At 41.7% G+C, this 144,179-nt stretch overlaps 9 protein-coding genes and 1 pseudogene across 9 annotated transcripts; 1 reads left to right on the top strand and 9 right to left on the bottom strand.

The window, feature by feature from the left end:
* Positions 1 to 4,862: 4,862 nt before the first annotated feature.
* On the bottom strand, positions 4,863 to 5,456 carry LOC117509042 (claudin-3-like). The gene has a single exon (XM_034168855.1). It carries the CDS (start codon positions 5,451 to 5,453, stop codon positions 4,863 to 4,865), a length of 591 nt encoding a protein of 196 aa, XP_034024746.1. The 5' UTR covers positions 5,454 to 5,456.
* Positions 5,457 to 32,467: 27,011 nt separating this feature from the next.
* On the bottom strand, positions 32,468 to 33,121 carry LOC117509041 (claudin-3-like). Its single transcript, XM_034168854.1, has one exon. The coding sequence runs from the start codon at positions 33,119 to 33,121 to the stop codon at positions 32,468 to 32,470; it is 654 nt and encodes a 217-aa protein (XP_034024745.1).
* Positions 33,122 to 61,500: 28,379 nt separating this feature from the next.
* On the bottom strand, positions 61,501 to 62,707 carry LOC117508786 (claudin-3-like). The gene has a single exon (XM_034168614.1). The coding sequence runs from the start codon at positions 62,461 to 62,463 to the stop codon at positions 61,789 to 61,791; it is 675 nt and encodes a 224-aa protein (XP_034024505.1). The 5' UTR covers positions 62,464 to 62,707; the 3' UTR covers positions 61,501 to 61,788.
* Positions 62,708 to 68,823: 6,116 nt separating this feature from the next.
* On the bottom strand, positions 68,824 to 123,993 carry LOC117508781 (claudin-4-like). The gene is made up of 3 exons (XM_034168610.1): positions 123,863 to 123,993; positions 94,935 to 95,010; positions 68,824 to 69,550 (listed from the first exon to the last, which is right to left on the bottom strand). The coding sequence occupies exon 3, from the start codon at positions 69,539 to 69,541 to the stop codon at positions 68,897 to 68,899; it is 645 nt and encodes a 214-aa protein (XP_034024501.1). The 5' UTR covers positions 69,542 to 69,550; positions 94,935 to 95,010; positions 123,863 to 123,993; the 3' UTR covers positions 68,824 to 68,896.
* LOC117508780 (claudin-4-like) lies at positions 88,683 to 89,721 on the bottom strand. The gene has a single exon (XM_034168609.1). It carries the CDS (start codon positions 89,607 to 89,609, stop codon positions 88,941 to 88,943), a length of 669 nt encoding a protein of 222 aa, XP_034024500.1. The 5' UTR covers positions 89,610 to 89,721; the 3' UTR covers positions 88,683 to 88,940.
* Positions 100,044 to 101,478, bottom strand: cldne (claudin e). Its single transcript, XM_034168611.1, has one exon. The coding sequence runs from the start codon at positions 101,198 to 101,200 to the stop codon at positions 100,565 to 100,567; it is 636 nt and encodes a 211-aa protein (XP_034024502.1). The 5' UTR covers positions 101,201 to 101,478; the 3' UTR covers positions 100,044 to 100,564.
* Positions 108,244 to 109,615, bottom strand: cldnf (claudin f). Its single transcript, XM_034168608.1, has one exon. It carries the CDS (start codon positions 109,443 to 109,445, stop codon positions 108,687 to 108,689), a length of 759 nt encoding a protein of 252 aa, XP_034024499.1. The 5' UTR covers positions 109,446 to 109,615; the 3' UTR covers positions 108,244 to 108,686.
* Positions 117,633 to 119,106, bottom strand: LOC117508784 (claudin-4-like). The gene has a single exon (XM_034168612.1). It carries the CDS (start codon positions 119,045 to 119,047, stop codon positions 118,415 to 118,417), a length of 633 nt encoding a protein of 210 aa, XP_034024503.1. The 5' UTR covers positions 119,048 to 119,106; the 3' UTR covers positions 117,633 to 118,414.
* Positions 121,639 to 122,784, bottom strand: LOC117508785 (claudin-4-like). Its single transcript, XM_034168613.1, has one exon. It carries the CDS (start codon positions 122,654 to 122,656, stop codon positions 122,033 to 122,035), a length of 624 nt encoding a protein of 207 aa, XP_034024504.1. The 5' UTR covers positions 122,657 to 122,784; the 3' UTR covers positions 121,639 to 122,032.
* Positions 123,994 to 136,721: 12,728 nt separating the features above from the next.
* Positions 136,722 to 137,691, top strand: LOC117508777 (annotated as a pseudogene).
* The last annotated feature ends 6,488 nt before the right edge of the window (positions 137,692 to 144,179 follow it).

The following is a 144,179-nucleotide window of genomic DNA, read 5'->3' as shown; positions in this document are numbered from 1 at the left end:
AACACAATAGCATATTCTTTTGGAGGCACTGGTATATTGAATTTGGCTAGAAATTCACCACAAGAACAAAGATAACCATCTTTATTGAGCAGCTGACTTACCGATATGATACCATTGTCAACCAAATTCTTGAAAAATAATGTTTTGTCTTCTGTTTTACTTTCCTGTTGTTGTTTTTTTTTTTATTCCATCACCAGTATTGCATTTGTTTTGTTTTATTTTTTGCATATATTCATAATGAGAATCATTTTATATTCACAGTGCTTTGTTTAATTGCTATTTTCTCAATTAAAAATTTTCATAATTATTGTTGTTATTGTCGTTAAAGTCACCTGTCACAATTATCCCTGTCAAGTGCTGCTCTCAAGTTCCATTTCGAAGTACGAGGGTAGGCTGAAAAGTTCTAAGGCTCACCAAGAAGGAGAAATGCCATTTCAATAAAACTTGGCATGCATTAAATTCAACTCTTCTGATGACTAACTGTGTTATTTTCTTCCAGGTTGTGAGGTAGTTTGTGGTTCATAGCCAAGTTTGAAAGTTCGTAATAGAGGGAAATGGCAAAAATGGACAAAATCTGGCATGGCGGTGTGATTAAGTACCTCCATAAGAAGGGGTTAAAGCCCAAGGACATTCATGCGGATATGGTTGCTACATTAGGGGATGAAGCTCCCTCCATATCTACAGTGCAGAAGTGGGCAGCTGAATTTAAGAGGGGCTGAGAGAGCCTTGAAGACGACCCAAGGTCTGGGTGGCCTGCTACAGCCACAACCCAGAAAAACATTGACCTTGTTCATGAAATGGTGATGGACGACAGACGATCGACGATTAATCAGCTAGCAGATGCTGTGGGAATATCCCGTGAGAGAATTGAACACATTCTGCATGAAGAATTTGGAATGTCAAAGGTGTCAGCTCGGTGGGTGCCACGTCTTCTGAAGCCTGATCAGAAACGCACCAGGCTAGTCATGTCGAAGGCAAACTTGACGCAATTTGAAGAGGATCCAGCCAATTACATGGAACGTTTTCTTACCCAGGATGAGTGTTGGATTCACCACTTTGAACCAGAGACAAAAAAACAATCAATGCAGTGGAAACACCCAAGGTCACCACCTCCAAAGAAGGCCAAGGTCGTTTCGTCTGTGGGGAAGGTCATGGTTTCAGTTTTCTGGGATGCCAAGGGCATTGTGTTCGTGGACTATCTTGAAAAGGGACAAACCATAAATGGACAGTACTATTCTAACCTACTGAGACAGTTACACGAGGCTATCAAAAAGAAGCGACCAGGAAAGGTGACGAAAGGGGTGCTGTTCCATCAAGACAATGCCCCAGCTCACAAGTCAACAGTGGCCATGGCCACTATCCACAAGTGTGGATTCGAACTGGTAGATCACCCACCATACTCCCCTGACTTGGCACCCTCGGACTTTCATCTCTTCCCAAACCTGAAAAAAACTTGGCTGGGAAGCACTATCAGAGCAATGATGAGGTGATGGCTGCCATTGAGGACTATTTTGACTCTCAAGATGAAAGCTTCTATGTCAAGGGAATTGAAACACTCAAGCACCGCTGGAAGAAGTGTGTGGAGTTACAGGGAGACTATGTAGAAAAATAACCCTGAATTTGTTCAATTTGACAACTGCATCATAGTCAGCCTTAGAACTTTTCAGCCTACCCTCGTAGGTGCTGGATAACATGTCCCTTATTCAGTGTGAAATTCAGGCAAAGAACTGTGCACGTTACTTCAAGGGAAGCTCCACAGATATGAGCAACAGGCTGTCTGTTGGGTAAACTTTCAGTATTAGAGCTTCACCCTTGGCAGGTGGTGGTATTGATTTATCAGAGGGCACTTACATCTGCACTTCTTCATGGTTGAGGATTTGCTGCAGGGCTACATTACTTTTAAAGGTGTACTTAATAAACTGGCATGTGAGAGTATATTGATTTGTAGCCAAATACAGTAACCTGTCTCACTCAATCTCTCACTCACACACACACACACACACACACACACACACACACACACACACACACACACACACACACACACACACACACACACACACACACACACACACACACTCACACACACACACACACACACACACACACACACACACACACACACACACACACACACACACACACACACAGTGTCACCTGTCATTTGATGACATTGTGTATCTCAGGATCACAGTGTAGTACCACGACATACCTTCACAGCATGTAACGGTGCCCACCTTATTAGCTAGGTTTTGTCGCTTAGTTCATCTGCAGTTGACTTCATGTTTTGAATTCAGCCAGAAAACAGCTTCAATTCAAAGCTTCGAAACACACTTTGAAGATTCCAATGACTGCTGCATGACTCACACTACAAAGTTTGCTTTGAATTATGTGATGTTGTGTGGCATTAATTTGCTTTCAAATCTTATGAATCGATAACTAGGTTTTGTTGCTTGGTGTGCAATTTGTTTTTAATTCAGCCAGTGAAACAGCTTCACTTCAAAGCTTCAAAGCATGCTTTAAAGTTTCTAAAGACTGCTACATGACTGGCACGACAATTTTTTTTTGAATTATGTGATGCTGTGTGGCGTTACCTTGCTATGTCATGTTAAGAATCGATAAATAGGTTTTGTAGCTGAGTTAGTCTGCAGCTGGCTTTTTGTTTTGAATTCAGCCAGCGATCAGCTTCAGTTCAAAGTTTTGAAACACACTTTGAAGTTTCCAAAGACTGCTACATAACTAGCACTAAAATGTTTGCTTTTAATTATATGATGTTGTGTGGTGTTACTTTGCTATCTCATGATATGAATCAATAACTAGTTAGTTGACTTCTTGTTTTGAATTCAACCAGTGAATAGCTTCAATTCAAAGCTTCGAAGCACACTTTGAGGTTTCCAAAGACTGCTACATGACTAGCAATACAATGTTTGTGTTGAATTATGTGATGTTGTGTGGTGTTACTTTGCTGTCTAATCTTATGAATTGATAACATGGTTTTGTAGCTTATTCTGCAATTTACTTTAAATTCAGTCAGTGAAATAGCTTCACTTCAAATCTTCAAAGCATGCTTTGAAGGTTCTAAAGACTGCTACATGATGAACACACTAACGTTTGTGTTGAATTATGTGATGCTGTGTGATGTTCGTAAAAGTACATGGACAAAATAAGACAAAAGTAGCGCAAAGTTGAGGTTTGAACACTGACAGCTGTCAGTACACAATCATTTTTGAAAGTATCACGTCCAGAGTAAGAGGTGAATGAAACTCCTTTTCTGAGCGTGAATGATTTGTCCAATAATATTAGATAAAAAACAAACATGAAAAACAATGCTGCATCACTGATGAAAGTTTGATGCTCAAATTAAAACTCATCCATAGACCACAATGATGATTAAAGGTTTCTGACCTTCCATCCTTTCATATGACCGGCGACCCAGCGGGGCAGTGGGCTTTACTCTGACCGACTGAAAGGAAGTCAGATTGAATGAAAACACTTGTAATGACGTGTTGTAACACAATGCAGACTGACTCTGACAGGCACTCAAATACTCTGACGCTGAGCAAACCAACTTATTTCTGATTCATTAATTATGCTGCTTTTCTCAATATTTTGAAGGGACAGTGCGTTATCGCCCTCTAGTGACCAGTCATCCCTGAAGCTTATATTATCAGCAAACATGACAGAAGAACCAGTGCAGAAAAACACAGTTGGGTTTTTTTTTTCAAGCTTGACTTTGGTCAGCATTTTTCCATACGATGGTTAATGTGGGGGTGGTGGCCAAGTGGTTTGTGTGCTTGGTTTCAGTACAGAAGGTTCTTGGTTCAAACCTCACCCCTCACCTCATCAATCAATCAATCAATCAATCAATCAATGTCCTTTATTTAACCAGGTAAAAACTCATTGAGATTTAAAACCTCTTTTTCAGAGTGAGCTGGCAGCACAAAACAAATTACAGCAAACACACAAAACAAAATACAGTCACCATTTTCACATTACAGAAAAACGAGTGGAATTTCATGATTACACAGTGACGTCACAAGATCCAATCGAGCTGATTTCTGTCTTTTATAATCACCTTAAATTTACCCAAAGATACAAGATGTGTCATCTGCACATCATTCCAGGAAGACGGGGCAGAAATTTTAAAATTAGTCTTAATAACGAGCACAGTGCTCAAGTTATTCATATTTATTACAAAGTCGGTTTTTCCACACATGAAATACCCCCAGAGATCAAGAACCTTTTGGCTCCTCCGCTGTTATTAAAGACGAGTTTCGGACCATTTATATTAAATTATGACAGTGGAGATCATGCATGTGACTGTGCACACAGTCTGAAGGGCCATTCAGTGCATGTGTTCAGGGAATTAAACACGTGCACTGTGAAAGACCCATGACAGGAACTGAGACTGTTTTTTGTACAAGAAAAAAGTTTTTATGGTGCATTTAATTAACTTTATAACTCCCAGTTTTTATATGAAAACAAAAGGTTTTTCTGTGTAAGAAGTAAGAAAAACAATCTATCAATGGAACAAGTGAAAAATAAGGAGAGATTTGTTGAAATGAGAGTATTTTACTCGTGTGGTGAAGTGTTACATCTTTTACAAATAAAGCAGCATGAAAATGTTTTGGTGAATCAAAAATTGTTTAATCTCAAATATGATTCAAAACAAGATGTTTCAGAGACTCTTTCACTGAGTCAGATTTGTAAAATTATGATCTAACAACAAGTCCTTTACATTTTTGGAGTTCAGTTCTCTTAGAAAAATAACAAATAAAATCTGCTGTAAATAATCCAGTTCTTGAGTTCCACATCAGAGGGGTTGTGATCAGAGCTCATGCTGGTTGTGGGTTCACGTCCTCCTAAACGTTCAGGTCCGTGCTCTGGTCCACCTGCTGCACTTCAGTTTTAAAAGTGCACCAACTGGAGGCCAGAAACGTGCCCCCCATCAGCATCAGGGCAAAGGAGGTCCAGCCGAGGTACAGCGCCGGACCCCAGGTTCGCCGCAGCAGAACAGCGCTCTCCAGTGGCTGACTGGTGTGATGGCACGTCCACGTCACGGGAACCAGCAGCAGGATCGCACACAGCACAAAGAGAGCACCAGAAAGCACCTTGATCTGGCCCCTCTTGGGGAAGAACACGGCCCCGACTGTACCCGTCACCACAGCCAAGGCCCCGGCTCCGATGGCAGCCATGATGAGCGCTCTCCACGTACGAAAGCTCCCAGACAGAGACATGAGGGACTTGTAGAAGGAGCAGTGCAGGCTCCCATCATGGCCGAAGTCCCAGTGGTCCCATTCCAGCCACACCCCGTCCCAGTAGACAGGCAGAGTGGCTGTGGTGTTGTCCAGGGTGCCGCTGACGTTCCACAGAGCGAGGCAGCGCGTCAGAACGGCACAGAGCCACCCGGTGAGGCCCAGAACCAAAGCCGCCAGCTCCAGCTGCCGCTCCATGACCTGGCCTGCTGTGTACTCTCTGACCAAACGTGCACGCTCTTACAAGCTCGTGGTCGACTCTAATCCGAACTTGAAAATGAAATATTTTTGACTCAGTTAGCACCAAGTTTTCAGTGAGGAAGAGATTGTGCTGTTAGAGTTCAGGTAGATTTTGTCCAAGATTCACTCAAACTGCAGCTACACACTGACTGACTGACTGCCAACAGCTGAAAGTCCACAACTGACCACATATAAGTCACTTTAAGCACAAAGCCTTGGATGACGTCACAAAGACAGTTTCAGCACAGCAAAAAAAAAAAAAAAACTGCCGCTGTGACGTCATACAGAGTGCTGTGCCGCTTCGAATGGGATGGAAAACAAAAAAACCAAAAGCTTCAAATGGGATGGAGTGAATCTGCGTCTTTTTCGGCGAAGTGTCGAATCCGAAGGCGAGAATTCGTAATGCCTCGACTGGCCCACACTCTCACGAGCGCCACAAGCTTAGTTTACGACAAGCTAAAAGTGGATGCTCTCGTTATGGCCGAACAACTCTCCAGTTTCTGAGTGTTCTGTGTCAATACGCGCCCGCCGCCGACGTGCTTGATGAATTCCTGCGCTAAAAGTAGTTCCCAGATAATTGATCATGAGTATATCTCATCTACATTCATTCTGAAATTTACCAGTCATAAAATTATAAAGATAACTGAAGTTTTAAAAGTGGCCGTAATAAATATTTAAGAAGCTTAAACTTTATGAGCAACTTCCCCTGTTATTGCTCAAGCACAATGTAAACATTGACATGATGGAGTTTGATGCGGAAGAGTTCAGAAAGATATGATTGTAATGTTTTAATGACCATTTACAGTTGGTGATGAAAGACTTGGGTGTTAACTTCGTGTTAAAGTCACAACAAGAAGCTGCACTGAAAGAGTCACATTCTGTGTGTTGTCGCTCCAACGAGAGCAGCTCGGAGCAGGTTTAATTATCTGGTTTGGTTTTGACTCTAACTTGAGATTTATAAACCAAACTGACCTGAAATTAACCATTTATTAGGTTTTGGTCGCATTTATTATTAGAAATTTAAACTTTTCTAGCTAATACACACACACACACACACATATATATATATATATATATATATATATATATATATATATATATATATATATATATATGTGTGTATATATATATATATATATATGTGCACTTTAATTATGTACTATACAGTTAAATGTTCCATTCATTTAGTGCCTGTTTTAAAATACCAGGTGATACTGTATTTAAGCTGATTCCTTTTCTGTTTTTGTAGTTTAATTATATTAATGTGTACTGACATATAGTTTATATTATTTTGTTAAATCTCCTGTACTTATTTATAATTGTTACATTTTCCCTTTATCATTTTTATTGTACATGTTGTGGACGACAAAGGAAATATGTCTTTTTTCCTTGGTGATGTTGGATTTGTATGTTTCTGTGTGTTTTACTGCAGCAGTGCCGCTTTGTGTGCACCTGATCAGGTCACATCTCTGAAGTGAAGCAGAGTCTGTCCGGGTTCCACTGTGGTGACCCTGACACACTGGCAGCAGCACAAACACAAACACCACAAATGTTTGTATGTTTTATTTCCAAATGAAATTCAACCAAGTTATTTTTATCATCCTTACTGTCATTGTTTCCATCACCTCCACACATGCTGGGTTAGATACATACGGAATTATGCAGAAATATTTGTTATTGAATACATTCGTACACATGCATTGTTGCATCCTGGTGAATCTTTGTTTGTAAAGTGACATTTGCTGGCTGTGTGTCCACTATTTCTAAGGGCATTTTTTTGTCATTTTCATCATCACATATGAAGAGTTTTGTTTGTTTCGCAGAATCAGCGGGTTTAGAAAATTGATGGATGTTTGCATCCAACAGCTGGAACCAAATTCCTTGCAGTATTTTAAAATGTCCACTAGGTGGTGCACACACCCAAAATAAACGGGTCCAAACCACCTTGTTTCTATGACAAACTATATGCATCATGTCACGATGTATTACTATTGTTAATCTGCAAAAGGTGAAGAATAGGTTTAAATACAAAACACCTCATATTTAAAACAAATATGATGGACATTTTTTTCATAATATTCTTGATAATATTGTTTCGTCCACCAGCTTTATACACTGTAAAGAATTACAGTGAAAAACTGTGAAATGGCAACAGGAATAAACTGTAAAGCAAGAAGAAGCTTATTGTTGTAGTAGTGTAGTAGTGTTGTAGTGTGTAATAAACATTGAATTGCCATAAATTTACAAACTGTCAAAAATGTTATTTTTAATTGTTTTAACATGTGAAATATATGGTGAAAAGCTGAAATGGTGACAGCACTGGACAGTCATATTAAAAATAGCACATTACTGTATTATTCACGGAATATCACCCAAGTCATCCAGAGGCATACATTTTTAACTTATGGTTCAAATTTTAACCTACTCATTTTGGACAAGTTATTTAAAATTACTGTCATGTCTGATGTTTTATAAAGTGAAAATATCAGATATATGTTTTCGTTTTAAAGCAATGTGCTAATTTTTAAGAACCAATCAGTGTTTAGCAGAGGCACTTTTACACTTTTGCGGTCTGTGTTTGTTACAAAACCTCAGAATTAGTGCATTATTCAACATTAAACGATATATGTTATATTTTAACTTTGTACAAATGACAGAATTGACATTAATGGAGTTATTCTATCAGTATTTTCACAAAACCATAAGTTAGTATGACTTTATTTTTCAAGACCTCCGCCTGACCGGAGTATTATGATTAGTAGAGAGCTGATTTTGTGGATGTTCTCAGGATTTGTTTGTGCAGCTTCCTACAGAGGGCAGTATGGTCAAACATGGAAAAACTATCTCATTCTTTGGGTCTTTTGTCGCTTTTGATGCTTTCAAAAGCGATTGTGTTAAAAGTCAATTTCAGCTTTTTAGTAATTGCAAATGTACCAGAAAAAACACTGGAATTTATCGATTATCTATAACTTCCGATACATTTTTGTGCTGTTTTTAGCAGGAATAAACCATAAAATGGAGTAATAAATTATGTGGAATGGATAGAAATTCACCTTAAAAGCAAAGGGTTTATACTATGAATTGAACAGTCATACCATCAAGGCATAAATAATTGTGCTGTTTTAACAGAAACTGACCATAAAATAGGACAATAAATGCTGTGGAATGGATAGTATTTCACTTAAAAAGCAACAGGGTTACATTGTGAATTGTACAGCTATACCATGAGCCTATATACAATTTCACCATTATTTTAACAGTAACTCATCTTTATTGGAACATTTTAAAACTGTTGTTTTTACAAGTGTTAATATACCTTACCGTGAAGCCATATACAATATCAATGTATTTTTTACGGTGAAAAAAATGGCAACCACAGCTGCCAGTTTTTCACCGTAAATTTGACAAGATTTTTTTTACAGTGTATTCGACTGGACAACTTCTTTGTATCTATGTGGTGTCCATGAAGGAATCACTGTGCAAAACTTTGGGGTGACTATCAGCATTTCACATGAAAAAGCTGGTCAAAAACTGAAGATAGACATCTGTCAGTCTGCTGAAACAGTCCTACCCCAATAAAAAAAAAAAAACTGGTGCCACATTTACATTTTTAATTACATTCAAATTCACTCTGTGGCTGTTGGCAAGTTATAGAGAATTAAAAAGAAGAACAGAACTGTTTCATATTTAATTGCTGGAGGGCAAAATGAATTATTTTGACAAAATATACTTTATTGGTTTAATTAAATGAAGTAGAAAAACTGGGACAGTGACGGTGAAAACTCAGTCTGACAGCAGGAAGAAGTGATTCTTCTGGTGGCTCGTTGGTACAGATGGAAAAACCTCATCTTGAACTCTGTGCACAGGGTTCAAGATGGGGTTCACTGAGATTTAAAACCTATATTGAAGCACTGTGACCTCAAAACATCTGTCTCTCACTGTTTCCAGCTCCTCATCAAAGTCTTCACTCTCCATCATGGTCAGGAGCGGTTTGAGTTTCTCCTTCAGCCTCTTGCCCTCCTTAGCTGGCAGAATCAGCCGCAGCCTCATGTGGGCCCTCTGGATCTGCATCGACTCCTTCAGCTGTCAGATCACCTCCAGAGCCTGGGGAAAGCAGGACAAACCGCTTTGTCAAGCTAAGCACCAACAAATACTTTTATTAACGAATAATGTGACAATCAGATTTTTGATCATTGTTTTATTCTATAAGTCTCTGAAAACGAACCTGCCATAACTTTATGTCATAATTTTATGTTGTCATGAATATAATAATAGAATACCATGAAATTATCTTTGTCTTTTATCTGCCCCCCAGTTTCATCACAAAATATAAAATTAAAATTAAAATTATATATATACACTCAACAAAAATATAAACACAACACTTTTGGTTTTGCTCCCATTTTGTATGACATGAACTCAAAGATCTAAAACTTTTTCCACATACACAATATCACCATTTCCCTCAAATATTGTTCGCAAACCAGTCTAAATCTGTGATAGTGAGCACTTCTCCTTTGCTGAGATAATCCATCCCACCTCACAGGTGTGCCATATCAAGATGCTGATTAGACACCATGATTAGTGCACAGGTGTGCCTTAGACTGCCCACAATAAAAGGCCACTCTGAAAGGTGCAGTTTCGTTTTATTGGGGAGGGGGGGGGGGGATACCAGTCAGTATCTGGTGTGACCACCATTTGCCTCATGCAGTGCAACACATCTCCTTCACATAGAGTTGATCAGGTTGTCAATTGTGGCCTGTGGAATGTTGGTCCACTCCTCTTCAATGGCTGTGCGAAGTTGCTGGATATTGGCAGGAACTGGTACACGCTGTCGTATATGCCGGTCCAGAGCATCCCAAACATGCTCAATGGGTAACATGTCCGGTGAGTATGACGGCCATGCAAGAACTGGGACATTTTCAGCTTCCAAGAATTGTGTACAGATCCTTGCAACATGGGGCCGTGCATTATCCTGCTGCAACATGAGGTGATGTTCTTGGATGTGGCACAACAATGGGCCTCAGGATCTCATCACAGTATCTCTGTGCATTCAAAATGCCATCAATAAAATGCACCTGTGTTCTTCGTCCATAACAGACACCTGCCCATACCATAACCCCACCGCCACCATGGGCCACTCGATCCACAACATTGACATCAGAAAACCGCTCACCCACGCGATGCCACACACGCTGTCTGCCATCTGCCCTGAACAGTGTGAACCGGGATTCATCTGTGAAGAGAACACCTCTCCAACGTGCCAAACACCAGCGAATGTGAGCATTTGCCCACTCAAGTCGGTTACGACGACGAACTGGAGTCAGGTCAAGACCCCGATGAAGACGACGAGCATGCAGATGAGCTTCCCTGAGACGGTTTCTGACAGTTTGTGCAGAAATTCTTTGGTTATGCAAACCGATTGTTTCAGCAGCTGTCCGAGTGGCTGGTCTCAGGCGATCTTGGAGGTGAACATGCTGGATGTGGAGGTCCTGGGCTGGTGTGGTTACACGTGGTCTGCGGTTGTGAGGCTGGTTGGATGTACTGCCAAATTCTCTGAAACGCCTTTGGAGACGGCTTATGGTGGGGAAATGAACATTCAATACACAAGCAACAGTTCTGGTTGACATTCCTGCTGTCAGCATGCCAATTGCACACTCCCTCAAATCTTGCGACATCTGTGGCATTGTGCTGTGTGATAAAACTGCACCTTTCAGAGTGGCCTTTTATTGTGGGCAGTCTAAGGCACACCTGTGCACTAATCATGGTGTCTAATCAGCATCTTGATATGGCACACCTGTGAGGTGGGATGGATTATCTCAGCAAAGGAGAAGTGCTCACTATCACAGATGTAGACTGGTTTGCGAACAATATTTGAGGGAAATGGTATTGTGTATGTGGAAAAAGTTTTTAGTCTTTGAGTTCATCTCATACAAAATGGGAGCAACACCAAAGTGTTGTGTTTATATTTTGTTGAGTGTATATATATATATATATATATATATATATATATATAAAACACTTAAACCTTGGCTGTGAAAAGTACAACTCCTGGCAAAAATTATGGAATCACCGGCCTCGGAGGATGTTCATTCAGTTGTTTAATTTTGTAGAAAAAAAGCAGATCACAGACATGACACAAAACTAAAGTCATTTCAAATGGCAACTTTCTGGCTTTAAGAAACACTATAAGAAATCAGGAAAAAAAATTGTGGCAGTCAGTAACGGTTACTTTTTTAGACCAAGCAGAGAGAAAAAAATATGGAATCATGAAAAACAAAAGAACGCTCCAACACATCACTAGTATTTTGTTGCACCACCTCTGGCTTTTATAACAGCTTGCAGTCTCTGAGGCATGGACTTAATGAGTGACAAACAGTACTCTTCATCAATCTGGCTCCAACTTTCTCTGATTGCTGTTGCCAGATCAGCTTTGCAGGTTGGAGCCTTGTCATGGACCATTTTCTTCAACTTCCACCAAAGATTTCAATTGGATTAAGATCCAGACTATTGCAGGCCATGACATTGACCCTATGTGTCTTTTTGCAAGGAATGTTTTCACAGTTTTTGCTCTATGGCAAGATGCATTATCATCTTGAAAAATGATTTTGTCATCCCCAAACATCCTTCAATTGATGGGATAAGAAAAGTGTCCAAAATATCAACGTAAACTTGTGCATTTATTGATGATGTAATGACAGCCATCTCCCCAGTGCCTTTACCTAACATGCAGCCCCATATCATCAATGACTGTGGAAATTTACATGTTCTCTTCAGGCAGTCATCTTTATAAATCTCATTGGAACGGCACCAAACAAAAGCTCCAGCATCATCACCTTGCCCAATGCAGGTTCGAGATTCATCACTGAATATGACTTTCATCCAGTCATCCACAGTCCACGATTGCTTTTCCTTAGCCCATTGTAACCTTGTTTTTTTCTGTTTAGGTGTTAATGATGGCTTTTGTTTAGCTTTTCTGTATGTAAATCCCATTTCCTTTAGGCGGTTTCTTACAGTTCGATCACAGACGTTGACTCCAGTTTCCTTCCATTCGTTCCTCATTTGTTTTGTTGTGCATTTTCAATTTTTGAGACATATTGCTTTAAGTTTTCTGTCTTGACGCTTTGATGTCTTCCTTGGTCTACCAGTATGTTTGCCTTTAACAACCTTCCCATGTTGTTTGTATTTGGTCCAGAGTTTAGACACAGCTGACTGTGAACAACCAACATCTTTTGCAACATTGCGTGATGATTTACCCTCTTTTAAGAGTTTGATAATCCTCTCCTTTGTTTCAATTAACATCTCTCGTGTTGGAGCCATGATTCAAGTCAGTCCACTTGGTGCAACAGCTCTCCAAGGTGTGATCATTCCTTTTTAGATGCAGACTAACGAGCAGATCTGATTTGATGCAGGTAATAGTTTTGGGGATGAAAATTTACAGGGTGATTCCATAATTTATTCCTCAGAATTGAGTGAGTCCACATTTTTTCCCTCTGCTTGGTGTAAAAAAATAACCGTTACTGACTGCCACAATTTTTTTTTCCTGATTTCTTATAGTGTTTCTTATAGCCAGAAAGTTGCCATTTGAAATGAATTTAGTTTTGTGTCATGTCTGTGATCTGCTTTTTTTCTATAAAATTAAACAACTGAATGAACATCCTCCGAGGCCGGTGATTCCATAATTTTTGCCAGGCGTTGTAACTGTTTCTGAACCTCTTAGCAGCTTGAACCACTTTTTGAAATAACTACAACCACTCTCTTCAGATTTGTTGTTTGTGCGAATCAACAATTTATGTCCCTGATACGACCAGAGTTTACCCCCCCCACCCCCCAATCAATTGAATTTTACTGTCTTTATTCATAAAAAGTAAAACTTCTCAGCTGTTCCCTTTGTTTTCACAGCAGATCCAGTTTGGATTTGCATGTTGATTTGGAACAAATTCTTCACTGGATGTCCTTCCTGATGCACCTCCATGTTACATGGAGAAATGTGGCAGGGGTGGGGGTTGAACCAGGGACCATATGCACTGAAACCAAGTGCACCAACCACTTGTCCACCACTTAAGTCCCTTTGGCTGCTCCCTTGTTTTCACTCGGAGTCACCACAGCAGATCTTGGATCATTAGTTCATGAATGTGTTCATTATAAAAGAACCATTGATGCATCTTTTTTTCTAAACAGAATTTCTTTTGTCTCACTGTCTGACAAATGTAAGTATTTTCAACAATCCACAGTAGGTTGAGGTGACGCCAAGTGGTTAGTGCAGTTGGTTTTAGTGCAAAAGGTTCCTGGTTCAAACCCCACCTCTGCCGCATTTTTCCATGTAACGTGAAGGTGCATCAGGAGGGTCATCCAGTGTAGAATTTGTGCCAAATCAACATGCAGATCTGCTGGGAAAACAAAGGGAACAGCTGAGAAGTTTAACTTTTTATGAATAAAGAGAGTAAAATTCAATGAAAATATTCAATTGATGATTGATAGTAAATGTTACTTGAGTTAGTCTTTTAGAAAAAAATAATATATGCAAGTAAAATTTACTTAAGAATTCTATTTCATGTAAAATTTACTTGGAATTTCTGAGTGAAAAAACATTCATGGGTTTTTTCAAGTAAATTGTGGTAAGGTCAGTGGGCAGGAGGAAAAGGTTCACTCACGCTAACATCTTTAGCTGACTGTCAATAACATCTGCTACATGGACCAAAGAAAGCCCCATGGCTGAGGAAGTTGACGACATTAAAAGGTCGCTCGACTTTCTTGCAGAAGAAATTTCTGCTGTGAGGCTGCTGCAGAAAGGTATCCTGGAGCTGGTCGAGGAGGTCAAATCGCTCCACATCCAGAATGCAGAGAAAGAAAAACAGATCACTATTTTGGAGATCAGGGTTGCATACCTGGAGCAGTACACCTGGATTAATGACATGATCATCACAGGGCTCCTGGTAAAACCCTGCACGTACACTCGGGCGGTGAGCGGCACTGCTGGAGGAGAGCCTGAAGAACTGGACGTCAGTTTCTGTTTCCTGGAGTCCAACGGGATCCAACTGGACTGTAAGAACATCGAGACATGTCACCTGCTGCCCAGGAAAAGTGCCACCAACAAATCGGCTATCATCCTAAGATTCATTAACAGGAAACACAAGTTGGAGCTGCTGAAACAGAGGAGAAACTTAAAGGGAACAAATGTTTTCATGAATGACCATCTAGCAAAATACAATGCTGACGTGGCCAGAAAAGCACGCTATCTGAAGAAGAAGGCAAAATAACGAACACATGGACAAACAACTGTAAAGTATTCATAAAACTGAATGGGCCACAAGACGGAGGAGCTGGAAAAATACCAATAATCAACATGAACTGGAGGATTCGGTAACAACCATCCACATACAACCATGACTGACAGCGACAGATCTCAGTCATCTTCATCTGAAAACAATATGAAGAACTTAACTGAGAGGATAAATGATCATCATCATCTGGAACTGAGAACTTTTGAATTCACTGAACACAATGCACAGGAACTGGAACAGAATATTGACCCAACTGCACCTACTACAGTGACGAACAATTCAACCAGAACATTACATCAATGGATCGATTGACTAAGTAACAAATTTCACTTTTGTCTTGTTCCTGGGTTAAAACCATAATTTCCCATTTCTTCACAACCAATCAAAAGAGAAAAGAGTGGTCTTGACCTCCAAACTTTGGTTTTGTGGTCAGGACAATTAAATTACAAATTAACCCGTTTTTGCATTCACTGAGTGGTCACTACTCATTTCTGGAAAAGTTAAGTCCATTTGTCAGAGTTGTAGTCATCATATTTTCTTTCTGTGATCATGTCAAAAGGGCTCAAACATCATTTTGAACATAATACAATGTTGACAAAGCAATTATATTTATGAAAACTTTCCTCATTTGTACAGATTGAGCAAGAACTTTCAAGAACAGGAGAGTAATTTACTGAGGTTCAAAGAATCTCCTTTGTTCATGAATATTTCACTCTTTCATCAAAGACAATTAAACAACCTAAACAAAGAGAGCAATGAAGTTGGAATGAACCCACTGACCACTCAACTAACTGCTACTTCAGCATGGTGGATCCTTCCAAACGCCGAAGTGGGAAGAATGCACCTGCTATTCCTTATCCTGACATTCCATCTCCCACTGCACCGGTGCCACATAGTGCTGAACTTCCTGTACCTTCACCTCCAGAAAGAAAACAACCATCAGAAGAAGAAAGCACTGAATCAGAGGATGGGGAAAACAGTGAAGTGGACTGTGACATTACAGATACAGTTTGTGAGAGGAATCCTTACTTCCCAAGTCAAGGAGATCTGAATGACATCAGAGATCTTGGATGGACAAAGTCAAATGCTGATCTTTAGATCTCAAGGCTGAAGCAGTGGGACTTGTTGGAAGAAAAGTGTGCAAGTAACAAGCCAAAGAAAACGTCACCAACTTTTCTCTAGCTTCTTTGCCAAGGAAGAGAATTTGAGCTATTGTTGTGACATTTCAGGACTGTTCAATGCAATTGGAATTGCATGTAATCCAAATGAGTGGAGACTCTTCATTGATAGCTCATCCAGAATCCTGAAGGCTGTGCTCCTGCACAGTGGGAACAAGTATCCATCACTTCCTTAGGGATATTCGGTGCATCTCAAGGAGGATTACAGTGTGAAATATCTGCTGGAAGTTTGAACTATGATGAGTATGGCTGGGAGGTCATTGGGGACTTCAAAATGGCGGCATTTTTGATGGGACTCCAGGGAGGTTTCACCAAGTTTCCCTGTTTTCTCTGCCTTTGGGACAGTAGAGATAGGGCAGCACATTAGCACCAGAAGCAAGGGCCTGAAAGGACTGAATTCTCAGTTGGAAGCCGTAACATTAAGCATGAGCCACTGGTGGATCTTCACAAGGTTTTGTTCCCTCCTCTGCACATCAAACTGGGTCTCATGAAACAATTTGTCATAGCGCTTGACAAAGAGTCTGCAGCATTCAAGTATCTTCAAGACTTTTTGAGGCGTGTCCATGATCCGTGTCCGTGATCTTCTTAAGATCGGATTTCGCAGTGAACAAGAAGTGACAAATGAGTTCATCAAAACACATAAGATTCCGGTGGAGCTAGCAAGGAGCCCAGACTCTCCGTGGATTACTATTCCAGCAAGGAGGAAGCACAGGCGGTGTCGAGAAAGAAGGCAGAAGCAAGGCTGCCGAACTGGCGCACTAGTAAGGAGGCAGCCACTTCGACCACCGCTTCCCAGCCTGTTTCTCACGAATGCAAGATTCCTTGCAAACAAATGGATGAGTTAAGATTACAGATTACAGTAAACAACACCGTGAAGGATGAGTGCATTCTGCTCATCACAGAGACGTGGCTTCAGACTTCACTTCCGGACTCTGCTATCAAGATAGCAGGCTTCAATACACAGCGCCATGACAGAACATCAGATTCTGGTAAGCACAGGGTAGGAGGGCTTTGCGTGTATGTTAACAGAAACTGGTGTACCAACACTGTGACGGTGGAAAGTCACTGCTCTCCAGACTTAGAATATCTGACTGTTAAATGCAGGCCCATTTATCTCCCACAGGAGTTTACGGTTATCATGATCACAGCTATGTATATACCACCAGACACTAATGTTAGCGCGGCCATTGGACTACAACCCCTGGCAATAATTATGGAATCATCGGCCTCGGAGGATGTTCATTCAGTTGTTTAATTTTGTAGAAAAAAAGCAGATTACAGACATGACACAAAACTAAAGTCATTTCAAATGGCAACTTTCTGGCTTTAAGAAACACTATAAGAAATCAAGAAAAAAAATTGTGGCAGTCAGTAACGGTTACTTTTTTAGACCAAGCAGAGGGAAAAAAATATGGACTCACTCAATTCTGAGGAATAAATTATGGAATCACCCTGTAAATTTTCTTCCCCCAAACTAAGACCTGCATCAAATCAGATCTGCTCGTTAGTCTGCATCTAAAAAGGAGTGATCACACCTTGGAGAGCTGTTGCACCAAGTGGACTGATATGAATCATGGCTCCAACACGAGAGATGTCAATTGAAACAAAGGAGAGGTGTTGTTCACAGTCAGCTGTGTCTAAACTCTGGACCAAATACAAACAACATGGGAAGGTTGTTAAAGGCAAACATACTGGTAGACAAAGGAAGACATCAAAGCATCAAGACAGGAAACTTAAAGCAGTATGTCTCAAAAATCGAAAATGCACAACAAAACAAATGAGGAATGAATGGGAGGAAACTGGAGTCAATGTCTGTGACCGAACTGTAAGAAACCGCCTAAAGGAAATGGGATTTACATACAGAAAAGCTAAGCAAAAGCCATCATTAACACCTAAACAGAAAAAAACAAGGTTACAATGGGCTAAGGAAAAGCAATCGTGGACTGTGGATGACTGGATGAAAGTCATATTCAGTGATGAATCCCGAATCTGCATTGGGCAAGGTGATGATGCTGGAGCTTTTGTTTGATGCCGTTCCAATGAGATTTATAAAGATGACTGCCTGAAGAGAACATGTAAATTTCCACAGTCATTGATGATATGGGGCTGCATGTCAGGTAAAGGCACTGGGGAGATGGCTGTCATTACATCATCAATAAATGCACAAGTTTACATTGATATTTTGGACACTTTTCTTATCCCATCAATTGAAAGGATGTTTGGGGATGATGAAATCATTTTTCAAGATGATAATGCATCTTGCCATAGAGCAAAAACTGTGAAAACATTCCTTGCAAAAAGACACATATGGTCAATGTCATGGCCTGCAAATAGTCCGGATCTTAATCCAACTGAAAATCTTTGGTGGAAGTTGAAGAAAGTGGTCCATGACAAGGCTCCAACCTGCAAAGCTGATCTGGCAACAGCAATCAGAGAAAGTTGGAGCCAGATTGATGAAGAGTACTGTTTGTCACTCATTAAGTCCATGCCTCAGAGACTGCAAGCTGTTATAAAAGCCAGAGGTGGTGCAACAAAATACTAGTGATGTGTTGGAGCGTTCTTTTGTTTTTCATGATTCCATAATTTTTTCCTCAGAATTGAGTGATTCCATATTTTTTTCCCTCTGCTTGGTCTAAAAAAGTAACCATTACTGACTGCCACAATTTTTTTCTTGATTTCTTATAGTGTTTCTTAAAGCCAGAAAGTTGCCATTTGAAATTACTTTAGTTTTGTGTCATGTCTGTGATCTGCTTGTAAATGCAGTCCTACATATTTGTTTAATATGCGCTTTGAATGACATATCCTGATCAAAAATGACTCCAAGATTTCTCACAGTATTAATAGAGGTCAGGGTAATGCCATCCAGAGTAAGGATCTGGTTAGACACCATGTTTCTAAGATTTGTGGGGCCAAGTACAATAACTTCAGTTTTATCTGAGTTTAAAAGCAGGAAATTAGAGGTCATCCATGTCTTTATGTCTGTAAGACAATCCTGCAGTTTAGCTAATTGGTGTGTGTCCTCTGGCTTCATGGATAGATAAAGCTGTGTATCATCTGCGTAACAATGAAAATTTAAGCAGTGCCGTCTAATAATACTGCCTAAGGGAAGCATGTATAAAGTGAATAAAATTGGTCCTAGCACAGAATACGCGGATAAAACGCTGCTAAATCCGCTGAATAAAGCGGAGTTTTTACGCCGTAGCATCCAGCACACGTCAGGCAACGGGGGTTAATATTTAGTTCTATCCTTTACAATCGCAGGTTAAGACGCGTGTGAGAATGGCTGCTGCCACCGATAATGCCCTGTGTACCGCTGGATTTATCCAGGCAAATCCTGCGGTACTCCAGGAACTTTTGCTTATAGGCACCGCCCCCAGAGTATAATAGGCTGAAGCAGCTGTCAGTGCAGGGGGAGGGAGTGACAGGGAGCTCATCTCTCAGCCTTTTCTTTTCTCTCTTTTTCCCCTCCTCAACGTGTTGCTTGTTTCCACCACAGGGCTACCCTCTGCTTCTGAACCAGACCTCTTGGTAAGTCCTTGCCGCTGCCAATTTTATTTTAGGAGGTATACTGGAGCTTCTCTGCAAAAATATCTGGAGCTGGCCGCGAGTGAGAGACCTACATGCAGCGCGCTAGCATTTTTATACTGATCGCCGCCTATCGGCTGTTTGGAACGCCAGGAGGTGGCGTTTAGAACAGCGTACTGTCCGCTAGTGCCGCCGTTTTGTCTGCCTCTGTCGCCGGTTAAAACGCCTTTGAGGACGCTGATGTGGGCTCTATCGCCGTTTTACACGCCGTTGGTTAGGGATACAATGCCGGCCGCCAATTACGGCAGTGTAAACTGCGGCACTACAGGAAGGGGCGGGATGACATGGCGATTAAAAGTATCAAACGCCATTGTTCGCGTTGTTTCCGTCGTCAGGCCACTTCTCCAGGAGCGCTCCCGGAATTATTCGACATGTTGAATAATTTTTTCGACGACTCCCGGTGTAGCCAGAACCAAACCACGCCCCCGTGCGCCGGCTTTAACTACGGCATTTGATCCCTAAAATGGCCCGGAGGGGGCAAAATCTCTGCCGGGATGCTTCCGGGAGAGTTTACCATCTATGTGTAAACGGTGCTTTAGGGCCGTGGATGTATAATGGCCTACTCTAACCCTTTGTCTACGGTCAGAGAGGAAGCCGTGAATCCACTTACAGGTATTTTGTGGCAGCCCCAAGTCCCTCAGCTTGGCCACCAGCCTATGAGAGAGGATGGTGTTAAAAGCAGAGATATAATCCACAAAGAGCATTCGCACATAGCTCCCCTGCTGCTCCAGGTGGGAAAGTGCAGTGTGGAGTGCTATGGCTACAATGTCCTCTGTGGATCGGTTTGCCTTATAGGCAAACTGGCGGGGATCAAGACTGGGGAGGAGGGCTGCTATGATGTGACTACGGACCAGTTTCTCAAAACACTTCATCACCACTGGTGTTACTGCCACTGGTCAGTAGTCATTAAGCCCTGAAATGTGGGGTTTCTTGGGAAGGGGGACTATGGTTGAGGATTTCAGGCAGGGTGGGACAATGGACTGTGCCAGGGACCGATTAAAGATCTTTGTGAAAATTCCAACCAACTGGTCTGCACAGTCCTTCAGTACACGTCCACGCATGCCATCAGGACCAGTGGCCTTCCTTGGGTTTACAGCCCGCAGCACACGCCTCACCTCATGTTCCTCCACAATGAGGTTTACACTTTTGTTGGTTGAATGAGGATGTTGTGGTGCCACCTCTAACACTGCAACCTCAAAACAGGCAAAGAAGCTGTTCAGCTCCTCTGCCAGCCCGGGGTCACCTTCAGCAGCTCCAAGGTTGGTCCTGTAGTTGGTTAGATGTTGAATTCCCTGCCACACCTGCCTGCTGTTGTTGCTACTCAGGTGGTCCTCTATCCTCCTCCTATAGTCCACCTTGGCCTCCCTGATGCTCCTCTTCGGGTTGGCTCGGGCCGTACTGTAGTGTTCTCTATTGCCGGACCTCCAGGCGGTGTTCCTCTCCTTCAGCAGCCGCTGGACCCTCCTTGTCATCCAGGGCTTCTGGTTGGGGTAGACCCGGATATATTTGCTCACTGTGACAGTGTCTATGCAGCCTGTTGAATGTGACGTTCGGCCAATCAGAAAGCGAGGTGACGGACGTATGGAGCAGAAAATAAAATCAAAACAGCTGTTCTGACTTACCAGAAAGTGTCACGCTGTCACCACTCCTTTAAAGACGCCTTTTCTTTTTGTATTGTTTTTTCCCTCTGTTTTAAATAGTCCACAAAGTATCTCCGATTGTTTACTCTGAAGTCACGTTTAATCTCGAGAGATTTTGCGAGATTTCCTGTTAGCTGTGAATGTTCGTGTGTGAAATCTGTTCATGTGTGGTGTGTTGACTTCACCGTGTGGCTGATCACAACACACTGTATGACCAAACCTGTTAGAGCTATGATTTTTTTTATCTTCACGTGCATGGTCTCTCAGGTTTTTAAAATCCTGTCGTGTGAACCAGGCTTAACTCAATCACTCATCTTCAACCGCTTACTCCAATTAAGGGTCGCGGGGGGCTGGAGCCTATCCCAGCAGTCATAGAGCATGAGGCGGGGTACACCCTAGACAGGATGCCAGTCTGTCAGAGATCACTAACTTTTCTTCACACAAATCACTAACTATTCTTCAAAAAAGGGCAATGTGGGTCATTCATATGTCACTATCAAGACCATACTCATTCACTCCTCTTAAAGTCAAAACAATTTAAATGAACAGACATAGTAAAATTCCAAACAGCACAGATCTTGTGCAAAACAAAAAAATAACCTTTTGTCAAAAACATGGAGAATGTTGTGGGCTGCTGCTGCTTCTGTCTCTCTCTCCTCTGCACAGGTGGCACGCCTCAAGCTGATCGACACACCTGCCACTCATCTCATCAGTCTCTGCATATAAACCCCGGCTCTTCACTTCGTCGCCAGAAACTCAGCATATCTTTCATGGTAATCTGGCCACACTGTCTCCTCAGAGTTTGTGTGTCCCTGTGCAGTTTTTCCGAGCTCTCATGCTCAGTAGTTTGCACGCTGCTACTTTTCCTGCTGCTTTGTCTGAGCTTCCAAGCTCAGCATTTTTATCCAGCTTTCAGCTTGTTCTAGTATTTGGGATTCTGCTAATATATTGACTGTGCCTCAAAGACCTGACCGTGAACTTGATTTGCTTCTGGAACTGTACGGGATTCATGTGCTCAGCAAACCACTCACCTGTGTGTCCTCTCCAGATTACATGTCAACAGCTTGCAGGCCCTCAGATCGCATCATCCACTCCTCGCTGTAGTTCCAACGCCGTCCAGACTGTGGTTCCCTTGGATCTGCTGTGGTGACCCCAAATGCAAACAAGGGAGCAGCTGAAGGGACTTCCTTTACTGGAGATGGTTAAAGTTTGTTTGTTCTCTTTGAGACACCAACTTTGTTGACACACTCTTTTCCCAGCAGCCTTATTTGACTCATACATAGATAAGTTTCCCTTGTCTGGCTGTACAAGTGTCATAGGTGTGGAGAAGCAGTCAGCTCTGTGCTTTACCTCTTGGAGAACAGCTTCATGTTTCCATGGAAGGTCCCATGTTGTCTTTTGTAGGTAGGAAACAAAAACTGATCTTGTAAAACGGTCAAGCAGTTCTTCATCATCATGTTGCTCCACGGTGACCTGGAGATCCTTCTCAGCAGCTGATCTGCCAACAGGAGGGAGGAAGATGACAAATGATGTCATCAGGGTGTTCACATCAAAACTGAGTCAAATCCATGGAAGCATATCAGGATCAATCAATCAATTTTTTTTATATAGCGCCAAATCACAACAAACAGTTGCCCCAAGGCGCTTTATATTGTAAGGCAAGGCCATACAATAATTATGTAAAACCCCAACGGTAACGACCCCCTGTGAGCAAGCACTTGGCTACAGTGGGAAGGAAAAACTCCCTTTTAACAGGAAGAAACCTCCAGCAGAACCAGGCTCAGGGAGGGGCAGTCTTCTGCTGGGACTGGTTGGGGCTGAGGGAGAGAACCGGGAAAAAGACATGCTGTGGAGGGGAGCAGAGATCGATCACTAATGATTAAATGCAGAGTGGTGCATACAGAGCAAAAAGAGAAAGAAACAGTGCATCATGGGAACCCCCAGCAGTCTACGTCTATAGCAGCATAACTAAGGGATGGTTCAGGGTCACCTGATCCAGCCCTAACTATAAGCTTTAGCAAAAAGGAAAGTTTTAAGCCTAATCTTAAAAGTAGAGAGGGTGTCTGTCTCCCTGATCTGAATTGGGAGCTAGTTCCACAGGAGAGGAGCCTGAAAGCTGAAGGCTCTGCCTCCCATTCTACTCTTACAAACCCTAGGAACTACAAGTAAGCCTGCAGTCTGAGAGCGAAGCGCTCTATTGGGGTGATATGGTACTACGAGGTCCCTAAGATAAGATGGGACCTGATTATTCAAAACCTTATAAGTAAGAAGAAGAATTTTAAATTCTATTCTAGAATTAACAGGAAGCCAATGAAGAGAGGCCAATATGGGTGAGATATGCTCTCTCCTTCTAGTCCCCGTCAGTACTCTAGCTGCAGCATTTTGAATTAACTGAAGGCTTTTTAGGGAACTTTTAGGACAACCTGATAATAATGAATTACAATAGTCCAGCCTAGAGGAAATAAATGCATGAATTAGTTTTTCAGCATCACTCTGAGACAAGACCTTTCTGATTTTAGAGATATTGCATAAATGCAAAAAAGCAGTCCTACATATTTGTTTAATATGCGCTTTGAATGACATATCCTGATCAAAAATGACTCCAAGATTTCTCACAGTATTACTAGAGGTCAGGGTAATGCCATCCAGAGTAAGGATCTGGTTAGACACCATGTTTCTAAGATTTGTGGGGCCAAGTACAATAACTTCAGTTTTATCTGAGTTTAAAAGCAGGAAATTAGAGGTCATCCATGTCTTTATGTCTGTAAGACAATCCTGCAGTTTAGCTAATTGGTGTGTGTCCTCTGGCTTCATGGATAGATAAAGCTGGGTATCATCTGCGTAACAATGAAAATTTAAGCAATACCGTCTAATAATACTGCCTAAGGGAAGCATGTATAAAGTGAATAAAATTGGTCCTAGCACAGAACCTTGTGGAACTCCATAATTAACTTTAGTCTGTGAAGAAGATTCCCCATTTACATGAACAAATTGTAATCTATTAGACAAATATGATTCAAACCACCGCAGTGCAGTGCCTTTAATACCTATGGCATGCTCTAATCTCTGTAATAAAATTTTATGGTCAACTGTATCAAAAGCAGCACTGAGGTCTAACAGAACAAGCATAGAGATGAGTCCACTGTCCGAGGCCATAAGAAGATCATTTGTAACCTTCACTAATGCTGTTTCTGTACTATGATGAATTCTAAAACCTGACTGAAACTCTTCAAATAGACCATTCCTCTGCAGATGATCAGTTAGCTGTTTTACAACTACCCTTTCAAGAATTTTTGAGAGAAAAGGAAGGTTGGAGATTGGCCTATAATTAGCTAAGATAGCTGGGTCAAGTGATGGCTTTTTAAGTAATGGTTTAATTACTGCCACCTTAAAAGCCTGTGGTACATAACCAACTAACAAAGATAGATTGATCATATTTAAGATCGAAGCATTAAATAATGGTAGGGCTTCCTTGAGCAGCCTGGTAGGAATGGGGTCTAATAAACATGTTGATGGTTTGGATGAAGTAACTAATGAAAATAACTCAGACAGAACAATCGGAGAGAAAGAGTCATCAATGAACAGATTAAGTTTGATCTACATCTGATCCGTATTGTGGATTTAGCAGATATTTGATTTTAACATTGAAAAGCCCTTTTGATCTATATTTTGTATTATATTTTAGTGTTGTGTGGGCCGCCGAAGAGGAGGTACTGCTGGCTCACCACCACCGGATGGCGCCCTGCTTGGAGTGCGGGCTTCAAGCACAAGAGGGCGCCAGAACCACTGGGAGTGACAGCCGTCAATCATCCTCAACACCAGCTGTCACTCATCATCTCATCATCACCATCACCATAAAAGCCGGGCGGCGACTCCACCTCCTCGCCGAGAAATCTCTTACGATACAAGGTAATCTCTCTGCTGACTTATACGTCGAATAATAATCTGATCTGTTTTGCAGCTGTTTTTTCCTGGTGGTATTCCTTGACTGGATTTTCGGAGCTGCACGTGTGTATGATTGGAGGTGGAGGCTCTCCCTCCACAAGAATCAGTAATCAAGGTTGCTGGGTGTGAGGATTCACACTCACTACCTTCTGTTTTTTCTGCCAGCAGTACCAGGGCCGACAACGGAGGACAGAGACCACCTGGGGACTCGGGGCTTGGCGGCTTCGGTGTTCTTCAGGCCGTTGGTGGTAGAAGCGGTGTGGGTCCCGGCTCTTCGTTCATCTGAGGTCTCCTATCTTCGAGCCTGCCCGCAATCCTCTTGTGTGTGATTGGCAGTACCTTTGTTTATTTTACGTTGTGTTCTTGTGCAACATTAAATTGTTACTCCTTCCCTTATCCATTGTCCATTCATTAGCGCCCCCTGTTGTGGGTCCGTGTTACGACACCTTCCCAACAGGATTTCTCGGCCATTCGTCATGGATCCCGAGGGGCGTCAACCACAGCTTGAACAGCCAATGGGAGAACAGGGAGCGCAGGCGTCAGCAGGAGGCGTGGTAAGTGATCTGCAGCAAATCCTTACCGCTTTCACTGCTCAGTTACAGCTGGTAACTGAGCAAAATGCAAGCCTCAATCAGAGGATGGAGGCTCTCACCGCCAGAGTGGAAGCACGCGAGTCAAGCGTCGCTGCAGTGTCTCCTCCTGCTGGCCCGGGGCCTAATGTAGATGTTCCACTGGCCGTTCAACTACCCCCCCCCACCGTCCCCTGAAGCTTACATAAGTCCTCCTGAACCGTACGGAGGCTGTGTGGAGACGTGCGCAGACTTCTTGATGCAGTGTTCGCTCGTTTTTGCACAGCGTCCAGTCATGTACGCGGCAGACGCCACCCGGGTGGCTTATGTAATTAATCTGCTTCGAGGTGAGGCACGCGCTTGGGCTACAGCGCTCTGGGAACAGCAGTCATGGCTTCTGACGTCATACGCTGGGTTTATACGGGAATTCAAACAGGTGTTTGATCATCCCAACAGAGGCGAGACCGCCTCGACCGTGCTGCTGTCACTGAGACAGGGGCGCCGCCTTCATAAGCGGACTGTCTCCAGTACTGAAGGAGCATTTACTGGCTAAGGACGAACCGCAGACTTTCGACGGGCTTGTCACTCTGGTTATACGCTTAGACAACCGTTTGAATGAACACCGTCGGGAGCAGGCCGGGGGGCGTGGCCGGGCACAAGCCGTCCCTCTCTCTTCCGGGTCTGACGGGGTGACGTCGTCCTCACGCTCCATTGCCGGTGGGCTCCGTGTGTCAACAGCTCCCCCTGCTGACGAAGCTATGGACACGAGCAGGGCTAAAGTGAGATCAGATATTAAACAAAGGAGACTGGCCCGCGGGGAATGTTTTTACTGTGGCTCATGTGAGCACTTGTTAAAAGACTGCCCCAAACGGTCAAACACCAACGCCCGTCCTTAGACACTGGGCTAAGGGTGGGCCATAACATGTGCACGGGAAGTTCCCGCAAATCAGCACGAATCCCAGTGGTAATCCTGAGTGGGGATTTAACCCTTCACGCCCCAGCACTGGTGGACACGGGGTCCGAAGGGAATCTGTTGGATAGCAGATGGGCAAAGGAAGTGGGGCTCCCCCTAGTGGCTCTGCCTTCGCCCTTGAAGGTACGGGCACTAGATGGCACTCTACTCCCGCTAATCACACACCGGACCCAGCCTGTGACCTTGGTTGTGTCTGGGAATCACCGGGAGGAGATAGTGTTTTACGTGACATCTTCTACCTCCCGAGTGATTTTGGGTTTTCCTTGGATGGTGAAACACAATCCCCGGATCGATTGGCCGTCTGGGGTCGTGGTGCAGTGGAGCGAAACCTGCCACCGGGAGTGTTTAGGATCCTCGGTTCCCCCCGGAATGACGGCTAAGGAGGAGGTTAAAACCCCTCCCAATCTGACGGCGGTGCCAGGGGAGTACCATGATCTGGCTGACGTCTTCAGCAAAGATCTGGCGCTCGCCCTTCCACCACACCGACCGTACGATTGTGCCATCGATTTGGTTCCGGGCAGTGAGTTCCCGTCCAGTAGGCTGTACAATCTCTCACGTCCGGAACGCGAATCAATGGAAACCTACATCCGGGACTCCTTGGCCGCCGGGTTGATCCGGAACTCCACCTCCCCGATGGGTGCTGGTTTCTTTTTTGTGGGCAAGAAAGACGGCGGACTTCGTCCATGCATCGATTACAGGGGATTGAACGAGATCACGGTTCGCAATCGATACCCATTGCCCCTCTTGGATTCGGTGTTCACACCCCTGCATGGAGCCAAAATATTCACCAAACTCGATCTTAGGAATGCGTACCATCTAGTTCGGATCCGGAAGGGAGATGAATGGAAGACGGCATTTAACACCCCGTTGGGTCATTTTGAGTACCTGGTCATGCCGTTCGGTCTCACTAACGCCCCCGCGACGTTCCAAGCCTTGGTTAACGACGTCCTGCGGGACTTCCTGCACCGGTTTGTCTTCGTGTACCTGGATGATATACTCATCTTTTCCCCGGATCCTGAGACCCATGTCCGGCATGTACGTCAGGTCCTACAGCGGTTGTTAGAAAACCGGCTGTTTGTGAAGGGCGAGAAGTGTGAGTTTCACCGCACTTCTCTGTCCTTCTTGGGGTTTATCATCTCCTCCAACTCCGTCGCCCCGGATCCGGCCAAGGTTGCGGCGGTGAGGGATTGGCCCCAACCAACGAGCCGTAGGAAGCTGCAACAGTTCCTCGGCTTCGCAAACTTCTACAGGAGGTTCATTAAGGGTTACAGTCAGGTCGTTAGCCCCCTGACCGCCCTGACCTCCACCAAAGTCCCCTTCACCTGGTCGGACCGGTGCGAGGCCGCGTTTAGGGAGTTGAAACGCCGGTTTTCATCTGCTCCAGTTCTGGTGCAGCCTGATCCTACTCGCCAGTTTGTAGTAGAGGTGGACGCCTCAGACTCAGGAATAGGAGCCGTGCTGTCCCAGAGCGGGGAGTCCGATAAGGTTCTCCATCCTTGTGCCTACTTTTCCCGCAGGTTGACCCCCGCTGAACGGAACTATGACGTGGGCAATCGAGAACTCCTCGCGGTGAAGGAGGCTCTAGAAGAGTGGAGACACCTGTTGGAGGGGGCTACGGGGCCTTTCACGGTTTTTACGGACCACCGGAACCTGGAGTACATCCGGACCGCCAAGCGGCTGAACCCCAGGCAAGCCCGCTGGTCCCTGTTCTTCGCACGCTTTGACTTCCGGATCACCTACCGCCCCGGGACCAAAAATCAACGATCTGATGCATTGTCCCGGGTGCACGAAGAGGAAGCCAAGGTCGGGTTGTCGGACCCCATCGACACCATCCTTCCCGAGTCCACTGTCGTGGCTACCCTCACCTGGGACGTGGAGGAGATCGTCCGGGAGGCCCAGACTAAGAACCCGGACCCGGGAAACGGTCCGAAGAACAGACTCTACGTCCCACCAGAGGCTAGGGCTGCCGTCTTGGACTTCTGCCACGGATCCAAGCTCTCCTGTCATCCTGGAGTGCGTAGGACCGTGGCAGTAGTCCAGCAGCGCTTCTGGTGGGCGTCACTGGAAGCCGACGTCCGGGACTACGTCCAGGCCTGCACCACCTGTGCCAGGGGCAAGGCGGACCATCGCAAGACCAGGGGTCTCCTCCAACCCCTGCCTGTGCCTCATCGCCCCTGGTCCCACATCGGTCTGGACTTCGTCACGGGCCTCCCGCCGTCCCAGGGCAACACCGCCATACTAACGATAGTGGACCGTTTCTCCAAGGCGGCCCACTTCGTGGCCCTCCCGAAGCTCCCAACGGCCCAGGAGACGGCAGACCTCCTGGTTCACCACGTCGTGCGTCTGCATGGGATACCGTCGGACATCGTCTCGGATCGTGGTCCCCAGTTTTCCTCGCAGGTCTGGAGGAGTTTTTGTAAGGAACTGGGGGCCACCGTGCGTCTCTCGTCCGGGTACCACCCACAGACGAACGGCCAGGCAGAGCGGGCGAACCAGGAACTTGAACAGGCTCTTCGTTGTGTCACCTCCGCTCACCCGGCGGCCTGGAGTAACCATCTGGCCTGGATCGAGTACGCTCACAACAGCCAAGTATCCTCTGCCACCGGCCTCTCCCCCTTTGAAGCGTGTCTGGGCTACCAGCCCCCGTTGTTCCCACTTGTGGAGGGAGAGGTCGGGGTACCCTCGGTCCAGGCCCACCTGCGGAGGTGCCGCCGGGTGTGGCGGGCCGCCCGCTCTGCCCTGTTGCAGGCCCGGACGAGGGCCAAGGCCCATGCAGACCGCCGGCGTTCCCCGGCCCCTACATACCAACCAGGGCAGGAGGTGTGGCTATCCACCAAAGATATCCCGCTCCAGGTGACCTCCCACAAACTCAAGGACCGCTTCATCGGGCCGTTCCCCATCACCAAGATCCTCAGTCCGGCTAACTCTCCCGGCTTCACTGCGGATCCATCCGGTTTTTCATGTTTCCAAACTCAAGTCATACCACACCTCACCGCTCTGCTCCCCCGGACCCGTCCCACCTCCTGCCCGGATCATCGACGGGGAGCCGGCATGGACCGTTCGTCGGCTCCTGGACGTCCGTCGGATGGGTCGGGGCTTTCAGTACTTGGTGGACTGGGAGGGTTACGGACCCGAGGAACGCTCCTGGGTGAAAAGGAGCTTCATCCTGGACCCGGCCCTTCTGGTCGATTTCTACCACCGACACCCGGACAAGCCTGGTCGGGCGCCAGGAGGCGCCCGTTGAGGGGGGGGTCCTGTTGTGTGGGCCGCCGAAGAGGAGGTACTGCTGGCTCACCACCACCGGATGGCGCCCTGCTTGGAGTGCGGGCTTCAAGCACAAGAGGGCGCCAGAACCACTGGGAGTGACAGCCGTCAATCATCCTCAACACCAGCTGTCACTCATCATCTCATCATCACCATCACCATAAAAGCCGGGCGGCGACTCCACCTCCTCGCCGAGAAATCTCTTACGATACAAGGTAATCTCTCTGCTGACTTATACGTCGAATAATAATCTGATCTGTTTTGCAGCTGTTTTTTCCTGGTGGTATTCCTTGACTGGATTTTCGGAGCTGCACGTGTGTATGATTGGAGGTGGAGGCTCTCCCTCCACAAGAATCAGTAATCAAGGTTGCTGGGTGTGAGGATTCACACTCACTACCTTCTGTTTTTTCTGCCAGCAGTACCAGGGCCGACAACGGAGGACAGAGACCACCTGGGGACTCGGGGCTTGGCGGCTTCGGTGTTCTTCAGGCCGTTGGTGGTAGAAGCGGTGTGGGTCCCGGCTCTTCGTTCATCTGAGGTCTCCTATCTTCGAGCCTGCCCGCAATCCTCTTGTGTGTGATTGGCAGTACCTTTGTTTATTTTACGTTGTGTTCTTGTGCAACATTAAATTGTTACTCCTTCCCTTATCTATTGTCCGTTCATTAGCGCCCCCTGTTGTGGGTCCGTGTTACGACACCTTCCCAACATTTTAGCATTTTATGAAAAGCCACTTCAAACAGGACTTTGACCTTAAAATTTTTTCCAGCGTAAAATGTGAGGAATTGGAAACTAGTGTTGGTGGAGGTTTGTGATTGCTGTGCCCGAGTTATTACGTCCACCAAGGACGAAATAAAATCATTGGCATTTATTTGTCTGTCTGTTAGCAGGATTACATCAAAGCTACTGCACAAATTTTGGGAAAGCTTCACCACAGATAGATAGAAGGGCATGGAAGACTCCATTAAATTTTGTATGTGAGCTGGATCCGGATTCTGGATCAAGATTTCACTTTATGAAGCCTTTTAAGGATTACTGTCATGATCTGCTCCGTGTCTGGGCTGTCATTTTGGTGTTGTCGCTTGTCTGTGTCCATGTCCCCGGTCTTTGATCCTCTGTCTTTGATTTTTGGTTTATGATCACTGGTTAACCTCACTGCATTTACTTTGGATTATTATTGAGACTCACCTCCTGGTCTATTTCTGTCTGCTTAGTGTTAACTTTACTGCACTCTCTTGCACCTGTTCGCCTCATCTTTGTCTCTTTCTTCCATGACTCTTTCTGTCTGCTTTTACTCTCCTGCACTCTCTTTGCTTCATCTTTGTCCCTTTTGTCCAAGGCCCCTACTGAACTTTCTCACACACCTGTTGTCATTCTCCTTAATCACTACACCTTGTATTTAAGTCTCACCTGGTTCACTCCTTCCCCAGTTTGTCACGCTTGTTGCCTTGTGTCTCAGCCTTTGGTTCAGCCCTTGTTTAGTCCATGACCTTCTGTTCTACCGTGTTATGACCTTGTTTTGTTTTTGACTTTGCTTTTTGCCACAGACTTGATTTGGACTTATTGTGTTTTCGAACCCTGCTTGTTTTTTACCACACCTCAGCCTCATGTCTGATGATTACCTTTGCTACACTGTCTGAAAAAACCTTAAAACCTTCTTTATTACTAGTAATAAAACCTTCTTTATTACTCCACCTCCCGAGTCCACAAGTCTGCATTTTATGTCCAGCATTCTGTTCGTTCAACGCCATGAGACCTGACAATTACGTCAAAACTACTTCACAGATCCAACATCACAATGGATATATATAATATATATATAATATGTGAATTAAATATCAGATTGCAACATCTTGATCAGACGGACCATTCTGGATCATTATGCAGTCGTGGAATCTGGATCCAGGTTAAGTCTGGGTCGTGGTGTGAATCACATATCTTTTATTTTGAGTCCCCGTCAACCATTGGCGGACGTCAGAAATCTCAGATTGCTCTTGTTCATATTTATTACAATGTCAGCCACTACACCATTAAATAATCTGCCCCCCCAAGAAAACAAAGACCTTTTTGGCTCCTCCGCTGTTAAGATGAGTCTCGGACCATTTATATTAAACTAGTATGATGGTGGAGATCATGCATATGAATGTGCATGCAGTGTTACAGTAACTCAGATTTTTTTTAACAAGAATAAAGTTTTAATGGAGCATTTAATCAACTTTATAACTCAGTTTTTAAATGAACACAAAAGATTTTGGTGTGTAAAAAGTAGGAAAACAATCTACCAATGGAACAAGTGAAAATTGAGAGATTTGTTTAAATGAGAGTATTTTACTCGTGTGGTGAAGTGTTACATCTTTTACAAATAAAGCAGCATGAAAATCTTTTGGTGAATCAAAAATTGCTTAATCTGAAATATGATTCAAAACAAGATGTTTAAAAGACTTTTACTGAGTCAGATTTGTAAAATTATGATCTAAAAACAAGTCCTTTACCTTTTTGGAGTTCAGTTCTCTTAGAAAAATAACATAAAATCTGCTTTAAATAATCCAGTTCTTGAGTTCCACATCAGAGGGGTTGTGATCAGAGCTCATGCTGGCTGTGTGAAGGTTGTCCTGTTGATGTAGTTCACACTTCTGCACTTCCCTCTGAAACCTAGGGTATCTGGAGGTGAGAAATGTGCCCACGATCAGCATCAGGGCAAAGGAGGTCCAGTCGAGGTACAGCGCCGGACCCCAGGTTCGCCGCAGAAGAACGACGCTCTCCAGTGGCTGACTGGTGTGATGGCACGTCCACGCCACGGGAACCAGCAGCAGGATCGCACACAGCACAAAGAGAGCACCAGAAAGCACCTTGATCTGGCCCCTCTTGGGGAAGAACACGGCCCCGACTGTACCCGTCACCACAGCCAAGGCCCCGGCTCCGATGGCAGCCATGATGAGCGCTCTCCACGTACGAAAGCTCCCAGACAGAGACATGAGGGACTTGTAGAAGGAGCAGTGCAGGCTCCCATCATGGCCGAAGTCCCAGTGGTCCCATTCCAGCCACACCCCGTCCCAGTAGACAGGCAGAGTGGCTGTGGTGTTGTCCAGGGTGCCGCTGACGTACCACAGAGCGAGGCAGTGCGTCAGAATGGCACAGAGCCACCCGGTGAGGCCCAGAACCAAAGCCGCCAGCTCCAGCTGCTGCTCCATGACCTGGCCTGCTGCACGCTCTGACAAGCTTGAAGCCGACTCAAATCCTAACTTGAAAATCTTGTATTTTTGATTTCAGTTAGATTTGTCGAAGGTTCACTCTGACTGCAGCGACACACTGACTGCCAGCAGCTGAAAGTGTAACAAGAGGCACAGGTTTTGAGGATTTCCAGCTTGTGTTTTGATTCCAGTCAACCAGTGCAGTGGAATGTTCTCTTATGAAAAGAGGGCTGAGAGCGTGCTTCTTGTTCTCCTGCTCGCTGGAGATTTCCTGCAGGTGTTTGACAGGCGTTTCCACTTCCGCCTTCTTGCACGTAAAGGTAGGTGCCGGCTGCGGCTGTGGGCTCATCGATGCGTGCGCTCTCAATTATGTGAATGGATTTGTTACGTAGAGACGTCTGTGGGAGCTTGGTGCTGGCTGCACACTGCTCGGCACTTGGTGCTGTGTGGATGTTGGCTGTGGACACTCCGGATGCAGTGTTGCTTCCTCGGCTTTGTTGTGTGTTGGGGGGGGTTTGGCTGGACAAGGTTGGGTTGTTTTGTGTTTATTTTCCTTCCCAGGTAATTTGGGGCTGTTCTCTGAGGAAAATGTGCTGCAGAAGAGTCTCTCTCCTCTGTTATGATTGGCTGCACCTGTTGCATTCTCGTGCGGCTCTCTATCAGGACAATCCACGACACCTGTGATGTTCACGTGCAGATCTGAGGACTTCCAGCTGGTACCAATGTAGTGATGAAGAACTACATTTAAACCAGCAGTGAGTTGGATAAGATTGCCGGAGAATACGACCTTGTGACGACCGTGTGGGAATGCTGAGGGCCGTTTCAGAGTCTGACATCGCGCCTGTGAAGGAGGACGAGGGTGAGAGACAAACGTTGTCAGCACACGGCAGAGGTGAATATTCTGAAAAGTTTATCCGTGAATGTAAATTGGTGTCTTATACGCAGCTATAAGTAATTATTGGTGGAAAGTGTTTGGCGTGCTCCTCACGGCAGTGGCGTGCGGATTAATGATCCTCCACTAGCTGTGAGCAGCAGCCTCTTTGAACTAAGTTGGAATTCAGACCTAAACGTGTAGCTGATACGTTTGCCTCCAAACAATATTTCGTAGTAATAGTGTTGAACAATCTCATCTCTGTTCCTCCTTCGCAGAGTACAGTTCTGGGAAAAAGTCACCTGGGGGGGGGTATTGGCGGAACTCCTGAGTGCTGAACGTTCGGACTCCGACTGTTGAGACGCTGAGAGAGCGCGCTGCCTTTTCACCTCACCAGAACTTTAATTAATTAGTATTTTATGTATAGCACAAAGGGAGAAAAATAAATGTTTTCTTTTTGGAACTGCTTCTGATTATTTCATGCTGGGTTCAGTCAGATACTGGACCGCTCCTCACGCCGCATCTTATCCATAACAGGCTTTGTGCTGTGTGGTCTGGAGCTACAGAGTGGTCCGTGGTGGAGAAAAGTGAGCTCTGTCAGACGCTGCTGCTGCGTTGCCTGGAGGTTGTGCCCGCTGGTCACCTTGTGACTGGGCTGATGGTTGCCGCTGGACTTGGGTGATGCTGTGACGCCCTCTGGTTCTCTACATGTGCACCTGCTTCATTTAATTGTGCTGGTGTTTCATTTATGATGCATAGATGTTGGTACTTTTATAACTGTTGTCTTTTTTAAATTGGAAAATGTTGTTGTCCTTTTGGCAGCTCCATTTGGTTGGGGTCGCCACAGCGGATACAATACGTTCTGCATTGGTGTTTGGCATGGGTTTTATGCCGGATGCCTTTCCTGATGCAACTCCAGTTTTACCTGGAGAATGTTCAGACCCAGTTAAGATCATTGGGGTGTTACAGGAGTGGTATGGGTGTACATGTAGCACCCCAAGAGACAACACGAGGGAGGAAACAGTACTTGAGTTTTCATTGGCATTGATGAGCCCGATGGCGTCTGTGAAATAGCGTGCACCCAGTGGTATCCCAAATGCAGAGGTTTTTGCTACATGATCAGTTTGTGGAGTACATGCTTGAGAGGTTCCTTCATTGCAAGTTGAAGCAGTTTGTGTGCCAGGAGCCAACTGCCAGCTTACTGGAGTTGAGGGGTGAGGCAATTAGGTGGGAAAGAAAAGGTCAACCTGGAGGTTTGAAGAGTAATAGTTTTTCCATCCCTCCTGTTGTTGGTCAGTGTGTGTTTCAGGGCAGTGGCCAGGTTTAGGCAGGGTTGGGAGGGTTACTTTAAAAATGTATTCTGATGCAGTTACTAGTTACCTGTTGAAAAATGTAATCAGTAATGTAATCCAAGTACCATAATATTAAAGTAATGTAATTTGATTACTTTCGATTACTTCTGGATTACTCCAGTATCATATATGCTAATACAGATAAAAGAAACTAAATATAAACAGTCTTGACTACATAGTACAGTTTATTAAGCAAAAATGAAACTGTTTCTTTTACATGGCATGCTCTGTTTTACTTCACATTATGAATTAAGAGCACCACAATATTGTTTTAAACACACTCAGTGTTCACCGGCTAAATTTTCAACAAAAAATGCCAAACAAATGAAGGATAATGAAAACTCAGGCGTGTGCGGATGAATTTGTAATTAACCCCTTAACGCCTATTGTCACATATATGCTACAATATTTGACTCAAATATGCAACATACCAAATTGACCTGTATGCCTGTTGTCGCAAATCTGCAACATACCATTATTATAACATTATAACATAAATTCATTACCAAAATACCAAAATTACTAGTTATTTTTTGTGCAAAAGTGAAATTAATGATCTCAACATTATTTACCATCTACTTAAAGGCAAACACACACACAAAACATTTTTTTATATACAGCTATATAAATTCAGGCGTTAAGGGGTTAAAAGTGGCTTGCAGAACAATATACAAAACAAAAAAGTCTACTACTTGTTCAGTAAATTCGCACCATGTTTAACATATCAGTCCACTTATTGAACTTTCAAAATAAGAACAACAGCATAATGAAAACCATTAAGTAAATACTGTCAGTAAGGAGGCGTGATCGCCATTTTAATTCCGGGCAAGTTAGTGATTTGTGTGCATAGAAGTTCAACAAACAGGTGGAATATGCGGGAAAGCTGCACATGTTGGCACAAACGAAGGAACAAGGGAGACAATATTTCCTTCCATAAGTAAGTGGTTTTGGTTCTTCTTTGTCACTGTCTGTGATATTTGGATGATAAACAGCTGTATGTTTCCTGCCGTACCTGTGTCGCCCGATGACACGGACCATTAACTCTTCACTTATGTCTAGTTGATATTTTCCACTGCTAGACCAATGTCTAGTTAAAATACTTGTCATTAGTGATTAAAATTGTTCGACAAGACTGGGATTTTTTTTTTTAATTTGCACCTTAAAATAATGAGTTTATAATCACCCGCGCTGTGCCGCTCACAGTCACACCCACACATAGAGATGTGTACCCACATCACTGACTTCATGAATGAAACTCGGTCAGTAAAGGATAATTGTGTAAAAATATAATATGTATATAAATGTATTGTAATGGTTTTAGGAGCTGTGTTGAACAGAGCAGCAGCTGCAGCAGGACGCCTCAGCTCAGCAGCTTGAACAGCGCAGATCCGTGTAACTTTCAACACTAATATTTGGGAATGTGTGTGTGTCAGAGTAAGTTTAATACTTTCCTGACATAATTTAATGTAATTTAATTTTACTGGCTCAATATCAAGGTCAAAACGGCATTTTAACACATATTTTGTGAGCATTTTTCTGCGTGTCCAGTCGCGGATCTCCATTGAAAATGCATTAACATCCGGGAACTTCATCAATATTTTGCCCGGTTTGGAGGCGTCATGTCACTGTCTATGAAGGGACGTTTTCGTTTCAAAGAGAAAAAAAATTAGATACAGATAATATAAAATGCATTAAAATTGTAATCCTGCAAAGTAATCCCCGTTTTTACTAAATATACCTGTAATCTGAATACGTCTTTTTTTCTGTAACTGTAGTGGAATACAGTTACCTTTTTTTTGTATCCTAATTATGTAACGCCATTACATGTATTCCGTTACTCCCCAAGCCTGGGTGTAGGTCAGTTTTTCCCAGGCCTCAGAACTGTGTGAGATGAGTTAGATGCTCCAGATGCAACAAGAGCAGTTGAATTTGCTGACTCATAACATTTCCCATTTGTGGGATTCTCAGTGGTCTCATCAAACAGTACCTCGGGGTTCTATAATTTGTAGGCACTGTCAGCAACCAGGTCATTTTGCCAGAGAGTGTGATGGAGTTTGGGTTTTTGCCTGCAGTCAACCCTCTTTGTCGGCTTTTCTGTCAAGTAGGCCATCTCATTCCACCTTGAGGTCTGGAAACGAGTGCCCACCGAGCTGTGGAGCCACAGGTTGGGGGCAGGCAGTTACTGGCTCAGATTTGCCCAGGATGGGTGGACGAGGAATTGTCCAAACTTGTGTCATCGTGCTCTCATTTAGGGGGGAGTATGGGGGGCGGGTGACCTCTTGTTTGATAGATACGGCGCCTATGGTGTTGACTATTCCAGAGTCTCTATACTGTCAGCAGTTTGTGCCGTGTGGTCGGGGTGGCTGAAATCTTGTCACTAGCCACAGCTTGTGATGGACAATGATTTAGCCCTCTCTTACCTTGGCTATTTGGAGTTGGATGTGGAGTTTTGTGGTAAGCTATTGCCAGTGCGGAGCACAGTTCCATGAATGGGCTAACTGCTAATTAGCAAAGCTAATATTTTCATTAGCAGATTAGCTTTTCAGTTAAGTTTGAAAACCATCAGTGGACCAATTAGCTTCCGCTAAATAATTTATTTCTGCTAACTTTCAGTCTGTTAACTTTTTTTTTTTTGCTGGTAAAGTCAGTAAATTTAACGGTCCAAAATATTTGTAAGCTCTAAAATCATACATGTTACTACATGTTTATGAACAGAGAGAGCTAGCTAACACTTCTCGTTCACAGGTCAAAGTACACAAGCGCTGCTGTTGTTGCAACATAGAGGTGAAAGAAGTTACACTCTGGACACAAACTATTGTGGCAAAGCGGAGTGGTTTTAATTATGATTAAGAGTGAATGTAATTTAATTTAGGAAAAACACCAACAGCGCCACCCGGGACCATATTAATTTAAATTAGCCCAAAAAGGCTGCGTGAGGTAATGGAAATAAAGAGAGGTGTATTATCGAAATGTAGTTTTATTGTTCACAATTTAAAAATAAGATTTTAGTTTTATAAAATACATATCCAAAATTTCACAATCACAATTAACAGGTTACTCATCTTTCCATCTATGGCATTTCATTGCACCCTTTTCCAAGGGCGGAATTTAGAACTAGAAATTGGGGGAGACAATAGGCGGGGGGTCTGGGGGCCGCTTTAGGCTCAGATGCATTCTGAGCATCCAGAACAGTAATTTTAATGTTTCAAGAGGACCATAAAGTGGACACCATTTGACTTATGCAATTTGAAACTGTGGATATAAGTACACTATTCTGAGCCAGCATTGATTTTATTAACATCCTGGTGTAAATAAGGTATCACCACATGTGTAGAACTCAGAAAAGAATGATAGGTTGAGTTCTCATTAAAAAAACAACTGCAATGTGGTAAAATGTATTCATAAATATGAAAGAACAGGCTGTTAATAATTATTAACTATTGCATACTGTATTTTTTTTTTCTCAAGGTTTGTTTTTGCATAAGTTTGAAAAAAAAAAACAGATCATAAGTTTAGGATAAATTACTTATCATGAATTTAAATTTTGAAGTGGCACTAATGACAACACTCATACTGAACATAATTTGCATAGACTGATTTTGGAGATCAAGCAATAATTGCAGATGGGCTTTCTGAGGTCCCAGATAGCTTTTCTCATTTCCTTTTCTAACTTTCAGAATTTAGTAAATTAGCATATGGTCCATTGATACTTATGTGTAGACACTAGTCCCTAGAGGCAACTATTTTTGGTTTTAAATCTGGGTAAGTGCAGTCCCAGAAAATTCCGAATGTGACAAACAAGAAACAGGTGTTGTAAACAAGTCAATGCTGCTAAAAATACAAACCTGCAGAAACAAAGATACTATTCTGACATGGTTTTGCACATAAGACTGACAAGGTTTGCACATAAGACTGGCATAGCATGTTTCAAGTACACACATATATGTCAGAAGGTGGGGGGGACATACCATACTCTGTCCCCCCTGGTTGAAACGGTGGGGGGGACATGTCCCCCTTTCCCTCTCCAAATTGCGCCCATGCCCTTTTTAAACAGTTGTTAATATTGCACTTGTCCTCAACTTTATTATTGTAGTCTTCCCAGGCAGGTTATAGGACTCACCTTTAACCAGGTTGTATATGGATATGGCACAAGGGCTCAACTTAAACACAAATGTAAAAAAAAAAGAAAAAGAAAATACAAAGCCAACACTACAAACGAGCCCCAGCAGGTGCAATAGTGGCACCAGTAGAGGGTGCAGCACTCTAAGAGGCAATGCGCACTCAGTTATTGGACACCAGACGAACCACTGTGACAAAACAACAGTCCCTTTAATAGGATGTGGAAGCTCGTGGTTAGCCTTAAGCATGTCCCGATGAACATTACAAGGTGCGTGTGTAGCAAGATGGATGACCTTAATGATGTTCAGCTTGTTAGATAATATCTGTGCTAATTCTTTATTTTATGTTAGCTATTAAGTATTTGTGTTATTTGTTTGGAAGTTCTGAGAAATATGTTAAGTTTCACTCTATCATGTGTCCATGGGAGACCACCCCCTGTTGGTGAGAGCCAGTAACATTAGAAATGTGAGACTAAACCACACCCACTGTTAACACCCACATTGTATAAAAGTGTTGTACAAGTTACTTCAGGTAGAGGTGGGCGATACCAGGAATTTTGGTATTGATCCGATACCAAGTAAATACAGGCCCAGTATTGCAGATATCGATACCGATACTTTTTCATATTTAAGCTTCATAGATCCAAAGGATCCAAAAGACCTAGGATAGAATTTCACCAAACATTGTACGTGACAACAAAATACTTTATTATCACAATCAACATTTTTGTTTAAAAAAATATTACTCAACACAACTTAAAACAAAATCTCCTGAGGTAGAGGGCTGACAAACCACAATACAACAAAAATTAACACACCACAACAAATATTGTAAACAGTTTCAAACTTATTCTGGTTTTCAAGTCAAACAATACAATAAAATAATACAAAAAATAAGGAATTTCTTCCCTTAAGTGCATTTCTCTACGTTGTTTCTTAAATAAAGAGTGTAAAAAAAAGAACTTCAAGCAAATTAAAACAATCTTCTGAGGTTAGAGAGCTGACAAACCACAACAGAAAAAAACTAACACACCACAACAAATATTGTAAACTGTTTCAAACTAGTTCTTTTTTTCAAGTCGAACAATACAAAAAATAATGCAAAGAATAAGGAATTTTCTCCCAGCTGAGCCATGTGACAGCGCAACAACAAAAGACTTGGGGGTGGGGGGGTGCTGCTCCGTGTTGTGTGACACAGTGTAGCGTTGCTCTTACAGACAGAGAGCAGACTTTGATGAATCTGAGGGCACAGCAGTCAGTGCGTGTGGGAGAGAAAAAAAGCTTGAGTATCGATCTTTTTACACGAAGATCGTTCAATATCAATACCAGTGTTGGTATCGATATTATCGATATTAGGATCGATCTGCCCACCTCTAACTTCAGGGGCCTTTCACAAGATGGACACTGTCTGTGGGGGTTCTCAGCCTGGTTTCTAAAGTGACCTTTAATAAACTCAAAATGAGGAATACAATGGTTTGGTTTTTGGTAAGGGGCAGAATTTTACATAAAATAACCAGGTAGAAATAACAAGCTGGTGGATTGAGTGCAGCTACCTTGGGCAGGGGAGTGTTTGTATAAAAGAAGGTAGTGTGTGCTCTTCTCTTTCTTTTTGGAGATTGACTGCAGGTGTCTGGTCGTGTTCACTTCCATGTTCCCGTAAAGACAGAGACATTTGTGTGGGCTGTCATTGGCGGTGCGCTGCTGAGTGTTTGTGGTGGTCTTGACGCTCTGGGGCGGTGTCGAAATACAGCTAGCTGATTGCTGTGAGGGACAGTTCGGATTTTGGACCGAGCTGTGGAAGGAGGCCCTGCTGCTTTGATCTGGTGCTCTGCTGGAAGATTTCGTCCTGCGAGACCGGTGGATTTTCCCTGTTTGCTGCGGCGGGTTTACGTTCAGAGTGGACAATTGGAAAACTCTGACAGCTTCAAGCTGACAGCTGTGTGTGATGCCGGGCTGCATGATGCAAGGGCGCCCTCATGTGGCTATGATCAGTAGTGTTTTAAATTAGTATTTCTAAAATTGTCATTTTAACTACAAATCTTATTGTTTATAAATTCTTTTTTGTATTTTGAGAACCACTTCTTTGTCCCACTTGCAACCAACCTGTCTGTCTTGAGTTGAAGTTATTCAAATTGTTGAATTCCCTGGGTGAAACTCCCAGGGTGGTGTCAGAAGTCCGACATATCATGTTTATTCATGATTTCCAATTGTTTTGATGATCAAGAACAACTTGTCCGCTTTGCTACATTTGGTGTCAGAAGTGGGATGCAAACTGAGACCAGAGAGGTGTGTTCTGTTTGTTTTTTGGTGAAGTAATTTTTTTGTTTGTTTGTTTGTTTGTTTTTTGTTATTCTGTTTTCCAGAGCAAAGCAGCAGGTAGCTTCTGTGGAAGTGATTTTCCCTATTTTGGTTGCATTCTTATTGTGGGAAAGTGTCAGGTGGTATGAAGGCCGAGAAAACGCAGGAGCTGAGAGAGGTAGTCACTCAGCTTAGGATGGAGAATGAGAGGTTGAAGTAGGAACAGGCTGAGGCAGTGCCTGACATGAAGTATAGAGCCCTCATCTAAAGTGTCCTCCAGTGGTAGTGCGCCAGTAATGGGGAAGTTTATTTTTTACCCCGAGACAGAAAATGTCCCATGTTTAGTGGAAAGACAAGCATGGGGTTGGTTGAATGGTTGGAGGAGATGCAAGCCTGTGTGAGAGCCTGTCACGTGTCTGAAGCCGACCAGGCATTTTTTTTATTTTGATCATCTAGAGGAGGAAGCACATGAGGAAATCAAGCACCATTCCAGTGAAGAGTGTTCAGAGCATTGGGGTGTTGCAGGAGCTGTATGGGGATACAGAATCTTATGTAGCACTTCAAGAGGCCTTTTTCTCCCACAGACCACGTGAGAGAGAGACTCTATTAGGGTTTTCATTGGCATTAATGAGCCTGATGGCATCTGTTAAACAGCAAGCACCCAATGGTGTCCCAAATGCAGAGGTTTTGTTACGTGATCAGTTTGTTGAGTGTGTGCTTGATAGGTCACTTTATCATGATTTGAAGCAGTTTGTGTGCCGGCAGCCTACCGCTACCCTGTTGGAGGTTAGGGGTGAGGCAGTTAGGTGGGAACGAGAGGGTTTACCTGGAGGTATGAAGGGTAGTGATTTTTCCATCCAGTCTGTTGTGAGTACTTAGTGCGTGGTGCAGGGCAGTGGCCAGGTGGAGGCTGGTTCTTTTCAGGCCTCAGAACTACAGGAAGTAAGGGAGATGCTCCAGTGGCAGCAGGAGCAGTTGAATCGGCTGACTCTGAGTATTTCCTGTTTCCAGGATTCTGGGCGGTTTCGATAACCAGTTCCCCAGGGTTCTATAATTTGTAGGCGCTGCCAGAAACCAAGTCACTTTGCCAGGGAGTGTGATGGAGTTTGGGTGATGGCTCGCAGTCAACCCTTTTTGTCGGCCTCTTCATTAAACAAACCATCTCCCACTGCCCAGCGGTCGGGAAACTAGTGCCCGCTGAGCTGCGGAGTGACAGCTTGGGGGGCAACTTAGTGGCTCACATTTGGTTAGGACAGGTGACAAGGTAGTGTCCAAGCTTATGTCATCATGTCCTCATTTAATGGTGAGCATGGGGGAGTTGTGATCCCTTGTCTGATAGACACAGGATCTATGGTGTCAACTATTCCAGTCTCTTTTTCGTCAGCAGTGGCTACACCCCCGGTTTGATTGGCACTTTAGAGGAGGTGAGGGTTGTGAGTTTGCCTGTGGGGGTTGCTGAGGTGCCCCCGGTGAAGGCGGTAGTGGCTTCGCAGTCCGTTTCTCCATCAGTGCAGGATCACATTGCAGCCCTGGAGTTGGGTCACTTACCTATGGAAGAAGGTAAGGTGAAAGCATTGTTGGATCAGTTTAGTTCTGTCTTTTCAGCCCAAGATGAGGATCTGGGTTGTACTGACCTAATATCACTCCTGGATGATGTTCCAGTGCGACAGCGGTACCGCAAAATTCCACCATCTGAGTATGAGGTGGTTAAAGATCACATGACCCGGACTTTATCTGGATCAAGATTCCACAACACAATGCAATAACTGCATACTGATCCAGAATGGTCCAACTGATCAAGATGTTGTAATCTGATATTTAATTCACAAAATGAAACAAAATAGTGTTTTCCTGATTTTGGTTTTACATTGTGATGTTGGATCTGTGAAGTAGTTTTGACGTAATCCTTAAAAGTCTACAAAGTGAAATCTTTGTAGCAGTCTCCCATAAGAAATAAGAGAGATTTTCTGACGGGTGCAAAATTCTTTTACTGGCATCGAGCATCGGTACCAAGCACCAAGTGGCACCATGAAAACTAAAATGAAAACAAAAACAAATGCAATTGGCACATAATATATACAAAATAACTTCAATAATTGGCCATATGCACATGCACTTGAACCACAAAGGTAAATTAATTCGACCAAAATGTCCAAAATATAATACATTTGCATGTTCACATGTCACAAACACTAAACACACACCTCGCTCCGCTCTCCAAGGGCTGCAAGTTATTATTTCCTTCGGTTTTCAACCAAAGTCCAGCGTGGCTTTAGCCATTACAGCACACAGGCTCTGCAGACTGCATGTAAAGAAAGTCCCTTCACTTCCATATGTGAAGAGGAAAGATTAATTTAGCGCAGGCGCCATCTACTGGACAACTTACATACATTTACAATCCTGATTCAGAATCCAGTTCCAGATCACCTCCAAAATTTAATGGAGTCTTCCAAGGCCGAACACCAATGTGTGGTGAAAATTTGGTGAAAGTTTGTTTAGTAGTTTTGACATAATCCTCAAAATCCAGATCACCTCCAAAATTCCATGCCGCAATATCTATCTGTGGTGCAAATTTGGTGAGAATCTGCAAAGCAGTTTTGACATAATTGTCAGGTCTCGTGGCGTTGAACGAACAGAATGCTGGACACAAAATGCAGACTCGTGGACTCGGGAGGTAGAGTAATAAAGAAGGTTTTATCTTGAATAAACAGGCTCAGGTACGGTCAGTGGTGTCAAAAGTACACACATTTGTTACTTAAGTAGAAGTATAGATACTGCAGTTTAAAAACACTCTGGTAAAAGTTGAAGTATCAACTTGACCTCTTTACTCAAGTAAAAGTGAAAAAGTATGTGCTCCAAAACCTACTTAAAGTATAAAAGTATAAAGTAACCTTAAAAAAAAAAAAAAAAAGGTAGATGCCACTATATGAAGCTTAATTTAAAAACTGATTCGTTCTACATGTGGCCCAAGACCCCAAACCCAAAATTACCCCCCAACACCACCTGCATGCAAATGTTTCAATTCTAGAAGCTCTGAAATGCAATCTGGGACTATTCCAGACAATAAACTGCAGTGAGTGCAGCATCCATTTAGTAAGAAAAAAAACAAAACAAAACAACTTTCCTTATTCAGATTCATTCCAGTAGTATTCTGCTCTTACAAGGATGCAGCAGTTTTCTAGTTTGGCAGATAGTTCTGGAGGAAATCACTGAAGAAATTAACACATTGACAATATGGTTTGACCGAAACAAACTGTCATTAAACTTAAATAAGACAGGGATGAAATGGAGGTGTAAGAGTCACTAGGTGTTCACAGGAAACATTTATTTCTGTATTTATTTATGTATGTTCGTTGTTAGTTGCTTTATATTTTATTTTCTGTTGTGTTTCTATTCAGGTTCTTTTTGTCTCTTTCTCTGAAATTGTATATAATAATTAGCATTAGATTATTAATATATAAACAAAAATAAATTTAAGAAATATTACAATTTGAAAACAAATGCACCCGAACGTGAAGACAGCTGGAACTGCTTCATGCTAACTTTTAACATTGAAACTGCCATAGACATGCTAATGCGTTAGCGTCGCTCCCGTTTTTAAGTTATAAAATACATCTATCATCTGTTTCAGAAGACCATAACAGGTCGGTTTAACATAGAAAAGGTAAATAATACTCACAGAAGTATGCTCTTTAGGGTTTTAGCGGGGGAAAATTAAGCGAAAGAAAGAAAGAATAAACGAAACAATAGGTCGAAGCATTGCTTCAATCTGCGAACCACTGCTTCGATTGGTTCAAAATCCATTCCTTTATCTTCATTGATCCATGTTTCTGATATAGCAATTATGTTAATTTTTTTAAAATTGACTTAAATATTCTTTACTGTTGTTAAAGGGAGTTTTTCCTTCCCACTGTAGCCAAGTGCTTGCTCACAGGGGGTCGTTTTGACCGTTGGGGTTTTACATAATTATTGTATGGCCTTGCCTTACAATATAAAGCGCCTTGGGGCAACTGTTTGTTGTGATTTGGCGCTATATAAAAAAAATTGATTGATTGATTGATTAAAGTTTGCATACAGACTTCTGCTGTTGAAATGGATTATTGATCATTTGTTATCCGTTTTAATGATCCGATTAAACTGTTCATCTGTATAAAAGCAACAACTGTCATTGATATTTGAGAAGAAATTATTGTCCAAGTCCAGTACATTGTGGTCTGTGTATTTAAATGTTCTCAGTTCTACTTTTCCATGATCAGCAATCCTTTGAGTTATATCCTTCTTGTCTCCAGATGTAGATGATGTAGTAGATGAATAGGTTCCTCTGGTCTGTGTCATGGTGTTGTGATGTGTTTGTGTCCTCATACCTTATTGGTCGTATTTGTCCAGTTCCTCGATGTTCCTGATTACCATAACCTTCGCTTGTTCTGGTGTTCCATTCAGTTTGCTAAATGTTTTGCAGTTGGATGTCCATGTCTGTTGAATTTTTCCCTGCTTTTTTAAGAAACGAGCTTTCCTGGCGATGTCTGCATTTCTTTTGGTCAGATATTCATTGATGAATACGTTTGTTCCTTTGAGTTTCCGACCCTGTTTTAACAATGCCATTTTATGTTTTCTGTTGACAAACCTCATTATAACAGCTCGCTTGTCTCCATCCTCTCTCCTGGGCAGGGGGTGGTATGCTTCAATGTTATTACAGTCCATTTGAATACCTTTAGATTGCAGGAAGTCAGCCACTTCTTGTTCCACTGAGCTGGCCTCCTGCTCACTGGCTTCCCCTCCGCTGTCTTCTGACACCGCCCGTGCGTAGGATCGAGGTTTAATATGAATTCCTGTAATAATAATGTTGTTCATCCTTGTGTACTGTTCCAACTCCGCAACACGGTTCTCCAGGTGCACCAGACGCCGGTCTTTCTCGGCATTCTGGATCCGGAGAGACTTCACTTCTTCCACCAGCTCCATAATGGATTTCTGCTGCATTTTAACAACAGAGATGTCCTCAGACAAAAAGTCCATCGTCTCCCTCCTCCGCCGTCAGTGCCTTCTTCGGACCCATGGTCAGATAAATCCGTGCTGGCACCTCGGTAAATCCACGCTGGTGGAACTGCGCTGGCACCTCGGGCTTCCAGCGCACATCCACCGGCACTGAAGCCAAGAGTAACGAGGCTGTTTGTTTTAAAAATGTAAGGAATAGAAAGTACAGATACTTGTGTGAAAATGTAATAAGTAGAAGTCAGAAGTAGGCAGAAAAATAAGTAATGGAGTAAAGTATAGATACCTAAAAAGTGTACTTAAGTACAGTAACGAAGTATTTGTACTTCGTTACTTGACACCTCTGGGTACGGTACACGGGTATGCAGACAGTGTAGTAAAGGTAATCATCAGACATGAGGCTGAGGTGTGGTCAAAAACAAGCAGGGTTCAAAAACACAGTGAGTCCAAATCAAACGTCTTTGGCAAAAAGCAAGGTCAAAAAGAAAACAAGGTCATACACGGTAGAACAGAAGGTCATGGACAAAACAAGAGCTAAACAATGGCTGGACCAAAGGCTGAGATACAAGGCAACAAGCGTGACGAACTGGGGAAGGAGTGAACCAGGTGAGACTTAAATACAAGGTGTCCCTGCCACATTTCTCCATGTAATGTGGAGTTGCGTCAGGAAGGGCATCCAGTGTAAAACCCGTGCCAAATCAACATGCAGATCCACCTTGGATTTGCTGTGGCGACCCCGAGTGCAAACAAGGGAGCAGCCGAAGGGACTTACTTATTAGTGATTAAAGAGAGTGAGAACAGGTGTGTGAGAAAGTTCAGGAGGGGCCTTGGACGAAAGGGACAAAGATGAAGCAAAGACGTGCAAGAGAGTGCAGTAGAATAAAAGCAGACAAATAGAGTTGTGGAAGAAAGAGACAAAGATGAGGCGAACAGGTGCAAGAGTGTGCAGTAAAGTTAACACTAAGCAGACAGAAAGAGACCGGGAGGTGAGTCTCAGTAATAATCCAAAGTAAATGCAGTGAGGTTAACCAGTGATCATAAACCAAAAATCAAAGACAGAGGATCAAAGACTGGGGACATGGACACAGACAAGCAACAACACCAAGATGACAGCCCAGACACAGAGCAGATCATGACAGTAATCTTTAAAAGTCTACACAAAGTGAAATCTTGAACCAGAATCCGGATCCAGCTCACATCCAAAATTTACATGGAGTCTTCCATGCCCTTATCTGTGGTGAAACTTTCACCAAAATCTGTGCAATAGCCTTGATGTAATCCTGCTAACAGACAGACACACAGACAAACAAACAGCAATGGTTTTATTTCATCCTTGGTGGACGTAATAAATAGAGCAGAAACACAGAGCACAAACCTCTGCCAACACTAGTTTCCAATTCCTCAAATTTTTACCTTGGAAAAAATTGTCATGGTCAAAGTCCTGTTAGAAGTGACTTTCATAATCTAAAATATAATACAAAATATATATCAAAGCGTTTTTTAATGTTAAAATCAAATATTCGCTAAATCCACTACAAATCAGATGCAGATCAAAATTAGTCTGTTCATTGCTCCTGACCTAATTAATTTGCCAACAGCCACACAGTGAATTTGAATGTAATTAAAAATGTAAATGTGTTTTTTTATTGGGGTAGGACTGTTTCAGCAAACACTATCTTCAGTTTTTGACCAGCTTTTTCATATGAAATGCTGATAGTCACCCAAAGTGTGTCCAGTCGAATATAAAGCTGGTGGACAAAACAATATTATCAAGAATATTATGAAAAAAAAGTCCATCATATTTGTTTTAAATATGAGGTGTTTTGTATTTAAGCCTATTCTTCTCCTTTTGCAGATTAACAATAGTAATACATCGTGACATCATGCATATAGTTTGTCATAGAAACAAGATGGTTTGGACCCGTTTATTTTGGGTGTGTGCACCACCTAGTGGACATTTTAAAATACTGCGAACATCCAACAATTTTCTAAACCCGATGATTCTGAGAAACAAACAAAACTCTTCATATTTGATGATGAAAATGAGAAAAAACAAAATTCCCTTAGAAATAGTCAACACACAGCCAGCAAATGTCACTTTACAAACAAAGATTCACCAGGATGCAACAATGTGTAAGAATGTATTCAATAACAAATATTTCTGCATAATTCCATATGTATCTAACCCAGCATGTGTGGAGGTGATGGAAACAATGACAGTAAGGATGATAAAAAAGAACTTGTTTGAATTTCATTTGGAAATAAAACACAAACATTTGTGGTGTTTGTGTTTGTGCTGCTGCCAGTGTGTCAGGGTCACCACAGTGGAACCCGGACAGACTCTGCTTCACTTCAGAGATGTGACCTGATCAGGTGCACACAAAGCGGCACTGCTGCAGTAAAACACACAGAAACATACAAATCCAACATCACCAAGGAAAAAAGACATATTTCCTTTGTCGTCCACAACATGTACAATAAAAATGCTGAAAGGAAAATGAAACAATTATAAATAAGTACAGGAGATTTAACAAAATAATATAAACTATATGTCAGTACACATTAATATAATTAAACTACAAAAACAGAAAAGGAATCAGCTTAAATACAGTATCACCTGGCATTATATTATAATTAAAGTGCGTGCATATATATATATATACGAGGTCTGTTAGAAAAGTATCCGACCTTTTTATTTTTTTTCAAAAACTGTATGGATTTGAATCGTGCGCTTGCATCAGACAAGCTTGAACCTTCATGTGCATGCATGAGTTTTTTCACGCCTGTCGGTTGCGTCATTCGCCTGTGGGCAGGCTTTGAGTGAGCACTGGTCCACCCCCCTCGTCGGATTTTTATTGTTTAGGAATGGCGGAGCGACTGCCGCTTTGTTCCATGAAAATCTTTTCAGAAACTCTGCCAGACAGCCAGATGGAAACCATTTGGAAGATTCAGATGGCTTTCGGTGAAGATTCTGTCGGTATCACACCGATTAAGGACCATTAAAACTGGATTAAAAACGGCCCACGGCGGCGGAGGGCGCACCGCACCCCGAGCGGCCATCGACAGGCTGGAACGAGCAGACCACTTCCAAATTTAAGGCTCTGTTGATGCAGGACGTCGTGTGACTAGCAGAGAAGTTTCAGAAGAGGTCGGGGTCATCACTTTATCAGCACATTCCACTGTTAAAGGAGATTTTGTAATGAAAGACGTGTGGACGGATTTGTGCGTCGGGACGCAGCCGCTCACAGCCGCTGGACAAACAACACCTCCGTGTTGGAAGTCTCACAGGACAAGTTGGAACATGCCCAGCTGTTAAACAATTTCTCAGATACTCACTCGACTGAAAAGCCACCGAAAGCCGTCTGAATCTTACGAATGGTTTCCAACACGGAGGTGTTTTTTTGTTGAGCGTTTTTTTTTGTTGAGCACGTCGGCTCCGTGCCGACGCGCGAAATCCTCCGCACGTCTTTCATTACAAAATCTCCTGTAACAGTGGAATGTGCCGCAGAAGTGCTATGTCCAGCTCTCTTGCCATTTCTGTGGTAGTCACACGATGTCCCGGATCAACACAGCATTCAGTTTAGAAATGATCTGGTCGTTACAGCCTGTCGATGGCTGCTCGGTTCGCCGCACGCCCTCTGCCGCTGTGGGCGATCTTTAAAAAGGTTTTAACACTCCTTAATCCGTGTGACACCGACAGAATCTTCACCAAAATCCATCTGAATCTTTCGAATGGTTTCCAACTGGCTGTCTCTAACAGTTTCTGAAGAAAAATTCATGGAGCAAAGCAGCAGCCTCTCAGGCATTTCCCTAACAATAAAAATCCGACGAGGGGGGTGGACCAGTGCTCACCGACAGGCGTGAAAAACTCACGCATGCGCACGAAGGTTCAAGCTTGTCTGATGCAAGCGCACATGAGCATGCTTTGAGTGAGCAGTGGTCCAGCCCCCTCGTCGGATTTTTATTGTGAGGAAAATGGACGGAGCCGCTAATGGCGCGCGACAAAAGCAACGCCGTGATGAAGCCTCATAGGACATGTTGTGGCATGTCCAGCTCATCCACAATTTCTCGGATAGTCACATGACTGAAAAGCCACCGAAAGCCGTCTGAATCTTCCGAATGGTGCAAGAGCTGGGCATGTTACAACATGTCCTGTGAGACAAACACGGAGGTGCTTTTGTCACGCGCCATTAGCGGCTCCGTGGCAAATTCCTCCGCTCCTCTTTCCATGACAAAAAGTCCTGTAACAGTGGAATGTGCCGAAAAAGTAGTATGTCCACCTCTTCTGCCATTTCTGTAGTAGTCAGACGACGTCCCGGATCAACACAGCGTTCAGTTTGGAAATGATCTGGTCGTTTCAGCCTGTCGATCGCCGCTCAGAGCATGGCGCGCCCTCCGCCATTGTGCGCTGTCTTTAAACCGGTTGTAACACTCCTTAATCTATGTGATCCCCATAGAATCATCCCTGAAAGCTGTCTGTCCAGAAACTGTCTCTCACAGTTTCTGGAAAAATTTGATGCAGCAAAGCTCCAAATCGTTCAGACATTTTCCTCACAATAAAAATCCGACGAGGGGGCTGGACCACTGCTCACTCAAAGCGTGCTCACAGGTGAATGACGCAACCGACAGGCGTGAAAAAACTCACGCATGCGCACGAAGGTTCAAGCTTGGCTGATGCAAGCGCACATGATTCAAATCCGTATAGTTTTTGCGAAAAATAAAAAGGTTGGATAGTTTTCTAACAGACCTCGTGTATATATATATATATATATATATATATATATATATATATATATATATATATATATATATATATATATATATATATATATATATAGCAGAGCTATAGTCTTACACACCTCTCTGCCGCTTCTCTCCCCCTGCCATCCCCTCATTACAACATCCCCGTAGAGACGGTGCCTGCTCCCAGACCACCAACAACCAGCAAAAATCTATTTAAGCATAAAAATTCAAAAAGAAAAAATAATATAGCACCTTCAACTACATCACAGACTAAAACAGTTAAATGTGGTTTATTAAATATTAGGTCTCTCTCTTCTAATTCCCTGTTAGTAAATGATATAATAATTGATCAACATATTGATTTATTCTGCCTTACAGAAACCTGGTTACAGCAGGATGAATATGTTAGTTTAAATGAGTCAACACCCCCGAGTCACACTGTCAGAATGCTCGAAGCACGGGTTGAGGAGGAGGATTAGCAGCAATCTTCCACTCCAGCTTATGAATTAATCAAAGACCCAGACAGAGCTTTAATTCATTTGAAAGCTTAACTCTTAGTCTTGTCCATCCAAATTCGAAGTCTCAAAAACCAGTTTTATTTGTTATTATCTGTCGTCCACCTGGTCATTACTGTGAGTTTCTTTGTGATTTTTCAGACCTTTTGTCTGACTTAGTGCTTAGCTCAGATAATTATAGTGGGTGATTTTAACATCCAAATAGATGCTGAGAATGACAGCCTCAACACTGCATTTAATCTATTATTAGACTCAGTTGGCTTCGCTCAAAATGTAAATGAGCCCACCCACCACTTTAACCACACTTTAGATCTTGTTCTGACATATGGCATAGAAATGGAAGACTTAACAGTATTCCCTGAAAACCCCTTTTTGTCTGATCATTTCTTAATAACATTTACATTTACTTTATTGGACTACCCAGCAGTGGGGAATAAGTTTCATTACAGTAGAAGTCTTTCTGAAAGCGCTGTAACTAGGTTTAAGGATATGATTCCTTCTTTGTTATGTTCTTCAGTGCCATATACCAACACAGTGCAGAGTAGCTACCTAAACTCTGTGAGTGAGATAGATTATCTCGTCAATAGCTTTACATCCTCATTGAGCACAACTTTGGATGCTGTAGTTCCTCTGAAAAAGAGAGCCTTAAATCAGAAGTGCCTGACTCTGTGGTATAACCCACAAACTCGCAGCTTAAAGCAGATAACCCGTAAGCTGGAGAGGAAATGGTGTCTCACTAATTTAGAAGATCTTCATTTAGCCTGGAAAAAGAGTCTGTTGCTCTTTTAAAAAGCCCTCCGTAAAGCTAGGACATCTTACTACTCATCACTAATTGAAGAAAATAAGAACAACCCCAGGTTTCTTTTCAGCACTGTAGCCAGGCTGACAAAGAGTCAGAGCTCTGTTGAGCCGAGTATTCCTTTAACTTTAACTAGTAATGACTTCATGACTTTCTTTGCAAATAAAATTTTAACTATTAGAGAAAAAATTATTCATAACCATCCCAAAGACATATCTTTATGTTCGGCTGCTTTCAGTAATGCTGGTATTTGGTTAGACTCTTTCTCTCCGATTGTTCTGAGTTATTTTCATTAGTCACTTCCTCCAAACCAACAACATGTCTATTAGACCTCATTCCTACCAGGCTGCTCAAGGAAGCCCTACCATTAATTAATGCTTCGATTTTAAATATGATTAATCTATCTTTATTAGTTGGCTATGTACCACAGGCTTTTAATGTGGCAGTAATTAAACCATTACTTAAAAAGCCATCACTTCACCCAGCTATCTTAGCTAATTATAGGCCAATCTCCAACCTTCCTTTTCTCTCAAAAATTCTTGAAAGGGTAGTTGTAAAACAGCTAACTGATCATCTGCAGAGGAATGGTCTATTTGAAGAGTTTCAGTCAGGTTTCAGAATTCATCATAGTACAGAAACAGCATTAGTGAAGGTTACAAATGATCTTCTTATGGCATCGGACAGTGGACTCATCTCTGTGCTTGTTCTGTTAGACCTCAGTGCAGCTTTTGATACTGTTGACCATAAAATTTTATTACAGAGATTAGAGCATGCCATAGGTATTAAAGGCACTGCGCTGCAGTGGTTTGAATCATATTTATCTAATAGATTACAATTCTTCTTCACGGACTAAGGTTAATTATGGAGTTCCAGAAGGTTCTGTGCTAGGACCGATTTTATTCACTTTATACATGCTTCCCTTAGGCAGTGTTATTAGAAAACATTGCTTAAATTTTCATTGTTACGCAGATGATACCCAGCTTTATCTATCCATGAAGCCAGAGGACACACACCAATTAGTTAAACTGCAGGAATGTCTTTCAGACTTAAAGACATGGATGACCTCTAATTTCCTGCTTTTAAATTCAGATAAAACTGAAGTTATTGTACTTGGCCCCACAAATCTTAGAAACATGGTGTCTAACCAGATCCTTACTCTGGATGGCATTACCCTGACCTCTAGTAATACTGTGAGAAATCTTGGAGTCATTTTTGATCAGGATATGTCATTCAATGCGCATATTAAACAAATATGTAGGACTGCTTTTTTGCATTTGCACAATATCTCTCAAATTAGAAAGGTCTTGTCTCAGAGTGATGCTGAAAAACTAATTCATGCATTTATTTCTTCTAGGCTGGACTATTGTAATTCATTATTATCAGGTTGTCCTAAAAGTTCCCTGAAAAGCCTTCAGTTAATTCAAAATACTGCAGATAGAGTACTAACAGGGACTAGAAGGAGAGAGCATATTTCACCCATATTGGCTTCTCTTCATTGGCTCCCTGTTAATTCCAGAATAGAATTTAAAATTCTTCTTCTTACTTATAAGGTTTTGAATAATCAGGTCCCATCTTATCTTAGGGACCTCATAGTACCATATCACCCTAATAGAGCGCTTCGCTCTCAGACTGCAGGCTTACTTGTAGTTCCTAGGGTTTGTAAGAGTAGAATGGGAGGCAGAGCCTTCAGCTTTCAGGCTCCTCTCCTGTGGAACCAGCAACCAATTCGGATCAGGGAGACAGACACTCTCTCTACTTTTAAGATTAAGCTTAAAACTTTCCTTTTTGTTAAAGCTTATAGTTAGGGCTGGATCAGGTGACCCTGAACCATCCCTTAGTTATGCTGCTATAGACGTAGACTGCTGGGGGGTTCCCATGATGCACTGAGTGTTTCTTTTTATTCACCTCTTTTTGCTCTGTATGCACAACTCTGCATTTAATCATTAGTGACTGACATCTGCTCCCCTCCACAGCATGTCTTTTTCCTGACTCTTTCCCCTCAGCCCTAACCAGTCCCAGCAGAAGACTGCCCCTCCCTGAGCCTGGTTCTGCTGGAGGTTTCTTCCTGTTAAAAGGGAGTTTTTCCTTCCCACTGTCGCCAAGTGCTTGCTCACAGGGGGTCGTTTTGACCGTTGGGTTTTTCCGTAATTATTGTATGGCTTTCGCCTTACAATATAAAGCGCCTTGGGGCAACTGTTTGTTGTGATTTGGCGCTATATAAATAAAATTGATTTGATTTGATTTGAAATAAGGCTGCTGGGAAAAGAGTGTGTCAACAAAGAGAGTTGAACCAGGAACCTTCCTCACTGAAACCAAGCACACAAACCACTTGGCCACCACCCCCACATTAACCATCGTATGGAAAAATGCTGACCAAAGTCAAGCTTGAAAAAAACCCAACTGTGTTTTTCTGCACTGGTTTTTCTGTCATGTTTGCTGATAAATACATGATAAGCTTCAGGGATGACTGGTCACTAGGGGGTGATAACACACTGTCCATTCAAAATATTGAGAAAAGCAGCATCATTATTCATTCATTCATTCATCTTCTACGGCTTAGTCCAATTACGGGTCGCGGGGGGCTGGAGCCTATCCCAGCAGTCATAGAGCGCGAGGCGGTGTACACCCAGGACAGGACACCAGTCTGTCTCAGGGCCACAAATAGACAAACAAACAAACACACACACACACACACACACACACACACACACACACACACACACACACACACACACACACACACACACACACACACCTACAGACAGTTTTAAAGATTCCAATCCACCTAACTCGCATGTCTTTGGATGTGGGAGGAAACCGGAGCACCTGGAGGAAACCCACGCAAACATGAGGAGAACATGCAAACTCCACACAGAAAGGCCACGGGAATTGAACCCATGACCTTCTCGCTGTGAGGCAAGCCACCGTGCTGCCCGCAGCATAATTAATAAATCAGAAATAAGTTTGGTTTGCTCAGCGTCAGAGTATTTGTTTGCCTGTCAGAGTCAGTCTGTATTGTGTTACAACACATCATTACAGTGAGAGTAAAGCCCACTGCCCCGCTGGGTCGCCGGGCATATGAAAGGATCAAGGTCAGAAACCTTTAATCATCATTGTGGCCTATGAATGAGTTTTAATTTGTGCATCAAACTTTCATCAGGGATGGGTTAGGGTTGGCATTGTTTTTCATGTTTGTTTTTTTTTTTTTTAATATAATATTATTGGACAAATCATTCAGAAAAGAAGTCTCACTCACCCGTACTCTGGATGTAATGCCCTAAAAAATTATTGTGTACTGACAGCTGTCACAGCCTTTGTGTTCCAAGTTCAACTTAGTGCCACTTTTGTCTTATTTTGTCAGTGTACTTTTACGAACATCACGCAACATCACATAATTCAACACATTGTAGTGCTCATCATGTAGAAGTCTTTAGAAACTTCAAAGCATGCTTTGAAGCTTTGAATTAAAGCTTTTCACTGGCTGAATTCAAAACAAGAAGCCAACTGCAGACTAACTAAGCTACAAAACCTCGTTATTTCAATTTCAATTTATTTTCATTTATATTGCACCAAATCACAACAAAGTTGCCTCAAGGCTCTTCACACAAGAAAGGTCTAACCATACTAACCCCCAGAGCAAGTAGGCGACAGTGGGAAGGAAAACTCCCTCTGATGATTTGAGGAAGAAACCTCAAGCAGACCAGACTCAAAGGGGTCACCCTCTAATTGGGCCATGCTACCAACACAATTTACAAAACAATTCACAAAATGAATATGCAGGAAATTTTGCCAGTGCACAGTACAGGAGGGTTACAGAAACAGACACCACTCCCATCTCTGGATGGAGCTGCACCTAAAACAGAGAGAAAAATACAGAATCAGGCATCAGAAAGACAATAAATACAGTAAAATTTGTCAGCATTAAACAACAAGAAAAACAGACGAAATACTAAGGTGATCACCGGCCTCTAGCCCTAAGCTTCACTAAAAGACACAGAATTTTGATCAAGTTTCCTAATAAAATGAATTTAAAAGAGTAAAAAGCATAGTAACATAACTATGCCAGTATGCTAGCCATACGAAAGGGAAAACAAGTGCATCTTAAGTCTGGACTTGAAAGTCTCTACAGAATCTGACTATTATATTGATGCAGGGAGATCATTCCACAGAACAGGGGCACGATAAGAGAAAGCTCTGTGACCCGCAGACTTCTTACTCACCCTAGGGACACAAAGTAGTTCTGCACCCTGAGTGAAGAGATGCCAAAATGGGTGTAATGTGGTCAAACTTTGTGTTTCCTGTCGAAAGTCTGGCAGCAGTATTTTGAACCAACTGGAGAGCCCTAATTCTGGACTGCGGTAAACCAGAAAATAGAACATTGCAGTCGTCCAATGTAGAAGAAACAAATGCATGAATCAGGGTCTCAGCATCAGCCATAGATAGGATGGGATGAATCTTTGCTATGTTTCTCAGGTGGAAGAAATCAGTCCTCATAATATCTCTAATGTGGAGGTCAAAGGACAACGTAGAATCAAAAATTACCCCAAGGTTCCTCACTTTGTCAGTGTGATGTATTACACACGAGCCTAGGCTAAGCATTAACTGGTCAATTTGATGCTGCTGTCTCAGTGGACCAAGAACGATCATTTCAGTCTTATCAGAGTTTAAACGTAGGAAGTTGCTAGACATCCATCTTTCCACTGATGCAAGGCAATCTTCTCAGATTTTATGTGGAAGGGATTACCAGCAGTTATCAGCATGTATAACTGAGTATCATTAGCATAGCAGTAAAAGGTAATCCCAAAACACTGCAATATGTGCCCAAGGGGTGCTATATAAATGGAGAAATGTCGGGGGCCTAAGACATATCCCTTTGGAAATTAAATCCAACTTCATTTTGAAGCGGCTCTGAGAAACATTTTCTTAAAAAGAGGTGAAATTTTGTCTAGGGTTTGCCCAAAGGCACATGGGAGACCCAACTACTGAGTTTGTGTTTTTTGGTGTGATGTAGGCAATACTTACATTCATGTGTATTAGTCACCCTACCACAAAATAATCATCTGCTATCCCTACAGGACCTGTACAACTCCAGAGCCCTGAGGTGAGCAAGGAAGATAGTGGCTGAACCCTCTCACCCAGGACACAAACTTTTTGTTACTCTCCCCTCTGGCAGATGGCTGAGGTCCATCAGGACTAAAACCTTGAGACACAAAAAAGAGCTTCTTTCTGTCCGCAGCTAGACCTATAAATAATGCCAGAGTCCCCCATTTACCCTGCCCCCCCACTCCCAAAAGTACAGACTGATCATCCCTTTACTATTCATCTGCATGCCTGCACAGCCCCATTCCACCATTTCACTATATCTATTTGACAGTAAACAGCTTTGCCCATTTGTCTATTTGGCTCCTTTACTTATTACAGTAGTTTTGTTTTCCCTTTTCTTTTTATTGTTGTTTATGCACCTATTATTTCTTACAGAAGTATTTTTTATTGTTGTTTATGCACCAATGACACCAGATCAAATTCCTTGTATGTGAGAACTTACTTGGCAATAGATTTGATTCTGATTCTTAGTCAGATTTGTATTTGTATTGGATTTTTGCACTGCAGCCTTTCAGTCCAACCACTTGTGTCATGCCACGTGTCGCATGTCTTACTATATCATGCACGTTTGCAAGGAAAAACCTACTTTAGCCAGAACAGCAAGGATTATAAAACACTTGTTTTATTTTATTGATTTATTTATTGTGACTATATGAAGTGTAAAAAGGTTTTATATATCAGTTTGTAGTAAGCAGTACACAGGAATAGAAACAAAGAAGGCATTGGTTTAATGTTTTTACTGACAGCAAGATAAAAAACAGAAAGAATAAGAAGAAGGAGATGGACAAACATAATGCAGAGGATATGGGATCACCTTTCTTTGTATGGACTCCAGGAAGTCTCCAACCTCACCGACTCAGATATCATGTCAACATACACGCTAACTTAACGAGACAGTCTGGTTCCCTGGGACTGCCATAAAACTCATCTATTTAATTATCCTGTCAGTGTAAACAATGAATTATATTTGGTTGTCTCAGTTGCAACTATTTGGTTATGTCATTGCAGGTTGAGACAATCTTGTGTTGGGCCTCCTGTCTGCCATATAGTGCTTTTATGTGCCTTATCTTATGACTTGGTACTGCATAAACACTAGTACCGTGGTCAAAGTGGCCACCAAGAGCCTGCGATCAGAACAAGCCTTCACAAATCACATGCAAACAAAAGGTCGACTTTCAATCAATCAATCAATCAACTTTTTTATTATATAGCGCCAAATCACAACAAACAGTTGCCCCAAGGCGCTCCATATTGTAAGGCAAGGCCATACAATAATTATGAAAAACCCCAACGGTCAAAACGACCCCCTATGAGCAAGCACTTGGCAACAGTGGGAAGGAAAAACTCCCTTTTAACAGGAAGAAACCTCCAGCAGAACCAGGCTCAGGGAGGGGCAGTCTTCTGCTGAGACTGGTTGGGGCTGAGGGAAAAAAACAGGAAAAAGACATGCCGTGAAGGGGGGCAGAGATCGATCACTAATGATTAAATGCAGAGTGATGCATACGGAGCAAAAAGAGAAAGAAACAGTGCATCATGGGAACCCCCCCACAATCTACGTCTAAAGCAGCATAACCAAGGGATGGTCCAGGGTCACCCGATCCAGCCCTAACTATAAGCCTTAGCGAAAAGGAAAGTTTTAAGCCTAATCTTAAAAGTAGAGAGGGTATCTGTCTCCCTGATCTGAATTGGGAGCTGGTTCCACAGGAGAGGAGCCTGAAAGCTGAAGGCTCTGCCTCCCATTCTACTCTTACAAACCCTAGGAACTACAAGTAAGCCCGCAGTCTGAGAGCGAAGCGCTCTAATGGGGTAATATGGTACTACGAGGTCCCTAAGATAAGATGGGACCTGATTATTCAAAACCTTATAAGTAAGAAGAAGAATTTTAAATTCTATTCTAGAATTAACAGGAAGCCAATGAAGAGAGGCCAACACGGGTGAGATATGCTCTCTCCTGCTAGTCCCCGTCAGTACTCTAGCTGCAGCATTCTGAACCAACTGAAGGCTTTTTAGGGAACTTTTAGGACAACCTGATAATAATGAATTACAATAGTCCAGCCTTTGCGGAAATAAATGCATGAATTAGTTTTTCAGCATCACTCTGAGACAAGACCTTTCTGATTTTAGAGATATTGCGTAAATGCAAAAAGGCAGTCCTACATATTTGTTTAATATGCGCTTTGAATGACATATCCTGTGCCTGACCAGACATGTCCCACTGTGACAGTCAGGTTCAGGAGCATATAGGTGCCGTGACACTTGTGCACATTTGACCCCTGCCACACGCTGTGTTCCCAGCTGGATGCCGTGCTTTGTGCCGCTGGACGCTGCGTATATAAATTAATTATTTTGTAGCAGATTAATCATTTTCTCTGAGGTTGGCTAATGAAAACACCTATAACCGCTTCCGGAATCACAGAGGACTATTACAGCTGCAGCTTTTCTGTTTATTTCTCCTGTGCTTCATGAGGTGGAGAACACATTTGGAATAGTCTAAAAGATAATTATTTGTAATGTTTATATTGTAATGGCCTGGTAAAACAGATGCATGTTCATTCCTTCTTATGAGTAGCTGTAAAATTGTTTATGATAGATTTAACATTTCATCATAGTCATTCAGATGAGCTGTGCTGTTATGATGCAATGACTCGCACTCACATTTTTAATTGTTTGCGCAATGTTCACGTGAAGTTCACATAATGCGTGACAGACATTTTGAACATTTCAAAATTTTGTGCACTTGCATTGCAGTTTACAATGAGTTAACATGTTTACTCTCCTGCACGGCAGATTGCGTACCAATGTGCAGATCAAATTTGTGCAGGTCAATTCGTCCAGGTCTCAAGACACCTTATATTGGTGCTGTCTGTTGTTGCATCCTCCCAGATCCTATGTAACAATCACCCAGACCACTAAACAATCCACCACACCTCTTGAAAGTAACCATCAATCTGCCACAACCAGGTGAAATGATGGCCAACACGTGGCCAAAATGTCAAAGCTGATGTTCCTTCATAATGCAATTCATACTCCATTTAATACAGGGGTACTGCACACTATGATATTTAAAAATGCCAACATGATTCAAAAGAGGAGATTCACTGATCCTCACCTACATGTACCAGGTGCCAAAGTTTTAAGGTACCTGAAAAAGCTGAGCAGGAAATAAGCTGTGAATGAAGTCTGGTACAATGACAACAAAATCTCACAAATACAAAAATATTAAGGAATAAATAAGGACAAAGATATGCCCAAAGTTAAAAGAACTCATCATACAGAACACAGTGACCAAATGTGAAGTGGATCCTTTGGGACCATTTGAATCTGGGTGCCCTTTGTGGATTGTGGGTGCCCCCTGGCTCATTTTACCTGAACCCCAACCAAAATGCTTGCGTGGAGATCGCAGGTCTTTGTGATGTCACAAGGTAGATGTAAGGATCAACATCAAAATGGAATCAATGCTCTTAACTCAAAGACGATCTTGACACAAATATAGTCTAAATCTCTAACTTTTACTGTAGACAAACAAACACTCAAACAGAAAGACAGACGTTAGCTAACCTGAAGATTTGTAAACAAAGCACCAAAAGGCTGTTAGTTTTAGTTATTGCTTAGCAAACTTTAAAACTGATTTTAATTAAGGCAAATTCTTTGTTAATTAAGTTCTACCATTGTTTAAAAGGGGTTGTCCCTTTATTAGTCTGACGAAAAATATGGACAGTTATTGGCACTGTAACTCTACCCCCCACCCCCACCCAAATGATTAAATAATCCAGTGCATCATTACTCCACATGTTCATACTAATTCTGCCACCAGGTTCAACTGCATTTCCTTTAATTGTCTGTCAGCGTGTTGTGGCCATTCAGTTCATCAGGTCCACATCAGAGGGGTTGCGATCCGCGCTCATACTGGCTGTGTGTGAAGGTCGTCCTGTTGATTCTGCTCAATGGGTGGTTCACGTCCTCCTCCACGTTCGGGTACCTGCTCTGGTCCACCTGCTGCATTTCCCTTTCAAAAGTGGGGCATCTGGAGCAGAGAAACGCGCCCCCGATCAGCATCAGGGCAAAGGAGATCCAGCCAAGGTATAGCGCTGGACCCCAGGTTCGCCGCAGCAGAACAATGCTCTCCAGTGGCTGACTGGTGTGATGGCACGTCCATGCCACAGGAACCAGCAGCAGGATCGCACACAGGACAAAGAGAGCACCAGAAGCCACCTTGATCTGGCCCCGCTTGGGGAAGAACACGGCCCCAACTGTACCCGTCACCACAGCCAAGGCCCCGGCTCCGATGGCAGCCATGATGAGCGCTCTCCACGTACGAAAGCTCCCAGACAGAGACATGAGAGACTTGTAGAAGGAGCAGTGCAGGCTCCCATCATGGGCTAAGTCCCAGTGGTCCCATTCCAGCCACACCCCGTCCCAGTAGACAGGCAGAGTGGCTGTGGTGTTGTCCAGGGTGCCGCTGACGTTCCACAGAGTGAGGCAGCGCGTCAGAATGGCACAGAGCCACCCGGTGAGGCCCAGAACCAAAGCCGCCAGCTCCAGCTGCCGCTCCATGACTTGGACCGGCTCACGCCTGCTTCTCGCTCCAGGCCTGACTGAGTCAGCGCAAAACAGCTGGCAGTGTGCACAGGCGGGGAGGGGTGTGGCTTCAACACACAGACACACACTCAAAAAAGACAACCAGCTCTCCAGCTTTTCTGAAAAGCAGAAGGTAGCTGGGTGGAGGAGGGAAATCCCTCTGTTTGCTCTGCTGTGGTTTCAAAACAATCCCTTTCTCTTCATCTGTGTGGAGCGACGAGCACAAAGGTTCCACTGTGAGCGCCACGTCCATAAGAACACATCAACACATGTGCATTCTACAATCTTTATTTCAAAAATGACAAACTTTTACGCATGTGCCAAACATAAATGGTTTATATTCTGACTAAACATGGTGGATAAAACACACTGAATGTTAATTTAAAGTCAACAACAACAAAACACCAGCTGGAAAATGCAGCGTTCAGGCTGCTGACGTCAGGAGGGGTGACAAGTTCACACATGTTCCTTTGTGTTCAGGAAACCAGATAAATCTGTAAAGGAAAGCCTGCAAATCAAAACTAACTACACACACCCAGTGAAACGAATCCACACAAAAATGTTCCTCGTGAAGCATGAAACATGACAAATTTACAGACACATTTTCTGCAAATGGGAATCCAGTTATTTCACATATAAATGCTGCACATTAGTTTTATATTATTATGCACCTGATTATGTGCTGATAAATGTTTTCATAGTTTAAAAACAGTTTATCGTTCACATATTGCACCAGGCGTAGGATCTCATAACCTCTGACTCTGGCGCCCTCTCAAGGTCACATAACAGACAGTAACAGGTCAGTTGTTGAAATAGTAGTCAGATGTTTTACGTCTCTAAAAGTAGTAATAACACAATGTAGGAAGGTTAGATTATGCAACCTCAAATCAGAAAAAGTTGGGAAAATATGGGAAATGCAAAACAAACAAACAACAAACCCAGTGACTCTTACATATTGCACAGTAGGAACCGAAGACATTTCATGTTTTGTGTCATCATTTCATCTGTCAATATACAGTTCAGGCCTGCTGCATGTTGCAATAAACACTGGGATGTTAAAACATTTAGCACTTTATAATGTTGCTACAACACTTTAAAAGGCATTTTGTCATTGAGGACACGAAAGTGTTTCAGATGTTATTTTGACCGATTCTTTCTACAAACACGTCTTCAGGTGTTCAACAGTACAGGGTTGTTATTGCTACACTTTTCATTTCAAAATTCTCACATACACTCAACAAAATATAAACGCAACACTTTTGGTTTTGCTCCCATTTTGTATGAGATGAACTCAAAGATCTAAAACTTTTTCCACATACACAATATCACCATTTCTCTCAAACATTGTTCACAAACCAGTCTAAATCTGTGATAGTGAGCACTTCTCCTTTGCTGAGATAATCCATCCCACCTCACAGGTGTGCCATACCAAGATGCTGATTAGACACCATGATTAGTGCACAGGTGTGCCTTAGACTGCCCACAATAAAAGGCCACTCTGAAAGGTGCAGTTTTATCACACAGCACAATGCCACAGATGTCGCAAGATTTGAGGGAGCGTGCAATTGGCATGCTGACAGCAGGAATGTCAACCAGAGCTGTTGCTCGTGTATTGAATGTTCATGTCTCTACCATAAGCCGTCTCCAAAGTCGTTTCAGAGAATTTGGCAGTACATCCAACCAGCCTCACAACCGCAGACCACGTGTAACCACACCAGCCCAGGACCTCCACATCCAGCATGTTCACCTCCAAGATCGTCTGAGACCAGCCACTCGGACAGCTGCTGGAACAATCGGTTTGCATAACCAAAGAATTTCTGCACAAACTGTCAGAAACCATCTCAGGGAAGCTCATCTGCATGCTCGTCGTCCTCATCGGGGTCTTGACCTGACTCCAGTTCGTCGTCGTAACCGACATGAGTGGGCAAATGCTCACATTCGCTGGCGTTTGGCATGTTGGAGAGGTGTTCTCTTCACGGATGATGCGAAGGAGATGTGTTGCACTGCATGAGGCAAATGGTGGTCACACCAGATACTGACTGGTATCCCCCCCCCAATAAAACAAAACTGCACCTTTCAGAGTGGCCTTTTATTGTGGGCAGTCTAAGGCACACCTGTGCACTAATCATGGTGTCTAATCAGCATCTTGATATGGCACACCTGTGAGGTGGGATGGATTATCTCAGCAAAGGAGAAGTGCTCACTATCACAGATTTAGACTGGTTTGTGAACAATATTTGAGGGAAATGGTGATATTGTGTATGTGGAAAAAGTTTTAGATCTTTGAGTTCATCTCATACAAAATGGGAGCAAAACCAAAAGTGTTGCGTTTATATTTTTGTTGAGTATATTTCCTTATACGATACATCCTGTGATGTCATGGCTCATTTTGCTAACCATTGAGTGGATCTGGAAGCCTACAAAGACCTTCGTTGTAGGTTGGGTTAGAGAAATACCTTGCTTTTGCGGTACTATCTAGGTTTCAAACGTATTCAGAATCACTTCCTGAATTTGAAGACGCCACATGTTCTCTCTTTCGTGGTACACACGTTCTTGCCAACACGTCAATGTGCTTACTTGGATGTGATGTCAACGTTTGTAAACAGGAAGTATCCCTATTGGTCAGGACTGCAGGCCGATCAATCCATTATCCTTACCTGCTACTTCCACAGCTATGCCTGTGTGATGTGTGCAGAATGTGGTTTTAGATTGTCTCATTGAAAAAGGCTTGGATGTCCCTGGAAAAGGTGTAGTCTTGAAGGCAGCATATGTTGCTCAAAAACAGAGCTGCCCAAATCTGTTCCTGGAGGGCACCTATCTCATTTTCACCTGCTCGGCTCACACTTGATTATTCTATGCTGGTGTTTCCCAGCTAATCATTGCCTCAGCACACCTGTTAGGGTTAATTAATTGTGGGTAGAACAGGAAGAGTGATGAAAAAAACAAAACATGCAGGGCAGGTTCCCTCCAGGAACAGATTGTCTTCTCCATATGGGCTCACCATCTGCATGGAGTCTGTAGCGGGTCTGCTGTTCTTTTGCCAGTGGATGGGGCAAATGCCCACACAGACTGACACTCATTTATTTTTAAAGAGTTCAATAATTTTCTCATACATTTGTTAACAAACTGGAGATCCTCTGCCCATCTTTTCTCCTCAAACACTCAGTCTATCCATGAAAGACTCAGGCTTTCATGGATGGATTTTCCAGCCTAACAGGGATTTGAATATATGATCCTCTGGTCTCAAGCCCAGCACTTAACTACCATCACCTGCCCAGCTACATGAAGCTAGCTAGCTAGCTAGCTAGCTAGCTATCTATCTATCTATCTAAATTTCACATACTGCTGGATCTCTTGTTGTGAATTCCATGGAGTAGTCCAACAAAGTCTTATTGATTTATCAAATATTCATCTGACTGTAGAAAGTATAATGTTTGTTTGTCGATACATGGACCTGCAACAGACTGGCGTCCTGTCCATGGTGTACCCCACCCATGCTCCTGATTGGAGTTAATGGGTATAGAAAATGGATAGATGTACAAAGTATCTTGTATCCAAGGCAGTTCTATAAATGTGGGAGTCAAAAAAATGCATTTTCCTCTTAGATGTTGTGTAGAAGTATGAAGTGACAGAAAAAACAAATACTGAAAGAACAAGTTCCTCAAATTTGTATAGAATTACTATGCTTTGTAAATTAGTTACTTCCATCACTGAACTGGAGGACATTCAGAAAGGGCTCTGCTCAACAGCATGACAAGAAAAAGAAGGGCCTTTATTGCCATTGTATGTACATACATACAACAAAATTTGTCCTCTGGATTTACTCCATCCTAATTACATTTAGACACAATTCAGCAACTAGGAGCAGTGGGCAGCCACAGCCCGGCGCCTGGGGGACCAACTCCAGATGTGGTGACACCTGTCTTGGCCAGCAGCAGACCCGAATTAAGTATTTTTTATTGATTGTGGGAGGAAACCAGAGTGACCGGAGGAAATCAACACAGACATGGGGAGAACATGCAAACTCCACACAGAAAGGACAGGTTTGCCAACTTTGGGACTTTGGCTAGAGTGAGACTCTAAAAAATTTTGGTAACCCTAATTACAAAAAAAAAAAAAAAAAAAAAAAAAAAAAAAAAGCAGTCCTCGTTTACTCACAAAAATAATAATACTGTAGAAGGGAAACTCTGCTTATTTCTTCTCCTCTCCACGCCCATCCTCCTTCCTTTTTCCGAAATATTTCAGAAAGCTCATCTACAGGCATGCGAGAGGCAAATAAAGAAAAATTCTTCAAATGCCTGGGGGTCCAGAGGGCCGTGGTCGGGGGTCTGGAGGGCAAAGCCTCCAAGAAGCTGAAGGGTTATGGCCATACTAATGTTCCCCAGAACCATTTTTTGCAGAGATAGGGAGGCAGCTGATTATCCAACTCTTTACAACCTGGACAAAATCTATCTTCATATGACACCAACGTCTGTGCTGTGTGAGAGGGTTTTCTCTGAAACTGCAGAAGAGGAACAGACTCAAGCCTAATACCTCTGAATGATGTTGTTGAAAATAAAAAACCTTTGAAGCCCCCAAATCACCATTCATTTTCTACATCTATCGTCAGAACAGTCCCTAGCTGCACAAGCATTTGCGCAATTTATATCTCTATTACATACAGTATTTTATGATGGCACAATCACATTATAACACAAGTATATTTATAAATGTCTTTAAATGAAAATATAGTCAAAAATTTGAAGATGCACATAGAACCTTTATTATTTAACATACAATGCCTGACTTTCATTGTTCCATGCAAGTGCTATGTTAAAGTTTGGCCAGCAGATGTCACTATATGTCATTGTATCAAATGCTTCTAAGCACTGAACCATTTCAACACAATTGCTTCATATTAATTCAGTGGTTCAAAAGGCTTCAGTTTCTCCGTCACCGCAATTTAGCAAAACAATACATCAGGGACCACTAATTGTTAGCACATGTGCACGGATAGACTTACAATCATGAATACTTGCTAAGCAGGAAATTAAATAATATACGACATGCCATTTAAATTATCTAGTTTGCAACTAGTTGAACTCTATAGTCTACGGTCTCAACACACAATTAGACTGATTAGGCTCAGTCTATAGTGACAAGGAACCCAATTTTATTAGACAATAGATTGTTTGATTTGTTACTATTTACTGATTCACCTTGTCATCTTTTGCGCATCAGTGGCCGACTCAGAACCAAACTCCGAACTTATGCTTGAACTGTCTCTGAACTCTGCATGTGCAGGTGACATATCAGGTGCAAGGTTTCCAGTGAACCAATGATCACAGAATACTGCAGTCAGAATGTTGTGAGCACATGCTAACAGCTTTTTCGGGTGCGGGCCTTAAACTTCTCTCCTTTCATTAAGAAACAGTGCACTGTGGTCTGGTCTAGTCATCAACAGAAAATTAACGGAAGAAGTTTTTATTTTGGTGTGATATTTCTTGGTTGTGTGTGAGAACTTGAGATTGATGCTGAAAGCGTGACTGTCACGTCAGATGTGTGAGAGTTGGCAACCCTGACAGGAGGACCAGGTGGGACGTGACCCCAGGATCTTCTCGCTGTGGGGCATCAATGTTAACCACTAAGCCACCATGCCACCAATGCCACGGTGGCATTGGTGGAAATTGCATATTGACAACCGAAGGATGACAGCCGATACAAGTGCATCTGGCCTGAATACATTCTGTGCTTTAATCTAAATTTACTGTAAATGCCAAATCACAGCATAAGAGGAAATGTTGGCATGTTTCATATTCAGACAGCATGTTTCATATAGTGCAGTAGAAAAGAGAATATTTACAGAGGAATCTTTGAAATGGTGAAACAACTCCTTTGAAAAAAACGATTGGCCACTTGAATTTTCAACAGGCAGCCAGGTCGTGGTCAGTTGAGGAATTACACTCACTCACTCATCGTCAACCGCTTTCTCCAATTAAGGGCCACGGGGAAGCTGAAGCCTATCCCAGCAGTCATAGGGTGTGAGGTGGGGTACACCTTGGACAGGACCCCAGCCAGTCTGTCACAGGGCCACATATAGACAAACACATTTGCACTCGCACCTATGGACAAAAGATTCCAGTTCACCTAACCTGCATGTCTCTGGATGTGGGATGAAGCCGGAGCACCTGGAGGGAACCCACACAAACACGGGGAGAACACGCAAACTCCACACAGAAAGGCCACAGGTGGGAATCGATCCCATGACCTTCGTCTTGTTGAATGGAACATTCCATCTTTCACCTCATGAAATATTCTATTCATTGAACTCATAAGCATTCACTATTTGCATACTATATATGACAGCAGATGACGCGACGTGACCTTTCATTTAGTTGCCATGACAACATGCTAAGGATGGGCCCGCACATCACACGTAGTTTTTGAAGGCGTAGCTGCTGTGTGAGGGTGTCCTAGCCTGTGTGCCCCCACTGGAGGGGTACCTGACCCTCTGTGGTGGGCAGCTGGTGCACAGAATGGCCCCCCCACACAACAGTAGCGCAAAAGTTACAAAGCCAATGTAAATGGCTGCCCCGAGCTCTCTCTTCAGCACCTCAGGAACATGTGGGTTGTGGAAGTCCATGATGATATTGTTGGCTGTCCAAGAGACAGCTACCACGGTGGTCAGAGCCGACAGGCAGAAGATGACTCCAGACCCCACCACCACCCGAGCCTTGGCCTGTGGGTGACTCAGGCAGTTAGTGCAGCGTGCTCCCAGGAGGAAGATGAGGAAACCCAGGCAGCCCAATACCAGGCTGATGCAGGTGAGGCCACGTGCTGCCTGAAGATCCGGTGACAGGTCCAGCAGGGCGTCATAGAGCTTACACTGCATTTGACCTGTGTACTCACTGACGCAGGTCATCCACAGGCCTTCCCAGAAGACCTGCATGACCACCAGATGTGTGCCGATGAAAGCCGTCACCTTCCACATCGGCAGGGCGCAAATCAGGATGGACCCTGCGACGCCAATCATAGATAGGCTGATACCCAACTCCTGTAGGGCCATGGGGTGCATCGCCAGAGCCTGGAGACCACACACAGAGGACAGGAAAGCTGCTGCGTTTAACGTCACTGCAACCACAGAACAACAGAGTTTTGTAAAGTTAAAAAGTCTTCTATCCATTGACATGATATAATTTTGAGGGATTTGCTTTGAAAAGGGGGGGGAGGGGGGAAGCCAGCAGGTGGCAGTATGTCACAGGCATGGATTGATGCACTTTTCATGGGAAATTTTCAAACACAATGACAAGAATGTCCAAATCACAAAGACAAATGGAATCATGACACAAACTACTGACTAGAGCTAATAAATGTGGGTGAAGGATTAGAACTTCAGTTAATATACATATATATTAAATCTAAAATGATATTAAACAGCATTTTCAACAAATAAAACATAATTATGACTTCTTTTAATAATTACATAAACATGTATTAGTCGTCTTTGAATGATTTATTTTGTACTGAATTATTCCACTGGATCCATAAATGGATGAGAGTGTCACAGAAGTTATTTCTGTTCTTTGTGGACACAATAAACTGGATTTTCTGCTGTCTGACTTCCACACCCAGGACGTTGGAATGTTTCTCATGTCGAAATGAAAATCAAATGGTGAAATACAGTTTCCAAAGCATTCTGAATAACATTTCAAGTCTTCGAATTACATTTATACTCTGCTCAAATGGACATTATTTAGCATTGTGGGATTTTTCTTTGTGAGATGAAATTTTCATGCCACATGTGATCATCACAATAGAACACACACACACGCGCACACACAAAACACGATAGTGAGCTGCACTTCAATGTGTGGTCGATAGGGGGTGATGTTTTTGAAATTTTTAAAACCATGAGCGAACCCATACATTTCTTGTAAAACCCCAGCTTCAGTGACTAAAAGTGCTGTCATGTATTGCTTCTACTTGTGCCCTAATATAGGCGATTTCACTGATTAGTTCATCGACCTGCCTGAAGACTTGAATTAATTATAATCAGCTGGTTTAGTGAATAGATGGGTGATTCTTAGACTACAGGCACTTATTATGTCCTTTGATCATATTGTATGAAAAACAGAAAAAAGGGGAAATTTCACACTTTTATAGTTATCTTTACAATGAAAGTGTGTTAAGAAATTTGTTCTAGTAGTCTATGATGACTTTTTCACCTTTTTTCAGCATCATTATATGCAAATATTGCCGTTTTGTGCTTGTCCCACACCCAGACTTTTGATCTTCGATGATAAAAATGAATGGTAAAGAAACTTTTTTCTAATGTTTTAAAATATCTCTGAATAAAATATCAGTAAAATAATCAAAACATAATTGGGGTATTCAATGTCATGCAACTGTTGTGATTTTTTTAAACAAAATGTAGTTGTCCCACACTATTGCCGTAATTTCCACCACAACACTGTAATGTCCCTTTAAACAGTTTGTATGAAAGATTGTTTGGGTAGTTTCTATGGAGATAAACAGTGACATCAGAGCACATGTATATAGCGCCAAATCACAAAAAACAGTTGCCCCAAGGCGCTTTATATTGTAAGGCAATGGTGTGGTGGAAATTACATTTACAAGGCCAATAGTGCCCGTAGTTAAAGAATCACCCAGATATGTGGTTGGACCTTGACTCGCTTTCAAACGTGGGAACCACAATCTGAGAGCTCATGTTTCATTTGGTCTTGGTGATCCATCTGACCCCCTCCCACTGAAACAGATTTCCACTGGGAGTGTGTGACCAACCAATACAGCTGCCACTGATGTGGAACAAGGTTTTGAATCTGTTGTTGTGTCTTCATTAAATGACCTGGACAGTGTGTTTGATGAATGATTGGAATCAAATCACAGAAGCAAACAAACTGGAAATCATTGAGTGGAGGCCGTGATGATGATCCACGATGAGGCTGAAATCAACTGGAGATGTTGTCAGCTTTTATTTAGTAGTCAGACATCTTGGCTGCAAATGGCCAGACATGTTTTCCAGTAAAACCTTATGCGGACTTACTGCCATGGATGATGTTCACTTTATACACAAATGATAAGAGTTTGCTACTAAATAATGCCATACCGAAAAAGTCATATCAGAAATCTAAAAGTCTGAACAATACTTCTGGATCCACGCTTCAGCTTTGCACGCACCTTGAAGTCATGGCTAGTCACAAAATTCAAATATAGTTGAGGTTCAATTCTGGAATTCTTAACCTTTGCAAGATGTGCAGCACACATACAATGCCCTCCAAAAGTACAGGAACACTTGGTATTTACCACATTTTAATTTGTTTATGTCATTTTAAATACAAAAAAATAAAATTTTCTAAAATTATCTTCCTTAGACTCAAACTGACAGCAAATATCTACAACTTGATAAAAATTAATTAAAAAATATAAAAGCCAAGATGATGGGTTCCATAAGTAAGGGAACGCTTTGGTATAATACCTGTCAATAATCTGTTTTATTGCCAGTTTTCTTCAGACAAGTCAGGGGATGGATACATGAACATTTCCAAGTCACTGAAAATGTCTTGGACTTTATTTACATCAGTTATGAAGAAATACAAACAGTATGACACTCTGTGATAAATCTGTGTAGAGTAGATAGTTCTGAAAAACTGACTGACTGTGCAAGAAGAAGAGTGAGGAAAGCCACAAGACACCCTGACAACCCAGAAAAACTTACAGGCTTCTGTGGCTGTAATGAGAAATTGTGCACAGTGCATGTTTTGAATTTTGTATCACCAGTTATACAGCTTCAGGATGAAGTGGTACAGAGGAGGGCTTACTTTTTAAAAAATACCTGAAAGTTCAGCTACAAATTGCCAGAAGGTACATCTGAGAGGCAAGCCTAGATTTGAAATGTTTTGGAGAAAGAAAATCCTCTTCTACAACCCCTGGCAAAAATTATGGAATCACCGGCCTCGGAGGATGTTCATTCAGTTGTTTAATTTTGTAGAAAAAAAGCAGATCACAGACATGACACAAAACTAAAGTCATTTCAAATGGCAACTTTCTGGCTTTAAGAAACACTATAAGAAATCAAGAAAAAAAGATTGTGGCAGTCAGTAACGCTTACTTTTTTAGACCAAGCAGAGGAAAAAAATATGGAATCACTCAATTCTGAGGAAAAAATTATGGAATCACCCTGTAAATTTTCATCCCCAAAACTAACACCTGCATCATATCAGATCTGCTCATTAGTCTGCATCTAAAAAGGAGTGATCACACCTTGGAGAGCTGTTGCACCAAGTGGACTGACATGAATCATGGCTCCAACACGAGAGATGTCAATTGAAACAAAGGAGAGGATTATCAAACTCTTAAAAGAGGGTAAATCATCACGCAATGTTGCAAAAGATGTTGGTTGTTCACAGTCAGCTGTGTCTAAACTCTGGACCAAATACAAACAACATGGGAAGGTTGTTAAAGGCAAACATACTGGTAGACCAAGGAAGACATCAAAGCGTCAAGACAGAAAACTTAAAGCAATATGTCTCAAAAATCGAAAAATGCACAACAAAACAAATGCGGAATGAATGGGAGGAAACTGGAGTCAACGTCTGTGACCGAACTGTAAGAAACCGCCTAAAGGAAATGGGATTTACATACAGAAAAGCTAAACAAAAGCCATCATTAACACCTAAACAGAAAAAAACCAAGGTTACAATGGGCTAAGGAAAAGCAATCGTGGACTGTGGATGACTGGATGAAAGTCATATTCAGTGATGAATCTCGAATCTGCATTGGGCAAGGTGATGATGCTGGAACTTTTGTTTGGTGCCGTTCCAATGAGATTTATAAAGATGACTGCCTGAAGAGAACATGTAAATTTCCACAGTCATTGATGATATGGGGCTGCATGTCAGGTAAAGGCACTGGGGAGATGGCTGTCATTACATCATCAATAAATGCACAAGTTTACGTTAATATTTTGGACAATTGAAAGGATGTTTGGGGATGATTAAATCATTTTTCAAGATGATAATACATCTTGCCATAGAGCAAAAACTGTGAAAACATTCCTTGCAAAAAGACACATAGGGTCAATGTCAACGAGCAGATCTGATTTGATGCAGCTGTTAGTTTGGGGGATGAAAATTTACAGGGTGATTCCATAATTTATTCCTCAGAATTGAGTGATTCCATATTTTTTTTCCTCTGCTTGGTCTAAAAAAGTAACCGTTACTGACTGTCACAATCTTTTTTTTCTTGATTTCTTATAGTGTTTCTTAAAGCCAGAAAGTTGCCATTTGAAATGACTTTAGTTTTGTGTCATGTCTGTGATCTTTTTTTCTACAAAATTAAACAACTGAATGAACATCATCCGAGGCCAGTGATTCCATAATTTTTGCCAGGGGTTGTATACTATATTATTGCATATATCTGATGACAGTGTCATACAGTGTAAAGTAAATTAAAGTAAATACTGCTATACAGAATATAGCCTCTCTCTCTCTCTCTCCCTATATATATATATATATATAAGCCTATACAGGTCTCAGTCTGTATACCCTGTGTGTTCCATAGGCATGTAAGTTTTGCCTGTCTTTCCGTATGACATATTCATATCTACATACATGCGGGGGGGGGGGGGGGGGGGGGGTCATTTGCTTGTTGTCAATGTAACAGATCTTGTCAACTGACAGCAGTCAACTTCAAATGTCAGTTTAAACATACTCCCAGGCACCCTCCAGGATCCTTGTGAGAGTGAAGACTTGGTTGGTTGTTCCACGACCAGGACGGAACGCGCATTGTTCATCTTCAATCAGAGGATCGACTATCACCCTCCGTACAGGTCTGGCTCCAGATGAGGGCCCCAGGCTTCCACTGGGCCAGGTCACATCTCCTCTTCCTCGTTTTTCCATGGAGTCAGGGTCGGACTGGGAACAAATTTCGGCCCTGGCATTTTTCCTCTGGACCAGCCCACTATTAGCCCGACAAATCCACCCCCAAACACGCACACCCACCCGTCCATACCGAACCCCCAATGAACAAATACTATACAACTAAACACCATGAACACACACCTAAACACACACTTTCACTGTCATTTCACCTTGATTGTTGTGTGGGCCGCTGAAGAGGAGGTACTGCTGGCCCACTACCACCGGATGGCGCCCTGCTTGGACTGCAGGCTTCAAGCATGAGAGGGCGTCAGAGCCGCTGGGAGTGACAGCTGTCACTTATCAGCACCAGCTGTCACTCGTTCAACTCATCACCATATAAGCCGGACTGCAACTCCACGTCCTTGCCGAGAAATCAGCTACCGTTCCAGGTAACCTTCTCTGCTGTGAATTTTCTGAGACTGAATATTGTTCTGTGTGCAGCCGTTTTCCTGTGGTGACAGTCTGAAGCTGGATTGGCGGATAGTGTGAGCACGACGTCTTCGCCTCTCACTCCTTCTAGGGAAGTGACTGACAGGAGCTGCATGGGTGATTCTGTATCTGGAGGTGGAGGGTTTCCCTCCTGGAGGAACTAAGCTTTACACGATTGCTGGGTGTGCATTCACACACCCACCATTAACTGTTTCTGTTTTCTGCCAGCAGTACCGGGTCTGACTGCTGAAGACAGTGGCCACCTGGGGTGCAGGGCTTGGCGGCTCCGGTTTTCTTCAGATCCGTTGGTGGTGGAAGCTGTGTGGGATCCGGCTCTTCTTTCACCAGACGTCTTCTATCTTCGAGCCTGCCCACACGTCACCTTGTGTATAATTGACAATCCACATTATTGTTATTGTCTGTATTTCGTTGTGCGATTCACAACATTAAATTGTTACTTTTGGCTTATCCATTGTCCGTTCATTAATGCACCCTGTTGTGGGTCCGTGTCACGACACCTTCCCAACAGGATTTCTCGGCCAGCGTCATGGATCCCAAGGGGCGTCAACCATCGCTTGAACAGCCAATGGAAGAGCGAGGTGAGCAGGCGTCAGCAGGAGGCGTGTTAGGTGAGCTGCAGCAAATCTTAACCGCTTTCACTGCTCGGTTGGACTTAGTCACCGAGCGGAATGTGATTCTCAATCGGAGGATGGAGGCTCTCACCGCCCGGGTGGAAGCGCAGGCTCAGTGCGCTGCTGCAGCACCTCCCCCTGCTGACCGGAGGCCTGAAACAGACATTCCGTTGGTCGTTCAACGAACCCCCCCACCGTCCCCTGAAGCATACATAAGCCCTCCAGAGCCGTACGGAGGCTGTGTCGAGACGTGCGCGGACTTCTTAACGCAATGCTCGCTCGTCTTTTCACAGCGTCCCGTCATGTACGCGTCAGACGCTAGCCGGGTGGCTTACGTTATAAATTTGCTTCGAGGAGAGGCACGCGCCTGGGCTACGGCGCTCTGGGAGCAGAATTCACGGCTCCTAACGTCATACGCTAGGTTTGTGAGGGAGTTCAGACAAGTGTTCGACCACCCTCATAGAGGCGAGACCGCTTCAAGCGTGCTGCTGTCGATAAGACACGGGTGCTGGAGCGCAGCTAAGTATGCAGTCGACCTCCGCATCGCGGCAGCGTGAGCCGGCTGGAATGCTGTTGCGTTACGCGCCACCTTTGTAAACGGACTGTCTCTGGTCCTTAAGGAGCACCTGGTGGCGAAGGACGAGCCACGGGATTTAGACGGGCTTATCGACCTGGTTATACGGTTGGACAATCGATTAATAGAACACCGACGGGAGCGAGATGAAGGGCGTGGTCAGGCACAAGCCGTCCCTCTTCCTCCCAGGTCCGAAAGGGAGCCTACTTCCCCACACTCCACAGCCAGGGCTCCCCACGTGACGACAGCTCCCCCTGCTGCCGTTGCTATGGAGACGAGCAGGGCCAAAAGGCGATCAGATAAGAGACAGAGGAGGCTGGTCCGTGGGGAGTGTTTTCGCTGCAGCTCAACTGAGCACACGCAGAGAAACTGCCACAAACGGTCAAAACAGCAGCACCCATCCTTAGAGACTGGGCTAAGGGTGGGTCACAATACCCACACGGGGAAACCCCGTAAATCTGCACGAATCCCAGTCACGATCCTAAGTGAGGATTTAACCCTTCACGCCCCAGCACTAGTAGACACGGGGCCGGAAGGGAATCTGCTGGACAGCAGATGGGCAAAGGAAGTAGGGCTCCCTCTGGTGGCTCTGCCTTCACCTTTGAAGGTACGGGCACTAGATGGCACCCTTCTTCCATTAATCACACACCAGACACAGCCCGTGACATTGGTTGTGTCTGGGAATCACAGGGAGGAGATCGTGTTTTATGTAACCCCTTCTACCTCCCGAGTGATTTTAGGGTTTCCATGGATGGTGAAGCACAATCCCCGGATTGATTGGCCGTCTGGGGTTGTGATGCAGTGGAGCGAAACCTGCCACCGGGAATGTTTAGGATCCTCGGTTCCACCCAGTGTGACAGCTAATGAGGAGGTCAAAGTCCCCCCGAATCTGACGGCGGTGCCGGAGGAGTACCATGATCTTGCTGACGTCTTCAGCAAAGATCTGGCACTCACTCTTCCCCCGCACCGACCGTACGATTGCGCCATCGATTTGATCCCGGGCACTGAGTACCCGTCGAGCAGGCTGTACAACTTCTCACGTCCGGAACGCGAATCAATGGAGACCTACATCCGGGACTCCTTAGCTGCCAGGTTTCAGCCCCAACCAGTCCCAGCAGAAGACTGCCCCTCCCTGAGCCTGGTTCTGCTGGAGGTTTCTTCCTGTTAAAAGGGAGTTTTTCCTTCCCACTGTAGCCAAGTGCTTGCTCACAGGGGGTCGTTTTGACCGTTGGGGTTTTACATAATTATTGTATGGCCTTGCCTTACAATATAAAGCACCTTGGGGCAACTGTGTGTTGTGCTTTGGCGCTATATAAAAAAAAATTGATTGATTGATTGATCGGGACCTCCACCTCCCCGATGGGTGCAGGTTTCTTTTTTGTGGGTAAGAAGGACGGCGGACTCCGTCCATGCATCGATTACAGAGGGCTGAACGAGATTACGGTTCGTAATCAATACCCATTACCTCTGTTGGATTCGGTGTTCACGCCCCTGCATGGAGCCCAAGTATTCACCAAACTCGATCTTAGGAATGCGTACCACCTGGTTCGGATCTGGAAGGGAGACGAGTGGAAGACGGCATTTAACACCCCCTTAGGTCACTTTGAGTACCTGGTCATGCCGTTCGGCCTCACTAACGCCCCCGCGACGTTCCAAGCATTGGTTAATGACGTCTTGCGGGACTTCCTGCACCGGTTTGTCTTCGTATATCTAGACGATATACTCATCTTTTCTCCGGACCCTGAGACTCATGTCCAGCATGTACGTCAGGTCCTGCAGCGGTTATTGGAGAACCGGTTGTTTGTGAAGGGCGAGAAGTGCAAGTTCCACCGTACTTCTTTGTCCTTCCTGGGGTTCATCATCTCCTCCAACTCCGTCGCTCCTGATCCGGCCAACGTTGCGGCGGTGAGAGATTGGCCCCAACCAACAAGCCGTAGGAAGCTGCAACAGTTCCTCAGTTTTGCAAACTTCTACAGGGTTACAGTCAGGTAGCGAGCCCCCTGACTGCCCTGACCTCCACTAAAGTCCCCTTCACCTGGTCGGATCGGTGCGAAGCCGCGTTTAGGGAGTTGAAACGCCGGTTCTCGTCTGCACCAGTTCTGGTGCAGCCTGATCCTAATCGCCAGTTCATAGTTGAAGTGGATGCCTCTGACTCAGGGATAGGAGCCGTGCTGTCCCAGAGCAGGGAGTCCGATAAGGTTCTCCACCCTTGTGCCTATTTTTCCCGCAGGTTGACCCCGGCTGAAAAGAATTATGACGTCGGCAATTGGGAACTCCTGGCGGTGAAGGAGGCTCTTAAAGAGTGGAGACACCTGTTGGAGGGAGCGACGGTGCCCTTCACGGTTTTCACGGACCATCGGAACCTGGAGTACATCCGGACCGCCAAGCAGCTGAACCCCAGGCAAGCCCGCTGGTCACTGTTCTTCGGGCGCTTTGACTTCCAGATTACATACCGCCCCGGGACCAAGAACCAACGATCGGATGCCCTGTCCCGGGTGCACGAAGAGGAAGCCAAGGCCGAGTTGTCGGACCCAACAGAGACCATCATTCCCGAGTCCACTGTCGTGGCCACCCTCACCTGGGACGTGGAGAAGACCGTCCGGGAGGCCCTGACACGGAACCCGGACCCGGGGACCGGCCCGAGGAACAAATTGTACGTCCCACCAGAGGCCAGAGCTGCGGTTTTGGACTTCTGTCATGGTTCCAAGCTCTCCTGTCATCCTGGGATGCGCAGAGCCATGGCAGTGGTCCAGCAGCGCTTCTGGTAGGCGTCTATGGAGGCCGACGTCCGGGATTACGTCCAGGCCTGTACCACCTGTGCCAGGGGCAAGGCCGACCACAAGAGGACTTCGGGACTCCTCCAGCCCCTACCGATGCCTCACCGCCCCTGGTCCCACATCGGCCTGGACTTTATCACGGGCCTCCCGCCGTCCCAGGGCAACACCACCATCCTCACGATAGTGGACCGGTTCTCCAAGGCGGCCCACTTCGTGGCCCTCCCGAAGCTCCCGACAGCCCAGGAGACGGCAGACCTCCTGGTCCACCACCTCGTGCGTCTGCATGGGATACCAGCGGACATCGTCTCGGATCGTGGTCCTCAGTTCTCTTCCCAAGTCTGGAGGAGTTTCTGCAGGGAACTGGGGGCCACCATGAGTCTCTCTTCCGGGTATCACCCTCAGACAAACGGACAGGCAGAGCGGGCTAACCAGGAGCAGGCCCTCCGCTGCGTGACCTCCGCGCACCCAACGACCTGGAGCAATCATCTGGCCTGGATCGAGTATGCCCACAACAGCCAAGTGTCGTCTGCCACCGGCCTCTCCCCGTTTGAGGTGTGTTTGGGGTACCAGCCCCCATTGTTCCCACTTGTGGAGGGGGAGGTCGGTGTGCCCTCGGTCCAGGCCCACCTCAGGAGGTGCTGCCGGGTGTGGCGGACTGCCCGTTCTGCCCTGTTGAAGGCCCGGACGAGGGCCAAGGCCCATGCAGACCGCCGGCGTTCCCCGGCCCCTGCATACCAGCCCGGGCAGGAGGTGTGGTTGTCGACAAAGGACATCCCACTTCAAGTGTAATCACAGAAACTCAAGGACAGGTTTATTGGACCATTTCCCATCTTCAAAGTCCTCAGTCCGGCCGCAGTGAAGCTGGCAGCTTTAGCTTCACTGCGGCCACCCGGTTTTCCATGTGTCATGTCTCAAACCTCATCACACCTCACCACTCTGCACCCCTGGCCCCGCACCGCCTCCTGCCTGGATCATCGACGGGGAGCCGGCGTGGACCGTGCGTCGGCTCCTGGACGTCTGTCGTAAGGGCCGGGGGTTCCAGTATCTGGTGGACTGGGAGGGGTATGGACCCGAAGAACGCTCCTGGGTGAAGAGGAGCTTCATCCTGGACCCGGCCCTCCTGGCCGATTTCTACAACCGGCACCCGGACAAGCCTGAGGGGGGGCGGTCCTGTTGTGTGGGCCGCTGAAGAGGAGGTACTGCTGGCCCACTACCACCGGATGGCACCCTGCTTGGAGTGCGGGCTTCAAGCACGAGAGGGCGTCGGAGCCACTGGGAGTGACAGCTGTCACTTATCAGCACCAGCTGTCACTCGTTCAACGGACTGCAACTCCACCTCCTTGCCGAGAAATCAGCTACCGTTCCAGGTAACCTTCTCTGCTGTGAATTTTCTGAGACTGAATATTGTTCTGTGTGCAGCCGTTTTCCTGTGGTGACAGTCTGAAGCTGGATTGGCGGATAGTGTGAGCGCGACGTCTTCGCCTCTCACTCCTTCCAGGGAAGTGACTGACAGGAGCTGCATGGGTGATTCTGTATCTGGAGGTTTTCCCTCCTGGAGGAACTAAGCTTTACACAATTGCTGGGTGTGTATTCACACACCCACCATTAACTGTTTCTGTTTTCTGCCAGCAGTACCGGGTCTGACTGCTGAAGACAGTGGCCACCTGGGGCGCAGGGCTTGGCGGCTCCGGTGTTCTTCAGATCAGTTGGTGGTGGAAGCTGTGTGGGATCCGGCTCTTCTCTCGCCAGACGTCTTCTATCTTCAAGCCTGCCCACACGTCACCTTGTGTATAATTGACAATCCACATTATTGTTATTGTCTGTATTTCGTTGTGCGATTCACAACATTAAATTGTTACTTTTGGCTTATCCATTGTCCGTTCATTAACGAGGAGGCGTCCTGATAACATTAAAGGCAATTACATATTTTGACGAAATTACAAGTTTAAATGACTATATATATATATATATATATATATATTGACATATACATATATTGACAGCAGCGCGCGGTTCAAGAACACTGTATATTTCCATAATCTCTATAAATATGGGACGGCCAGCCCACGCACGTCTAAACGTGCAGCGGCCCATCGGGCAAATGCCCAAAATCACAGATTACCAGTCCGAGCCTGCATGGAGTCATGGATACTGAATTGGCTTATTTACTGAGACAACAGAACTGAGGCCGTCCCTTTTCCCTCAACATCAGTTTGAATATTAAATGAAATAAAATCAAATCCTGTCAGGTTGGTTGATCTAGAGCCAACCTGACAGGGCACTGCAGCAGCAATTAAGATTTCTTTTTTCTTTCTTCTTCTACTTTTGGGTACCTCCAGCTGCCCGGAGTTGGCACACCAGATCTGGTAGAGATCTGCACTGGGATTTGGCACAGGTTTTATGCTGGAAGGCCTTACTGACACAGGTCCAGTGGTATGTGGAGAAAAAATGCATGGAAAGGAAAGTTTTAAGCCTAATCTTAAAAGTAGAGAGGGTGTCTGTCTCCCTGATCTGAATTGGGAGCTGGTTCCACAGGAGAGGAGCCTGAAAGCTGAAGGCTCTGCCTCCCATTCTACTCTTACAAACCCTAGGAACTACAAGTAAGCCTGCAGTCTGAGAGCGAAGCGCTCTATTGGGGTGATATGGTACTACGAGGTCCCTAAGATAAGATGGGACCTGATTATTCAAAACCTTATAAGTAAGAAGAAGAATTTTAAATTCTATTCTAGAATTAACAGGAAGCCAATGAAGAGAGGCCAATATGGGTGAGATATGCTCTCTCCTTCTAGTCCCCGTCAGTACTCTAGCTGCAGCATTTTGAATTAACTGAAGGCTTTTTAGGGAACTTTTAGGACAACCTGATAATAATGAATTACAAAAGTCCAGCCTAGAGGAAATAAATGCATGAATTAGTTTTTCAGCATCACTCTGAGACAAGACCTTTCTGATTTTAGAGATATTGCGTAAATGCAAAAAAGCAGTCCTACATATTTGTTTAATATGCGCTTTGAATGACATATCTTGATCAAAAATGACTCCAAGATTTCTCACAGTATTACTAGAGGTCAGGGTAATGCCATCCAGAGTAAGGATCTGGTTAGACACCATGTTTCTAAGATTTGTGGGGCCAAGTACAATAACTTCAGTTTTATCTGAGTTTAAAAGCAGGAAATTAGAGGTCATCCATGTCTTTATGTCTGTAAGACAATCCTGCAGTTTAGCTAATTGGTGTGTGTCCTCTGGCTTCATGGATAGATAAAGCTGGGTATCATCTGCGTAACAATGAAAATTTAAGCAATACCGTCTAATAATACTGCCTAAGGGAAGCTTGTATAAAGTGAATAAAATTGGTCCTAGCACAGAACCTTGTGGAACTCCATAATTAACTTTAGTCTGTGAAGAAGATTCCCCATTTACATGAACAAATTGTAATCTATTAGACAAATATGATTCAAACCACCGCAGCGCAGTGCCTTTAATACCTATGGCATGCTCTAATCTCTGTAATAAAATTTTATGGTCAACAGTATCAAAAGCAGCACTGAGGTCTAACAGAACAAGCACAGAGATGAGTCCACTGTCCGAGGCCATAAGAAGATCATTTGTAACCTTCACTAATGCTGTTTCTGTACTATGATGAATTCTAAAACCTGACTGAAACTCTTCAAAAAGACAATATCTTGTCTTTGTGGTGTATTCAATTGAATATAGGTTGAAGAGGATTTGCAAATCATTGTATTCTGTTTTTATTTACATTTCACACAACGTCCCAACTTTACTGGAATTGGGGTTGTACAACAATCATTTCCACATAAATTCAGAATTATTTCATAATAAAAGACAGGGGACCGATTAGAGCACCACAGCAGCACGTCTGAGTCTGACGTGCAGCTGCTGCGCCTACGTCATTTCAGAGTGTCAGTAGTGATTCATCGACTATCGCCTCATTTCTGCTTAAATTTTACTTTAAAATGATTTAAGAGGTTTTATTTTGTCATCTGAGGGTTAATAATCACATTATTCCCTTTGATCGCTTTGGGTGTAGAGAGTCAGACTCAGAGAGTCAGTCTCAGACGCATGCGCATAGAAGGCAAGGTCAAGGCAGGGCAGACCAATTTTTAGAGGGGACTGTTCAGTCTGCGACACCGGCATTCTGAGCTTTTTGTTTACTTTCTGAGCCTGACTGTGCATCCACAGCTGGCATGCATTTCCCACAATCCCCTGTGCGCATACATGTCAACATATATGGATTGTCCGTAAATTATACAGATTTTTCCGAGTTTCGGTGTCATACGGACGTACAAATAAAGTCTTACGGATATTCAGAGTTTGGTCTGCAGCGGCTCTGTAATCAATCGTTTCTGCAGCGTGACTCCACTTTGATGCGTGAACCAAATGAAGCAATGCTTCGATCCACTAGCTCATTGGTTCTTTGATTCGCTGCTCTTCAGAAACGGCAAGTCCGCTTCTTAACTCCTCTCAAAGCCATTAAAATATCGTGAGTCACTTTTGTGTGGATTAAAGTCATTAACTGGGACTCTTGTAGTCAAGAAGCGAGAATCGTCCTCCGTTCCGTTGTCTGCCGAGACAGAGTCCGGTCGGAATCAATAACTTTAAAACAAATTGCCGCTTTAAATAAAATGACACCTCTTTAAAACATTGTATTACAGACACGAAACTACAATTGACTAAAAGTTTTTTTCTTCCCAAAATGAGACGTCCTGCATTCTTTATAAATTAAACTGATGCTGACGTGAAGCACAGCGAGCTCAGATGTATGGAAAGACATTCATACCAATAATGCCTGAAAGGAAATACTTTTGACAAAAACTACAGATTTTGTTTATTCCTATTTATGTCCAGAGATCAAGGATCCACCATGTAGAGTTTATTATGTCCAAAGTATAAGGATCCAGTGACCAATTTCATATTTATTTACTTCATTCAATTTATTTTTCATGATTTTATTAATGTTTTTCCATTGGTGACAGACAGTTCTTGTTTCTGTAAAAATTAACTAAATTTGACACATTCAGTTTGATAAAATTCAGCTTGATGCATAAATATTAGATCACTATTGTTTGCAATTCAACTGTGGAGGAAATACTAACGATCCTGACTTTAATGTAACGAATCGGTGTGTAACTTTGCAAAAACAATGTCGGACTCTGTAGTTTTCTCTGGGCCCCTCCCCAATCGGACCGGGAGTGACATGTTTAGCCGCATGTTCTCCTTGAATTGCTGGCTGTCTGAGTGGTGTCCAAAAAATGAGGTGGGCTTCATAGATAATTGGCAAAGCTTCTGGGGAAAACCTGGTCTTGTTAGGAGAGACGGCATCCATCCCACTTTGGATGGAGCAGCTCTCATTTCTAGAAATCTGGCCAATTTTCTTAAATCCTCCAAACTGTGACTATCCAGGGTTGGGACCAGAAAGCAGAGTTGTAGTTTTACACACCTCTCTGCAGCTTCTCTCCCCCTGCCATCCCCCCATTACCCCATCCCCGTAGAGACGGTGTCTGCTCCCAGACCACCAATAACCAGCAAAAATCTATTTAAGCATAAAAATTCAAAAAGAAAAAATAATATAGCACCTTCAACTGCACCACAGACTAAAACAGTTAAATGTGGTCTATTAAATATTAGGTCTCTCTCTTCTAAGTCCCTGTTAGTAAATGATATAATAATTGAACAACATATTGATTTATTCTGCCTTACAGAACCTGGTTACAGCAGGATGAATATGTTAGTTTAAATGAGTCAACACCCCCGAGTCACACTAACTGCCAGAACGCTCGTAGCACGGGCCGAGGCGGAGGATTAGCAGCAATCTTCCACTCCAGCTTATTAATTAATCAAAAACCCAGACAGAGCTTTAATTTATTTGAAAGCTTGACTCTTACTCTTGTCCATCCAACCAGTTTTATTTGTTGTTATCTATCGTCCACCTGATCGTTACTGTGAGTTTCTCTGTGTATTTTCGGACCTTTTGTCTGACTGAGTGCTTAGCTCAGATAAAATAATTATAGTGGGCGATTTTAACATCCACACAGATGCTGAGAATGACAGCCTCAACACTGCATTTAATCTATTATTAGACTCAATTGGCTTTGCTCAAAATGTAAATGAGTCCACCCACCACTTTAATCATACCTTAGATCTTGTTCTGACTTATGGTATGGAAATTGAAGACTTAACAGTATTCCCTGAAAACTCCCTTCTGTCTGATCATTTCTTAATAACATTTACATTTACTCTGATGGACTACCCAGCAGTGGGGAATAAGTTTCATTACAGTAGAAGTCTTTCAGAAAGCGCTGTAACTAGGTTTAAGGATATGATTCCTTCTTTATGTTCTCCAATGCCATATACCAACACAGGGCAGAGTAGCTACCTAAACTCTGAGTGAGATAGATTATCTCGTCAATAGTTTTATATCCTCATTGAGGACAACTTTGGATGCTGTAGCTCCTCTGAAAAAGAGAGCCTTAAATCAGAAGTGTCTGACTCCGTGGTATAACTCACAAACTCGCAGCTTAAAGCAGATAACCCGTACGTTGGAGAGGAAATGGCGTCTCACTAATTTAGAAGATCTTCACTTAGCCTGGAAAAAGAGTCTGTTGCTCTATAAAAAAGCCCTCCGTAAAGCTAGGACATCTTACTACTCATCACTAATTGAAGAAAATAAGAACAGCCACAGGTTTCTTTTCAACACTGTAGCCAGGCTGACAAAGAGTCAGAGCTCTATTGAGCCGAGTATTCCTTTAACTTTAACTAGTAATGACTTCATGACTTTCTTTGTTAATAAAATTTTAACTATTAGAGAAAAAATTACTCATAACCATCCCAAAGACATATCGTTCTCTTTGGCTGCTTTCAGTGATGCCGGGATTTGGTTAGACTCTTTCTCTCCAATGTCTGAGTTATTTTCATTAGTTACTTCCTCCAAACCATCAACATGTCCATTAGACCCCATTCCTACCAGGCTGCTCAAGGAAGCCCTACCATTAATTAATGCTTCGATCTTAAATATGATCAATCTATCTTTATTAGTTGGCTATGTACCACAGGCTTTTAAGGTGGCAGTAATTAAACCATTATTTAAAAAGCCATCACTTGACCCAGCTATCTTAGCTAATTACAGGCCAATCTCCAACCTTCCTTTTCTCTCAAAAATTCTTGAAAGGGTAGTTGTAAAACAGCTAACTGATCATCTGCAGAGGAATGGTCTATTTGAAGAGTTTCAGTCAGGTTTTAGAATTCATCATAGTACAGAAACAGCATTAGTGAAGGTTACAAATGATCTTCTTATGGCCTCAGACAGTGGACTCATCTCTGTGCTTGTTCTGTTAGACCTCAGTGCTGCTTTTGATACTGTTGACCATAAAATTTTATTACAGAGATTAGAGCATGCCATAGGTATTAAAGGCACTGCGCTGCGGTGGTTTGAATCATATTTATCTAATAGATTACAATTTGTTCATGTAAATGGGGAATCTTCTTCACAGACTAAGGTTAATTATGGAGTTCCACAAGGTTCTGTGCTAGGACCAATTTTATTCACTTTATACATGCTTCCCTTAGGCAGTATTATTAGACAGCATTGCTTAAATTTTCATTGTTACGCAGATGATACCCAGCTTTATCTATCCATGAAGCCAGAGGACACACACCAATTAGCTAAACTGCAGGATTGTCTTACAGACTTAAAGACTTGGATGACCGCTAATTTCCTGCTTTTAAACTCAGATAAAACTGAAGTTATTGTACTTGGCCCCACAAATCTTAGAAACATGGTGTCTAACCAGATCCTTACTCTGGATGGCATTACCCTGACCTCTAGTAATACTGTGAGAAATCTTGGAGTCATTTTTGATCAGGATATGTCATTCAATGCGCATATTAAACAAATATGTAGGACTGCTTTTTTGCATTTGCGCAATATCTCTAAAATTAGAAAGGTCTTGTCTCAGAGTGATGCCGAAAAACTAATTCATACATTTATTTCCTCTAGGCTGGACTACTGTAATTCATTATTATCAGCTTGTCCTAAAAGTTCCCTGAAAAGCCTTCAGTTAATTCAAAATGCTCAGCTAGAGTACTGACAGGGACTAGAAGGAGAGAGCATATCTCACCCATATTGGCCTCTCTTCATTGGCTTCCTGTTAATTCTAGAATAGAATTTAAAATTCTTCTTCTTACTTATAAGGTTTTGAATAATCAGGTCCCATCTTATCTTAGGGACCTCATAGTACCATATCACTCCCATAGAGCGCTTCGCTCTCAGACTGCAGGCTTACTTGTAGTTCCTAGGGTTTGTAAGAGTAGAATGGGAGGCAGAGCCTTCAGCTTTCAGGCTCCTCTCCTGTGGAACCAGCTCCCAATTCGGATCAGGGAGACAGACACCCTCTCTACTTTTAAGATTAGGCTTAAAACTTTCCTTTTTGCTAAAGCTTATAGTTAGGGCTGGATCAGGTGACCCTGAACCATCCCTTAGTTATGCTGCTATAGACTTAGACTGCTGGGGGGTTCCCATGATGCACTGAGTGTTTCTTTCTCTTTTTGCTCTGTATGCACCACTCTGCATTTAATCATTAGTGATTGATCTCTGCTCTCTTCCACAGCATGTCTTTTTCCTGGTTCTCTCTCTCAGCCCCAACCAGTCCCAGCAGAAGACTGCCCCTCCCTGAGCCTGGTTCTGCTGGAGGTTTCTTCCTGTTAAAAGGGAGTTTTTCCTTCCCACTGTAGCCAAGTGCTTGCTCACAGGGGGTCGTTTTGACCGTTGGGGTTTTTACGTAATTATTGTATGGCCTTGCCTTACAATATAAAGCGCCTTGGGGCAACTGTTTGTTGTGATTTGGCGCTATATAAATAAAATTGATTTGATTTGATTTAATGTCATTGTGGCAACTCATAGTTTGTGGAAAAACCCAGTTATGTGACACCGCTATGCGGTTGCGTGTACTGTAATAAAACTGATCTTGGTGCGATTTGGAGGTTATAAGGATTTTGTGTTGATTTTATGGATTTTCTCACTTGGTTATACAGGTGGACCCTCAAAGGGGTTGACATGTATGCGCGCGACCAAAGTCAAATTTGGCATCTGTTCATTCCCACTATTCTGTTGTGCACTTCATCCCAAATTTGCTCATGTAATGATCATCATGTTTCTCCCTGTGCTATGTAGCATGTTAGCTGGGCAGAACGCCCAGTGACAACACGACATGTCCAGTGTTCAGGAAACAGACAAACTACAAGCGAGTTTCAACCACAGCTGTTTGTAATATTTTGATAATTTATACAGAATCCTTAAATTGTCCAGCAGATGGCAGACATGTCAATGGGATATCATATAAGCAAAATACAGTTGGGATTTTGATGGATCTGTTGCAAGATGCAACAAAATTTTCCTCTTTATATGTCCTTTTACAATATGATAATACTTGTTTTTTGGAGTTATTGTTTCTGTATAATCTGTCTGGGATGGACTAACTCACTCACCCACTCATTTACATTTTTGCTCTCCAGTACAATAAAGTATTACCAGTGCAGTGGAGATAGCGTTGTTTGACACTGCAGTGGAAAATTACAGTTTTGAACATTTTTGCACAATCATAGTCGCTTTTTGCAACTCATTTTAAAAATTGTAATCACAGTTAACAGCTACTCGACTGTGTTAATCGAAACTGGAGATCTTGTTTTTGAGACAGAAATCAGCAAAGCAGATTCTAAGTGCCTGAGTCACCATATTTGCTTCCTGGACAGTGACCTGTGTTAAAGACCAGACAAACTGGTTCTCCTGTTCTGTCGTTTTAAACATTCACAGGTTCATTCGTTGAATATACACAAACAAGACAAATGAGGAACCTCAAGTTACAAAATGATTTATTGTGTAATAAAATAAAATCATAATGATCAAAGATAAAAGGTGCACAGTGCAGTTACAAAATGAAATTGCCACAATTTTTCCAAAAATGTAAACCAGTTTATATAATTTAAACCAACCCCACTGATATGTTTAGTTGAAGATTTACATCCATACTTAAAATAGTGTGGATTAGAGTGTGGGAAAAGTGCATATTTCTATTGCAGCAGGTTGTTTGTGCCATTTGTCCATTTGAAAATGTCAAATATAAGTCTTGGTTGGTGTAAGAGAGTGGGCTGAGTCCTGTTTGCTGTTTCCACCCGCAGAGTTATTCAGGAGGTATTTCACAGAGTGGTTCTCGTCTTCTGTTGGTGGACAGTTAGCACACAGTAGTCCTCCACCGACGATGAGCAGCGCTGCAGCACCCCAGCCGATGTACAGAGAGGCCCCGAGCTCCCTCTTTTGGGCATTAACTATTTGCGGGTTGTAGAAGTCCCTTATGATGATCGTGGCTGTCCAGGAAACGGGGATGAGGCAGAGGAGTCCGCTGATGATCAGTATCACACCGGCTGCCACTGTCACCCTTGCCTTAGCTTTCTTCTCTGGAATGAAGTTGGTGCATTTTCCACCAACAAAGGCTATTAGGAGGCCGGTGATGCCCAAGATGATGGAAACCACAGTCAAGGCCCGGGCCCCCTGGAGGTCAGTGCTCAGAGCCAGCATGGAGTCGTATACCTTACACTGCATCTGACCTGTACTCTCGACTATGCAGCTCATCCAGATGCCTTCCCACATGACCTGGGATGTCACTATGTTGCTGCCAATGAAGGCAGTGACCCGCCACATAGGTGCACCGCAGACAATGATCACTCCAATCCAGCCCAACAAGGCCAGGGTGCTGCCAGCCATCTGCAGTCCCATAGAACCCATCGTCTTCTCTCTGTGACAGCCTCTGACAGAATATTAAGAGCTGATGAGGAAAGGCGTTTATGTGCACCTGAAGCACATGAAGAATGGGAGGTGTTCAGCTTAAGCTATTGATGACACTTCAGAGGCTCTGGCAAATAACACTGGCCACACAGGATTCTTTGTGTGTGTGTGTGTGTGTGCGTGTGTGTGTGTGTGTGTGTGTGTGTGTGCGTGTGTGTGTGTGTGTGTGTGTGTGTGTGTGTGTGTGTGTGTGTGTGTGTGTGTGTGTGTGTGTGTGTGTGTGTTGACAATTACAACCCCTGGCAAAAATTATGGAATCACCGGCCTCGGAGGATGTTCATTCAGTTGTTTAATTTTGTAGAAAAAAAGCAGATCACAGACATGACACAAAACTAAAGTCATTTCAAATGGCAACTTTCTGGCTTTAAGAAACACTATAAGAAATCAAGAAAAAAAGATTGTGGCAGTCAGTAACGGTTACTTTTTTAGACCAAGCAGAGGAAAAAAATATGGAATCACTCAATTCTGAGGAAAAAATTATGGAATCACCCTGTAAATTTTCATCCCCAAAACTAACACCTGCATCATATCAGATCTGCTTGTTAGTCTGCATCTAAAAAGGAGTGATCACACCTTGGAGAGCTGTTGCACCAAGTGGACTGACATGAATCATGGCTCGAACACAAGAGATGTCAACTGAAACAAAGGAGAGGATTATCAAACTCTTAAAAGAGAGTAAATCATCACGCAATGTTGCAAAAGATGTTGGTTGTTCACAGTCAGCTGTGTCTAAACTCTGGACCAAATACAAACAACATGGGAAGGTTGTTAAAGGCAAACATACTGGTAGACCAAGGAAGACGTCAAAGCGTCAAGACAGAAAACTTAAAGCAATAAGTCCCAGAAATCGAAAAATGCACAACAAAACAAATGAGGAACGAATGGGAGGAAACTGGAGTCAACGTCTGTGACCGAACTGTAAGAAACCGCCTAAAGGAAATGGGATTTACATACAGAAAAGCTAAACAAAAGCCATCATTAACACCTAAACAGAAAATAAAACAAGGTTACAATGGGCTACGGAAAAGCAATCGTGGACTGTGGATGACTGGATGAAAGTCATATTCAGTGATGAATCTCGAATCTGCATTGGGCAAGGTGATGATGCTGGAACCTTTGTTTGGTGCCGTTCCAATGAGATTTATAAAGATGACTGCCTGAAGAGAACATGTAAATTTCCACAGTCATTGATGATATGGGGCTGCATGTCAGGTAAAGGCACTGGGGAGATGGCTGTCATTACATCATCAATAAATGCACAAGTTTACGTTAATATTTTGGACAACTGAAAGGCTGTTTGGGGATGATTAAATCCTTTTTCAAGATGATAATGCATCTTGCCATAGAGCAAAAACTGTGAAAACATTCCTTGCAAAAAGACACATTGGGTCAATGTCATGACATAGGGTCAATGTCAACGAGCAGATCTGATTTGATGCAGGTGTTAGTTTGGGGGATGAAAATTTACAGGGTGATTACATAATTTTTTCCTCAGAATTGAGTGATTCCATATTTTTTTCCTCTGCTTGGTCTAAAAAAGTAACCGTTACTGACTGCCACAATCTTTTTTTCTTGATTTCTTATAGTGTTTCTTAAAGCCAGAAAGTTGCCATTTGAAATGACTTTAGTTTTGTGTCATGTCTGTGATCTGCTTTTTTCTACAAAATAAAACAACTGAATGAACATCATCCGAGGCCGGTGATTCCATAATTTTTGCCAGGGGTTGTATTCTTCTGCACAGATTTGAGGATTGTATTACAGGGTTTTTGTGAGTTCTCAACACAGATATGGACAGATAGACAAATAAATGTGTGATGAACAACATACTGGATGTTATTTGGCACAGTTTGGGTAAAATAAATCTTCAGATGGACAGATTGTTGACCCACAACAACCTAGAGAAGTTAAGAGTGGATGTCTGCAGGAAGCTCTCAGCTTGCGGTGTGTCACACAAGGACTGTTAAATTCCAAAAATAAGCAAAACTGTGTGATGGACAACATATTGAATCTTATTTGACACGGTTTATGTAAAAGAAGTGTTCAGATGGACAATGCTGGCCACAGCACTGGAAACACTACAATAAAAAAAATGTGCAACCATTTCATTTTTATCAGGTCTTGAATTTGGGATTTTTGTACATTGATTTAGTGAATGTTTATTATTGATGTTTATTCTTTTATTGGTGGAGCTTATTTTGTGTAGTGCTTTGATTCCTGGGAAAAAGCCATGTATAAATAGTTCTTCTATTTATATTATTATAGTAGTAGTAGTATATGAGTCACACCGGAGTACAAGTCTCAGGAAATCCCAAACTGGGACGGGGGAGGGGACCGACACATATTTCAGAAAATACGGTACAAACTGTGCCTGTGATTGGAGAAAATGTACGTTGTGCAACTTTTATTTGTTGCATCATCAGCTGTACAGCTTTATGGTACAGTGGACCAGAGAAGAAAAAAAATTCAGCCATAATATTCCAGAATCCCAGGATAGACCTGATTTATTTTCTTGCATGAAAGTCATTGTTGCACTCCATCAGCTGTAACTGGTGATACAACAGACAAGAGTTGCATGATGGACAGTCTCTCCAGTCACAGCCACAGAATTCAATAACTCCTTCAGAGTTGCAGCAGCTTGTTTGTTTCAGTGTGACATTTACTTCTACTTTGACATATGAAGCAGAGAATCTGTGGCACAAACATGAGTCAAAACAGGTTCAGGTAGATTCTTTTTCTTATTGCAGTGAAACCTCAGCATGCGATACTCATTGATGTGGAGCAGAGCAGAGATGGGTGTGTTCACACTGATGAAACATCCAGCAACACAGTGCTGACATCATTTAAGAGCATGAAAAACAGAAATGAGGGGCTCATTTCCTCAGCATCATGTTCTTCAGTCACAGACTATGGTTTTATTTATTCACAGCTTTAGATATTATTCTGTGAGATTTGGAAGTCAACCGAGTCTGACTGGAGATTTGGCACTTAAACAAAAATAAATAAATAAAAAATGTAATTGTAAAATAAAGTTATAATCCCAGAAAGTGTCCTTGAAGACACAGAAGATTAAATCTATCTATCTATCTATCTATCTATCTATCTATCTATCTATCTATCTATCTATCTATCTATCTATCTATCTATCTATCTATCTATCTATCTATCTATCTATCTATCTATCTATCTATCTATCTATCTATCTATCTATCTATCTATCTATCTATCTATCTATCTATCTATCTATCTATCTATCTATCTATCTATAGTTGTCTGTTGGATATCTTTTTATATCCCTTTCCAGTTTCATGAAGTTCAATTACCTTTTCTTTGACAATTATTTTCTTTCCCTATGACTCAGAAACCAGAAACATCAATGTGGCACTGGATGAAAGATGCAAGGGTCTGTCAGTAGCCCAGAAACTCACTGACCTTTTACACACACACACACACACACACACACACACACACACACACACACACACACACACACACACACACACACACACACACACACACACACACACACACACACACACACATCTATCTATCTATCTATCTATCTATCTATCTATCTATCTATCTATCTATCTATCTATCTATCTATCTATCTATCTATCTATCTATCTATCTATCTATCTATCTATCTATCTATCTATCTATCTACAGTAGTGTTCAGAATAATAGTAGTGCTATGTGACTAAAAAGATTAATCCAGCTTTTGAGTATTTTTCTTATTGTTACATGGGAAACAAGGTACCAGTAGATTCAGTAGATTCTCACAAAACTATGGTTATACAACTAAATACTAGTTTAGTGATTCACAGGATTGCTAAAAAAGCAGTTTGAACATAATAGTTTTGAGTTTGTAGCGTCAACAGCAGATGCTACTATTATTGTGAACACAACCTTTTCTACTTTTTTTTTTATTAATAGCCCAATTTCATAGCCTTAAGAGTGTGCATATCATGAATGCTTGGTCTTGTTGGATTTGTGAGAATCTACTGAATCTACTGGTACCTTGTTTCCCATGTAACAATAAGAAACATACTCAAAACCTGGATTAATCTTTTTAGTCACATAGCACTACTATTATTCTGAACACTACTGTATGTCCAAAGTTATTGTCAGAGCCCTAGAAAATTAGGCATTTCATTATGAATTTGATCTAGAACATATTTCCAGAACATATGTGGTCTTTGCAGAGGTACACACTCTCTGACTATCTTTGAGCTGGAATTTAATGTCTTCAGGCAGCCATTTTTATTTTTGTCAGTACCAAGGGGTTCTTTTTCATACCCCTACCAATCACCAGAGAGCACATTAATAGGTAGTTTCCATAAATTATCAACCTTTCAGCAACATCAAACATTCAGCGTAGCGTAAGTTCTACCAGAAGACTCAAATTTTAAGTATTCATTCAGAATCAGTTAATTAACAACAGCTGTAATCTGCTAACAGAAGTAGGTGTTCCCCGTTAGTCATCAGATCTCAACCAATTGACAGTTTTAGAGTATCCCAGAATCCTTTGCGCACTGGGGAGGGAGGTTTGATAATGGCTCAGCTTAATGCTAACTTTAACATTGAAAATTCCACAGACATGCTAACGTGTCAGCACCTGTCCCATTTTTAAGGTATAAAATACATCTATCAACTGTGTCAGAAGACCATAACAGGTCGGTTTAACATAAAAAGGTAAATATTACTCACAGACATATGCTCTTTAGGGTTTTAGCAGGGAAAAATTAAGATAAAATTAAATAAAACAAAGAACCAACAAAGCTCGAAGCACTGGCTCAAGGTTCAAAGCAAAGCCGCGCTGCAGAAACGCTTGATTACAGACCCGCTGCAGGGTCTGTAATCATTGTAGAGAAATGATAATTTTTCTGACAAACACCCCCAAAAACAACGCCCACTCAGAAGGACCAATAAGAGAATCATTAAGCAAAAAGGCTATTGATGTCAATGGATCGAATCATTTCTTAAGGATACCTGAAAAGAACCAGTTCCCGACACACAACCCTAACAGCAACACGATTGTTTGTGAGACAAGACACGATTATCTTAGTTAAACACCTAAATACATATTTTGGTTGAACTCACCTCCATAATGACGCAATGTTGCAAACAATTTGCCACAAACGCTTATTTACACTGACAACAAAATCTCAGCCTCCCCAGCGAGAACGTGATTACGCACGAGATTTGACACCGTAAAGGCGTCAATAGGAAACACACATTCCTTAAATGTCAAAAGTGTTCACCCACCTCTTGTAGCTTACAAATCACCAACAAGGCTTTTCCTCTTCAACTCCACCGCCACCAGTTGATCCCTGTCTGCTGCCTGGGGGCAGAAAGGATTTATTTCAAGATGCACGAACAAAATAAAAACCAAAGCCATTTGTAAAAGATACATACTAGCCCTTAGCTACACCGGTTCCATCCAGTGATTCACGTTTGCAGCTTATGATTCCTTCCTAATTCACAAATCTTTGAACATGTTCAAAACCTTCCAGACTGGTGACCACTTGGACTGCGCAACATGAGGCAAGCGTGCAGGGTGCAATATCACTGTTCAGTATTGTCATGATAATATAGTAAGACCCTTCAGCTGCTCCCTTGTTTTCACTCGGGGTCTCCGCAGCAGATCCGATGTGGATCTGCATGTTGACTTGGCACGGGTTTTATGCTAGATGCCCTTCCTGATGCAACTCCTTATTACATGGAGAATGGGCAAGGATGGGGTTTGAACTGGGAACCTTCATTGTCATGATGATATGTGATAAATAAATAAATGTTTAGATAAAAGGATACTGAAGCAGTTCCACCAACAGGCCATTAAGCTTTGTTGTTAAGTGTGTCGTAGAAAAATATTAGCCCTTGAAAATTCCCTTAGGATCTGCTTACACTTTAGGAAAAAAATTTTTTTGAGCTTGAATTGTAACATTCTAGATATAAAGTCACTCATTATGACATCACTTCTGGTACCCTTAGAGGCATATTGGAAGAAGGCCTAATATTACAACTGGATAAAGTTGCATGGGAATTTAATAACAAGGTACATGCCTCATTTATTTGTGCATGAGACAAACGTCTACTCTTTAACATTATAGATTGATTTTACTAAAGAGAAAGTAGCTCAGTTTTATTCTAATATAACCGAAGTACACTCAGTCCAAAGCTCAGCTATTGACCTGCCCCTCAGTTTTTGGGTGATATGTATTCAAAACTCTTTCAAAAGTGTTTGAGATCCCTCTTAGTCTTCACTGGCAATATTTTAAGGGGCTTGTGAATAAACTAGCAATTGAAAATACAGATTGAATGCTGATTGTTGGATAACTGATTCTTCTTAAGTGGAGGAATGAAACACCGCCCACCTATACCTACTGGATGAGAGGTAGACAGAAATTCAGGCTGTGCAAGTAGAGGTAGTGGACAGTTTTCAAGTTGTGCTGCTGAGACTTCCAGTTAGTGAGCCTGTTGCTCGCATGTTTGGCGTCATTAGAAACAACAGCTTGTTATGACGCCTTGCGGCTAACTGATCGGTTGTTATGGGCCAGTTACCATGTTTGTGAAGCATTGTGTATTCTCCAAAAAAGTAAAAATTAAAAAGTGAAACACTCAGTCTGCGAGTCTGAGCAAAAAACAGAAGAATGACGGATGTCTGCTGAGGAGCTTCTTTCAGAGACTGTCACTGCGGTCCCGGTGTGAGGGGACAGCTGAACCCCTCACACCGGCCAGAGAGAAACAGCAGCCGGGCAAATAGCAAACTCAGACTGTGGGTGCCCGGCCACCGGGTCAGTAGTCACTCCCGGTTGTTATGATGCCTCATGAGCGGCTAACCAATCCATTGTTATGATGCCTCACGGAGCAGCTGGCCGATCCGTTGTTGTGATGCCTCACGGAGCGGCTGACTGATCGAAGCTGGATGCCAGTTAAACGATAGCTCTGAAAGTCAACGTACGTCCAGATTTCTGGTTTCTTTTTGGCTTTGGTGTCCTTCGTTAGCCCTGTGTAACCGTGGCTTTACATTCATTGCTAGGAAAATTCAATGACCAAAATACCAACATTCTGGGCGCAATGAACGTTTTCATTATTATTTGATTTCTTTGTACGACTGACATCATTATTCAAGCGTTCAGAAGGCTATTCCTACTTCCACACAACTCCAAACAGTGACCAGAAAGTTTCTTGACAGTTCTTGTTGTTGAACGAAACCGCGTCTCCCTAACTGGATAGCATGCGCGTAGGCGCAGCTCTATCGCAACTTGAAAATCCCCCATTAGATCCACTTTTTATGGATCTACTGACACATTATTATGGCCAATCATGTCACACATCAGGCACTGCAAAATGGACGGTACATTTTGAGGACAAATGTGTTTGAACTTGAATATTACTGAAATATGCATCAAACCTGATATTAATTTGTCTTAAGTAGCCATATATTGTTCTGACTGGCTTTGTGTGTGTGTGTGTGTGTGTGTGTGTGTCTGTGTGTGTGTGTGTGTGTGTGTTTAGTGACATTTGTAACATTTATAAATTTTTTTCAAAGTCTCCTACAATATGTATTGATCATTTCTTTGCTTATATTTTTATTCATTTACTCCCTTGTTTTCTATCATGCAGGGAAGGTGCATGGGGGAGCAGGTGTTTGATTTGTTATTCTGGGGGGGGGGAGGGGATCACCACTTTAGATCAAAACTTTCTGGAAAAAAAAACTGTCTAAACATATGGACATGTTCTTCTCATATTTCAACAATTTTATTGCATTCAATTTTTATCACTTGTATTTTGAACTACAACTCTTATGGAAACAATTGAGATGTTCCATGATCTTCATCACGAGATTGTTTGGACAAATGTTTTATAATATGGCCACTGGACTTTATAAGTACCTGGATGCTTAGTTCCATCATCTTTGTATTTGCATGTTTGACAAATCTTTGTTGTGATTTGTTGTTTTGACTTTTTGTTCTTGTTAGTGTCACCAAACCCAGATGGTCACTCCTCTGAATCTGGTCTGCTTGAGGTTCCTTCCTATATGGCCCCATAATAAAACAACATTAGTTTATCATCCCCGCCCGGCAATCGGTCCACATCAAATGTTTTTTTAATTCTTATTTTTTTATTTTTGGCCTATTTAATTGACAGCAGAACAACTGATGCAAGAACCGGCACATCCGCTAGGTGGCAAGTATACTTTGGCCGAAGACGGCTGACGTTTACCAAGCCGGCAACCACACAGTCAGTTGCGCCGTCTCACTCACACACAGTATGCATGTTTATCACACTACTAGTGTGCAGAATACTGGCTGTATTCAACATGGAAACAAGATTTATTTTAAAAATAGCTGATATTTTCATTTCCTTACTTTGTATGCAGGTGCTGTATGTGTCATCTTTCAGTTGTGAAATGAGATTATACATTCCTGTTTCTAATAAAAATAAAAAAAATATTAAAAAGAAAAACCCACCTTGTTCACCACGTTTTTTCTAGTGCCAAGGATGATGAAGTAATTTTTTTCTTTTTTTATGGGGTGTTGTGTGTTGGGGGGGGTTTGGCTGGATGTTTTTGTGTTGTTTTCTTTTCTTTGCTCTCCAGGTGGTATGCAAACTGGTTTTTGTCTGTGGAGAAGGTGCTGGCAGAAGAGTCCTTCACCCTCATCAGCATTATTAGCTGCACCTGTGGAGGATGTTCACGTGCAGGCCTACTGACTCGCAGCACCTGTGGATGATGCTCACGTGTAAACTTAAAGACTTTCAGCTAAAGCAGATAATGAGATGACGTTCTGCATTTAAGCCATGAGTGATTCGAGCAGAATTGCCGGGAACTCGACCTTGTGACGTTCGTTTGTGAGACGCTGAGGACCGAGCCAGGGTTTGACACATCGTGCCTGTGAAGGAGGACGGGTGAGGGACACATGCTGTCAGCACACATCAGAGGTGATTATTGTCTGAATGATCGTTAATAGTAATTTGGCATTTTGTTACGCAGTATATTTGAACATTGATGAGAATTGTGCAGTTTGCTTCTCACTGCCGTGGTGTACGGACTGATGATCCTCCACCTGTTGTGAGAAGCTGCTCATTTACATAAAGCTTAAATTCAGACCTGAATGTGTTGCTGATAGTGTGTGCCTCTGAAAGATATTTGCTGTAGCTCTGTTGACTTACCTCACCTTTTCCATCCTTCACAGAGTCAGTTTGTTGTGTCCACCTGGGGGGTGTTTGGCGGTGAATCTGAGTCCAGAAGCGCCGAGGCTTCGATCCTTTTGGGCGCTGGAGAGCGCGCCGTCCTTCACTCCGCCAGACAAACCAAATATTTATGTTGTACACTAATTATTGCACTGGAGGGGAAATAAAATCGTTTTGTTTGTGGAACCGCTTTCTGGTTATTTAGCGCTGGGTTCGGTCCGCTCCTCAACCTGCATCTGCACATAACATGGGGCCTAATAAAAAATGCCAGAGGGAGTAAACTTATGGCCACAGCTGTTTTCTGCACTATTAGTATGCATGATCTGTTTTCTTTCTTTCTTTTTTTGCATGCCTTCATCTAAGTTCTTCACATGACTTTTTCATTTCATCAAAAAGAAAAACAAATCAGATCTGCTTCAGCAGCCCTGTACTGTTTCAGCAAACCAAACTAGAGCTAAAGATTCAATGCGTACTGTTTATTCCTTTAATTTTCATGCTCAAATGTATTTATTTTAATCAAATTATGTTACAGAATTGCAGGATTTTTCATAATTCCTAAAAAGATATGTGTCTTTATTCAGGTATATATTGATGTCATTGATTCAGTGGATAATCCTGCTAACAGATGAACAAGTAAACCAACAACAAACATGGGGCATTTGACGGAGGCAGCAATGCTCCTTATATATGCTGAAAGTAAAACACTGTCTGTTGTGTCTAAAATAAACTAACATTGTAAAACAGGTTGAACTACTTTAACGCCTACTTGAAGAACTTGTATACCCTGTTGTGTTACACTGTCTTCTACTCAGTCATACTTTGTACTTTGCATTACATGTAAAAATCATGACATTTTAGTTTTTATTAAACAGTGTTTTGATAGAAATGCAACATGCACCTGCGTATATTTATGAAGATGATGACGTGATAATATAGTTCATTGGTATTTCCCTTTTTTGATCAAGAAGCAAGCAATTTTTTTCAGTTTGGAATTTGAAAAGGTTTTTGCTTTCCCACACCTTTGATTTCTGTTTACTGAAATTAATTTATGAGCCTTCTACAGAAACAGCTTTAGTCGTATTTGTTTAAATTGTACGACCCAAATATGAATTTTCATTGTAGTACAAAAAATCCTCAAATCATCGTAACTTTTTAAAAACTGACAATTCAACAGCAGAAGAGCATTTAAACAAATGTTTTATTATAAATCACAGATTTGCGTAAACAAAAGCTTTTTATGATACTGTATTCTGAACATAGATATTTCTGAGATTTTCTGTAGAATATATTCACAATAAAACAACACAACTGTAGAAATTTTCTTCCATCAACGTTCTGCTGAAACCTTCTTAAACATCCTTCCAATGTAGCTGAGATTTACATAACAGAGGAAAATGAGCTAAGGTTTACTTATATCATAGAATATCTTTCACTCAGTCCAGATTTTCTCGCCAGTTCTGCAGGTTCACACCACGTATTTACACTGTGCTCCTCTTTTAAAAAGAAAAAGTCGTTTTCCTTCACCAAACAGTCCTTACTTTTTCACAAAATTACTTTAATCAGTCTCCTCTCATGTTGTGCCCCTTCTAAAAATGTGGCACAATTTCGACGGCCTCATGTCATTCTTAGGAACTCAGAATAAAGGAGGTTGCTTAAGAAACTGTAAAATAGCTGAAGTCTTTCTCTGGGGAATTTAACGCTCAGACGTAGGCCCGGCTGCTGACAACAGACCTGGCTCCAGAGTACTTGACTGGATACTCTGGACTTTCTTCTTTGGGTGGGCAGGAGCTACAGAGGAGCGCGCCTCCCAGGATGAGAAGAGCGGCTGTGCCCCAGCCAATGTAGAGTGCAGCTCCCAGCTCCCTCCTCTGAGCGTTGATTATGACGGGGTTGTAAAAATCTCTGATGATGGTGTTGGCCGACCAGCAGACAGGGACGAGGGTCAAGACACCGGCACAGATGAAGACAACCCCAGCAGCGATGGCAACCCTGGCTTTGGCGCGTTTTTCCTCCACAAAATTAGTGCATTTGCCCCCGGCGATACCCAGGAGGATGCCAAAGGCGGCGAGGAGGATGGCGATAACCACAAGAGCTCTGGCAGCCTGAAGGTCCTGTGGTAGAGCCAGCAGAGAGTCATAGATTTTGCACTGCATCTGCCCTGTGCTCTGCATCACACAGTTCATCCACAATCCTTCCCAGATGACCTGTGCCGTCACAATATTGGCTCCAATAAAGGCAGTGACCTTCCACATGGGTATTGCACAGATAATGATGGTTCCCAAGAAGCCAATGGCAGCCAAGACAAAGCCCAGCATCTGACGTCCCAACGACACCATGGTGAAGTCTAGTTTGGATGACTCGCTGCAGTGAGGAAGGATAGTGTTCAGGAGCAGGTCGGCTCAGTTCAGTTGTTAAGGTAAATGAAGACCAGGACACAGTTCACGCAGTTATAAAGATGTTTTTCTTGAAGGTGGAGTCAAACCATTCTTCACTCTGACCTGAAACCAGTACAGTGGGTGATTTACCTGCCCAACAAGATTCTTCACATATTCTGTGTGGACAGGGAGCAGTTTCGATGAGCATCAGTCTGTAGGTAAATGAGGTTTGTAATGGTGCTCCACATTCTTCCTTCTGACACTGATTAGACAGGTTTCCAAACGATCAGGTCTAGTCACTGGTTTCAGGTTCAAGAAGAAACATACCAACAATGGTGGGAGTATCACCGGATGTTAGATGTCATAGGATGTCCTGTTATGGTCTCATTAGCTTTTGTCAACAAAATTGTTCTTTTTTTAAATTCAATTGGCCATAATTGATTACCTCAACTATAGCAGCATGTGGCTTTTTTGTTTGGTAACCAGTCTAGTCAGTGTTAGAAAGAAGAATCGTTGTTACAAACCTTACAAAAATTCTGCAAAAAATAACACTTCATTGAGATTTCACTGGGCTTCTTCCATTTTCCTCAGAGTCAGCACAAGATGTTGATTTAGGATTCTTTATATAACTCCAGCTGTACAAGGAGAATGGGACATGGCTGGCCTTGAACGGTTCATAGTGAAGTCACCCCTCTGCGACCTCACCCCAGGTGAAGTCACCCCACTCCAGTAATGCAATATGTCAATTATTATATGTTCATGAAATAAATTATTTATAAACACCAGTGGCATAATACACTGTTGTTACTCAAGTTTTGTTTGTGAGATGATGTTTTAAGGTAGGGGGATGTAATTGTAAGGTAAAAAGCCATGAGATGCAGGGAGCACTGGTCAGTTCTAAAAATCACAATGGCAGGTCCCTAAATTTAAACTAGTCATTCTTAATTTATTTTTTTTTAATAAGCATATATAGCTAGCCTCAAATGGTTATTCGAAACTCTTGAAACATGGAAACAGTATATGATCAAGAGAGTCTGTGTTACCCAAACTGTGAAGAAAGTTGCTGGTGAAGAATAAACACTCACTGCTGAAACTGTACAAGGACCTGAGAAGGATCGCAGTTAAGCTACCCTGAGCATTCCCTCTTTGAAGGACAAAACCATTGTTCAAACACTGTGACAAATGAGTTCTCAAACTAAGACTACAAATACAACTATTTGCTGTTTCACAGTTGTGAAATAAACCTCATGAAGTACAGACAATAAGACAACAGGCTTAGGGCTCTGTTTGGGATTACTGGTGTTGTTTTAAAATGGTTTATGTCATATTTATCTGAGAGATCCTTTACTGTTTATATGAATCAAGTGATGTCTGAAACAACAATGTTGTCTTGTGGGGCACCTCAGGGATCTGTTCTGGGTCCATTTCTCTTTTTACTGTATATATTCATTACAATAACATTTCTTATCATCGCTATGCTGATGACATTCAATTATATTGTTCTTTCAGAGCCTCTGAGTTTTATAAATTGTCTATTTTAAATAATTGCCTGATGGAAATCAAGCAATGGTTAAACAACAATTTCCTTCAGTTAAATACTGATAAAACAGAAACATTGATTATTGCTCCTGACCATATGTTTTCAGAAATTAGGCGGCATATCAGCTTCTTAGGCTCTTCTGTTCAGTCAAGCCACAGTTCAATGTCCCTCGAGCTTCATTCCAAACAGCTGGTTCGAAATTGTTTTTATCATTTAAGGTATATTTCAAAACTCAGATTATTATTATTTTTTTTTTATAATATTTATTTCATTCATTTAAAAGAAAAAAAAACAGAAAAGCAGAAATAACAAAACATTACCATCCATTGAATGAAAAGGAGCAGATTGGAAGAACAAGTGTTATGTATTCTGCCCCTTTTTTACAATACAATCTTGCAATATCAAGCATCATTAATCAACATAATTTAACAGATTACATTTCTATGACTTTGTCACATGCCACTGATTTATTGCATAATTTTAACCATTATTTAAAAGACTACATCCCTAACAGATTACATTTTAAACTTCAAACATTCTAAAACACTATTAACAGATTACATTTTTAGCTTTGTCACAGCCCACTGACTTATTTCAAAGTTTTATACTTACGAAATACATCAAGTTTAATACATTTTTTAAATAATTTAAGTGACCTTGATTCTTTGATTTCTTTGTTGAGGTTGTTCCATAATTTTACACCATTCACTGCAATACTCCGTTCCTTTATCTTGGTTCTGAATCTTGTTTTTTTAAAGACTTCTATGCCCTTCATATTATAACTACTTACTCTTTTTTCAAACATATTTTGAATGTTTATTGGTAAGGTATTGTTATTCGCTTGGTACATTGTTTGTAATAATTTTAAATCAACTAAATCATGAAATTTAAGTACCCTATACTTAATGAACAATGGACTAGATGGATCTCTAAAACGACTGTTGCTAATCACTTTTAAAGCTCTTTTCTGCAAAATAAATACAGGTTGTGTATAAGTTGTACATGTTGATCCTCAGATTTCTACACAATAAGTCAAATATGGAACAATCAATGAATTGTACAATGTTAATAATCCATAACTATTTAATGAATATTTAACTTTATGCAAAACAGCGATGGTTTTCGCTATCTTTCCTTTTATGTAATTTATGTGTGACTTCCATGTAAAATCTTCATCAATCATAACTCCTAAAAATTTCATTTCTTTTACCCTTTGAATGTCCATTCCATCTATTTTTAATGACACATCACTTTTTTTTACTCTGTCATTAAACAATATGAAATTTGTTTTATTAAGATTAAGTGACAATCTGTTTATATCAGAGCAATATTTAACTTTTTCCAACTCTGTATTTATCATTTGTGCTACTTCCTGTATATCTGATCCAGAGTAAAATAATGTTGTATCGTCAGCAAATAAAATGCTACCAAGTACATTAGATACATTCACAAAATCATTGATATACAAAATAAACAGTTTGGGTCCAAGTACCAACCCTTGTGGTACTCCACAAATAATATTACACAATTCTGACTTAGTGTTATTTATCTGAACAAACTGTTTTCTATTTTCTAAGTAGCTTTTTACCCACTGATGTGCAATCCCTCTTATTCCATATTGTTGTAACTTGTGAAGCAATCTTGAATAATCGATAACATCAAAAGCTTTTTTCAGGTCAACAAAAACACTTACAAAATAATCCTTATTATCTATTGCTGTTGATATTTTCTCTGTTAATTCCATAATTGCCATAGCTGTCGAATGTTTTGTTCTGAATCCATACTGAGCATTATTTAAAATATGATGTTTCTCAATGAATTTATCCAACCTTGTCACAAAAACTTTTTCCATAATTTTAGAAAACTGTGGAAGCAATGACACTGGCCTGTAATTTGAAATGTTATGTTTCTCTCCATTTTTATATAATGGAACTACCTTGTCAATTTTCATTTCGTCTGGAAAAATTCCTGTTGACAGACAGATTACAAATGTAAGTGAATGGTTCAATAACAGTTTCTATTATACTTTTTACAGTCATCATGTCTAAATCTTCATAGTCAGTTGATCTTTTGCTTACACAGTTTTTTTTTTTACAATATTCCTTATTCATATTATTTCATCTTTTTCCACATTGTCAAGGAAAATCCTATTGACTGTATTTACAATTGTATTTAATTTATCTTCTACTATTGGTTTATTTCCCACCAGACTTGATCCTACCTTTGAAAAATAATCATTAAACTCATTTACAACTTCTTTTATGTCATATATCTCTTTATTTTCCTTGACAAGGTAATTCGGAAAAGTTGATTTCACTCCATCACTTTCCATCACACTTTTTATAATTCCCCATGTTGCCCTCATATTATCTTTACTCTTATTCAATTGTTCACTATAATAATCTTTTTTTTGTTTCCTAATTATTGTCAATAGTTTATTTTTATATTTTTGTATCTATGTTCTGTTTCCTTTGTTTGCATTTTTATAAAGCACCTATATAAATAGTTTTTCTTTACACAAGCATTTTTTATTCCCTTGGTCAGCCATGGTTTATTTACTCTTTTCTTACTAGTTTTTATTAATTTACAATTTTTATTATATGATTTCAACAGTATTTTCATAAATGAATTATATGCTACATTAATGTCACCGACATAAACTTACACACATAAAGAGCGTTTTGTTTTTGATTTGATGGAATAGCTCTATTCTATCTGTAAATTTCACAACACAAGAGTCTGGTGCTCTGTATACACAACTGATTAGAATATTTTTAGATGTTTCATGTACAATTTCCACTTTACAATTTCTATGACTTTCTTCTACAATTTTACGTCAGATCTGTTTTTATGTACAAAGCAATACCGCAATACCTCCGCCTTTTTTATCTCTTCTATTTACAAAATATAGCTCATATCCCTCCATTTGAATATCAGCCATGAGGTCATTTTTTAAGCCAAGATTCTGTGATTGCAACAATGCTGAATCTATTTTTAAATTGGTTTAAATAATCTTTTATTTTTGACATTTTACAATACAAGCTTCGGATGTTTATATGTATGAGTGACAGGGTATCTTCAGTAATTTTTTCACTATTTAATTGTTTTTCCATATAATACAACCAATTGTAGTCAAGTCAAATATACTTTCATCAATATTGGTGTCTATGTCACATATTTTATCATCTGTTTCCATATTTGATCTGATTTTTTTGTTGGTCATACTACCAACTGACGTCATATTTATTTGTCTACTCAGGTCTGTACTTTGTAAGGTCCTCCATGTCTCTGATTTGTATACCCTTTGTTCCTTCTTTCACTCTAATCCAAACCCTACAGTTCCAGACCCATGTAGCAACAATGTGTTTCTGATGTGTTTTTTTAATAGTCTTACTTCCCTGGCAATATCTGCATTTTTTTTCGTTAGATGCTCATTTATATAGACGTGTTCCTTTCAGATTCTTTGCCTGTCTTAATAATTCATTTTTGTATTTTCTGCTTGTAAATCGTATTATAATATTAGGTAGTTTATTTTTACTGTCTTTGGATGGAATTGTGTGACTGTCTGGTATAGTATCTTGATGTATGACAACACCTTTTTGATATAAAAAATTTGTAACTTGCTGTTCTAGTGTTTGTAGTTCTTCAGGTGGTGCATCCTCTCCACTGGCTCCACCAGAATCCACCACCCTCGCGTACGACTGATGTTTTGTTTCCAAACCAGTTATTATAACATCATCTTTTCTAGAATATTGTTCAAGTTCATCCACCCGTTGCTCAAGTTTCTTAATAATCTTATCCTTTTCTTTAACAAGATTTTGGAGCTCCTTGATCTCCTTCATCAACTTGTCTAAATTGGACATGTCTTATTGGTGTCAAAGGTTGAAATTTAGATGATTATTCATTATCTCTTCTCGTTTGGATTATTGTAATGGTCTTTTTACTTGTTTCAGTAAATCAGCTTCGGATCGCCTTCAGTCTGTACAGAATGCTGCGGCAAGGCTTTTAACTGGCACCAATAGAAAATCCCATATCACTCTAGTTTTGGTTTCTCTTCATTGGTTGCCAGTAAATTGTAGGTTTCATTTTAAAATTTTAGTTTTAACTTTTAAGGCCTTACATGGTCAAGCTCCTCAGTATATCTCTGACCTGCTAAAACCTTATTCTTCATGCCGAGCTCTTAGATTGTCAAGTCAAAGGTTGCTGTTGGTTCCACGTACGCGGATCGGGCCTTTCAGGTAGTGGTACCAAGGCTGTGGAATTCTCTTCCTCTGTCTTTATGCTGTATAAACTCAATTCACTCTTTTAAAAAGCAGCTGAAGACATTTTTATTCAGACAGCTTTTAATTAATGTGTTGTTTTATGGTGTATTCTATTGTTTTATATAGTTTTGAAATGTTATATTTTCATTGTGAAGCACTATGTGATTTTTATCTGTGAAAAGTGCTATAAATAAAATTTACTTACTTACTTACAACATCGGGGCAGAGCAGAAGTCCATCACAGGTGCTTCACTTCCTCTAGATAACCCCCTCAATTTGGGAGAACGTGTCATCATCGTAATCGCCCATGAACTAGCTGGACTGTGAGATGCCGGAACTCTGATCGCACTGTGGTGCATTTTGGGAAGCACTGGGGGCCGCCAGGGGGATTATGTGATTGGGAAATATTAAAGTACTGAATATAATAAAAATGAATACACAACGGTGTCTTCACCTAGAGTGGGGTGACTTACCGAAAAAGTGGGGTGACATCACTTGGGGTGAGTTTGCAGTGGGGTGACTTCACCAGCTACCCCTTGAACCAGGGACATTCTGTTTGGGAGGAAAGTGGCCTATCTGCATTTTACAGTCATAAAGTCCTGTATGTCACAGTAGAAACATTGTAGAATAACAGTACAGATTTACTGTAAAATAACAGTATAATGTTCCTGACTCTCAGGTCAACTGGGCTTGTTTTGTGCTTCCTTTTGTATTTCACACATTTTGGTGAATTACATAATTGGAGTAAGTGGGTAAGAAAAAAAAAGCCATGAAAATGAAATTATCAGCAACTTTTAAAGTCATTCTTATGAGTATTTACAAAAAATGTAAGATTGTCTTTTTTCCCTGTACATATCTCTCTCTCTCTCTCTCTCTCTCACACACACACACACACACACACACACACACACACACACACACACACACACACACACACACACACACACACACACACACACACACACACACACACACAGTGTATAAACATTATTATAACTGCTAAACTAATGTTTCATTGTAAAGAACAAAATACTGGAGACATGAAAAGTTTCATCATAAATAAAGTATTATTAGATTGAAAGAGCAGCGAATCTGGTCTCTCTCTTACACACACATACACGGCACACAACACACACACAGAGCACGCTTGTATTTTTCATAGGACTGTAAAAATACATTTGACTCAACAACCACATGCGCTGTCCAGTAAGACAAATATTTTATTGACATTTCTTTCAGCAATTTCAAAACTTAAATGAAGTTTACAGAGAACATACACAACATACATCATTATATAAAAAAAATTTTCTTTGTTTGATGAAGAAATAAATGCTGACTTTCCGGTGAAAAGCTCATCACTTTTCCAAACACACGGCCACAATGACACAGTACGCCTTCAAAAACTTTAACGCCTTCAAAAGTTTACAGATCCAAAAGAGCACATTATTATTGATTCATAATAATCAAAGGCTGCAGTGATTGCTTTAGTGAAACATTTTTTTTCTCCTAGCAATATACTAGAATAAGTACAAACCTCAACAACTGAGGGTCCATGTTGGTGCGATTTTCATTTTCAATGAAACAAGTTATTACAAAGAACAGGGCAGAAATCTCAGTCTTCGTTCTCACTCCGTCCTGTCAGATCCTAGATGTACCGTCCACCAGAGTATGCACTCGGTGGGGCTGCGTATGGTTTGTTGGGTACATATGAGCCTGGGGCTGTGTAGGGTCTGCTGGATGGGGGAACGTAGACAGGTCCATAGTTTCCTGGGTTCGTCTTTGGCCCATAGTAAGGGTACAAGGGCGTTGGTTGATAGCCTGGATATCCATACATGGGCTTTTGCGGAGGGCAAGAAGTGGTTAGGATGATTCCACCGACTAAAAGAATTGCAGAAGATCCCCATCCGATGTAAATTGAGGCCCCGATTTCCCTCCTTTGTGTGTCAACAGTCGCAGGGTTTATGAAGTCTGTGATGGTGACGGTGGCTGACCAACAGACAGGGATGAGGACCACAACGGCTGAAACGATGAGGAGGCAGCCCCCTATGATCACCACTTTAGACTTCGAGGAATCTTTTTTCAGGCAGCTAGTGCATTTGGCTCCGACGAAGGTGATCATGAAGCCGATGAATCCGATGATGAGGGCGATGATGACCAGGGCTCGCGCAGCCTGCAGGTCTCTGGATAGGCTCATCACAGATTCGTTCAGTTTGCATTGCATTTGCCCCGTGCTCTGCATCACGCAGTTCATCCACAGGCCGTCCCACACTATCTGGCCTGACACAATGTTGGCTCCAATGTACGAGGTCACTCTCCACATGGGGACCCCGCAGGACACTGCCACCCCCACCAAGCCTATGAAGCTTATGATCTGACCCGCCACCTCCTTGCCAATCTTCCCCATGATCAACACGCTTCGTGTGTGGCAGGAAAGAGACAGCTGTCAGTTTACTGTTCTTGCTGTTGAGAGCTCAGTACTGTCACACTGAATCAGCTCTCTCTGCTGCTGTTAGTTAGGGAACAGGTAGGAGGAGGATAGGGCGTTGTCAGGTGAGTTCTTCTGGATGAACTAGATTCCTCTTTCTTTCACACAGCGACGAGAAAAGGCGTGGCACCCATTGTAAAACAATGCCTTGTTTTGGACCTTCGAAAACGCAGTTTTAACATTTGGGCTATTATCATGCAAACATGGATTTGGCTGATTTTGTGATGGACCATCCATGAGACTTATTAACAAAATCTAAACTATGAATGCCTCAGCAGCCCTATTACTATAAATACAAGATGACATATTACTATATTACTGAATATTTGATGACACTCAGTACAAGTTTCTTCATACTTTTAAATGACAATCATATTGTCTCAATAAGTGTGGCACCATCGTTGTAGCAAACATCACCAAGATATCAATATCTTCTAAGTAGTAATAACGATGCTACCATATAAATTAAATGATATTAAAATTTCACTCAGTGGAAATATTGTAGCACAGACTTCTTAGGTGTCAGAACCATTAAATGTGTAGAAAGGCACATTATTGCACATATTTGTAATAAAATGCTCAGAAAGGGCAGACAAGGTCGGGTTTGCAACAGCTAGCAGCTACTGCTAGAACCTGGACCTGGCACACTAGGTGTCACTCAAAGTGACCACACCACAGATTTACTAGATAGGATCGAGCTGTACAAAAGGCCTGCCCTGAGCGGATTGCGGGCCCGCCAGCTTGAAAGGTTGAAGCGCTGCAGCAGTCTCGTGCTGTCAGTGGAAATTGCACGCTCTGTGCTTGTAATCACTGTTGATTCTCTGGCTGACTTCTCTGCCATTATTTACATTTAAGGCATGAAAACTTGTGGTCAATTCAGATACGTAGATTCGATTTATGAAGTCAGATTTAACATAATTGTTGATCGTTTCTCCCTATAAGGCTGCGAATGGAGCGTAAAATGGGGCTCCTGTCAATAGAAAACTCATGTCATCAGTCAACTCTCTGGCTGCTTTTCTTTTTTTTCTGTGCTTTGACAGCGAAGGATTGGAACAAAATCATCCCATGCTGGAACGCAGCCCCCAGCCGACCGCACCCACCACCCGCCGAGAAAGGGCAACCACGCAAAGTGAATATAAATAAAAATGAATGTCTAATTCACATATATATATATATATATATACTTTTCTTTGAAAAGAACCAGGTAGTCACACAGTGAGAAAAACAAAATCATATATATATATATATACATATACGAGGTCTGTTAGAAAAGTATCCGACCTTTTTATTTTTTGCAAAAACCTGATGGATTTGAATCACGTGTGCTTGCATGAGCCAACCTTGAACCATCGTGCACATGCGTGAATTTTTTTCACGCCTGTCGATTGCGTCATTTGCTTGTAAGCAGCCTTTGTGTGAGGATGGGTGGAGTCTCTCGTTTTTTCTTTGCAAGGAAATGGCAGAATGAATGGAGCAGCGCGACTGCATCAAATTTTGCCAGAAACTGGGCGACAACCAGGTGGAAACCATTCGGATTATTCAGATGGCTTTCGGTGACTATCCTATGGGCATCACACAGATTAAGGAGCGGTACAACCGGTTTAACCACTTAACACCTGAATTTATATAGCTGTATATAAAAAAATGTTTTGTGTGTGTTTTTGCCTTTAAGTAGATGGTAAATAATGTTGAGATTATTAATTTCACTTTTGCACAAAAAATAAATAGTAATTTTGGTATTTTGGTAATAATGTATGTTATAATGTTATACTAATAATACTAGTATGTTGCAAATTTGTGACAACAGGCATACAGGTCAATTTGGTATCTCCACCCATCCTCATACAAAGGCTGCTTACAAGCAAATGACGCAACCGACAGGCGTGCAAAAAATCACGCATGCTCATGCCCTGCGATTTTGCAAGTTCTCCCACTTAGAAATCATGGAGGGGTCTGAAATTTTCATCTTACATGCATGTCCACTGTGAGAGACATAATAAAAAAAAATAAAAAAAATCTGGAAATCACAATGTATGATTTTTTAATAATTTATTTATCTGGAGACTGGCCAGGCTACTCCAGGACCTTGAAATGCTTCTTACGGAGCCCCTCCTTAGTTGTCCTGGCTGTGTGTTTGGGGTCATTGTCATGCTGGAAGACTCAGCCATGACCCATCTTCAGTGCTCTTACTGAGGGAAGGAGGTTGTTTGCCAAAATCTCGCAATACAACCCCATCCATCCTCCCTTCAATACGGTGCAGTCGTCCTGTCCCCTTTGCAGAAGAGCACCCCCAGAGTATGATGTTTCCATCCCCATGCTTCACGGTTGGGATGGTTTTCTTGGGGTTGTTCTCATCCTCTAAACATGGTAAGTGGAGTTGATTCCAAAAAGCTCTATTCTGGTCTCATCTGACCACATGACCTTCTCCCATGACTCCTCTGGATCATCCAGATGGTCACTGGTGAACTTCAAACGGGCCTGGACATGTGCTGGCTTGAGCAGGGGGGCGTTGCTGCCCTGCAGGATTTTAAACCATGACAGCATCATGTGTTACTAATGTAATCTTTGTGACTGTGGTCCCAGCTCTCTTCAGGTCACTGACCAGGTCCTCCTGTGTAGTTTTGAGCTTTCTCAGAATCATCCTTACCCCACAAAGTCAGATCTTGCATGGAATCCCAGACCGAAGGAGATTGACAGTCATCTTGTGTTTCTTCCACTTTCTAATAAATAATCATAACAGTTGTTGTCTTCTACCAAGCTGCTTGCCTGTTGTCCTGTAGTCCATCCCAGCCTTGTGCAGGTCTATAGTTTTGTCCCTGGTGTCCTTAGACAGCTCTTGGGTCTTGGCTATGGTGGACAGGTTGGAGTGAGATTGACTGAGTGTGTGAACAGGTGTCTTTTATACAGGTAACAAGTTCAAACAGGTGCAATTAATACAGGTACAGAGTGCAGAATAAGAGGACGTCTTAAAGAAAAATTAACAGGTCTGTGTGAGCCAGAATTCTTGCTGGTTGGTAGGTGTTCAAATATTTATTTGCAGCAGTAACGTACAAATAAATTATTAAAAAATCATACATTGTGAGTTCTGGATTTTTTTTTTTTTTTTTTAGATTATGTCTCTCACAGTGGACATGCACCTAAGATGAAAATTTCAGACACCTCCATGATTTCTAAGTGGGAGAACTTGCAAAATCGCAGGGTGTTCAAATACTTATTTTCCTCACTGTATATATATATCAATCAATCAATCAACTTTTTTCTTATATAGCGCCAAATCACAACAAACAGTTGCCCCAAGGCGCTTTATATTGTAAGGCAAGGCCATACAATAATTATGTAAAACCCCAACGGTCAAAACGACCCCCTATGAGCAAGCACTTGGCCACAGTGGGAAGGAAAAACTCCCTTTTAACAGGAAGAAACCTCCAGCAGAACCAGGCTCAGGGAGGGGCAGTCTTCTGCTGAGACTGGTTGGGGCTGAGGGAAAGAACCAGGAAAAAGACATGCCGTGAAGGGGGGCAGAGATCGATCACTAATGATTAAATGCAGTGATGCATACGGAGCAAAAAGAGAAAGAAACAGTGCATCATGGGAACCCCCCCACAGTCTACGTCTAAAGCAGCATAACCAAGGGATGGTCCAGGGTCACCCGATCCAGCCCTAACTATAAGCCTTAGCGAAAAGGAAAGTTTTAAGCCTAATCTTAAAAGTAGAGAGGGTATCTGTCTCCCTGATCTGAATTGGGAGCTGGTTCCACAGGAGAGGAGCCTGAAAGCTGAAGGCTCTGCCTCCCATTCTACTCTTACAAACCCTAGGAACTACAAGTAAGCCCGCAGTCTGAGAGCGAAGCGCTCTAATGGGGTAATATGGTACTACAAGGTCCCTAAGATAAGATGGGACCTGATTATTCAAAACCTTATAAGTAAGAAGAAGAATTTTAAATTCTATTCTAGAATTAACAGGAAGCCAATGAAGAGAGGCCAACACGGGTGAGATATGCTCTCTCCTGCTAGTCCCCGTCAGTACTCTAGCTGCAGCATTCTGAACCAACTGAAGGCTTTTTAGGGAACTTTTAGGACAACCTGATAATAATGAATTACAATAGTCCAGCCTAGAGGAAATAAGTGCATGAATTAGTTTTTCAGCATCACTCTGAGACAAGACCTTTTTGATTTTAGAGATATTGCGTAAATGCAAAAAGGCAGTCCTACATATTTGTTTAATATGCGCTTTGAATGACATATCCTGATCAAAAATGACTCCAAGATTTCTCACAGTATTACTAGAGATCAGGGAAATGCCATCCAGAGTAACGATCTGGTTAGACACCATGCTTCTAAGATTTGTGGGGCCAAGTACAATAACTTCAGTTTTATCTGAGTTTAAAAGCAGGAAATTAGAGGTCATCCATGTCTTTATATCTGTAAGACAATCCTGCAGTTTAGCTAATTGGTGTGTATCCTCTGGCTTCATGGATAGATAAAGCTGGGTATGATCTGCGTAACAATGAAAATTTAAGCAATACCGTCTAATAATACTGCCTAAGGGAAGCATGTATAAAGTGAATAAAATTGGTCCTAGCACAGAACCTTGTGGAACTCCATAATTAACTTTAGTCTGTGAAGAAGATTCCCCATTTACATGAACAAACTGTAATCTATTAGACAAATATGATTCAAACCACCGCAGCGCAGTGCCTTTAATACCTATGACATGCTCTAATCTCTGTAATAAAATTTTATGGTCAACAGTATCAAAAGCAGCACTGAGGTCCAACAGAACAAGCACAGAGATAAGTCCACTGTCCGAAGCCATAAGAAGATCATTTGTAACCTTCACTAATGCTGTTTCTGTACTATGATGAATTCTAAAACCTGACTGAAACTCTTCAAATAGACCATTCCTCTGCAGGTGATCAGTTAGCTGTTTTACAACTACCCTCTCAAGAATCTTTGAGAGAAAAGGAAGGTTGGAGATTGGCCTATAATTAGCTAAGATAGCTGGGTCAAGTGATGGCTTTTTAAGTAATGGTTTAATTACTGCCACCCTAAAGGCCTGTGGCACATAACCAACCAACAAAGACAGATTGATCATATTTAAGATCGAAGCATTAAATAATGGTAGGACTTCCTTGAGCAGCCTGGCAGGAATGGGGTCTAATAAGCATGTTGATGGTTTGGATGAAGTAACTAATGAAAATAACTCAGACAGAACAATCGGAGAGAAAGAGTCTAACCAAATACCGGCATCACTGAAAGCAGCCAAAGATAACGATACATCTTTGGGATGGTTATGAGTAATTTTTTCTCTAATAGTCAAAATTTTGTTAGCAAAGAAAGTCATGAAGTCATTACTAGTTAAAGTTAATGGAATACTCAGCTCAATAGAGCTCTGACTCTTTGTCAGCCTGGCTACAGTGCTGAAAAGAAACCTGGGGTTGTTCTTATTTTCTTCAATTAGTGATGAGTAGAAAGATGTCCTAGCTTTACGGAGGGCTTTTTTATAGAGCAACAAACTCTTTTTCCAGGCTAAGTGAAGATCTTCTAAATTAGTGAGACGCCATTTCCTCTCCAACTTACGGGTTATCTGCTTTAAGCTACGAGTTTGTGAGTTATACCACGGAGTCAGACACTTCTGATTTAAAGCTCTCTTTTTCAGAGGAGCTACAGCATCCAAAGTTGTCTTCAATGAGGATGTAAAAGTATTGACGAGATACTCTAACTCCCTTACAGAGTTTAGGTAGCTACTCTGCTCTGTGTTGGTATATGACATTAGAGAACATAAAGAAGGAATCATATCCTTAAACCTAGTTACAGCGCTTTCTGAAAGACTTCTAGTGTAATGAAACTTATTCCCCACTGCAGGGTAGTCCATCAGGGTAAATGTAAATGTTATTAAAAAATGATCAGACAATATATATATATATATATATATATATATATATATAAATATATATATATAAATACACAACATCAAGAAAACATAAAAACACAACAATCAGACTTGGACCTTCATTCTCCTGCAAAGATGTCAGCATCACCAAACACCTCTGTCAAGTGACTTAATGATTCAGTAACCTTTCCCAATCGTCTCTTAAACTTAATGGGCCAAGAGAAATGAATGGTGAATAGACTGCATTTATATAGCACTTTTCCATATGCATCAGACACTCAAAGCGCTTTACAATTATGCCTCACATTTACCCGATGAATAAATTTATTTTGCCCAATTGCGTAATAGCCTCTGATAATGGAGGGATAATATATCAAAATAATTGTAACTCTTAAATGGTTAATGTAATATATGAACTAAAAACCTTGAATTAAAGTTAAAGGTCTGCCCGATAAGTACATCATGACTGCTTCATTTCAATTCCATTGTGGTGGTTTACAGAGACAATAATGTCAAATTATGTCACTGTACAAAAACTTTTTGACCTGACTGTATCCATCTATCTACCCATCCAACCATATATTTATTCACTTATTAACTAATTCATTCATTCATTCATTCATTCACTCACGATTTTTTAAAGGGATACTATGCCTCAGTTTCTCCCAAGTGTATAGGTAAAACTCCAGGGGCCTGTATGTACGAAGCATCCTAAGGCTAAAAATAGCTCCTAGTGACGTTATTCTAAGAAAAATCTTAGAATTTCTCGAATTATTAGACATTTCTTAGAATTTTTCCTTGGTAAGATGAAAGTTGTCCACAAAGCACCTTAGGCTTTAAGAGGGCTCCTAAGGTGCCAAACTGGTAAGAGTAGTGAGGAGGACTTTTAATAAGCCAAAGAGTGTCTTAAGCAGACAAACTGCTAAAAAAGACAGAGAGGAAGCACAGATATTCTCAATATGTAGGATGACAGTGAGTCAGTAGCATGCTACCAGCTTGATATACGTAATTATTTATGTTAATTTACTGTCCTAATGGATTTAGAAATTGTTTAGGTTGTTGTTATCATATACTCGTACAGACATTACTATTATTATTATTGATATTTTATTTTATTATTATTTCTATTTCATTTGATTTTTAAATGGACAACAATGGAAATGTGTTTTCACTTTCTTGTGTCATGCATGTAATTTTAACATATTTACAATTATATTATGTACTTACATTGAACTTATTTATAAACTCACACTCCCATGCACACTTTTAATATGTAGATAATCGGCATGTGAATGAGATATGTTCAAACATCTTCAAGCTGTGTAACAATTCATTTTGTTGTGAACTGCGTGGAATGAAAGACAAGTGAGATCTTTTGTCTTTTTGACACTCTGCCACAAGGAGGCGCTCTTATTTTTCAGATAAAACAACACAGACAGCATCAAACACGATACACTTTTCACTTATGGTGACAACATGGTGACACTTAACTCACTAAACCAATTGAACTACAAAAACACAATAAATAAATAACATTAACAACACTGTTAAACTAACATGAACCACAATAACAACATTTAAAACCCCAAAACCCAGAACTCCCATATTGCATTGCACCACAAGAGTTTACAGGTTTAGCAACTGACCTGCGATCACTCTAGTTTAATTTTGCTGAGTATCATTATCATGATATTAAATTATTTTCATGATTACACATTTCTTAATGCAGTTATATGATCGGTTGATTTTACTGTTCATTAATATGTAGAAGCGCAGAGTGCATTTATTATTTTATTTCCCCTTCCCATTCCGTGACAACCAATCACAGCTCTTACAGGACCACGTCATACCTAGCAACAGGGTCAACCCCGCCTCCTCACTAAGATAGGAGTTTCAGTCTCCTTCTCACTCAGACTCGCTCTCAGACACCCCCGACTCACTTTTAAGCTAAGATTCCTTGCCAGGAAATTTTAGGTTAAGTTAGGAGCTAATTGAGAGAACTTTGAGATGCTTCGTGCATACTGGCCCAGGCACTTTGCTTCATTATACACTGAAAAAAAGAGAATAGTTGAACCAACTTAAAATGCATTACAACTGTTAAAACCTGAATGAATTAAGTTGTTTGAACTTAAGTTTGTAAGTCAGAGTTACTTAATTCATTCAGGTTTTACCAGTTGTAGTGCTTTTTTAAGTTGGTTCTTTTTTCAGTGTAGGTCTTTTCTTGGGTTGTCTTACAAGTACTTTAACACTCATCCACCAGTGAGATTATCGTTTTTTTTTTTACAGATTCAGAAGATTACAAGCTTCAGAAGTACAGAAATATAACCTGCATCAACATGAATTAGGAACAATTACTGTTGCATCAAAATGCAAATAAAAAGTTTTTACAACAGCTTTACAAAAAAGAACAGATTCTTAGCATAGTGTTTTTAATTCCAACTACTATTGTGTGCAGTGATAATTCAGTCACCACAGATTAGGAAAGTGTTACATAATTTCCTCCATTATTCATTTAATGAATTGCCACAAAAAACATTTCTAGATGACAGTTATTGAAGTTGCCCATTTCAAATATTTCCAACCATCATACACAAGACTTTAACACTCAGCACATCCTGCTTTTGTCACATGGATGTATAATTCCAACAACCAATTTTGCCTTGATTTTTGAGTGTAGTTCCTATTTAACTGGCTCCAGTCTTTCTGTTGGCAGATATGTAGACGGCTCAGTTCCATTTAGATGGTTGAGTGATCCAGGAATCACAGTCCGAGGGCCTCAAATCAGGGAATCTAACCTTATTCACGTTGTTAGTTGCTAATATAATGATGACAAAGAAGCTGTGAGAAATAAAGATACAAATAAAAATCATCATACTGTTGCAGCGGTTGATCTGAAGATGTGAACACTTTTCCAGTCAATGTGTTGACCTCTGGTGTTGGAGAATTGTAGCCATTGTGTTTGACCTCCAGCATCCACATAGGAAATGTAATGCATCTTATACATATTCTCTTGTTGAAGCACTGGACTTCACAGGTGTGAATTTGGGCACATAGTGGTACTGTTCATTTTTGGGGGGGCAGTTCCAGCACAGCAGCCCCCCTCCCATCAGCAGCAGTGCAGAGGCTGCCCAGCCGATGTACAGGGCCGCTCCTAACTCATACTTCTGGGCCACCTGCAGCGGGTTGTAAAAGTTGACGATGACGGTGTGGGCTGTCCACGACACGGGAATAAGGCAGAGCAACCCCGAGACGATGAAGAAAATTCCAGACAGGATGCAAATCCTCGCTTTGGATCGCTCATCCTCAATGCAATTGGTGCATTTCCCACCAGCGATGGACAACACCATGCCAAAGACCCCAGCCAGGATGGAAATGATGATCATGGCGCGACCAGCCTGCAGGTCCTGAGGCAGCGCCAGCATGGAGTCATACACTTTGCATTGCATCTGGCCTGTGCTCTGAACCACGCAGTTCATCCACATGCCCTGCCAGATATTCTGTGCCGTGATGATGTTGGCACCGATGAAGGCAGTGACCTTCCACATGGGCAACCCGCACACCACCATGACCAGAAGCCAGCCGATCAAAGCCATGGCCATGCCAATGATCTGGATCCCCTGAGAAACCATGGCTGTGCTTTGTTCCTTGCAGAGTTGAATCCCAAAAGAAACACAAGTAGGATGGTTGTGAGGGAGTATTTATAGAGTTTCAGTGTGTACACACTCACATGTATGTGGGTATGTTGTGTGATGCAGCAGTTCTCAGCCCTTGATGCTGTTTGCAGTTTACACATAAACAGACACCTAATGACCTTCAGGACTGTTAACATGTCAGAATTCTGCAGCATCAAGGTCGCTTTTCTTATTCACCAATAAGGCAAAGAAAACTGTTAAGTGACCAGTGAATGCAGTTATGTGAAAATCTCATAATCAGTTATTCAACTGGAAAAAGCTCTCAAAAGTTTCTAAAAAATCCTAAAAAAAAAAAAAATAATAATAATAATAATAAAAATTACTTGTTACTTTGATTAAGAATCTGATCTGGGAAAACTACATTGAGACTCAACAAAGAGCGAATGTGCTAAGACTATAAAACAGAGAAGGTCCATAATTACACAGTGTAAGGGAGTATTGTTTGTGGTCCGGTGTGTCTGTCTGTGTGTGAACAAAATAACTCAGAGATTTGATCCAGTTTGTAACAAAAGTGATAGAGTGAGTGAGGGTCAGCATTGCAGAAAGTGTTTTTATTTTCTCTACCAATTAAGTTTTTGTGTTTGTTTGTTTGTCTTTTTCTGAACAGCCTGGGGCCCACAATTTTTCATATATCATTATGATATTTTTACTGAAGATTCATATCCTGATAGGCAAGAAGTGATTCAATTTTCAAGGTTGTAGGTTAAAGGTCAAAGTCAGGAACAAGCTTGGAAAATTGGAAAAATCCCTATCTTTAACATTGAATAAACATTCAAATGTGCATAACTCTGTCAAAAAAGACAACATTTCTTTCATATTTGAGAGATTTATGTAGGATGGTATTCTTTATCGACTGACAAAGTTTGATCTGGATCTGATCCAGATTATGGATTTTGTGGACATTTCAATTTAATATTGAAAAGCCCATTTGATGTACATTTTGCATTATATCTAAATCAAAAGTGCCTCAATCACTCTCATTTATGACAAAGAGGTACAAAGTGGCACTCTCAATGAATAGACTACACTCTAAAAATGAGCCGCTGTCTCAATGAGAAAACGAGATATAACAATTTGCATAGATTTTTTAAAAAAGTTGTTTCAACTTTTTTGTTTCAACTTTCAACTGACGTCTCTTCAAGACTTCTCTAATTGAGTTGAAATAACTTAAAAAAAAAATCGATGCAAATTATTACATCATGTTCTCTTGTTGACACAGCGGTTCATTTTTAGAGTGCAAGTTTGATCCGCATCTGTGTTGCGGAGTTAACGGTTGACTGAGGAATTGCATAATGCGCAGTGGTTTCCAATCATTTTTCTTTTGAGCCCCCCAACACACACACATACACACACACACACACACACACACACACACACACACACACACACACACACACACACACACACACACACACACACACACACACACACACACACACACACACTTGTACCCAAGAAAGGGCGAGCCCCCCCAGTGCAATTGAATGCCCCCAAAAAGGAATAAAGTGATGTGTTACAATTTTCCCCCAATAAATAAATAAAAATATACATGATAGGTTTTCCCCCTTCTCTCTTTGGTTCATCCCCCAAAAAATTATATTTTAATTAGCTTTGATTGGGGGTTAAGTGTGTTATTATGACTTCATATAATAGACAAAGTTTTCATTTTGACAACCCCAGAGCAGACAAACCCTGAGGCCCTCGATAAAAGAGAGGCCCAGATCCCAGGTTGGGAAACAGGTTATTATGGTACCACTGAATCACAAAGAATTCATTTGCATCACTCTGTGTCAAACATGGAATGCGTGGGTGTTGCACCCTCTTGTCAGTTTAAAATTAAAATATTTGCCACCCACTAATAAATACGTATGATGTGATGTGACAAACACAACGTAACAGCTCAGTTTTGATTTGTTGCCGATTGGGACATAAGAGATACAACAGGGTGTGATACATCGTGCTACGTTTTTGTACAGCAAGAGGCAGTGTTGCACAAGTAATAACTCAGAGCGAGCATGTCAGGACCAAGACCTGACAGCTTAATCTCCTGAAAGAAATTTCCCTAAACAGTTTCAAACATTAAAGAAAACTGCCAAACTTCTGAATCTCAAAACTCCAGAGAATGAAAAAGTGAAGTTATTAAAACTCACTGTGGTAAGTTACAAGATGAAACATTTATATTTTTAAGTTTTTGCATTGAGAGGAGGTCATGTTGAAAGGTCATGATGGGGAGTTTCTCATCACCCCCTGCAGAGGGGTGTGAATCCCCCTGCAGGTCACCAGTGCACTCCACTGGAAAACGGCTGGGTGGACGCAACTGTTAACGTGGTAGTAAGAGAAATTATGTGCTCTGGTAAGTTAGTCTGGAGTAATTTACAATATCATAAATTATTCTGAGGGCAAGTTATTAGGAGCCAAATTTTATATCTAGTTAATACTGTGAAACATGTATTTTAAATCTTAAAGTTTAAAACTTATAAAAATATTTAATTTTATAAACTCTAAAATGAACATACAGAACAACAAAAGTAAGTTCGAAAACATTTTATTTACAATTTCACACAGTCATATATAGTCCTCACATCTCAATAAAACAGAATATAAAAAGGTACAAATTGATAAAAAATAAAAAAAATGCACAAAATTAGCATGCACAAAACAAGCACATATTTTTACAGCACATAAACCATTCTCTCCTGTGACAGAGTTTTGGAATGCTGTCTGTAATAAACCATTGGTTGGGTGTGGTTCATGTCTCATAGCTTCATTTTGACATCCTGACGTGCCAAAGCTCCACATGAAAGTGTCAAACCGTACTTTACACACAAATTAAAACCGACATCACACGTTTTGTGACAATATAAATGAAAAACATATGGACCAAAATGCCATTTGAGTCTATTTTTGAGTCTCTTGGTGTTCTCAAACGTAGCCCTTTGGTGCGGATGAACGGGGGGCTGAGTATTTGGCAGAGTAGTTATCCTTGGGAGGACAGTTGGCACAGAGAAGTCCACCACCGATGATGAGGAGCGCAGCAGCTCCCCAACCAATGAAGAGAGCAGCTCCCAGCTCTCTCTTCTGAGAACCAGCCAACAGTGGATTGTAGAAGTTGCTGATGATGGTGTTAGCCGTCCAGGACACAGGGATGAGGCACAAAATCCCGGCAATGATGAAGACTGCTCCAGCTGCCACACAGATCTTGGCTTTGGAGACCTCATCCTCCACACAGTTGGTGCATTTACCTCCTGCTATGGCTAGGATGATGCCAATGATGGAAATGAGGATGCAGATGATGAGGAGGGCACGGGCAGCCTGGAGGTCCTGGTCGAGGGCCAACATGGAATCATAAACTTTACACTGCATCTGGCCCGTGCTTTGGACCACGCAGCTCATCCAGATGCCCTCCCACGTCGTCTGAGCGGTCACGATGTTCTGTCCGACAAAGGCCGTCACCTTCCACATGGGCAGGGCACAGGCAATGATAGCCCCAATCCAGCCGAAAATGCACAGGGCAATGCCCATAATCTGAAGGCCAGCTGCCACCATGTCTCCTCAGAAACGTTCTTGCACGGTCGTAAAAAGAGTTGTCTTTGGATATCAGTAAAGTCTTGCCTGAAAGATCCTCAAGAGTCAATGTGTGGGTAAGACTGGAGTGGGACTTTTATACGCTTGACATGGGAAGGGCTTTGTGCACACATACATTGTCGCACAAAGCTGTGACGTGATGCTCCCCCCCCCCCCCCCCCCCCCCCCCACCCACACACACACACACACTCCCAGGTGAGGATGTGTCATCATGTAGGTTTTAGGCTCATGAAAGTTAAAGGTGGAAGAACCAGCATGTGAGTCACAGGTGCAGACAACAAAAATACTTAGAAAAAAATCATCAGCCACGCCTTCCGAAATATGCTGTTGCCTGTTATTCCTTAGTTTAAAGGTTTCTTTATTTATTATTATTTTTGTTCATAAAATATTTCACAGAACTAAATGATGCATTTTCTTCTTTTCCCAAAGCAATGATGAAATAAATGTTTGACAAACGTGAGGAATTTTTGTGTTTTAATTATTTGCCAAGTTGCCTGTTAATCTTTGATCTTTACTGTTTGATCTCCTTCACTGTTGAATTTCATGTCTTTGAGCAAAACTTCAAAACACAAACTTGTCTTTTTCTCACATCTGCTGAAATGTGTCCAAATCACAAACCAAAAATGAAAAAGTCGTATGTGTTCTTGAAAGTTTGAGCACATAAAAATATGTTTCAGATGTTAATACATCCTCCTTCTTATCCTCTTCTTCAGAGTTTGAGCATTTTTTTTTACAGACATTTACAGTCAAATAAATTTGACTGAAAAATTTACAAAATGCTCTAAAAATAGTGTAAATCTGCTCTTCATAAAACTGACTTTGACAAAGTAGGATTTTAGAGGAGATTAAACTGTCGGTAAGGCCAAGTTAGTAACTTTAATTTGTAGCCAAATAAACTGCATATTCAACCTGACATAAACGGACCTGTGCACACAGCGGCGCACGTTTGTATAGCCAACATCCAACATGTTTCATATTTTTAAAGATATAGTGGGAATTAAAAATCGAGAGCAACACAACTTATTCACCCAGTTGTAAAAACAACAACAACAACAACAACAAAACAAAACAACAAAAAACAACAACAAAAAACACCATCAGATTACAAGATATGAGAATGAGCAAAAATACATTTATTGCGTATTAACAAAACAGATGAAATCTGACCTTACAAAGATATCTTGACAGCTTTCTCCGACGGAAATGTGCGAGGTTCTGGACAGTGATCCGACTTGGTTTAAGGACAGTTTTCCACACCGGTGACAAGACATCAGGGAGATGTTGGGCACACGGAGAACACAAAGCCAAAGGAGTCCTGGTTTAAAAAAAAAAAACAAGTGAATCGTGATAGGGGGCGAAGAGCCGTAGAGAGAAAATCAGATCTTTTCAGAAATGAATGGAAGCAGTGTTTAAGAGCCAAAAAGTGCCTTTGGGATTATAATGGCTCTATTTTATCCAATCCAACATACGTTCATTAAAGCCACTTGGGCCTGGATTTGGGGATTGGGTTCCACACAGAAGGAGGTAGAGAGGAATTTCAGCAATTAAGACTGAGGAGAGACGAGCGGATTCAGAGCTCAGGTCACAAGTTAAACCACTGATGGGACTAAAAAAAAAGTTTCAGTCTTAAATTCACAAACAAAATATGAGATGTGTTTGCAGCTGCTTTCTGAACCTCTGAAATCACTGCATCAGTCAAAGCAGGATATGTGCATTAATGTGACTATTTAGAACTGCGATAAAGGGAATTCTTAGCCTTTGATGTTGCAAATACATTTTTTTGCCATTAATTCAATTATGATTCCTTGGAGAAAGAACAGCAGCTCTGTGGTTCAAACAGGTACAACACTTAACTCTGACATTTGTGTGTCAGCAGGTATTTGGTAGACAAGCCCAGACTTCACAGTAACTGTCGTCTTTTGCCCTCATTAAGGAGTCCAACCCATCAGTCAAACTGGCTGGGTCATGATGCACAGAAACCAAGCACAAAATGTGTTTACCAGCTCAGCCTGGAGAGCAAACACAAGCACCGCATGTCTGGAACACAGTGGCCTTTCAGAGTGTACAGGAAATACGTGCATACAGTTACAAAACATACATCTGCCAAGTTCAACAAGAATCACTGCTTGAATATGAGGGGTTATTCAAAAAGATCAACACAGTCATAGTAGTTAAGGTGCAGTTAGGACGAGCCACAGCTTTTGGGCGTGTCGGCACTGACTACTAGTTCAATGAAATCTTGAGAATCCTTGATCGTCATTCAATGCAAAGTTTTAACCGTGGTTTTGATGCCATATATTTTGTTGTTTGAGTAGCTGTGCATTGCAAAAATAAGACTTTTTAACTTTAAAAAGTTAATCTTATAATGTTAATCTTATAATGATTCAGATTATTATAATTAAGATTATAATAATCTTATAATGACTGGATGAGAAATCAGTTTTGTTTTATTTTGTTTTGTTTTATTTTGTGTTTTTTGACATTTCTGTCATAGCCATGAATAACAGATGTATGGATTCATGCAGAAAAAAAGTGTATTTTAGAAGAAAAAAAAAAAAAAGTTACCTACAGCTAAAAATATAAAATTGGCACATGGGTAACTGAATTCATAGTAAATCTTCATAACTGATTTTCTTTGGACAAGTCAGGGGATGGATACGTGAACATTTCTAATCACTGAATATGTCATATGTAAAACTCACAACCTGCCATACGTACCATTACCGGCAAAAATATGGCAAAAGCTTGCTTGAGACTTGCATGTTATTTGTGTTTTCATTGCTGTAGAGAGTCGCAGACTGGCTGCGGAGAGGTTTGGTCCTGCACATGCAAATTCTACGGGTCTCACAAAAAAAAAAAAATCAAGAATGCTTACAGTACATACCAGACCCGTACTCCTTTTGTACACCTGAAGCAAGTCAGGAGCGCGGCTAGTAGGGGCTATGCGATGATAGTAAGATGCACGAGTGACACATGGTCATTGTACGAGTGACATGCCTCAGAAGTACTACAAATACTCCACACTTGCGATTTGTGCGGCCCGCAAAAGAGGAGTAAATCTCACTTTCCACCCCTATGTGTGTCGTGCATGTAGTGCATGCGACACAAGTGGCAAGACTCCCACTATATATATTGGGGAGATCCTATAGCGTGTCGCATTGTAGAAGGGAAGAAGATGACTTTCGCCATACCGGTACATGACTGAGGGTGTTGGACCTCCATAGGCAGATGATAGAAGCTGAGGACAGGCACAAGCTACCATGCTAATCATGTAAGTCACAAGTGCGGCCTGTACGCCTGGCTTATGAAACTGGTTGCACACATATACTGATCACATGCATCAGAAATAAGCTTTGCATGGGCTAACGATGCACTGTTCCCCACGCCTCATGCAAGTCAGGCATGCAACCTGTCCTTTATAAGTACTATGTCCATACTCTTTCCCAAACCTTCCCGCGGATTCCTGCATCCCGGCTGTGAGCTACCAAACCCTGTGATGCGTGCTTGTCCAAAACATGTACAGCAAGTTGCGAGGTAGGCCTTCGACTATATTTACATGAATCATTAAGAAATACATAGTATACCATGGTACTGTATGTAAATCTGTCTGGAGTAAGCAGTTTGAAAAAACTGAGTGACAATGCAAAAAAGAACTTAGTGAGGGAAGCCACCAAATATAGGCTGAAGTTTCACTTATAAAATGATGTCTTCTCTATTAATGTCCTCCTTTCTCACATGGGTTTTGCTTTAACTGTAGCATTTAAATATTAAAAGCTCTTAAAATGATGCTGCGTTTTTTTTTGTTGTTGTTGTTTTTTAGCCAAAACCAACCAATCCATCAGACATGGTTTTTGTGTAAATAAAATCAATGATGTAACCAAGAAATGCCCATAGTTACACTGTTTGGATTGTTTAGGTTTCAGGTATCACGTGCGTATGAGTCCGTGTACGTGGGCTGTGTCTGTTTTTAGCGTGTGATGTCATCACTGCATGCCCCGAGGCCGTTCCACTGTGGTCATAGTTTCAGTGCATGTCGTGTTATCTTCACTGAGTCATACGTGTTTGTCGGGTGTGACACATTATCACATGATACAAACAAAAACCTGACAGCTTCCTCAAAGATGACGAAAAAGAAAACCTTCAGTGTTCAGTGTCATTTTTCACTTTATTCATTTCTGTTCTCAGTTTTTATTTATATATATATAGACTCTCAGTGGAAGCTATAGGAAGTGTTTATCTATTAACTATTGATGTATTTTTTCTGGAAATCCTATAAACTTCTTTTCACTTCTCAAATATCACTGTGGTTGTCTGATATATGATATATTTAACTGAAATTGCTGATCCAAACAACCAATGATTTATAAAGGAAAATCATGGAAATCATCAGGGGTGCCCAAACTTTTATATATTTTTTAGCGCAGTGCTCTAGTTATTATTTTATGACAAACACCTGGAATAATCTGTCTGAAGGATTAATGCATGATTAAGGGCCCCTTCACACATTGTGCAAAGTTTGGACGAAGTGCACACTTAGTGCGCATGACACAGGAATCGTGTGCAAATCGTGTAATGTCGTCCCTGCCTCCAACGCCTCCTACACCTGTTGCTACAACTATTTGTGCTCACAAGCACCTGAAAGACAAAGTGTGTGCTGTGCAAACCCATCGCGGCAGGTGCAGGTCCATTTCTCTGAGACTAGAATCTTCACCTTTCTGTTGCCCTTTCAACTGTTCCATCAGTATGAACACTGGACTATATGTGATTGTTGAGCTGCAACAATTCTGTCATTGCATGATTTGTTAATCTTATGCTTTTTGGTTTATTTGTTCGTATGTCCATAACAGATGGTCACCTCCCTAAGTCTGGTCTGCTTGAGGTTTCTTCCTTTAATTAAAAACTATCGGGGAGCGGGGGGGGGGGGGGGGCGCTTATCACAGAAGGTCTTGAGTTGACCCCTGGCTCTCAACCTAGTTTGTCTGCTCTGATGGTGTCAAAATTAGAAGTGAGTGTCTTAAATAAAGCCATAACAACAAACACTGGTCAGTCAAATTTAACCAAAAAGATTTTTTTTTCTTTGGATGAACCAAAAACAAAAGTGGGAATAATGTATAATTAAATGCAGCTCAGTCCCACATTTTTTTTTTTTTTTTTTTGCTCATACCATCATGAAATGCATCATATTTTCTTGACTTAGTGAAGTTTAGTTCACTATTTTTAACCCTACCTCTAACCACAACCCCCTCCCTCATATCACCCCAACTTTAGTGATACTATCACAAATTCATTTTGTAATACCGCCACGAAAATGTGACTCATTTTGTGATGATGTCGCAAACTAACAGATGAAATCACTTTTCGTGACGCTATCACGAACTGACATGAGATCGGGTTGATTAAATGTATATATGTGCTGAAAAGATTTGGAATGAGGTTATTTTATTTTATGTTTTGTTTATTGGTTTGTTAATATTTGTTTGTTTGTTTGTTTGGGGGGGAACTCAGCCTTTCTTAGATACAACAAGGGGGATCCTCAAGCAATAGGTCTGATGGGTCTAAACCTTGTTCAGTTGTAGCACCTTGAGGTGACCTATGTTAGGATTTGACCCTGCATACGTAATCAGAAATGAAGTGAATTGAAATAACACAACTCTGGACAGCTTGTGAATAAACACAAAAAAATGAACAGAAATACATTTACAACGAAGGGTTCAGTAGAACAGGGACACCGAGAAGCAACAAGAAAAACCTGTAGGAACTAAAGCAGTTGAGATCAGCAGTAGTTCTGAAATGATCACCTTGGTGCAGACGTTATGATATAAATCTGCAACATGAACACAACACTTGGGACCAATAAGGGGTCAGGATGCTCACAAGAGGCTTGAATATTCATATCTTTGAAATATGTCTGTGAGACAGGAAACCAAACCAAGGGAAAAGTACTGAACCGGAACAAACCGACAACAATGCGTGAGAGCGCCGGAGTTCATCACGAACACGGACAAAATCACGTGTCTGGGACTGAAGCAGATTTTGTTATGCAACAGATAACATGTTGAAGGTACAAGTTGTATTTTTGGCCTCGGGAAGTTTTCATATCGTGTGAACACTGCAGAAAAGAAACAAAGATTTTTTGAGAACTCCAGAGAATGAAAAAGTGAAGTTATTAAAACTCACTGTGGTAAGTTACAAGATGAAACATTTATATTTTTAAGTTTTTGCATTGAGAGGAGGTCATGTTGAAAGGTCATGATGGGGAGTTTCTCATCACCCCCTGCAGAGGGGTACGAATCCCCCTGCAGGTCACTAGTGCACTCCACCGGAAAACGGCTGGGTGGACGCAACTGTTAACGTGGTAGGAAGATAAATTTTGTGCTCTGGTAAGTTAGTCTGGAGTAATTTACAATATCATAACAAATTATTCTGAGGGCAAGTTATTAGGAGCCAAATTTTATATCTAGTTAATACTGTGAAACATGTAATATTACTATAAGGTTGTATTTTAAATCTTAAAGTTTAAAACTTATAAAAATATTTAATTTTATAAACTCTAAAATGAACATACAGAACAACAAAAAGTAAGTTCGAAAACATTTTATTTACAATTTCACACAGTCATATATATATATAGTCCTCACATCTCAATAAAACAGAATTTTGTGATGACGTCGCAAACTAATAGATTAAATCACTTTTCGTGACGCTATCACGAACTGACATGAGATGGGGTTGATTAAATGTATATGTGTGCTGAAAAGATTTGGAATGAGGTTATTTTATTTTATATTTCATTTATTGGTTTGTTAATATTTGTTTGTTTGTTTGTTTGTTTGTTTTTTGGGGGGGACTCAGCTTTTCTTAGATACAACAAGGGGGATCCTCAAGCAATAGGTCTGATGGGTCTAAACCTTGTTCAGTTGTAGCACCTTGAGGCGACCTATGTTAGGATTTGACCCTGCATACGTAATCGGAAATGAACTTTGGAACATTTCATTTAAACCTGAGAGGAAGCACAGGTTTGAATTGAATGGAAACACAAAGTATTGATCGTAAACTGTCTGTTAGCGATGAAGCGTCCTGTGAGACGGAAACAACAACCTACAACAGAAACCTGCAGCTCTCAGAAACCGGTCCGACTCGCTCACACTCCACCCCGATAGGTGAATGTGCAGCCAAGCGCTCTGCAAGTGGCTACATGCACATTTGTAGAGAATGTAGAATTGGAATTATGAAAACTTTAACTGCATTAAACACCCCAATATTAGCATTATAGTAATGCTATGAAAATGTCCTGAATGAATATTTGGCAATAGTAGTCAGGTCCGTAAGTAATGGGGCAGTGAAAATTTCTGTAGTTTTGTTTGTGTACTGTGTACACCACCACAACAGAGTTCAAATGAAACAATCAAGATGTGCTTCTAGTGCAGAATTTGAGCTTTCATTCAGTGGGTTTAACAAAATATCACCATAACCATTTAGGAATTACAGACACACTCAGTCCCTACATCCTATAAACTAAACAAACTAAATAAAATGATTAATTTAATGCAGACGTCACTTTTGCAGCCAAGTCAGGCATGACCATGCATGAACATTTCCAAGTCAATGAATATATCTTGAATCATTCATGACTAGCGAGGAAACAATAGAGATATCAGATATTTTGTTGAAGAACACACTGCGTGAACCTTTCAGTTGATTTTTGAGATGTGTACGAAATGATTGTTCACTGGGGAAGCAAACCTCAAAGAGTAGTGTTATCTAAATAGTGCAGCAGATAACAGAATATTTACAGAGGAATCCTTCAAATGGTAATACAAGTACCAATTTTTGCAAAAGTACACCTTAGAAATTACTCTTTTGAAAAAAAAAAAATGACGGGCCACTTGAATTTTCAATAGGCGGCCATGTAGGGGTCAATTGAAGAATTACATAGTGGTTAAAATATAAAAATGCTCCAGTCATATTGAAAATTATACCACATTATTTGTCTGACTGTAAAGATTCCAAAAAGTTATCTATGACTGAATTCTATAGAGTTATGGGGTAAAAACAACAAGAAGTTTATACAAGGGTCAAGTTCAAAGGTGATGCAAAATATTGGTTGAGTTTATAGGGTTTTAAAAAGGAATAGTTTGCACCATGTATCATGCTTAGTTATCACGTTATGGGGTAACATATGTCACATGTCATAGAATTCAATGGACGTCAGCATTATTTGACCTTTACTTTACAGACCAAGCACTCAACACAGTCAAAACTATTCCATTTATTAATCCAAGTAGCTCAATCAACAATTTGCACCATTTTTTACTAAAATTGGAGCAACTTTAACTTTTGACCCCTGTACAAACTGAAATTGTCACCATTCTTAAGGTTTTTACCCCATAACTCCAAAACATTCAGTCACAGATAGTCCAAACTATACCTTTTTGTAATCTTTATGATCAGATAAATAATGTGGTATAGTTTTCAATATGACTGGAGATTGGAGATTTTATATTTTAACCCCTGTGTAATTCTTCAATTGACCCCTACATGGCTGCCTATTGAAAATTCAAGTGGCCCGTCGGTTTTTGCAAAAGAGTAATGTCTAAGGAGAATTTGTGCTGGATTTAGTGCTTGTATCACCATGTGAAGTATTGTTTCAGTTATTTGCTGCACTAAAAAGATCAGACACTCTGCAAAGCAAGGATGCAATAACAGCGCCCTCTACCTGCAGTACAGTACAATAAGACTAAATATGTGTGCAGGTCAAAAGGTCTCAGAGGTTTTTCTTTTTCAATTCAGCACCTCTTTTAAAGAGAGTATATACCTGTGGAACACATGCAACTTGTTTATGACATCATCATTGTTAATCAGAAGCCTTTGACTGTTGCAACTTATATCCATCCTGGTGAATAAAGAGGAAAAAGTGACATTTTTAGGTTCCTGGGTCTGTTTCTGCATTTAATCATCCTTCTGGATAAGACAAGAAATGCACAGTAGAGAAGCTTGAATCTTCGACTGGACTGGGTTGCTTGACGTGAGGACGTTTCGCTTCAAATCACAGAAGCTTCCTCAGCTAAAATTCTTGCTCTGGTAGTCTAACGTCTGTCTTGACTCTTGTAGAGAAGAATAATTATAACACTGGCCCTGTATTTACTTGGTATTGAACAGATACTAAATCTTGCAGTATTGCACAGCACTATTCTGCACCTGGTGGGATCTGAAGCTGATTGGAGGCAGTCATGGTCAAACAAACTTTATGAAGAATCTGGTATTTTGTCTACTGAAAAAAAAGGACTCCAAAGAAAGTAAACTGAACTGTGCTTTGAGCGCTGTTCTGAATAGACACTGTCATCTGGGCTCAGAAAAAACAGCCAAATGCTAAATAAGGCATCACGCAGCCATCATCAGTAGTGGCTCACGGTATTGATTTTTAAGAGGATGCATCTTCATTTCTTCTTGAAGGGAGATTTGCTGCAGGGCATTTCACCAGGTGTACCTGATAAACTAGCAACGGAGTGTACATTTGTACCCAAATACAGTAACCTTGCCATCTCACTCTCTCTCTCTCTGTCTGGGCCTGTTTGGGGATTTAGCTTTGAAATCAGGTCAGTTGGGATTAGAAAAAAAAAACATAAATTTGAAAAATATGAAGGCTCTTGGTGTTACTAATCTTATCAAACAAACATGTAGGTTGTGATGTTAATTTGGGACAGGGTAAAGGCAACAAAAAGGTGAAAATGACTGTGCACAAGAAAATACTAATACAGCACAGAATAAACATTATCACTAAAGTATTAAAAAACTGGGTTCCACACAAACACCATACACTATAATTTATGAAAGCATCTAAGTACTAAGCACACAAATGTATCAATATTGTCACACGTATCGAGTATCTGACTTCCATTAATATGTAGCTTGTTGTATCAGGTTTTGAGAAAGAATGTAGTGCCCCATATAACAGTTTTAGATTATCCCACAATCCTTTGCATGCTGGAGAGGGAGGCTTGATAATGGCTCAGCTTAATGCTAACTTTAACATTGAAAATGCCGTAGACATGCTAACGCGTTAGCATTGGTCCTGTTTTTAAGTTAGAAAAGACATCTATCAACTGTTTCAGAAGACCATAACAGGTCGGTTTAACATAAAAAAGGTAATATTACTCACAGACATATGTTCTTTAGGGCTTTAGTGGGGGAAAATTAAGATAAAGCAAAATAAAACAAAGAACCAACAAAGCAGCAGATCGAAGGTTGAAGCACTGCTTCATTGGTTCAAGCTTCAAAGCAAAGCCGCGCTGCAGAAACGGTTGATTATACAGACCCGCTGCAGGGTCTGTAATCAATGTAGAGAAATGATCATTTTCCTGACAAACACCCCCAAAAATAACGGCCACTCTGAAGGGCCGATAAGGGAATCAAATCATTTCTTAAGGATATCTGAAAAGAACCGGTTCTCGACACGCAACCCTAGCAGCAACACTCTTTTTTTTTTCTTTTTTTTTTTTTTTTAATAAAACTCACATTAAAGACTCACAATTATATATCGTAGTTAAACACAATACATATTTTGGTTGAACTCACCTCCATAGCAACGCAATGTTGCAAACAAGTTGCTTGTTGCTTGTCCACTCCACCACCCGCAAACACTTGTTTACACTGACAACGAAATCTCGGCCTCCCCAGCGAGAACGTGATTACGCATAAGATTTGACACAGTAAAGGCGTCTATAGGAGGAGGCACTCATATGACTGACCTCAGACAACCATGGTGGATGACCGCTGTGCCTGTTTTGCTCTTTGGCACATACAGTAGAATATTTTATTTCCACCATCTAAATAACAACATACAATTATAGTGTAATAAGAAAGCAAACAATTGTGTGTTTAATGGTAAAAAGCACCAAATCTTGCACTGTTTGAAACATAAAAAGAAACAAAAATTTGACATCATGTCAACCTCATATATTTAAATCAATGGAATTGTGGTTGGAATGGGTTCAGTGTGTAAGAACACAACACATCAGATTTGTGCAAGATTTGGTGCTTATGCCATGAAATTCCCAATAGTAGTGATACTTTATACATATTTTACTGGTGCATCTCTAATAAAGTCCTGTGATCCCTAACTGGAGTAAGTGGGTATAGAAAATGGATGGATGTATCAGCCTCTCAGTCACTTCTGTGCAGTGACCTCATGACTCCGTAAGGTCTTCCCGGGCATCTCTTAAAGTTAAAGGCTGAGGACCAGAGACATGAATGCCCCTGCTGAGACAAGTGAACTGCAGTTTCCAGCTTCAGCTGTAGTGAAAACCAAATAAGAAACAACGCATTTGTGTAAGTTGAGAACTTTTGTTACTTTGCACAAATGTTAACAAAGTTTGGTCTTTTCCTTTCCGCATTCTAAATAATGATCCCATGCAAAGGCAGTATTTAAGGATTACCTACCCTGGAGACCTTCCATTAAATCCCAGTGTGTATTTATGTTTGACGTCTGCTGTGGTGTATTTCATCTGGACAACCCACACCAACCACCTGTACAGGTCAGGTACAGAGCAGGCTGGACTTTCTGAGGAGGCTGTGGTCATATAACATCTGCAGGAAACTCCTGTGGATGTTCTGCCAGTCTGTGTCTGTAGTAGCCAGCATCCTCTTTTACACTGTGGTGTGCTGGGGGAGGCAGAACATCCAAGAAGGACACATCCAGGCTGGACAAACTGATCAGGCGGGCTGGCTCTGTGGTTGGCATGAAGCTGGGACTCTGTTGATGGTGCAGATAAGAGAACACTGGACAAACTGTTGTACATTATGGACAATGCCAGTCACCCTCTGCACACCATCATCAGTAACCAGAGGAGCCTCTTCAGTCACAGACTGCTCCTTCCCAAGTGCAGGACCAACAGACTGAAAAACTCCTTTGTCCCTCAGGTGATCAAACTGTACAACTCCTCACTCAGTAGAGAAGCAGATAACAGAATATTTACAGGGGAATCTTTCAAATGGTGAAACAAGTACCAAATATGGCACAAATTCTGTCCATCATTTACCTGTATTTTGGCATGCTTGGCGCCAGAAAGTTATGTTGGATCCAAAGGGATCCAAAAAGGCTAGGACCAAAAGTTATATTGGATCGGTTCCCACTGACCGATAGCGTTAGAGCTTACTGCCAACAGCTAGCCAATCAGAGCGTGGCATACAATTATTCATGAGATGACATCACTAATGACGTAGCGGAAGTCAGGAACTTGCTGACAGACGCTGGCTGAAAAAATGGCAACAAACATGTCAACAACAGCAGAAAACCGTCTGCTAGCGACGTTTGCTGAGTTCACAGAGGAGGAACTGGTGGAAATATTGAACTCCAAGGATGCCAAAAACACTAAGAAGGTAGACAAGCATGCTACTGACGTTTTAGAAGCATTCATCGCATTCAGAATCAATCATATGCTGTTCACAACAAAATTAATTGATCTAATTTACTTGACTCTTTGTTGTTTGCTTAATTTGGGAGGGGGGTGGAGAACATAACAATTGATGGATGGCAAGTCGTCCAATATAACTTTTCTTCATCCAATATTTCTCTAAGTTGGACTCCTTACCATCCATTATTTGTATAGTAAAAGCACGTTAGTCACCTAAATGTTCAATAGGCAGCCAGATCGGGGTCAATGGAAGAATTACACATGGGTAAAAATTTTTAAATGCTCCAATCATATTGAAAACTACACCGCATTATTTGTCTGATCACAAAGTTTCCAAAAAAGTAAAGTTTGGACCATCTGTGGCTGAATATTATGGAGTTATGGGGTAAAAACAGCAAGAATGGTGACACAATAATTTGCATAATTTTTTACCAAAATTGGAGCAACTTTATCTTTTGACCCCTGTACAAACCGAAATTGACCTTTGTCACCAATTCATTCATTGTGCATATTTCTCTCAGACATTTTCCTTTATTGCACGGCTCCATTAGGTTTTCGTAAAAAAAAAAAATGCTTCCATGATACAAGGAAGCTAAATCCAGTCGCAGCAGTGTTCATGTGGTCATCTTTAGCAGCTGTACCTCATATTCAGTGGATTCAGGAAGGTAGATGTGTTTCCATACATACCACTGGGGTCCTCAGAGGCTGTGTCGCTCTATCAGGAACCACCCGGAGTGACCTACTGGTTGTACACAGAACCTCCTCTGCCCCCTGCCCTCGGTTTCCGTGTCATTAAAGAAACACCACTCTAATTTCAAGTCAAATTTCAAGTGATTGGGATCTATTTAAGTGTCATATAGAACAAATAATGAATGTTAATATGTAAATATTGTCATTCCTTGAAAGATGATGCCTTGTTGAATGAAATGTTCTACTCAATGAGGCATAGCAGACCTGAATAGAATGTTCAGTCCTTCAACACACATAAATATTCTTACCCTTGCAGTCATGAACATTGTATATGAGAAAATAGATGATTTATTTTTTTCCATTTTTGATTTATTCCATTTTCATAAAATCTCAGACATTCCTGCTGACAACATGGCCTGCTAACATGAAACCAGTAGGTTTTATGTTCTTGGTTATTACAAAAACAAGGCCTGTCATTGTTGCTGTTTTTTTTTTTTTCTTCCACACATATTTCATTCAGAAGGTGATTTAGCAGTTTTCATCCAGGTTCAAATACGCCGAGACTTTATGGAATCCAAAATAGAGCAGATGCTAGTCCACAGATACTGCAGTTGCAGATATAAGTCAACAAATGCTTTCATGTCAATGCTCTTTTGACTTAAATCAACAATATCATACAGAACATGTACTTTCTGTTGTGTTACTGTCATCTAAACTTTGAAAGAAACTTGCTTAAACCACATCAAAAATGAACTTCTCAGGTTTCCCTCAGTTCTTCCACGTGACTGTGATAGTTGATGTGCAGAAAGCTACAAAAATATTAAAGTATCCCCAAATGCAGTTTTACTTTGAAAGTAAACATGATGCCGCCTGAAACTGACTCCACCTTCAGTTGGTGTAAAAAGCAGGTAGAATCAGTTTCTCCCCCCCTCTCTCTCTCTCTCACTAAAAGTCATGACTTTGAGCCAACGGGCTCCGATATTGTCTCCAATCAGGTGGGCTGAGCCTGCAGACACGGAGCAACGTGGGTCCCAGGAAAAGAGACTCGCTCACTTTCAGCTCCAACAATGGCCTCTGCGGGCTTAGAGATCTTTGGGATAATCCTGGCCATGGCTGGCTGGCTGGGGGTGATGGTTGCCTGCGGCCTGCCCATGTGGCGAGTAACTGCTTACATCGGTCAGAACATTGTTATTTCCCAGGTGATCTGGGAAGGCTTGTGGATGAACTGTTCAGTGCAGAGTACAGGACAGATGCACTGTAAAGTGCATGAATCCATGCTGGGGCTTCCGGTGGACCTGCAGGCGGCTCGTGCTTTGGTCATTGTCTCCATGGTGCTGTGCATTGTGGGCATTGGGCTGTCCATTGCTGGTGCAAAGTGTACCAACTGCAGTCGGGATGTCAGCAATAAGCCGTGGCTCATGTTGGCAGCTGGAGTGACGTTCATGGTGGCTGGGCTGCTGATGCTGGTGGCCGTGTCTTGGACAGCCAACGCCATCGTCTTGGGCTTCTACGACCCAATGCTGGAGGAGACGGCAAAGAGAGAGTTTGGTAATGCTCTGTACTTTGGCTGGGCTGCCTCCTGCCTCCTCATCAGTGGGGGAGCCCCTGCTCTGCTGCTCCTGCCCCCCAAGAGCAGCTACCGTATCCAGCGGTGACGTCGCCGCGGCTCCTCGGGTGAGCTACTCAGCTGTAAAGACCATGTCAGTCAACGGAGCCACCAGAAGAGACTATGTATGAACATGTGAACAGCACTGTCGTGGAAACCCAGACATTTGGTCTCAGTACTTTGGGTTTGGAGATGATAAAATAATGTTTAACGCGTGACTTATCATTTATGACATTTGTTATGACCATATTTGGGGATTAAAGGTGTTTTTTACATATTACAAATATTCATTTTTACTTTTTGGCTTTTGTAGAAAGAACTATTATGATTGTTGCTGTTCATGAAGAAAGTTACACATCCAAGTACACAAGTTCATTCTGACTGAAATCCTGCCAAATTATATTTATGTATTTTTTAAAGCTTGTTTCTCTTCAACATTGTTGCTTCTCAGTTAATGAGAAAATACAGCATGAACTCTGAAAACCAGAACCAGTGCCTGCTTTAATTAACACAAACGTTTTGTGTGTGTGTGTGTGTGTGTGTGTGTATGAGTCTGGCCAGTTGGTCACACTGTTGCACACTGAAATTAGGTGTTTTATTTCAATGCAAATAGAAAAAGTGAACAATGTGTTGTCTGTTTCAAAGGGGAGCCTTATGCTGTCATTATAGTCTGTCGTCTATTTGTGAGTGAAACCAAGCCAGCGATAAAAGCGCCCATCTGCAAGGGAGCGTAACCCACACCGTAACAAAATCCACACAACCACAAAGACCCCACTGAACTGAAAACTGCAATTATTTGAGTTTCCCCAGAATAGATTTTCTCAAGAAAAAGTGCAAAGAATAACTACATCTAAAATACAATAAATACATAAAATAAATAAATAAATAAAAAGTTAAAACACGTAAGCAAACAGCAAATACCTCAGGTTGGAAATTAAGACAAGAATGTGAAATATTTTGGAAACATTTAATTGGAAATTAAACATTGCTTTAATTCAAAATGTGATTATGCCATAGAAATATGTAAAATGTAATTATTACATCTTGTTCTCACAAGAAAAAGTCATTTAAAGATGATTAATGAAACGGGAAAAGTATATGTGAAAAAACCGTAAGAAGCAGATGATTTTGCCAAACTTTGTTTTGGCGCCTGTTGGCAGGAGAGTGTTACTGTGTAACTGTTACACACGATGCAAAATAATCAGTGACATAACAGAGGGGGGAAAAAAAGACCGAGAACACAGACTCCCACTTCATGGAAGCAGCAACTTGACAAAATAGCATGAACACATGAAATGAGTGTGTTATAAACCTTACAGAGTGAGACCCTTAAAGAGCAAGTCAACGTTTTTTATTCACAGTATTTCATATTAGTCAAGCCCTCTGAGTGTACCATCCACCTTTGACAATTTCATTAATATGAAAGAAAATCTTTTTTTTCCACAAACTTCTGAAGAGTGAACACCTGGTTGTCCATACGACACCTGCAATGCATGTCAAAATGATGGGGAGAAACTCTGCTCAAAGCCACCACCATCTATTCCCACCCCAACGAAACACAATTTATTTTGGGTAGGTCAGTTTTGGGGAACCTCACCCCGAAATGCCTTCAGCATGTTAACACTGTTAGCTACCTGATGCAATGCAATGGAAAAAATAATTCATCATATTATTGTGGTGAGTTGCGTGGAAGAACGAAGACCCAGCCAGAGGTTTAGTCTTTTCTGCACTCTGCCACAGGCGCTTATATTTTTACACACAGCAACATAGAGACAATGGCGGAAGTCATCAAACACAGTTCACACTTTAGGTAACAACAACATGGCACTCAACCAAACTGACAAAACCATTTGAACTACAAAACACAACAAATCAGCAATACTAACAACACTGTTAAGCCAACATGAACCCCAATAACCACACTTAAAACCCCAAAACCCTGAACTCCCATAATGCATTACAGCACAGCAATTTACAGGCTTAGCAACCGGCCCAGCAATCACGTCATCCGTTTTGACATTGTTGTTAAATCATGTAAATCGCGACCTAATACCAGACAGACAATTTGGGCCAATTGACATTGTTCTTATATTGCAATGACCCAAAAGGGCTCATCAGACACTTTGGGCGGGGGCCAGGAAACTATTGGCTGGAATAAATAATTAATTGTATTATTGTGGCAATCTGCGTGGAACAACAAAGACCAAGCCAGAGGTTTTGCCTTTCTGCACTCTGCCACAAGGAGGTGCTTTTATTTTTGCACACAACACAGGGACATCATCAAGCACACTACACTTTACACTTATGGTAAAGACAACATGACACTTTTTCTGATGGATGTAAACTTTGAACAGGGTAATTTGGATAGTTTCTGTTGTCATTTTGATTTAACAAGAGTAAACACAGTTGTTTGACAATAAATGGCTTCACCCAACCACTAACCATGAGTGAAAAAAGGTTTTGTGTTATTCATATTCTCTAAGAAATGGCCAAAAAAAGGAAAATTTCTGCTTTTTTTCAGAAACATTTGTGATGCTTCACTTTGCTGTCCAACCAGTTATTCCATGTGTTTCAACATAAACGTATTTCCTGGCTCCACGACCCGATCAAAGGAGGCAGAGCCCATACCCTGGGGTGGACAGGGCCCGGTTGGTGGTGATGGGTTGGTGGAGGGAGCTTTGGATGGCAGCGCAAATGGCCACACATTTTCTAAGTGTGCAGCGAGCGGTGTTAGCATGAAAATAGTGACGATGACTTTCGAGCTGGATGTGAAATTTGTCTAAGTGCCCCCATGAGTGTGGCGTTGCAAAAAATCAACACATGTGGCTGCCAGAGTGTGGGCTCCCCCCTCAACACAATGTGCCATGCGTGTGTTTCGCCCCCTCCGCAACACATGTGGTGTGCCGGGGGGGAGCACACTTGCATGGAATGCTGATAGATGGGGACTGGCCAGTCGCGTCACAGCGCACACAGCACAGTGAGCCGCTTCCCAGCTGACTGCTGACCAGAGATGCTGTAAATGATGGCTCAGTGCACACAGTGGGTCACATTAAAAACACATAGACCACAGAAATTTTTGTCTTGGTAATAAAAAGGAACCCGTAACACCAACACAAACTCACACACACACACTCATCTTCAACCACTTAGTCCAATTAAGGGTCGTGGGGGGCTGGAGCTTATCCCAGCAGGCATAGAGCGCGAGACGGGGTACACCCAGGACAGGACGCCAGTCTGTCACAGGGCCACTAACAGACAAACACAGTCACACCCACTCGCACACCTACAGACAATTTAAAGATACCAATCCACTTAACCCGCATGTCTTTGGATGTGGGAGGAAACCGGAGCACCCGGAGGAAACCCACGCAAACACTGGGAGAACATGCAAAATCCACATAGAAAGGCCACAAGCGGGAATTGAACCCATGACCTCCTCGCTGTGAGGCAACAGTGCTAACCACTAAGCCACTGTGCTGCCCCCGCTCATCAAATCGCTCATCTGATCTTTGCTCTCCTCACTGTGCACATCAGCCTGACCAGTATTACATGTCCCCATTACAATGACCTGTTACATGAGAACAATCCATATATTATAAATGTGTGATTCAGAGCAGTCCTGCTCCGTGGTGTCATAAGTCAGTGTTGTTTGTGCTGTTGTGTAGCCACATGGTCTCAGTTACTAACTTCCCAGGGCTAACCAGTGAGTCAGATTAGTCATGTAAACAGTCTGTCAAAACAGCTAGGAACAGCTGTCTTTACTTTGATGAAGCAGGTTTCAACATCGTCTTCTGATTTCTCCAAACTTTTTTAAGTCTTGAGAGCTGCACATCTCTTTGTTTGGCAGAAACTCATCAAATGTACATCTGTCTAGGACTCATGCAAAAAAAAAAAAACAAAAAAAAACACCTTACCTCTTTAATGGCCATTTGGTAGAGCACATTGATATCTACGGCATTCAATTGAAAAATGTTCATGGGTTACAAGGACTGAGTCATGCTTTTTGTTGTCTCAACAAAATTCCATCAATGACTTCTTTAACACATTATGCAGCCTTAAGTAACTTTTTCCTTAACTTTGGAACCACAAATTTGTGCCTGTCTCAAGAAGTATCAAAAATGACTCAGAATAATAACAATGTGCTTGAACAACTTAAAAATTTTTGGTTACCTTTTGTCCATTTTGAAATGACAGAAAAGAACAGATGAAAGGTCTTTGGCATTTATTGGCCTGTATTTGGCAAATCTGTTGCAAACCCATGTTTTTCTCTGTTAAAACCTCTTGAAAAATGAGACCTGTCATAAACAAATTAACTTTCCAAAGAAATTAAGACAAATTTATCAAATTTGTTGGGAAGTTACAATTGTCCAGATACACACAGTGATTCCTAAGGCGTGACCTTGGTAAACAAAATTTGAATGTGTGTGGATACACCCTGTTCATCTGTCTATGAGTCTTACAAAATCCTCAAAAACCATTCCGTGGATTTCAATAAAACTTCACACAATGGTTGCACACATATTACATATTGTCAGAAAGAGAACAACTTATTTTCACAATTTAATATTTCATTCATGTTACATGTATTTTACAAAAATCCTTCTCATCATTTATTTATTGACATTTATTTCTATTATTATTACCTACCTAATTAATTATTAAGATCCTATTGTCTTACGTACAATTTGTACATGTTCAGTAAAGCCCCTTTATCAATCAAACAATCAAAAACAATATTTACGTTTTAAGAGCAGAAGCTGTGCAAGTCAAGGAACATTTGTAGATCACCATTTGTGCATTTGCAGGTATTAATGAGACGATTTTAACTCCATAGGAAGTTAGCTTTGAGTTAAAGGAAGTTAGCATGTATGCTCATGTTTGCAAAATGTCTTGTAAATGACTCCAGCTGTGTTATCAGGTCACAAAAACAGCATTTTCAGTTTTAGAAGCGTTTATTGCTCGCTAGCTTTTACATAATATACGAGGGCTGTCAATAAAGTATAGGTCCTTTTTATTTTTTTCAAAAACTATATGGATTTCATTCATATGTTTTTACGTCAGACATGCTTGAACCCTAGTGCGCATGCGTGAGTTTTTCCACGCCTGTCGGTGACGTCATCCGCCTGTGAGCACTGCTTGTGGGAGGAGTCGTCCAGCCCTTCGTCGGAATTCCTTTGTCTGAGAAGTTGCTGAGAGACTGGCGCTTTGTTTGATCAAAATTTTTTCTAAACCTGTGAGGCACATCAAAGTGGACACGGTTCGAAAAATTAAGCTGGTTTTCGGTGAAAATTTTAACGGCTGATGAGAGATTTTGAGGTGATACTGTCGCTTTAAGGACTTCCCACGTAATTTTAGAGATATTGCGCAAATACAAAAAAGCAGTCGTACATATTTGTTTAATATGCGCATTGAATGACATATCCTGATCAAAAATGACTCCAAGATTTCTCACAGTATTACTAGAGGTCAGGGTAATGCCATCCAGAGTAAGGATCTGGTTAGACACCATGTTTTTAAGATTTGTGGGGCCAAGTACAATAACTTCAGTTTTATCTGAGTTTAAAAGCAGGAAATTAGAGGTCATCCATGTCTTTATGTCTGTAAGACAATCCTGCAGTTTAGCTAATTGGTGTGTGTCCTCTGGCTTCATGGATAGATAAAGCTGGGTATCATCTGCGTAACAATGAAAATTTAAGCCAATGCCGTCTAATAATACTGCCTAAGGGAAGCATGTATAAAGTGAATAAAATTGGTCCTAGCACAGAATCTTGTGGAACTCCATAATTAACCTTAGTCTGTGAAGAAGATTCCCCATTTACATGAACAAATTGTAATCTATTAGATAAATATGATTCAAACCACCGCAGCGCAGTGCCTTTAATACCTATGGCATGCTCTAATCTCTGTAATAAAATTTTATGGTCAACAGTATCAAAAGCAGCACTGAGGTCTAACAGGACAAGCACAGAGATGAGTCCACTGTCTGAGGCCATAAGAAGATAATTTGTAACCTTCACTAATGCTGTTTCTGTACTATGATGAATTCTGAAACCTGACTGAAACTCTTCAAATAGGCCATTCCTCTGCAGTTGATCAGTTAGCTGTTTTACAACTACCCTTTCAAGAATTTTTGAGACAAAAGGAAGGTTGGAGATTGGCCTATAATTAGCTAAGATAGCTGGGTCAAGTGATGGCTTTTTAAGTAATGGTTTAATTACTGCCACCTTAAAAGCCTGTGGTACATAGCCAACTAATAAAGATAGATTGATCATATTTAAGATCGAAGCATTAATTAATGGTAGGGCTTCCTTGAGCAGCCTGGTAGGAATGGGGTCTAATAGACATGTTGATGATTTGGAGGAAGTAACTAATGAAATAACTCAGACAGAACAATCGGAGAGAAAGAGTCTAACCAAATACCGGCATCACTGGTTTCTCCCAATTCAGATCAGGGAGACAGATACCCTCTCTACTTTTAAGATTAGGCTTAAAACTTTCCTTTTCGCTAAGGCTTATAGTTAGGGCTGGATCGGGTGACCCTGGACCATCCCTTGGTTATGTTGCTTTAGACGTAGACTGTGGGGGGTTCCCATGATGCACTGTTTCTTTCTCTTTTTGCTCCGTATGCATCACTCTGCATTTAATCATTAGTGATTGATCTCTTTTTCCTGGTTCTTTCCCCTCAGCCCCAACCACTCTCAGCAGAAGACTGCCCCTCCCTGAGCCTGGTTTCTGCTGGAGGTTTCTTCCTGTTAAAAGGGAGTTTTTCCTTCCC

The sequence above is a fragment of the Thalassophryne amazonica genome, chromosome 4, assembly GCF_902500255.1.
Source record: "Thalassophryne amazonica chromosome 4, fThaAma1.1, whole genome shotgun sequence".
NCBI classification, from domain to species: domain Eukaryota; kingdom Metazoa; phylum Chordata; class Actinopteri; order Batrachoidiformes; family Batrachoididae; genus Thalassophryne; species Thalassophryne amazonica.
The sequence above is the reverse complement of the archived record's forward strand: the minus strand, read 5'-3'. Positions and strand labels throughout refer to the sequence as shown.

What these genes read in the sequence shown, in the direction of transcription:
- LOC117509042 (XM_034168855.1), bottom strand. Translation starts at nt 5,453, where the DNA reads ATGGAGCGGCAGCTGGAGCTGGCGGCTTTGGTTCTGGGCCTCACCGGG.
- LOC117509041 (XM_034168854.1), bottom strand. Translation starts at nt 33,121, where the DNA reads ATGGAGCAGCAGCTGGAGCTGGCGGCTTTGGTTCTGGGCCTCACCGGG.
- LOC117508786 (XM_034168614.1), bottom strand. Translation starts at nt 62,463, where the DNA reads ATGGAGCGGCAGCTGGAGCTGGCGGCTTTGGTTCTGGGCCTCACCGGG.
- LOC117508781 (XM_034168610.1), bottom strand. Translation starts at nt 69,541, where the DNA reads ATGCACCCCATGGCCCTACAGGAGTTGGGTATCAGCCTATCTATGATT.
- LOC117508780 (XM_034168609.1), bottom strand. Translation starts at nt 89,609, where the DNA reads ATGGGTTCTATGGGACTGCAGATGGCTGGCAGCACCCTGGCCTTGTTG.
- cldne (XM_034168611.1), bottom strand. Translation starts at nt 101,200, where the DNA reads ATGGTGTCGTTGGGACGTCAGATGCTGGGCTTTGTCTTGGCTGCCATT.
- cldnf (XM_034168608.1), bottom strand. Translation starts at nt 109,445, where the DNA reads ATGGGGAAGATTGGCAAGGAGGTGGCGGGTCAGATCATAAGCTTCATA.
- LOC117508784 (XM_034168612.1), bottom strand. Translation starts at nt 119,047, where the DNA reads ATGGTTTCTCAGGGGATCCAGATCATTGGCATGGCCATGGCTTTGATC.
- LOC117508785 (XM_034168613.1), bottom strand. Translation starts at nt 122,656, where the DNA reads ATGGTGGCAGCTGGCCTTCAGATTATGGGCATTGCCCTGTGCATTTTC.